The sequence below is a fragment of the Amblyomma mixtum genome, chromosome 1 (assembly GCF_055824585.1).
Source record: "Amblyomma mixtum isolate Tamu chromosome 1, ASM5582458v1, whole genome shotgun sequence".
Classification (NCBI taxonomy): domain Eukaryota; kingdom Metazoa; phylum Arthropoda; class Arachnida; order Ixodida; family Ixodidae; genus Amblyomma; species Amblyomma mixtum.
The window spans coordinates 292,701,263-292,840,554 of NC_143012.1; the positions used below are offsets into that span (position 1 = coordinate 292,701,263).

The 139,292-nt window shown below is 46.8% G+C and overlaps 10 protein-coding genes and 1 pseudogene across 14 annotated transcripts in view; 6 read left to right on the plus strand and 5 right to left on the minus strand.

The window, feature by feature from the left end:
* Positions 1–1,947: 1,947 nt before the first annotated feature.
* Positions 1,948–23,281, minus strand: LOC149372047 (transmembrane protease serine 9-like). Its single transcript, XM_089585669.1, has 13 exons — positions 22,519–23,281; positions 14,895–14,930; positions 13,126–13,205; positions 10,802–10,893; positions 8,692–8,948; positions 7,326–7,459; positions 5,777–5,901; positions 5,492–5,607; positions 4,285–4,364; positions 3,376–3,467; positions 2,965–3,233; positions 2,471–2,604; positions 1,948–2,142 (listed from the first exon to the last, which is right to left on the minus strand). The coding sequence occupies exons 1-13, from the start codon at positions 22,577–22,579 to the stop codon at positions 1,969–1,971; spliced, it is 1,650 nt and encodes a 549-aa protein (XP_089441795.1). The 5' UTR covers positions 22,580–23,281; the 3' UTR covers positions 1,948–1,968.
* A 200-nt stretch (positions 23,282–23,481) lies between these two features.
* Positions 23,482–60,846, minus strand: l(1)G0020 (RNA cytidine acetyltransferase l(1)G0020). The gene is made up of 19 exons (XM_089566404.1): positions 60,638–60,846; positions 60,177–60,268; positions 58,824–58,946; positions 57,513–57,684; positions 56,588–56,764; positions 55,385–55,708; positions 54,767–55,005; positions 50,724–50,821; positions 50,037–50,181; positions 49,417–49,630; positions 42,945–43,046; positions 42,272–42,346; positions 40,954–41,213; positions 38,295–38,343; positions 37,464–37,656; positions 31,021–31,193; positions 24,843–25,067; positions 24,054–24,205; positions 23,482–23,627 (listed from the first exon to the last, which is right to left on the minus strand). The coding sequence occupies exons 1-19, from the start codon at positions 60,743–60,745 to the stop codon at positions 23,564–23,566; spliced, it is 2,985 nt and encodes a 994-aa protein (XP_089422530.1). The 5' UTR covers positions 60,746–60,846; the 3' UTR covers positions 23,482–23,563.
* A 228-nt stretch (positions 60,847–61,074) lies between these two features.
* On the plus strand, positions 61,075–67,649 carry wol (Dolichyl-phosphate beta-glucosyltransferase wollknaeuel). The gene is made up of 9 exons (XM_089566405.1): positions 61,075–61,231; positions 61,569–61,746; positions 61,993–62,039; positions 63,016–63,177; positions 63,794–63,904; positions 64,287–64,346; positions 64,439–64,590; positions 64,686–64,771; positions 67,388–67,649. The coding sequence occupies exons 1-9, from the start codon at positions 61,160–61,162 to the stop codon at positions 67,504–67,506; spliced, it is 987 nt and encodes a 328-aa protein (XP_089422531.1). The 5' UTR covers positions 61,075–61,159; the 3' UTR covers positions 67,507–67,649.
* Positions 67,650–71,541: 3,892 nt separating this feature from the next.
* On the plus strand, positions 71,542–80,738 carry Sf3a2 (splicing factor 3a subunit 2). Of its 2 annotated transcripts, none has more exons than XM_089566406.1 (5): positions 71,542–71,692; positions 71,904–72,080; positions 72,220–72,428; positions 77,701–77,883; positions 80,501–80,738. In XM_089566406.1, the coding sequence occupies exons 2-5, from the start codon at positions 71,927–71,929 to the stop codon at positions 80,708–80,710; spliced, it is 756 nt and encodes a 251-aa protein (XP_089422532.1). In that variant the 5' UTR covers positions 71,542–71,692; positions 71,904–71,926; the 3' UTR covers positions 80,711–80,738. The 2 variants fall into 2 exon arrangements, with proteins under 2 accessions (XP_089422532.1, XP_089422533.1); XM_089566407.1 differs by having other exon boundaries at positions 71,652–71,698.
* A 7,693-nt stretch (positions 80,739–88,431) lies between these two features.
* Sap30 (SIN3-associated polypeptide 30) lies at positions 88,432–93,452 on the minus strand. Its single transcript, XM_089566408.1, has 5 exons — positions 93,067–93,452; positions 92,265–92,441; positions 91,937–92,059; positions 91,252–91,350; positions 88,432–88,819 (listed from the first exon to the last, which is right to left on the minus strand). Exons 1-5 carry the CDS (start codon positions 93,217–93,219, stop codon positions 88,697–88,699), a joined length of 675 nt encoding a protein of 224 aa, XP_089422534.1. The 5' UTR covers positions 93,220–93,452; the 3' UTR covers positions 88,432–88,696.
* A 2,158-nt stretch (positions 93,453–95,610) lies between these two features.
* Dsp1 (Dorsal switch protein 1) lies at positions 95,611–98,956 on the plus strand. Of its 2 annotated transcripts, none has more exons than XM_089566412.1 (4): positions 95,611–95,756; positions 97,298–97,626; positions 97,763–97,937; positions 98,084–98,956. In XM_089566412.1, exons 2-4 carry the CDS (start codon positions 97,328–97,330, stop codon positions 98,231–98,233), a joined length of 624 nt encoding a protein of 207 aa, XP_089422538.1. In that variant the 5' UTR covers positions 95,611–95,756; positions 97,298–97,327; the 3' UTR covers positions 98,234–98,956. The 2 variants fall into 2 exon arrangements, with proteins under 2 accessions (XP_089422538.1, XP_089422537.1); XM_089566411.1 differs by having other exon boundaries at positions 95,677–95,823.
* Positions 98,957–99,379: 423 nt separating this feature from the next.
* Positions 99,380–110,770, plus strand: ND-B14.5B (NADH dehydrogenase (ubiquinone) B14.5 B subunit). Of its 2 annotated transcripts, XM_089566409.1 has the most exons (4): positions 99,380–99,611; positions 100,005–100,148; positions 100,350–100,447; positions 110,598–110,770. In XM_089566409.1, exons 1-3 carry the CDS (start codon positions 99,386–99,388, stop codon positions 100,445–100,447), a joined length of 468 nt encoding a protein of 155 aa, XP_089422535.1. In that variant the 5' UTR covers positions 99,380–99,385; the 3' UTR covers positions 110,598–110,770. The 2 variants fall into 2 exon arrangements, with proteins under 2 accessions (XP_089422535.1, XP_089422536.1); XM_089566410.1 differs by lacking the exon at positions 100,350–100,447 and having other exon boundaries at positions 99,381–99,611.
* LOC149372054 (uncharacterized) lies at positions 105,379–106,450 on the minus strand (annotated as a pseudogene).
* Positions 110,771–118,447: 7,677 nt separating the features above from the next.
* LOC149372055 (coiled-coil domain-containing protein 169-like) lies at positions 118,448–123,314 on the minus strand. 2 transcript variants are annotated; one of them, XM_089566415.1, is made up of 7 exons: positions 123,155–123,314; positions 123,006–123,091; positions 122,791–122,904; positions 121,804–121,850; positions 121,069–121,167; positions 120,818–120,972; positions 118,448–119,649 (listed from the first exon to the last, which is right to left on the minus strand). In XM_089566415.1, the coding sequence occupies exons 1-7, from the start codon at positions 123,226–123,228 to the stop codon at positions 119,478–119,480; spliced, it is 747 nt and encodes a 248-aa protein (XP_089422541.1). In that variant the 5' UTR covers positions 123,229–123,314; the 3' UTR covers positions 118,448–119,477. The 2 variants fall into 2 exon arrangements, with proteins under 2 accessions (XP_089422541.1, XP_089422542.1); XM_089566416.1 differs by having other exon boundaries at positions 118,448–119,634; positions 123,155–123,313.
* A 156-nt stretch (positions 123,315–123,470) lies between these two features.
* RpL21 (ribosomal protein L21) lies at positions 123,471–127,043 on the plus strand. Its single transcript, XM_089566417.1, has 5 exons — positions 123,471–123,502; positions 123,724–123,860; positions 124,152–124,264; positions 124,368–124,518; positions 126,922–127,043. The coding sequence occupies exons 2-5, from the start codon at positions 123,732–123,734 to the stop codon at positions 127,012–127,014; spliced, it is 486 nt and encodes a 161-aa protein (XP_089422543.1). The 5' UTR covers positions 123,471–123,502; positions 123,724–123,731; the 3' UTR covers positions 127,015–127,043.
* Positions 127,044–131,557: 4,514 nt separating this feature from the next.
* Positions 131,558–139,292, plus strand: part of LOC149372057 (alpha-N-acetylgalactosaminidase-like) — a 9,165-nt gene continuing 1,430 nt past the window's right edge. Inside the window, exons 1-7 of the mRNA XM_089566414.1 lie at positions 131,558–131,970; positions 132,040–132,214; positions 132,299–132,476; positions 132,555–132,652; positions 133,881–134,042; positions 134,396–134,593; positions 138,425–139,292. The exon at positions 138,425–139,292 is cut by the window's right edge and continues 1,430 nt beyond it. Coding sequence (XP_089422540.1) covers positions 131,798–131,970; positions 132,040–132,214; positions 132,299–132,476; positions 132,555–132,652; positions 133,881–134,042; positions 134,396–134,593; positions 138,425–138,697 — 1,257 coding nt within the window. The 5' untranslated portion in view covers positions 131,558–131,797 and the 3' untranslated portion in view covers positions 138,698–139,292. The remainder of the gene's footprint in view (positions 131,971–132,039; positions 132,215–132,298; positions 132,477–132,554; positions 132,653–133,880; positions 134,043–134,395; positions 134,594–138,424) is intronic.

A 139,292-nucleotide genomic window follows, 5' to 3' on the forward strand; every position in this document is an offset into this window, starting at 1 on the left:
GCTCTTTCTTTGTGTTTCTCTTTGTGTTGTGTTTCTTGACAATCATCACTGATGCCGTATCTGTTGATTGTGCTCCTTTTTCGCCTATTTATTGCGTGCGAGCAATAAAGCATTTTAGTCGCAAGTCAGCGCTGTGTTTGTCCCTTCCTTAGTCCTGTCTTCCGTGCGCTGTGCCTTCAGTTTTAACAATGTACCGACTAGCCCAAACAAATACCTTAGTGCCTTTGAGGCGGTTTCTTCCTTTTCGCGCTGCCCTTTTGTTTCGGTGCCGCCAAAGAACGCGGTTGCAGACCAAGAACTATTCATCACTGTCAGGTTGTTGGGTTGATAGAATAGGAGCTCAGTGCGCATGGTGAATAATAATAATAATAATAATAATAATAATAATAATAATAATAATAATAATAATAATAATAATAATAATAATAATAATAATAATAGTTGCAGTAGTAGTAATAGTAGTAGTAGTAGTAGTAGTAGTAGTAGTAGCAGTAGTAGTAGTAGTAACTGTACTGCTACTACTGCTCGGTGGAGCAGAATGTGGATAGTTAAATACCTCTAGTTTTTTGCGAGGCAGTCTTTTATTCACCCCTTGTCGCGCTGCAACTTGTTGGTTGTATTTCATGTTCGGGAAGTGGGAACAACTTACGCGGTACGTTGAATACGAAAACTCCGGCACATTTTCGCATAAAGTTCCCCCTGACTACTTCCTTAGCACCGAATGGCGCTCAACGGAGGCAGTTCAAGAACATATGTTCTCGATATTCTCTGCCTCAGAGGTCGCTATTTTCCCCTAGCTATAGCAAAGTGGGGTCAAGAAACGTGTTGACTGTGGTTCGTTTCCTTACCTTTAGTCTTCGAGTCTAGCGTCAAAAATGAAAGAAAGAGTTCTCATCTCTCTCCTAGCATTGTCATTCATTGTAAGGTGAAAAGTTTAATGGAATGAATTCTGAGCAAGTAGTATATTTTTCTGTTCGTTGTTCGTGACAACCAGGACATCCACTCCGTCCATCCGTTGATTAATGTCGAACTAACTCTGTAAAGCGTGCACCACCGCATACTTTATAGTATAAGGAAGAAGCCAATTTTTTTATCCCCAGGAGAACGCAAGGAGGACTTGCTTTTTTTGTTGTTGTTATTGTTGTCACGTTCCTTCCAAAAATATGTTATAACTATGCTCGACACAGTTTTTAACGCAGTTCACTTGCTTGGACCCTGCTTCAGCCGCAACGACATGGACTTGACCGACATTGCGCTCCTTTTAACATCGCTCGTTTCTTAACTGCCTTTTATCGGGAGCCTGCTTCATTTACCTCCACAGAAGTAAACTGAGTTGAGCACACCAATAGACAGTTTCTGACATGACTCGCACTCTCCTGCTGAGAGTAATCAGATAACTTAATTTTCGCAAGTGATAAGTTGTAACACATATAAATTTCGAAAATTCTACGAGTATAATTACGACCAGATCTCCGTTAAATCTCCGTTACGGATTACTGTGTGAATAACGCGTATGCGCACGTAACTTTAATATCCTGCAAATACTGACATATTTGGAGAAAGCATTACAAAGTAACAGGGTAGGTGCACTAAAAAAAGGTCTTGGTTCATTTTGTTTCGAAATCTCGTTTCAGCAGAGGTTAAAACTCATCGCAGAAAAAAAAAGAACAAAATCAAACAACCTCAATTTTTCTGCAAAAACAACATGTTCTTCCCTTCGCTGCAAGCTTCGTATTCTTCTTCAATGCAAAAAAAAAAAAAAGTTAAATGTCGCGCCGAAAAAAAAAAAAGCAGCGTGGTCGGCGGTTGGAATGTCGCACTTCGCGTCGGCCACTCGTTCGTGGTACAGCGCATATCGAACACAGAACACCATATTTGGAAAGCGATCAGCGCGAAAGTTTATGGGCGTAGTCAGAGTGGGGCGGGCGGCGCAGTCCTCGGCGTCAGAGCAGATGCGGCTGGCGGCGGTCATAGCGTCTGCAGGCCCGTGGTCTTGCGTATCCATCGGAGCAGGGTGCCGACGCGCGTGAAGACAGCCGGCACTCCCTCCAGCGCGCAGCCGCCCGCCAGGCCCGAGCCGGCGATAGCGGCCGCGTAGTAGCGGCCCGCGTAGAACTGCATCAGCGGCCCACCGGCGTCGCCCTGCAGGCAGCGTGTTCGCAGCCTCGCTCGTGACATCCTAGCTCTTGGTATAAAACATTTGAATAAGCAATTCGAAGCCACAGATCTTTTCCGTGTCTAGTGATAGCTACAGAAAAATAGCCACAGGTAGCTGCAGATCAAGTGGTAGCTACAGAAAAATTGAATGCCTTAGCCTACTGCTTTTCTAATAATAAAAAAAAAATGCCTGAAGTCCTTAAAGGAGGTGCAAGAACTCCGGGTAGTTCGTTCCCTGAAGCACAGCATCCGTCGCCACGCAGCCGCGGAGTGCTCACGTGCTTACAAGTGCTCACAAGGGCGGGATGCTCACGTCGCATATGTCCCTGCCCTTGGCGCCGGCGCAGATGAGCCCCTGGACCGAGCTGCCGTTGTAGCGGCGACTGCACTCCTCGTTGCGCACCACGTTCACGTACACCTCGTTGGGCGTCGAGCTGAACGGCCCGTCTGGTGGAAAGAAGAAGGATCCGGTTTGCATTCGCAACCGACGGGGATACGGCACAGCAGCGTGCTCTGCAGCTGCACTGTTGCAGTTAAACCGCTATGCTAACGGCTGTCAACCGCGGGGAATAGACATCTTTAAAGTCTGTTCCATTAGAGTCAAAAGAAAGCAGTGTGACAAGTCCTTGTCAGAGAAAGAACTTAAAGGTTAAAAAATATATTTTTATAACGCTCGCCGCGTGTTCTGCAGCCGCATGATGGTGCCACGAAAATGTCAGCCGAAAAATTTTTCGTCCGTTAGACAGTTTGTTACTTCTACGGAGGATATCAAAAAGTGTCGCGTCCCGGGCGCAATCTGGGACTCACAGGTATGCACGCGCCCCCATCCGGCGACGAGCGTCTTGGTTCCCGGCATGTACCGGTCGGCCGACTGGGGCAGGCAGATGGGCCGCACGTGGTCGGCGTCGGTGGGAGGGGCTCCCCGCAGCAGCAGCAGCGCGGCGTCGTAGTAGGGGTGCCGGTAGCCCGGGTGCACCAGCACGCGGCTCACGTTGTGCGCCGCGCTGTGCTGCTGCGGACGGCTCAGGTCGTGCACGCCCAGCAGAACCTGCAGCCGCTCTGGGTGCGACAGGGCCCTGCCAAGCATAGGGCACGAACCAGTCGGCCTTCAAACACGCACACAACCGCGACGCCAAATGACGGCTGCTGTAAGGGCAGCACTTTTAATGCAAAATGCATTCAAACGTCCCTGCCTGGCTCCTTACGAACCACGCTTACTCGTGTCCGATCACTCCAGCCGCAGTGAGGACGTAGCCGTTGCCGATGTAGAACGCGGATCCGGACAGGTTGCCTCGGAAGCGCACGGCGGCCTGCGAAAGCGCCGCCACCCATTTCTGCACGCCCGAAAAACGACTCGCTGCTCTTTACTCTCACAATTTCATTCCCTAATGGGCACGTGATGTATGCATATAGCGTAACGGCTAGAATAGATAGCCCAAAAGACGGAATGAAAAAGAAACACTCCTAAGCTAACACTGGCAAAGGTGTCTTTTATGCCCTCTCTTTTGCCCCCTCGAAATGAGCAGCCAACTAGTGTAAACACAGGTTTTGCTAGTAACGGCTAGCCGAAATGTTCCTTGCCACACGGATATTACGATTATAATAGGGGGGCAGTTCTATGGATTATCCATAGCTGCTTGTCACGGGACTATTCCGAACTTCATCTATTTTCGCGCTTCTAATACTGAGCCGATAGAATAGGTAGAATTCAATGAAGCGGGTGTGCAAAGCAGAAAAATTCAGCGTGAAAACATCTTGGCGCACAGCTTGAGAGAGAGCCGAGATTCGAGATTAGCCCGGCCAGCCAAGATGTTGTACCTATCATATGCAGGGCCACCCGACGGCCCATTTGGTTCATTCTTGATTTTTGAGGTGCGAAAATAGGACACAACACGAAGGTATAGAGTAACAAGTGCTGTTACGGTTAAGCAATAAATAAGAAGTTCAGAAAGAAATTGGACTGCACAGTGCGACAGCGTGCCAACGAGATGGCTAGCGAGAGCGATAACAACAATGGAGATCAATTCTCTTCCATACCTTCTCCTATTTCAAAACTGTTGATAGTTGACGACACAGCGGTATTCTAAGCAAACACTGACGATGAACGATGAGTGAAGATGCACTCACCAACCAAGGAAACTTGTGGGCGAAGACCTGCGACCCACCGACAATGCGACCGTGTCCGTAGCGGCCAGCCACACCGCAAGCTTCGGGAAAGGAAGAAAAGCAAACGAAGAAATAAAAGCACTCGGAGAGCACAAATGTTGTGAGACTGCTCCTCATCCGAAAGGTTGAGTAAGCTGAGGGCCAAGAGCCATCGACTGTACAACATTATTAACAGAACATCAAGAGCGACGCCACAGCGTGGCGCCAGCTCGAGCCCGAACCTCCGCTAAAAGCAGACCTTCTCTCCATCGCAATACCCTTCTCACTGCCCGTCATGCAACAGAGCCAAACCCACACTACACCACTTCATGTGGGAGCGCCCTGATCACCCCCAACCCCCCAATGCCTCTTCACGGGAAGCTGCTCTATCCAGCTCCAGCCTGGCCGATCATCAGCGGTTGATCGCACTGGCCTGCAGGATAGCAGAAGCTATCGGAGTCCTGGACTGAGGACCCTGCCTAGGAAAACCGAAAGTTTTTCACCAACACCCCCATAAGCGCACGCATTACGACCAGGCACCCATATATGACAATTACATCACATCGTTAGGACAAGAATGACGAAGGAGCGAATATCATTTCGTAATGGCCATTATTTCGTATCAGCCTACATGTTTGTCAGGCAGACAGCTTTCGATAGCTGAAATGCCTTCGCTGTCTTTGACAAAGAACACGAGGCCTAACAGGTAAATTCCCAACTAAGACTAGTTGGGACCGACTGATCAAACGGTAAATATTTTACAGGCTCTAGATACCGCTACAAAGCCTGAAAAACTGTCGCGACCTCTAGAGACAGCAGATAACTACGCAAAGGGTATGACCACAGCAGGGGCCGTATTTTGTAAGGAATCATTTTCTGATTCATTCTTTCGCCGTTATATCGCTGGCAGCTGCCTTGTGGCGTCACGACTCAGAGAAAGCATTGTTCTGCAGCTCCGTTATCTAAGGCTGGGATATTATGCAGGAGAAGTATCGATCCTTGTGAAACAAGACTCCAGGAAGTGTGCAATAACGCTGACGATCGAACCTCGATCCCCTTGTGATCTGTAGCGACGCAAAATGTCACAGCGCGAGGGTGTTATTATGCTGTCATGCAAGACAGCATGCTGGTTGTATTTCCACATGTGAAAACCTGACCAAGCGCACGCGCGTGGACCATGAAGGCTTACAACTGAGGTTGGGCTTCTTCAGCGGCCTGATGGCGTTATCCAGTTCCATGGTGCGAGTATCGTCCGCCTGACTGCACAGCTTGCCCTTGGTCACGTTCCGGATGAACTGCGTGTACCTGTCGTGCAGGCATCGGGGAAAGCACGCGTGTTGCACAACACTCAGTATACTGAAGACTTCGTAGTGCGCTAGCTGGTTCACGATCTTTGAAATGTGACGTAGACACAGCCCTCGCTCTGTCTACGTCTAGACAGCCGCCGCCACCGTAAAGGAACGGTGTGGCTCACCTGGAGACGCGCGTGTAGATGCCCGGGTATCCCGGCCGCCCGCAGCCGATGCCCCAGGAGACCACGCCCACCTGGAGCCAGCGGCCGTCGGCCCGCCTCAGCATCAGCGGACCACCACTGTCGCCCTGCGCGCCAAAAACAGGGCACGCAAGAGAGTCGCTCAGGAAAGTGGAAGAGAACAGATGGGCAGCTAAGGTATTTAAATACTTGTACAGAAAGAACGTTGACGCTCATTAGAGGAAAAGGCCTACACAACTAACCAATAAATGTATAGGAAACCAGCACAACGGGGAAATAATGAGCGTTAAACGCAGGGCCAAAAAAACAAAACAAAAAATAAAAGGCAGAGGGTGTGAATTGAACTAAAGCGATGAAAAAAATAGAAAAGCAGAATCTGGACCTCTATAGAAAATAGAAGAAAAAAATCATAAAGGATTCGTTCTATGATACTTCAAGAGGCAGTGCTCTGCTGTTCGAAGCGAAGTCAGAGTGTCATATAAGTTATAACGCGCAGCTACAAAAATAAATTTAATCAAGGTGAGGACGCATCTGCCGCTGTTAAGAAACAATTGACAACAAACAGTTAAACATGCTGCGTTCGAATGTAGTAGTATCCACACATATGTCGATGCAGGCACAGTCAGTTTCCATGAAGGCCAAATGTTCAGAGATAGTGAAGGTAATGCGAATGCATCTGCCCTAGACGTTAGTAAGAAATGGTTGAAGGATTGGTGGTTTAAAAGGAGGGAAATGACCTAAATACAAGCTCAGGGTTCAAAATCACTACGTAACGCAAAATTTCTATTTGAAAAGGTAACATGTTTATGTTTGAAAGATTACTTAAGAGAAATATAAAGAGGAAAAAAATACCGAGCTTGGCAGCACCTGCCACCACTCTGTTTCAAACGGGACGGACGCAAGACGCTCTTGACGGCCGTCCTTCCGTCCGTCCCGTTCCATCCCGTCCGTCTATCCCTCCCTCCTTCCCTCCTTCCTGTGCGTCCGTCCGTCCGTTGCTCTCCAAAAAGAGGTTGCCCTCAATGGCCTGCACTAAGTAACAACAACGGCCGTCTCTTCTGTGGACAGACCGCAGGTTGACATGATGCAGCCGCATGCGTGGCCGGCACCTAGCGGACATATTTTCTATACTGGGTGCCTGCAGATGACATGCACAAAAAAAAGGCAGGCTTTCTGAACAATGAAACCGAATGTATTTGATTGTCATCAAACGATTTTTTTTAACATTTTTATTTTGGTTTGCATAACAAAACCGAGGGAGAGCACGCAAAGGGTGCATCAACACCTAATGTAGCAACTAATAGAGCATTAAATGCACCTCTAAAGTATGAAACCTTTGAGCGTAATAAAACTGCAGTTTAATTAGCAACGCATACTTTCATCGCCACATATTAGCGAGCGGAAACGCGGATAATGATTTTCTAGAGAAGCTCTCTGGACGATTCTTTGGCACAGGAGACAGAGAGAGATGAGCGGCTCATGCCCGAGCCGTAGTCTTTACTCCTGTGGTGAAGAGGCAGAAAGCGCAAACCTGGCAGGTATCCTCCCTGCTTCCGCCGGCGCACAGGTTGGTGTCGAGGATGTCCTCACCCAGCCGCTCCTTGCACAGCGCCAGGCTCATGAGTGGGATCTTGGCCAGCTTCAGCACGTCACTCGTCTGGCTCACTGCAACACACGCACAGCCGGAGAGCACTCTGACTGTATCCTACAGTTGTGAAGTTCCTCGTGTGATCCATGCTTCGAAACCCGACACCCTGATTGGTCCAACACTACAAGGTTAGTTGAATGTTGCGCCACATGTGGGATTCAGGCGAACTACATCGGGCTGCTCAAAGCGTAGTGCTTCGCCAATGGCTCACTCACTGCAAGGCGACATCATATGCTAACATGACCGTGTTTGGTACAGAGCACCTTAAATGAACGATCAAAAAACTCGAACACACTAGCACGCGTGCACGACGCTTCGCACACTGTGTGCCGCAGGACCAAGGGAAGAGCACTAGCTGGTAGGTCTTACGTACGGGACTCGCGGAGGAGCCCTGCTCAGGCAAACGTCCTATAAGCTTATGAACATTCACCTAATGATTTTTAGTATCGCTAGTTTAATTGTAGTGGATACGAACACTATTGTTTTGTCTAAATATGCAGCCATATTGACGGGTAGCCAATAAATGGCGTACGCGAGAACATAGTAATTGGTAAGTGTGTTAATGTTTTTCTTATACTTCAGAAACTGACCTCAGATGTCTTGTGTCCGTTTACGGCTGAATTCTCAGATGTCATGCAGTTTTTACACCAAATTTAAGTCTTCCTCTTTTGGAGTAACTCAAGTAATTTGCATCAGCTAATTTACGTGCGGTGCTACAACACAATGCCGTTTTCTGCGGTTACCATAACGTATTAATTTTCAACACTGAGCTTCACTGCGTGCTGCGTGCACCCATTTGTGCAAAGATTCTTCGCTACATAATCGGTTTCGCCACGACAAAAGTTGAAAGGGTCAGCTGGCCACGCTCTAAATTACTAACTAGCAACATAAGCGGAAACACGTTTTTAAGGATACGAATAAAAATTATTCATGCTGTTGTCTTTCCGACAATTCTTTCTATTATTTAGGAAACAGGATATACTGCTTCTGTTCAGTCCTATATTTCTACTATTCGCACACCGCTGATTAACAGTTAACGATCAATAAAGGCGTTGTGTCTGTCACTCCATACTCTTAAAAAGCCACTAAGTGCGCCTATTTTTACCCACTACTGTAAATGAACGTGTCTCAAGGATAAAAAGAGCAGTTTCTGTCATCTATATACGTCGCAGTACGACAATAACAGTACACGCAGATTAAGCGTACGCCACAAGTTCAGCTGGCGCGTGCTCGCATATAGTGCGCGTACCTTCGGCGACGCGTCCCCACCCGATGACGGTGAACAGCTGTCGGTCCTTTAGAGGCGTGTCTTCCGTCTCGACACAGAGAGGCGAGACGAAGTCGTGGAAGACCACAGGCTCGGCCAGCACCAGCAGGGCGATGTCGTGCACGTACGCGACTCCGCGGTAGCGCGGGTGGGTCACGCATGCACTCACTGCCACGGGCAGCGGCGTCGACGATATGCGGTGGCCACCCAGCACCACGCGCAACTTCTGCTCCTTGCGCCTGCGGGGGAGTCGAAGACTTTTCAACACGTATCTGGGCTTACTGTTGCTACGGAACGCTGTTGGCAAGCAGATGTCGCCAGTTTTATGGGCGAACCAGCGTTTGGAACGTTGGGTGTCGAAAGACTGCAAGTGCAGTAGACAAGCTGAGCTTTGGAGTAATTTCTCGTCGCTAGCTTACATTAGAGAAGGTCTTCGTTAACAACAGGCCATGCATAGTCGAAGCTAGAAGGTCCTCGAAAATGATGGCACCTCCATGCCAACAGCATGAACTATCAACACACGCCCGCCTCCACCCACGTTCACCATCAAGAAAAATTCTGTTGGCTTCGAGTGAAAGCATGCATTACAGAAAAAGCATCTTTCAAAGTAATCATCGACAATAAATCCAACTGTTATCGGAGCCTTCTCTCATCAGATTTCATGATCGCCCTGTCATTTTTTTTTTATTCCTGAGTGGGCGTGCTCCTGCTTTTTCTAAAACAGTACTGACAGTTTTCACACCTTCCAGCCCCCCCCCCCCCCCCTTTTTTTTTTTTTCAATCCCTGTAAAGACTGCATCTCTGCACATAGCCTCATAATGTGGGGAAGCCACGCATTCTTCCTCCGAAGTTTTTTTTTGGCGTGTCTAAGCTTTATTTGTAATTTTTTTTTTACACGAGTCAGTGGCATGCAGTATCGTTTATTGTATTTATTTACTTTCAGTGACTCGTCCCCTAGAGCAGATAAGATGCACCAACAGAAGGAGCTCAGAGAAAATAAATTCTTCGGTATTGATATCAATAGAAAGACTGCGCGACGAGAAAATAGGAAAGAAAAACCTACAGCGAGATGATACGACAGCAGCGACGGTAAGTTATAATGCAGATAACCAAATAAAACAGACGTCGAGTATGCTGTAACGGTGTGAACGCAGCGAGACTCCAGGTTGACCACGCAGAGGAAACACAAGTGATGTGTGCTCATATATCCGCAAAGCTAACTGATAAACTGATAAAAGCTGCTAGAAATGACAGCTATATGCGATTGCGAGTGCTATTTAGTAGGTATTATATACTATAAATGTGAAACGGCATTTCATTGAAGCTATGCAGCGATGACGACAAGGTTCCAAAAATGGCATTAGCAATGCCCAACTGGCTTTCTCACATATTACTTAAAACATACCGTTCCATATCTGGGTAATAAGGCATGATGTGGCTTCGTACCCACAAAAACAACACTAAATCATTGCCATAAACGGTCACTGCCACATTAAAAACATCCAGTCTCAATAGCACTATAACAAAATCCTATAAAAAATAGCATATAAAAAACATTGTGGTTGCACCTAGTCACTTCACCAAATAATTTCACATTTGACAATAAGGGCAGCAGCTAAGTCAACAGTGGACTATTAGAAAACAAGCATGAACTTATTCAAAGTGGTCAAACTTTGTGACTCCAGTAAAATAAATTAATAAAATAAGATATGTGAGGCCGTTTGGAAGAGCTTTGAATAAATTAAACCTCTATGGCTTCTTTAACGTCCGCTGAAAGTCTCGGCATTTTCACAATATCTGCATAGCTATGCTCACTGATAAACTTCCGTCGCGGCAGCATTTGTTCGCAACTAAAGATATTGCGATAAATATAAGCTATAAGCGCTGTCTTTTAGAAGAGTGTGCATGGCGGCAGACAGTGCATAGGTACTGTGGAAAAGAATCGTTACTTCAAATCTATTGCCCGTTACGAGACAAAGGAGCTTTTTTTTTTGTTAAATGTGTGAGCGTGTGTGTGTGTGTGTAGGGGGGAGGTGCTTTCAGGGGTCTGCTTGAGGCGTCGTCACCGCACAAGGCTGAGCGCAGGCCTCACTCGGAGCAGCAGTGGGCGGCCGTGAGAACGTGGCGGCTCCCGATGAGAGACCCGCCGCCGACCAGTTTCTCCTCTTCGTCCACGAGGGCCACCTGCGTTTCGACGCAGAGCCGAATCGGTAATTGTCACACTACGAAAAGGCCTCACATGGCAGGTTGACGAAGACCTATGACTAAAATAATAAACGAAGTAGGCGACACAAGCGCTGTCAACCGAATATATATATTCTTGTGTAGTAGCGTTTTTTCTTTTCTTTTTTTTTTTTTATCGGAGGTGTTTCTATTGACATTCTTGCGGACCCCCATGCCTAGAACTTTCTCCTGAAATGTTGCCTTCTCGCTGTGCGGATGCCAGGCGCTTCGCGCTTGTCGCCGCAATGCGTGATGAGTGCCATTTTGTAAAGTCTTGTGCAGTAAAGTTTTTTTTTTTTTTTGTCACAACCCAGTGACAGCTGTGCGCTGTAAAGCTTCGCGCTTGTCATCGACTTTTCTGTCGTTACCTTCTTCCGAACACCTGCCGTCTTTTCAAGTTGTAACCAACTTTTTTTTTTAAACCTCTCCCCTCACCATTGTTGCGCATTTGTGTTTTACACTTTTCCTGTACCTCGCGTATGCTAAAAAGCTGCTTGTTTCGAATACTGTAATACACTCGAAAAAGGCTGGTCCTCCAGCCGAAACGTCGTGAATTAAATCTTGTTATGTTTTTCAATTTCTGGTGACTTTATCTTTTATTACTCAATCAGCTGCCAAGAAATAATTTATATATATATATATATATATATATATATATATATATATATATATATATATATATATATATACATATATATTGCCTGATTATCAGCCTGATTACATCCACTGCAGAACAAAGGCCACTCCCATATCTCTCCAATTACCACTGTTCTGTGCCAGATGCGGCTACCTTATTCCCGCAAACTTATTTCACCGCCCACCTAACTTTCTGCCGTCCCCTGCTATGCTCAATTGCCTTCTCTTGGTATCCAGTGTGTTACCTTTGGCGATCATCGGTTATTTTGCCTTCGTATTAAATGCCCTGCCTAAGCCCATTTCTTCTTTTAGATTTCGACTAGGACGGCATTAACCCGCGTTTTTTGTTGCTGTATATACACCGGTTTTGCGTGAAGAAAAATATTTGACCTGCCCTACGTGTAATCCTTGTATATTTGTTCCGGTGAGTTTCCTCCTGTAAAACCTGGTTGTATGACAGTATCCTGAAGTAAGTAATTATTTAAAAACGACAACATTTCGTCCACTGCATGAAAACAAAATCTCTTATATCCATAGACGACAGACTGCGTTGACCCAAGTCCAATGTTTTGAGGAATCCCCCACGTTAGCTTAGTTCGTAGGGCGGCTGCCTCTCAGGCGGGTTCTGGGTTCGATCCCTGGACCAGTACAAATTTTTCTTCAACTAAGAAAATTCTATGAAATCTGCATAGAATGTATTCACTTCATGCGACAGGCGCCATTTTGGTGAACAGCTGGCAGCTTTAGCGGTACAGTCGGAAGCAGGTGGCGATAAGTCGATTAGACATGGTTGCCTTTCGCCGTTCTCCATGTACGCCGATATGGCGGCCACTCAGGTCGAATACCCCCTTTGGCTGCATTTGGGTGAATGCTAATGAGTAACTACTGCATTACTACGTTCAATCGTGCAACGTACTGAAAAAACACTTAAAAGGCAAGAGTAACTGCGTTGAGTTCGCACTATTGTTCTTACCCACAAACTTTGCCGTATCTTTGTGCAAAGGGCGCTAGTGGGGAAAAAGCGTAAAAAATTCCAATACACCCAGCCACTCTGCTGACATGGGACCGTTAGCGGATCCTGGAAAGGCCTTGCGAGCGGCACGTTTAAACGCCGTCCGCAGAAAAAATGAGCAGTCATCTTTTCTCTCAGCCACTAAAAATCCGCCGCCGCGACTTCGAGCACTTTTAGACGTCACAGTCATTGACGCCCTCAGCAAAGCGAAAAGCGCGCTGCATTCGGACGGCACAGTCGAGACAGTGCTTTAGTTAAAAAACAAAAATCGGTAACAATAATTTTATTCAGTGTCAAAGGCAAAACCCACGCTCTTAATTTTGAACCTGGAGCATATATGCACGCAAGTGATGAATTTTACCTTAGTGGATGAAAAGTGCAACGTTACACTTTTTTTTTTCTTTTCCGCGGGGTTTTCGAATCATGTAGTGCAAAGAATGCAAGCTGATCACTGTTATGCTACTCGCTGATTGCAAACAGCTCTTCTCCGCTGAGAGAAAAGGAGAAATATTTTTTTTTCTGAAGCGGACAGCAGCTTCACTCACCATCCAGGGAAAGCGGTGAGGTGGCGCGGCCTCTTCTCCGCCCAGTATTCTCGACTGCACCCTGTTCTCAACGCCGCAACCTCGGGGAAGGAAATGGGGTGACTGCTTGTACAGGCGCCTATACTCGCCGCCTGCTTACAGCTTGAGCAGCCTTTTCGAGGGCTGCACGGGGTCCGAGAAAACGACCGTAGAACGAGTTCTAACGCAAATTTCTTTCGAAATATAAATTACAGAACGTTTACGTGCTAGAATAAAATAATACCCCTGTCCAAAATTCGCTACACATATTTAGAAATTCAGAAGCACGCTAAACTGAAACTTGTAGCGATCATACGATTCGCTGTCATATACAGCGCCAAACGTCTCCGCCTCCTTCAGTCTGCATGGAAATGTCCTCCTCAAAGCTTAGACGAAGACGCTTCTTATTTCAAGCCTAGTTCCCGCAGAGGTCGCTCTCAATTTTCCTGCAGCAACATATAACACTCGGCTAAGCATTCCCTCAAGATCTTTGCACCTGTCGGATTTTTTTTTTTTTTTCGTGAAACGCTAACACTTTTCTTATACCTCAAGATTTCTGTGTGCGCTAAGTGGTCCGTATTCTGTACGTATGCCCCTACATCAATAGTTATCAATCTTATTGGCCTCGGGGGACTCCAACAGATTTGAAGAAGTTCTGAGGAACACCGCATGTCTTGGCTTCCCAGCCCGATATGTATGCGAAAAGCAGCATACATACATACAGGGTGTTTAAGGGAAGATTTTATGTAATTCTTAAAAAGATGTTTTTTGAGGTAAAAATATGGCTTTTGCAGCATAGTATTACCAGTTTTGGCGGACACCAGGAAACCGGTGAATCATTTTTAGTAGTAAGATGGATGACTAATTTTTAATAATTAACGTTTTAACCAATAGAGTTAGGTGCCTAGTTAGAGGTTTGTAGCCGGTCGTTAGCAATAGCCACATCACTTTTTAGAATTTCGAAAACGCGATTATCCTTGGCGTTGACTATTAATAACGACTGGCACCAACCTCTAATTGCAACCAGTTGCCTATCTGTGAGAGTTAAAAAAGTTTATCAGAAACTAGTTAACCAGCTTACTAACTAAGACAATTCACCGGCTTTCCGATGTCCGCCAACACTGGTAATATTATATGTCGCAAAAGCCATATTTTTACCCAAAAAAGCTTATTTTTGAAAATTACTTAGAAGTCTTCCCTGAAACACCCCGTATGTGGCACCTTAAGATCTGGCTGTCCTATGTAACAGTACGCAGTTACGGTGAACAGTTACGGTGTGATTAAAAAGGAAAGATGAGGGTTGAGGCATGCGTGGATTTGTAGGAGCTCGGGGAACCTCAAAAAGGAAGAAACACCGTGGTTCCGTGGGACCAAGTTTGAGAACGACAGCTCTACATGAATGATCGCACACATTGTACACGTATAGGTATACTAGCATTATCAAGTATGGACACTGGCGCTATAAATGCGCGAGAAAGCCGAATTTCACCATAGCAAAGATGCCAGCAGCTTGACAGAAAGGTGCACTCGCATTTACAGGTGCCCACACCTGTAAATGCGACCAACCTCACACACTTAACCTACGTCCTTCGAGAAGTATAAAAGCAGGCCTTTTTCAGTCAATCTTTTTCGCAGAACTCTACGAGAGTATGTGTAGTGACATATGGATTCATCCACATGGACATCCTCGTTCACTGTCGGCGATACTAGACAAAAAGAGGGCAAGAAAACAAAAAGGTAGAGAGCCTTACTGCAGTTCTGGTGAAATGCCGGTTCTTTCGCACAACCTGAAAAGACAATAGCCCAGTCTTTCAAACGGGCTCACGATTTCTCCTTCCCGTATTGCCCCCCCCCCCCTTCTTCCAAGAGAGGAATTTCGCGCGTAGCAGAGGAAGAGTGGTACATAACATTGATCCAAGAACGTTCTTATATTAGCACGTGTTCTCAGTACACAGTACATAAGTGTTTTTCATTTCCCGTCCATCGAAAGCGCCATAGTTCTTCTGAAAAATGAAGCAGTTGAAAATAATTTCGGTAGCCACCATGGCACTTCAGAACATTGCCGCCGGCTTCCTCGTGTGTGTTTATGTTAATTCTTAACTGTCATTCGTGGCTATCCTCGCAGTTTCTACGAGTTATTACGTGTCAATGGAAGTGAAATGTCACAGTCACCCTACCTCTTGCTCGCGAGCACATCGGCGCAAATTACTGAAAAGTAAAAAAAAAAAAATCACAGACGATCAATGCAATTCATGCGGCATAGTATGCATTAGCATGTGGCACGTTGTGGCGGACTCGAAATTTCGTGATTCTGCGCTCCGCTTCACGCTAAAAAGCGGTGGTGATCGATCAAGCGAGCGCCGCCGCGGTGGTGGTGGTGAAAACTTTTATTTGGTGGAACAGAGTTTGGGAGCCACCGAGTGGCCCTGCTACATATGGTCGGTGTCCCTAGTCCGGGACACCGCATGACGAGGCCCCGTCTCGCGCCCGTTTCACCAGAGCCCTTTGGGACTAAAGCGCTCGAGGAGCAGTTGAGGAGGGCAGTCTCCCATGCATCTCGGGAAGTGATAGGGGAAGGTGGGGATTTTGAGTACATGCCCACACCATGTGGAAGATATCACAGGTTTCCCCACAGTGCGGGCATCGCCCATTCGTGTTAGGATCGTAATTTTTGATGATTGCAGGACACAAGAGTACCTGTCTGCAGGTGCCATAAAGTTCGTTCCTCCGTCTTACTCAGTGCCTTTGCAGGCGCTGGGAAAAGGCGGCGATTGTCGTTATAATGAGTTATGATTTCCCTGAACCGCAGCAGCGTCTGGTTTGTCTATGAGCCAGAAGAGCTTGGATGAGGAGCCCGGTGAGTACGCACTCGGGCAGCCGCGTAAGCGGCCTCATTACCTCGTAAGCCCTGTGGCCAGTAGCTCAAATGATTCTTTTCGGTGTTGGATCAGTGACAGTCCGTCTTAGAATACAAGCGGCTAATGGGGAGATCTTCTCTGCCAAGTAATGATCACATGCTTTTCGGAAGTCTGCGATGATGATTCTCGAATTGGCATGGGCGGCAGCAAGCGCTATCGCTACTTCTTCGGCTCCTGGAGCGCCAAGAGATGACGGGCGTTCACTCAACAGTTGTGATGACGCCACAAGGTCACGTGGCCTAGGTGATCCACCGCTAGGCCCGTCGGCCCACCGAGCGGAGCGCGCCGTCGAGGAGGAGAGGAAAAGTCGGTATAGCCGCAGCTGACGTAGCCAGGAAGACAGGGAGGAAAGGAAAGACAGAGAACCGCGCCGTGTGAGCAGGAAGGTCGGAATGAAAGAAGAGAGAAAGCGGTGCCGCGTCTTGCCGAGACTCCGGTGCACCGCTCGTCGCGAAGGCAGGGGAGGCGGAGGCTTGCGTGTTGGCTGAATGAGCTGAAGAGGAGGATCGCTACACACGGCAGCGCAGCGTATCACGTAACAGCAGCCGCATGAGGCTTGCAAACGCCGCAAGGAGCAAACAGTGGAGTTCAGATCAACAGAGTCTCCCAAAAGAGATATGGAATGAGAGAAGAAGACACTCTCAAGCTATAGTTAACAGCCTAATTGTCAGCCGAGTCACGTACTCCCTGCCGTACCACGCGACGACCAAGGCGGAAAGAGAGCAAGCCGACATCATTCTCAGGAAGGCGTACAGGACTGCTCTGCACCTACCCAAGCACACGTCGAACGAAAAGTTGCTCCAGCTAGGCATCAGCAACACCTTCAGCGAGCTCGCCGAAGCTCTGCTGGGAACGCAAACCACGAGACTGAGGCACCCCCACGGGACGAGCGCTCCTAAGAAGGTTGGGTCGGGACAAGAGCGGACTGGTAGACGGATACGCGGACGTACCGGACCGCCTTAGGAAAACCATTAACGTGGGACCATTGCCGAAAAACATGGACCCCAATCTTCACGAAAACAGACGAAAAGCGAGGGCCGAGTACGTGGAGAGAACGCTAGCCCAGTTAGACAACACCGTATACACGGACGCTGCCGTATATCCGCGCGAGAGAGAACGCGTAGCCGCGACGGTAGTGGTAAACAAGGAAGGAAACATGATCACGTGTGCCACGGCAAAGGTCGCCGGCACAGCGGAGGCCGAAGAGATTGCCGCTGCGCTGGCGGCAGCAGAAGGCTACAGAACGGGCCGATCTCTCAACATACTGACGGACTCGAAGGAGACGTGCAGGAACTACACGAGGGGCAGGATCAGCAGAACAGCCTTTAAAATACTGAGCGGGGTAACCTCCGCCGAGGAGAAACCCAGGCATAACCTAATCTGGATCCCGGGCCACGCGGGCATTGGAAGGAACGAAAGGGCAGACAGCCTAGCTCGAGGTAACGCATTCCGAGCAGGGCAGTCAAATGCTCCGGAGCTCCGCCTACAGGCTTGCGAGGGGGGATACGCAGAGACCTTGCACTTGCGCATAGGGGAGCTATAATTAGATATCCACCACCACACAAAGCCCTAACAAAGGAGGAAGCGACCGGCTGGCGCAGATTACAGACCAACTCCTTTCCTAACCTACACATACTTAATAAGATGTTCCCGACACAATACAGAGCCACCTGCCCTTGGTGCGATGCCACACCTACACTTTATCATAACACGTGGGCATGCGAACGCAACAAAGCATTCCACCAACACGAACACCCGAGTGCGGAGCAATGGGAGAGTCGGCTCACCAGCGGCGAGCTCGCGACCCAAAGGGCCTTAGTGCAGCACGCGACTGATGCAGCACGACTCAGTGGAGCCTTGGAATAGGGGCCCACCCTTGCTGACGAGAAGCCTCAAGTCGCCAGCGCCAGAGAAGACGACGGAGACTTCACAACCGCGAAACCCTTGAAAGATCCAATAAAGTTTTCACTCACTCACTCACTCACTCACTCACTCACTCACTCACTCACTCACTCACTCACTCACTCACTCACTCACTCACTCACTCACTCACTCACTCACTCACTCAAAGCAGCGTTGACGATAGTGGTGGTGGTTAAAAACTTTAATTTGCAAAGAGAGTTTGAGGGTCAAGAAACCCTGCTACATGGTCGGTATTCGCGCCCGCTTTACTAGAGCCCTTTGATACTTCAGCGTGGAGCAGTTGAGGAGGGCAGTCTCCCATGCCTCTCGGGTGGGGGTGGGGGAAGGTGAGGATTCCGAGTACATGCCCACACCATGTGAAAGATATCGCAGATCTCTCCACAGTGCGGGCAGCGCCCATCTGTGTTCGGATCGAAGTGTTTTGCTATGGCAGGACAGAGAAGAGTTCCTGTCTGCAGGCGCCGCAGAGTTCGCTCCTCCGCCTTACTCAGCCCCTTGGCAGGTACTGGGTAGAGACGGTGGCTGTCGCAATAATGAATTAGGATTTCGCGGAACCGCAGAAGCGGTTTATGAGCTTCTGAGCCAGGAGAACTAGGATGAGGAGCCCGGTGTGTGAGCGCTCGGGCGGCCGCATCAGCGGCCTCATTGCCTCGTAGACCCTGGTGGCCAGGAGCCCAGATCACTTTTGTGCGAGTTGGATCGGCGGGAGCGCGTCTTAGAATTTGGGAGGCAAGAGGGGATATTTCGCCTGCAAGATAATGTTCACAGGCCCGGCGAGAGTCCGCGATAACTGTTCTCGATTTTGGATCGGCGGCAGCGAGAGCTATTGCGACTTCCTCCGCTCGCGTTGAATTTGGGGCCCGAAAAGATAGGCCATCGACATTCATTCCCCGGTGGACTACGGCAGCCGTGAAGAATCCCGTGGGCGACGGCCCTGTGATGTCCACGTAGTAAACGCCCTCTTTATATCCATACTGCCTCTCAAGCGTGCGAACCCGCGCTTGTCGTCTGCCTTCATGTGAAGCCATGTCCATGTTACGAGGGAGCGGAGCGACCAAGAGCATGTGGCGCCACAGCACCGGGATGTTCTCCGTCCCCTCTGGTATGCATGTGTGTTGGATGTGTAAGCGGTTTAGCAGGTGGCGCTCAGGAACCGTCTGCGATAGCCGCGTATATTGGTTCACGAGGTGGGCCTCCCGCAACTCCTGATAGGAGTTTACCACTCCCAACGCCTTCAGTTTGGCGTTGGAGGTAGCCACCGGGAGGTCCAATGCTCGCTTTGTTGCCTTCCTGATGATGGCGTCAATGCGCTCGTCTTGTTGTTTGGTGGTGCGTAGGAACGGCACGGCGTAGAGGATCCGGCTGGTCACGAAGGCATGGGCGAGCCGTAGCGCGTCCCTGCCCCACAGACCACCCCGTTTGTTGGAAACACCCTACCTGTTCACCTATGCTCTTGAGTTTTGCTATAGTAGAGTCCGGCTTAAGTTTGGTGCGAAAGAGGAGGCCACGACGGATGCTCGCGAAAAGTGTGCGCCGCGGGATGATCGTATACATTCGCCGTGCTGGCGGAAGTGGACATTCTAATTCCGACGGGAAAGAAATATGCGTTCTATTTCGATGCGTGGGCAGTAAAAGAAACTGTCATTGTGCCTCAAACGAACTGCGGGAAATGACGCTACCGAAGCGGCAAACACCCCTCAAAGAAGGTCCTCCAACCAATGGCGTCGACCGACCATCATGGCCAACTCAGTTCTAGATAGTAACGTTGGCCATGACGTCGCGGTTGGGTGGAAGAATGTTAGAAGCGTCTCCTTTGTATCGGGGTGGTGGCAGTTGCCATCATGCTCAGCTTTTTTGTAGCGACAGCTACACTACGTCAGCCGCTTCGCGAGGTCAGCGTGGCTGCGCGCTGAGCCGTAGCACCACTGCTCTGCCAGCTGTGCGCATGCGCGGAGTGACGTCATAGCTCGCAGCTGGTGTGCGCGCCGCGCCCCCCTCGTCAGTTGTGCGCATGCGCGGAATGACGTCAGAGCACGCAGCTGGTGTGCGCGCCGCGCGCAGCCTTCAGCGTGGCGGCGCCTTCGATGTCTTCCTGGCCACCTTCGATGTCTCACTAGGGGTATTAACCGTGACATCATGACAAATGGTCAACACCATTAGCTGGAGGGCCTCATTTAAGCAATGTATGCCACTTCGATCCCCCTAACCCCACGCACCGATCATTAATGTTGGTGCAAACATTTGACTGCATAGCGTGGAACGCTGTCTAAGCGTAGTCACCAATCAGGCGCGCTACATCGCCATGGGCTCTTACAAGCCGTCGCCACCACCCGCCATCCATGGCACGAAATTCCTCAGTGACATCCTCATACTCTCGCATGACATCAGGAGTAGACCACAAGATAGTGATGTCCACAGCAAAGAAAAAATGAAATTTCTTTCCCAAGGTGCAGGGAACTGAACCAAGGACCTTCAGATTGCAAGGCAAGCAGGCAACCCACAGGCAACAAAACCACGTTGCTTCTAAGCGAATAAAGGTGAACCTAGTGTAAGCGTTTCCTTGGCTTGTGAATAGTCTTTTTTACGTTGCTTTGTTTGCTGTTGGCAAAACGGGGACCTGTTTGTCAAGCTGTCAAAAGACAGCTTTTTCTTCGGTCCCCTTGTATCATTATTGACATGATGGTCAAAATAAACATTATTATTATTACTACTGTATGCTAATGAGTTGATGTGTCATTAACAAGGAATTAAGGAATCTTTAATGTACAGGGTCAGTCAAAAGTTCCAAGGCCACAGGGTTTGCTTTTGACCAGCATGGTCGGGCAGTTGAAATACCCTCGAAGCTCAAAATATCTCTACAGGATAGAAGAAGGATTGTTCTACCATCTGAGAACCTTGATAGCTTTATCGGAATCTTAAGTGCCAGGATATACCGATGAAAAGCGGACCATGTGGCCTGGGAACTTTTGACCAACCCTGTACCTCGCAACAGAGCTCGCAATGAGACTATGCTTTCGCGTTCAAAGCACTTAAGTACCCTCCGTAGCTTTTCTGGAAGATGCGATGTTGTGCGCAAGAATTCTACATTATATCTGCATCATTATTAAACATAACTTTGATCGCTTAACTCAGGCTAGGCGTAACCGTTCCGCCAGTCGCAATAAGGCTGATGAAAAGTAGATACTAAAGATAAGATACACAAGCCCGAGGATGTCAACCAGCCTCCATCTCAATGCTTGTGATATGCTCGCATTTTTCTAACCAAGAAACGGGAAGCAACTCGAAAACACGTATCAAAACTTCGGCGGGCAGATGGTAGCTCATGCATATAAGGTATAAAAGTACATCATGCAAGTCTGCCTTGAGTCGTTCTTTATTAGTACAAGTACTACAATTTCAGACCACAACGATCCAATGCCCCGCAACAGATATGTTCGTTACGGGTTCATCGCTCTTTATATTTTGAAACGGCGGCAACAATTAAGGTTGTCTGCCTGCACATAGCACAGTCCAATTCGAATGGAGTCAGTTTGGAGTAGTTCCGCTTCCATCAAAGTAGTGTCTGTTTCGTTAGAATGAGGCAATCTATCGATACAGGCCAACTTCAATTTGTCCTCAGTGTCTCTTTTATAAAGGGAAGTCAGGAAGCACATCAAACGAAAAACGAAAGCGTGCAAGCAACATTTTGCCTCAGATTAATATGACTCCTAACTGATTTCAGCTAAGACAGAGCACTCCAGCCAAAATCAAAGCAGCTGCACGAAACAGCAATGCTTGAAAATTCTTTTAACAAGCAAACACGAAACAGCAAGACCTTCCAACATGATCGTGGTTCAGTTTCAGAACTTTTTCACACACAACTGTACAGTTTGCTTACAAGTCAGTGCTCAGATATATAGTAGTGTACTATGTATCGAGATATCATTAAAGGTCCTGCTCTGCAGACAATTTGGCAGCGGCAGCATTATAAATGAAAAAGCAGGTAGCTCACCTGCCACCTAGGTCACTTGTCCTTGTGATGTCATCACAACCTGCTCACCGGATTATGAGCAAACTGTCCATCATGGCAGGGGGCAGTCAGATTAATGATTGGTCACGATATGTTGCTCAGGAAGAGCAACCCGGGACTCACAAGCACATTGCGTAACCGCTGTACCACTGCACCAAAAGTGGTACGGACTCCCCGCAATCTATGAATGTAAAGTAGGGAATGGCCAATTCCACATATATGGGCATGTAGGCAGCACCTAGGAGACAGAGAAGCACTACCAAGGGAGAGATCTCTAATGCTATTGCATTATACTCTTAAGGGTAGGTTAAGCGTTATGTGATGGTGAAAGAACCCTGTCAGCGAAGTGATACGCAAAGGAGACCCCGGACAGCTGACGGGACACATTAATGCTATCACGTCATACTCTTTTTTATGGCGGAGCTTAAGTGTTCCCTCAAGTTTTTTCACATATTTCTGCATTTATTATGCAGAACACATCACCTCAACTCACAATAAAATATAGTTAATGAGCTCATCACTTACCAGCCAATCCACAGAGTGTTACCAAACCAGCAAAGCTTGAAAACAAACTACTCAGCCACATTGTGACTAAGTTACAGCGAGATATTCAGAAAGCTGAAAGGAAAACAAGCTTCCAGGCACAAGCTACTAAAGCCACTAAAGCAGGGGCACACACATGTACAGGAGCCTTAGCCCCATGCGCTGCCCGTCTATGTTTACTACTGCCCAGAGACACCTTTTACATCTTGACAGCTGAATGCTTTTGAACAGCTGTCACGACAGAGGGCATGAAACGCATTCCAAACAGCCATAGCAAGGAAGCACAGTCTGAGGAGTTTTTAGCGGAGGCTTGGGAATTTGCCTTTCTACAAGCTAAGCATAGTACCTCTCCATTTTAATGCTTTCTGTGACCCTAGCAGTGCTAAAATGCATTTAGTGAGACTACTTATGAGCAATAGCTGAACGGAACTTCTTTCCTCGGGCCTTTTTTACAGGCAGACAATCTGTGCACCAATTTGCAAATTAATTGTGCCGTCACCTATTCCAATATAAAGACTCCGTTACTTTTTGTTACTCCACTGTCCTTCCCCTGTGGTTCTAGCTCCCAGTGGCCTGAATGCCAAACTTATTCTTGCAAATACTGTTCCGTAAATCAGTTTGAAATGTATTTACACTCGATAGCCATATTTACAGAGCTGGACAACTGTGCTCTAGTGATTTGTTCAATTAGAGCTCATTACCCTTTGTTCGTACAGCGTTCATTGTAACATCTTTATCCTACCTAGGATAATAAGGAAACCTAGGATAACAGAGCACGTTACCCCAGGTCTGTACAAAGTTCATGCAATTGTGGCTGTATATACAAATGTTGGGTTGCACACATCTCCATTCACTCTGCAGCAGCTTTACAGCAAACAATATATAAATAAAATTAATAAATAAATATTATTATGACATGTGAGAGGGCATGCAGCACACAACCACTGCAAAGTTCACTAGAAGACACAGCTGATTTAATGTGTTTTACTGTACACTTATTTGACTACACCAGTGCTCATGGCGACAATCATTTTTTCTTCTTTTTGTGCTGTTTTTCTTGTGTTTCTGTCTCCTGGGGACGTTTGTTGATGCTGAAAAGTGGAAGAATGCAAAAGTGAGACATCAGCCTCTTTAGTACTGTAGGAAATTAAATCACAAACACATGTCAGACACAGGAAAATACCAAATTGCAACTGGCACACCCAGTGGCGAATTTGGGCTGGTTTACCTAAAAATTAGGGTGGAGGGGTTCTGAAGTTAATTCAGAAATTTTCTGAGGAAAAACGTGAAAAACGACAATTTTTCGACAAAGAAAGTCCAAGAAATGCATTGTACAGACAGGACCACCCCTCCAAGAGTTTCCCATAAATATGCCCCTGGATGCACCCCAAGACACACAACCCAGACACACAAGGAGGGTCAATACCCAACCAAACAAAATCGCAACCATCATTCGATGGCCTCCAAAAAAATGGACCAAGAAAGAAGTAATATGTCTGCAGGCAGAGAACACGCACGTCTTGATGCTGACAAGCTGCTTGCCGGGCTGCTCCAATGCACTCTTCCACTCAGACTCAGAACCCTTGATGCTGTACTGACTCAGATCCATCTGCTGCAGCTTCTTCAGCTCCTTTTTCTGCCGATCCTCAATCTCTTTGGCTGCACCAGCCTGTGAAAAAACAGCAGGCAGAGCAAAGCAGAACTGTAAGTACGCCCGAAACAATAAGATAAAAAAACAACATAGACAACTTTCGTGCTTTATGACCTTCGAGAAGAAGAAATATCGCATTCAGCCAGCAAGTAGGCGAACCACCATGCACACTTTTCTTGGATTCAGACCAAGGTCAGCGATCTTTATCTGCTATTAAACAAAATGGGTGAGGAGACAAAGGAAGCACTCTCTGATTAAAACTAGAGATGTTAGCCTAGAGTAACATAACTGTCCGGCTACAACAAGTGAAGGTGATAGGAAATGAGAAACGCTCACACCAAAGCCGTGAGAGCACACAAGCACCCAAGAGATGTCCTACATCACTAAGGAATCTTAAAACTGCCTTCAACAGAGAGTGCTGAGATGGCCCACTGTTTCTTTTAACTCAACTCCAACTATTGTTCTGCACTACTACAAACATGAAAAGCTCTTGTTTTCTCTTATTTGATATTCACAAAGGAGACAGATTTTGCCCAGTGCTAGCTGTGGATACAAGCTGCCCATCAGCTGAAAAAGAGATTGCGGCATCTGCACAGTTGACTACCAGCACTCCACTGAAGATGAAGAGCCTTTGTCCTGCAACTGCAGCACTCACCAATTCCTCGTTGAGCGACTGCAGCACAGGGGTGAGCTTGGCGGCAGCACCGGTGGAACGTGGCAGCGCCTCATCGAGTGTCTTCTCAAGCACCCCACGTAGAAACTGGGAGCACTTCCGCACCACCCTGTTGAACAGGCCCAGCAGCTGGGTGCATGGCAAGTCCAGCACCTTGGACAGGGCATCCGCAGTGCTGTGCTGGAGGCCCAGGCTCAGCAGGATGGCCTGCAAAGTTGACAAACACGTACGCACGGTGTTTGTAAGCACATGGCGTAAGATGTGGCCGCCGGGTTTGTGAAAAAAGTTCTTAAAGCTGCTTTCACTGTGCAGTTTTTTTTAAACCTGCGACCTTCTGTCATGTTATGAGCACCACAATCGTCGATTAAGGGGGGACATGGGTCTTAGATCATTTTTTTTATTTACAGACCAAATGCAATGAAACTGCACACTTATTCAGATTTTTCTGCTGATTTCAAATATGCAATTTGTTTATTTCTAGGCCAATTAGTTCCTTAGATATTATATATATCATGCCATTGTCTGCTGAAACAATAGAAAAGAAATGGGCCACCAGAAATTTAATTTTAATGTGCGGGTAGATACTACAATGTGTGAGGAATGCAACGCTGGAAGCAGTTTTCAGTTTTTTGTCCGTGTGGACAAATGGGCTTAATAGTTAGTTTCATGTGTGTCATGTTTTCTGGCACTGTATGTCTGGTCAACTCACTTGAAAACTAACTATTAAGGGGGGACACTGGTCTTGAAAAGAAAATTTTATTAATTTAGTCATAGTTATGAAATTTTCAGGGCACATGTATTTTTGTGCACTGATTCTAGGTATGGTAGAGAGAGGGTGCGGTAGATGGTCCTTGGCGATCACAAAATGAACAAGGGAGGGGAAAACCTCAGGTTGCTAGAGCCAACGTTTCGACAAGGGGACTTGTCTTCGTCTGGGCAAAGCGTTCATCATCGGCAGGGATTAAATAGGGCCTTCGCTCCGAGGAGGAAGGCCCCGGGGGTGGGGAAGGAAAGTGGTGTGGGAGGGGATGCGTGTCAGGAAGGGGAGGGAGGTGAATCATGACTCGTTAGGCTGCAACAGTGGAACAACTTATATCCGGGGGGTGTGTAATGAACAACAGGCTTTGACGGGGCTGCGACGGGGGAAGGGGATGAGGCGCTGGGTGAACCTGCAAAACTCAGATAAAAGGATTAGTCAGCGTGGTACAGGGAAATGAGAACAAGGAAAAAAAAAAAAGGCTGGCACTGGAAGGAGAAAGGAAGGGGGGCATTTCCAAGGAAGGACAAGGCAGGGGGGGGGGGGGGGGGGGGGGAATGGCTCGTGTTCAGAGAAAGCCAAAAAGTGGGGGCGGAGGGGGTAACAGGAGTGTCATGGTTTCCGAGAACTGGTAGCAGGGGATAGGAGAAAAAAAAAAAAAAAAGGTGAACAAAGGGAGAGGGTGACAAGGCCGGAAATGGGGTGGAAGATATGACGTGGGAAGGGTGCAAGGAGCGACAGTATACTTATGTGAGATTCTAGGAAATAGTCTGACCACGTGCAAGACATTTGTTAATTTAAAATTATGCTGACCCTGGAATGTACCTGAGAGATTCCAGGTTTCCTCTGGACATGTTGATCCCTGTTGGTTGCAGTGTTTTAAATTTGTGGATTAGGAATGCTTCTCTGTATTTTCTGTCCCTAGTCGATTTGAAGCCTGACTGAAGAATGAACAATTTGAGTTCGTCGAATTTGTGATGGCGTTGATTAAAATGGGTCGACACTGCTTTCTGTTCATTCCGTGTTGTGTCAGCCCGGTGCCCGTTTAATCTGGCACTCATTGTTTGTCCGGTTTCTCCGATATATTGTTTCTGGCAGTAGGAGCACTGGAGCATGTAGATAATATTGGACGGTGTGCAGTCAAAACTGGTCTTTATATCGAAACTGAAATCGCTTGCCGTACTTTTAACCGTAGTGTCCCTTTGTAAATGTTTGCATGTCTTGCATCTGGGTCGAGAGCATGAAGTTACTGTCGGTGGTGGTGTCTTACCGAGCCTAGCATGCACCAGGATGTCCCTCAGGTTTGTGTTGCGTCTGTATGTTACCCTTGGTGCGTCTGGAAATATTTTCTTGAGACGGTCGTTACCAGTTAAAATGGGGTGGTATTTCCGCAGGATATTGTTTATGTTTGGAAGCGCGTTTGAGTATTTCGTTATAAGTGCAGGAGGTCGTTGACTGTTAGCTTTTGTTCGTTTTTTAAGAACTACATCTCGTTTCAAAGTGGTTGCTCGTTGGAACGCATTATTAAGGGTTGTCTGTGGATGGTTTCTGGTGATTAGTGTGTTTTTTAGCGAGTGGAGGTGTTTCAGGTAGTCATCGTCGTCGCTACATATTCTTCTTAGTCTCGTTGCCTGTCTTACGAATATACCTTGTTTGCAGTGTCTTGGATGATGGCTAGTGAAATCTAAGTATTGTTGTCGGTCAGTAGGCTTCCTGTAAAGTGTGGTTTTGAGCTTGCTATTTTCTAAATGGACAGTGGTGTCAAGGAAATTGACTTGCGTTTTCGAGGAGTTGAAGGTGAATTTAATGCTGGAGTGGAATGAATTGAAATGTGTGACGAATGCCTTCAGGGTCTCAGCCCCATGCTCCCATATCATGAAAATATCGTCTATGTACCGCAGGTATATGAGTGGTTTTTTTAGAAATGAATTTAGAAGTTTAGATTCTAGTAGCCCCATAAAAATGTTCACGTAGGTGGGTGCGAAGGGAGTGCCCATGCTTGTTCCAAATACTTGAAGGTAGTAAGAAGAATTGAATTCAAAGTAGTTGAGTGTTAGTACCAATTCAAGTAGCGTGAGGTACACTTCAGTTTCGTGCGGGTGAGGACTTTGAGTTAGAATTTTTAAGAGTGCGTCGATACCTTCATTAATGGGAATATTTGTGTACAAAGCGGTGACGTCAAGTGTGACAAGTATGCTATCTGCTGGGATAATGGAAGCGTCATTCAGAGACTCTATTATGTGGAGAAAGTGCGGTGTATCCTCGACAAAGGAAGGAAGGTGGGTGGGAATATCTGCAAGATAGTTGTTCAGGAAAATTGATAAGTTCTCTGTGGGCGTGTTATTGTTTGAAACGATAGGTCTGCCGGGGATATCTGCGGTAAACAAGTCTTCTGCGGAAACCTTATGGATTTTGGGAAGTAGGTAAAAGCGTCCTGCCTGTTTGTTTAGCGGATTTAAGAAGTGGTAATCGGACTGCGTGATTAGTTCTCTTGATAGTAAGTTTGCCAGTTTGTTCAGAATCAATTTGCAGAACTCTGAAGTGGGATCTGAATCTAATTTCTTATAATGACAAGGGTTGTTAAGTTGCCTAAAAGCTTCATTTTTGTATTTTTCGGCTGGCAGGATAACTATGCTACCTCCTTTGTCTGCAGGTTTAATGACTATATCGGTTCTAGAAGCTAAGTGGTTCAGAGTAGCCTGTTCCGTTGGGGTAACGTTTCTGCGTTTTCGAGCTTGCTTTGTTTGGTCTATAATTTCTTTCGAGACAGATTTAATGTACAAGTCTAATTCTGGACTCTGCTGCGCTTCCGGCGTCCACGTGCTTTCGGCTTTGAGAGGGATGGGATTAAGACTGGTTACTGCAGTAGGGTGAGCACGTGTTGACCACGTGTTACAGGAAAGAGCTAGGTTAGTAATTGGGGTGTTTGCTTTTTCGGCAAAGAATTCCTTAATTCGCAATCTTCGCGCAAATTCTGTGAGGTCTCTGTGAAGTTCATACTCGTTAAAATTATTGTTAGTTGGACAAAATGTAAGGCCATGCTTCAGAATCCGTTTGTCGCTATCACTTAGGGATTTGGAAATATCGACAATGTTGCTGTCAGTGTCCTGCGGCGGAAAATGCGTATCTTTTGTCTGTATCGAAATTGGAGGGCGGTTGTTAAACTGTCCAGATGTATTCGTATCTAGCGGAAATTTATCTCTAATTTGTTTATGCTGTTGTTTATCGTGCAGCTTGCGTTCCTTTCTGGCTACAAAATCTGCTAGTGCCTGGTTTTCGCCCGAATTTAGTTCTATCTTGCTAAGTTGATCATCTAGGGAATTTAACTGCTCTTGACAATGTTCTTTTAAAATAGCTATGAATGAAAGGGATGCGTCATTTGAAACCTTTTCCCATCGAGCGAGGAGTTCAGGCCTGAGCGCACTAACTCGAAGTCCTTTGGGTATTGTCCTGTGCTGCGAGTAGGATTTGTAAGTGTGTAGGTGGAATCGGTAGTTAGTTTGTTTAGTGGCTAGTTTTCTGGCGACCAGGAAAATTCGTCTTTTGGGTTCGGGGCGACTGGTGCTGCCAGATGTGAGTCATCTGCGCTTGTGCCGAGTGGACCTCTTGACGGGTGTTGTGTGTTTAGGGGACTTCTGTTTGGGGGTGGTATCGGTGTCGAGGTCCACGTCGGTGACAATCTGGGTGCTAGTGTGCGTCACTAATCGCTTAGGTGTCTGTGTGAAGTGGTCGCTTTGTTGTTTAGTGGCTACTTGCGGTGTGATTCCTACGTGCTGTTCCGCTGGTGTGGGATCCACGGTTACAGTCTGTGTGCCAGCGTCGCGAGTCTCTGGAGTGAACTGTGTGGAGGTGTCCTGGGTCCTAGCGGGGGCAGGCTGTGTTCGTTCAGGGGTGTTGTCGCTTTTGTGGGTGGGCTGTTGTTGAGTGTTGGCCAGAGTGGGAGAGGGAGCATGAGTGGGCTGTAGCGTCCGCCTAAATGTGTTTCTCAGCCGGTACTTTATGTTGTCTGCCATTACTTGGACGCCAAAAAAATTAGGGTGAAGTCCATCTCTGGCCAGGAGTGCCTCGGGGTCATGATGGATCTGAGCGTGGTGGATGATTTCAACGTCTTTTTGGTAATGTTCCATGTCCAGCAAAAAATTGTTGAGCTTAAACGAGTCCTGTGCGTGAGCTGCGAGTTGGCGGAATTGTGGCATGTGTCTGTGGTGCAAGTTGACTACCCTAGGAAGCACGGTTGTCAAGTGCAGTTTCGTGTTTGGTCTGTTGGCATGGACCTCGTGTACCAGTGTATTCATGGCCTCAATGGTCTGTTCCGCACTGCTGTGTTTCAGGTCATTAGTCCCGCAGTGAATGACGAAGTGCGTGATGTTCTGTGGTGCAGCGGCTATCAGTTTCCTTATTTCATGTAAAACAATTTCTTGAGCACTTATGCAGATTTTATGCAAGTATTTTGCGGAGAGTTTTGAAGAAAATTTGCTGCAGGAAACTCGCTGAAATGTGTGCCATTGGGTTCTCTTGACACCAAGGAATACAATAAGGGTAAAATTATCATCCTGGCTCTCATAGAACTCGACTAATAGGGTACTGAAGCTGCCACTTCAGGAACAGGAATACACACTTTCCTTCTCATTTCTGAAGCGACAACTTCAAAACTCTATAACATAAGTTCTATGATAGGCAGGAAGACAATTTCACCCTTATTGTATTCCTTGGTGTCAAGAGAACCCAGTGGCATACCTTTCAGCGAGTTTCCCGCAGCAAACTCTCCGCAAAATACTAGCATAAAAAGTGCATAAGTGCTCAAGGAATTGTGTTACATGAAATTAAATGACATATTTAGAATCAGCACACAAAAATACATATTCCCTGAAGATTTCGTAACTGTGACTTCATTAATAAAAATTTTTTCTTCAAGACCAGTGTCCCCCCTTAAGCCCATTTGTCCATACGGACAAAAAACTGAAAACTGCTTCCAGCGTTGCATTCCTCACACATTGTAGTATCTACTCACACATAAAAATTAAATTTCTGGTGGCCCATTTCTTTTCTATTGTTTCAGCAGACAACGGCATGATATATATTAATATCTCAGGAACTAATTGACCTAGAACTAAACAAATTGCATATTTGATATCAGCAGAAAAAACTGAATAAGTCTGTGCAGTTTCATTGCATTTGGTCTGTAAATAAAAAAAATGCTCTAAGACCCATGTCCCCCCTTAAAATCAAAATGTCGTACTACAGTTTCTCCAAACACCCAAAGCTAGAGCAAAAACATTTATAACGAATAAAAAACAAGGACATCCTGCGGCCTCTGCACATTTCTAAGGCTTGATGTGCAATTTATTTTAGCTGTATATGAAAAGCTCACTGACAAAGGAAGAAGTGAGAATGTGAGCTCACGGACTGCACGGCCGAAAGGTGCATGTCTCCGAGGTTCTTGAGGAAGTACTGTTGGGCCAGTGATGGCAGCAGGTCAGTGATGAGGTGGTGGTCAACCAAGTTTTGGGCATACAGCTCCAGTCGTTTGATGTCATAGACGGAAAACAGGCGCTCCACTTCCTCCAGGGTGAGCACTACAAGAGAAAGGTAAGACAGTGTTGGTCAAACAAACAAAAAAAAAACTTCAAAGACAGTCCATACCTCTCTCTTATGTCGCAAGAGGTACAGTAGAGCACTCTAATAACAAAAATGACTACCATGCTCTATTTGGTTGCTATATCCAGATGAGGCAGTAAGTGGACTGGTCATAATATACCGAATTTACTTACACAATGAACCCACTTTTTTATTTTTTTTTTTAAGAAAAGTTGACATCAATTTGAAGGGAGGCTTTATTACACGGGGGAAAAAGTTTTGATACATTTGTTCGTGAAAGTCAAATTTTCATAGCATACACCCACCTGCATTCGCCGTTCACAAAACCATACGGTCAGCCGCGTTCATGCTGCCGTTGTTTAGCATCATTAAGTTCTAAAAGCATTTGCTGTATCACGGCACGACCCGACGATTTTGTGACAGTCGGCAGCTCCGGCCAATTACAGGGAGATAAAGCAAACATGCTTAACACTGTCCCTGAAGGTCAGGTGCGTGTTTTTTTACACGAGGCTAAAAAAAGATGCCTACGAGTGTGAAATGCGAATGTTTCAGCATCAGCTGTGGTGTGAGAGGGGTTGGACATTTTCGCATTTATGTAGAACACGCCGTATTGCGTGGGGGTCTGAAGGTCCAGTTTCCTCCAAAGAATTTTAGTGCAGAGGATGTTTAATCCCGTTCTAGTCTAAACTGCTACACTCTTCTCCGATGCTTAAGCGCTCGTCGACTTTCTAAGCATACACTGGCTCAGAAAGGCGCGCAGCAGTGCACCAAGCAAGCCACTGCCACCGGCACTCCTGCCAAGGGCGCATAGCATCTTGGCACTCTGCGAAGTTCGCAGTGTATGCCACCCCTGCAGGAGCTCTCATCAAAAGCAAAACTTTTGCACTGTCTCAGCGGAATCCACAAGTCACCATTCCCCTAGCCAAGTTATGATGCCGGTTGGGATATTTTCGCAGCGCTGATCGTTTCTGCTTCGGTTAAGGAACAATGCAAGAAGGGGCAGTCGGTACCGTGCATTCAGGCCTAAAGTGTTATACGATGAAAGGCTGCTTTTATTTATGGGACAAGTATCAGCCAGATGTGAAATCTGTACCCATCAACATGGTTATTTTGGTGTCTACAGTTCTTAGGTTTTGTCAAGGTGCCATGTTTGCTAAGCGCTAACCAGTGACACATATCATGGAAGGTGACACCGACGCTGCACGCAGCTGCAGCAGCACGCCGGCACATGGTTTTCGACTCCAGAAAACGGTTCACCTTGTCCCAAGCTTTAGGATTAGCTAGAGTTAAATTTGGAGCCAAATAAAGCTTTGGGCACTTGGTGAAATTGGCACTGTCATACTGCAAGAGAAGGGACTTTTTGGGAAGCTCCTGTACAGCAGTGCAATTACCTATATATCTCCTCTTGGCCGGAAGCTATACAGGCACGCAGATTTGAAAAAGTAGGTGCAGGAGCTTTTCCAGCTTATGATGTTTAATCAGGCACCTGAGAAATCGGTGATCGGCGTGTGCTGCTCAGGCGATAACTGGCATGACTGATGAATGCGCTCCAGTGTAATATATATACATACATACATACATACATACATACATACATACATACATACATACATACATACATACATACATACATACATACATACATACATACATACATACATACATACATACATACATACATACATACATACATACATACATACATACATACATACATACATACATACATACATACATACATACATACATACATACATACATACATACATACATACATACATACATACATACATACATACATACATACATACATACATACATACATACATACATACATACATACATACATACATACATACATACATACATACATACATACATACATACATACATACATACATACATACATACATACATACATACATACATACATACATACATACATACATACATACATACATACATACATACATACATACATACATATACATAAAGAACACTACAGTACAATCTCAAGGGGTCACAAAATACTCGTGTCATCCGAAATTCGTACCATCCAAAATGAACAAAATTTGTCTGCAGAATTTATGCAGCTCTGTTTTCTCATGGAGTTTACCTTCGGCTGCGCACCTCTGCTGATTCACGTCAGCACTGTGCTGGTTGTACACTGCACGACTGGCAACTGATGTGACAGAGAGGTGACAGCACCTGTGCTGTTCACACACCTCTGAGCACCTCCCAAATGATAACAGCAGAGAAAGCATCAAAGTTCACACACTGGCACTGTCAAGGCAAGCATTGTCAGTGCATGCCGTACAGTTGAGTCTATTATGTAACATGGCTCAAAAAAGCCTCACCTTGGATAATCCTGGATAAAGGCAAAGGAAATTGTCAGGTTTTCCAGATGTACAGTCTATCATTTTAACTTGCAAGAGTAAGAGAACAGATAAAAGAAAAAAGTTGATAAAAATACAAGCCGCTGTGTAGCTGACCCCAAGACAGTCTGACAAGCGGGTCGTGTTTCACTATACATGTGAATATACGTATTTACTCGCATAATGATCGCACCCCCGAATTTTGTAGGCAAAATTCCGTCTCTTTTAGTCCCCGCGTAATGATCGCACCCCGAACTTGCCGCGGCAATTTGTCGACGATATCAAGTCTAGCCGACGATGATCATACTTGCTTATCTGTCTGACAGATGGCACGTGCAGATCACCATCTTGCTCTGTCAGCATTGCAGCGGCAGCCGCTTGTTGGTTGACCTGCGGTCCCACGGGCAGTCTAAATGCGGTTATGCTTAACCGCGGATACCAAACTTAACTGCGATTATCTCGAATCACGGTTCGCCGTTGTCGCAAGTCTTGCCACCGTTCTGGGTTGCGGTGCAACGAACGAAGTGAAGCGGTGATCCGGCTAAACTTTATTGTTCTCGTAAATAATAAGCCCTGGGATACGGGAACGTCAAAAATGAATCCTCTTTGAGGATCGCAGGCCTCTACCGAGTTGCTGGTAGGAGTAATAACTACGATACAGTCGACGACCGATTTTTCGGACCCTCAAGGGACCGCGAAAAAGTCCGAAAAATCAGGCAGTCCGAAAAAACAAATGTGCCCCAAAAAAACGAAAATTATTGGTTATTATAGAGTTAGAGGCCGGAAAAAGTCATTGATGGTCTTCTGAACCATGCTTCGCTTGCGTGCCAGCAGGTCCGCCTGAATTTCGGCGAGAGTCGTCGTGTCGCCGTAAGCCGACGAAAGAGTTGCGACCGCTTGCATCAATTCAACTTGCGTCGGCTGCGCGGCTGCAGGCGAGTCGTCATCGTCGTCGCTCTCGGACTCGGCAAGTACCTGGCGAATGATTTCTTCATCCGTTAGCCCGGCACACAGTTCCAACTCCCTGTCCACGTCTGTAAACTCCGAAAATGAGACGGCCGAGGGAATTTCGACGCCTGCAGTGCGAAGGTCGTCGATGAGGTACTCACTGCCAGACAGCTGCTCGACGACACTATCCTCGTCCAAGACGGCCGATTCGCCATTCAAGACAAATCCCGCGTGGCGGAAGCAGTTGCGCAGCGTTGTGGGTGCCACTGACTTCCACGCATTGGCGAGCATGCTAATTGCTCCAAGCAAATCGACACAGTACGCTTTTCCACTGTCGAGGCACAACACCACGCGCGAAAGCAAGCGTGACCGATAGTTCACTTTCAGGTTGCGTATCACGCCTTGGTCCATCGGCTGTAGGATGCTTGTCGTGTTCGGTGGCAAGAACTCGACTCGCACAGACTTCAGGTTGTTTATGTGCCCATGTGCAGCGCAGTTGTCGACGAACAACAAAACTTTGCGGCCTTCTAGATCAAATTTGCGATCTAGTTTCCTCACATAGCTTTCAAAAAACTGCTGTGTAATCCATGCCTTCTTGTTCGCCTCGTACAAGACAGGCAGGGACTTTACGCCTTTGAAGCATCTCGGAGATTTTGCCTTGCCGATGACGAGCATCGGCAGTTTTTCTGTCCCCGACATATTGCTGCCGACCAAAACAGTCACTCGCTCCTTACTGTGTTTCCCACCATGGCAAGGGTCACCAGCAAAGGCGAGAGTCTTCTCTGGCATAAGCTTAAAAAAAAGTCCGGTCTCGTCGCAATTGAAAACGTCGTCCGGCGAGTACTCCCGTAAGAGCGACTGCAGCTTTTCACAGCGGTAGTCCGCAACGACACTCAGGTCAACGGCTGCACTCTCGCCGCACAGTTTCTTAAAACTGAGATCAGCACGCTTTTTGAAATTCCTTAGCCAGCCATCGCTGACCTTAAACCCTTCAATGTTCATTTGAAGCGCCATCGTCTCGGCTTTCTGCTTGAGGAGGGGACCGGAGACGGGAACCTTGCTGGCCACTGTTGACTTCAGCCATACAAGAAGGGCCTCCTCGAGCTTTGGATAGGTTCCTTGGCTCACATTTTTCTGACGACAGCCAGTAGACTTTTCCGCCGCCTCCAAAATCTTCTGCTTGTTTTTCATGTAGTCCGAAAGAGTCTGTTTGGAAATTTTAAACTCTTTCGCGACGTCTGCCTGTGATCGGCCACCTTCGACGAGCTTGATGATTGCCGCTTTCTTCGCCATCGACATTGTGGCGTACTTGCCTCGCTTCATCGGAACTCTCGAGGCCGACGACATCGATTTGTTCTCCATTGCGAATCGGCACGCTTGGCTGAGCAGTCGTCGTCGGGAAGTTGTCACACCAACTTCGTTGAGTGCCTCCTCGCTGCCACGTTGCACGCAAAAAATAAAAGTTCCGGAAACAGCGTCTTGAAGAACCGAAGCCGACTTAATCAAATGCGAGCCACAGTAGCGATAGAACGTGGTTTTCGCGTCTCCGCAGCACGACCACGGCTAGGCCTACTCGCGGAGCTCGTCAACGCACGTCTAACACAAACAGGCAGTCGAAGGAAGAAGAAAAAAAAAAATAGCACGGCGTTACGGCAGTGACGTTGGGGAAGCGGAAGTTGCGAGCATATTATAGCCTCAATCCAGCATCCGGTTAGCTGAGGAACAGCCATGCAAGACCGCCACCGGTTTCGAGGCTACAGGAGGAAAATGTAAACAAACAAGATGGCGGCGATACAGCTCGAATTGCGCGGCAGTTGGCCGGGCTGACGCTCGGAAAGTCCGAAAAATCGAACAGCCCTCCCTAGAGTGTCCGAAATTTTGAGCCCCGTAATACATTGACTTTATGAAGTATGTCCAGGTGCCGGGAAAAAGTCCGAAAAATCAAGCATGTCCGAAAAATTAGGCGTCCGAAAAATCAGTCGTCGACTGTATAAGCTAGTTTTACGTTCGCAGCCGCATAGCAGCTGCCGCCATTGCCGCGCGAGTGACCCGATCTACTTGACCAGCTCCGCTGCGAAGGCGTCGCTGAAATCGATCGTATATATTTCTTTTAATATGAAACAATGAGGTTATGAGTAAGGCAGCGCCATAAGTAGAACATTCATTATAGCGTTGGTCAATTCAAAAGCGCCGTCCACTGTGGCTTCGATACGAAACAAGTTAGGCCTAGCACGACTAGGGAGTACAGAGCGCCGTCGTCCGCCGCGCTCGCGGGCGGCACCATTGCGGTAAGCGCGCGGAATCCAGTGCTCCGAGCGTTGCGAACGTGTCACCTAAGTATACATCAACGATGCGGCAAGGAACGCACGTTTTTTGGCGTATCGGCGGTAAAATGCGTAGCTTGAACGCCGTGGGACGTTGCTGTTGTGCGCTGTTGCCGCGCTATCGGACGAGATTGAAGGCCGCATAAAAGCGTCGTCGCGCAGCACTACACACACTGCCTATTTTGATGTGTTGCTCTTGGAACGTGATTTAGTGCGAAGAAAGTACGTTCCTGAAGTGGGCCAGCTCTTGCGCTTTTCGCACTCTACCTTCTCGGTTAACGACATAAGCCGAGATCGGTTCGCGATAACGCCGCGATCGGTTTGCGATAACCGCGTTTAGCGGCGTAATCGCGGGTAGCGTGCCCGTTTGATAAGGGTTGTCTGCCTGCGACTTGTTTGCGTTTTCGGAGCTAAAAAATTTTTGTCAAAATTTACCCCGTGTAATGATCGCACCCCTAAATTTGCGTCAATTTTTTTTTTTAAAGTGCGATCATTATGCGAGTAAATACGGTAAATGCAATGAGTAAAGTTTTGCACTTCCGATGCCTACTTAAATAGTCTCAGGAAAACGACAGAACATGGTGTAAATAAGAAGGCCTACCATTGGGCTGAATGCTGTCATCTATAGGATTCCGCAGTACACTCAGAGCAGTGGCTGGGGCCAGTTCCCGGAACTGGTAGCCAAGCAGGAACAGGAAGCGGCGCTTGAAGTCCTTCCAAAGTTCAGGCAGCCACTGAGCACCTTCCTGGAGACACCTGAGCATGATGCACGAGTGCTCCCCTGTCAGGTCATTCTGGCCACCAAAGAGGGTTGACGGGAGGAAGGAAAAGGAACAGCTGGTAAGGGCAACGTCACGCTCTGAAACTCACGATAACGGCGACATCCAGAAACTAGATTCAACAAGCTCACAAAGGGCCTACAGCAAACAGAAGAAACCTGCAGCCAAATGACTGGTCAAAAGAATGAAAAGCCTAAAGTTAATGCACATGTTCTGTAAATGAGTGGTACACCTTATGTAAATAATAACAGTGCAGGTAGGCTTGCACAGTGCTCGACATTGTTCAGTGCATTGCACTTATGGACACTAAAGGAAACATAATATCATTGCACATAAGGAAACTGCAAGAGCTGATTGTTGTTTAATTCTTAGTGCCGCTTTCTAAGCGCATAATAAGAATTTCAAGTACATGCGATAAGAGCACCCTTAAACAAGGAAATCCACCAATTGCTGGTGGTTCTGTCTGATATTTGGTTCAAGCAAAGTCAACAGACAAAGTATTTGGATAACTGCGACGTACTTCCGATAATTCAAACAATAATCTCTGGTCCCTTGAAGTTTGAATTAATGAGTGTCTACAGCAATAAAAAGCACGATTAAATCACACAAAACAAGCAATCCCAAAATAATCAGAGTGCCTTTATGATACTTACAGGGGTCTGCCTAAGATATACTGGAATGTATCCTGCTTTTTTCCAAAACCTGGAAAACAGACGTCAGACCAGCATTCAATGCTCCGTTACCATCACATTGGTATGCAATGTGTGACATCACTGTACTATGAAGGGCTGAAGCAACAACTCAACAAGCATTCAGCGAACATAAAAAAACCACTGAAAGAGATAAAAAATATGTTGGCCTCTCATAATGAAAAGAAAAGAAACATAAATGCTGAAATTCCTACCTAAATTTGTTTGAAATGCTAATCTTGTCATGAAGTGCATGTCTAAGTTCACCAACATAGCCATTCTTGATTGTGAGCTTTACAGCGGAAGACAGTGAGAAAAGAATTGAAGTCGATGGGACACAGCACTTTATTTCTTTTGTCTGTCTTCTTGCATTGCAACCTTCACAAGTGAGCATACACCTGCTCACTTATGCATACATATGAGCATACATATGTATGAGCAGATTCCGAATATAAGTCAATCCCTCAACTCGCAGCCTTAGCTGACAAAAAAAAAATAAAAGGTTGGCTCCAAATACAAGTCGACTTATGCTCCCTTGCCCCACCGGACTCTTTGTTATATAGTTTCGCACAAGATGGAATCTTGGCACGTGTGCAATTAAAAGCAGTAAATGAGAAACGATGCAATCACAAGGCCGGTAGTCAGAAGCGCATGGAGAACGAATGCGAGAAAACAGCACTCAATCCTTCCATCTGCATTCATATGCAACCCAACTAACTACAGTAAAACCTCATTAATACGTACCGCTTACCAAGTAATTGCGGTTAAAATGTAGTTGTGTGAATTCCCCGGCGTAGCCACCATTGAAACCAATGTATTGGCTGACCGCTTAAAACATAGTAGCCCATGAACTGCCTACCGCTTAATGCGTACTTGCCGTCGCGGTTTGGCTGGCGCCATGCTATTACGCAAAACGTTTTCCGCCTTTCCAAAGAGCATTGTCAACGTGCAAACCGCTGGCGATTCAACACTGCAGCCATTTCGGCCATGTCCCGACGAGCGCGGCGATGTCCATGTCAATGGGGAGCCCGAGAAGCGTCGGCCGCTTCTGCGTTCTTGCGCGCGAATGCATCGTCGCCAGCCCTATCGCAGTAACCATCACCGTCACCCCCCCACTCTACCCATGTCATGTGATCTCGCTACACCTCGAGGAAACCTCGCTGCGCGCGTGACGTGTTGTGGATGTGTTGCAGTTAGGCGAAGCGCGTCTTTGTTCCGTGTGCACGCGAACGGTGGGCACCATGCCGAAGCCTACGCGACCGAAGTATCGCGTGCTAACAGTTAAGGAGAAGTTGGACATTATTCGTTCAATTGAAAATGGAACTACGAAAAGTGCACAAGCGCGTGCGTGGGACTTGCCGTTAACAACGGTCTGCGGCATTTGGAATGCTCGGGAGAAGTTGAAAAGCGGGGCCCTATCGAATATGAAGAGGTGCCGCTTGAGGGGATCAGCTTTTCCGGAAGTGGAAGAAGCTTTAGTGCTGTGGTTGAAAAAAGCAAGGTCAGAAAACCTGCCTGTCACCGGACCTCTCCTCGCCGAAAAAGCGGAAGTGTTTGCGGCCCAGCTCAACTGCAAAGACTTTTCGTGCAGTAACGGTTGGTTGGCCCGTTTTAAAGCACGCTACAGCATAAGTTCGAGGGTGGTGTGCGGGAGGGTGGTGTTCGAGGGTGGTGTGCGGGAGGGTGGTGTGTGAGAATGAGGACAGCGGCGACGAATTGCCAACCGAAGATTTTAGCCCCACTGTAGCGGAAGCTTCGCAAGCACTGGCGGTAATGAGGGCGTTCGCCGAGAAGAGGGGCCTCATGGAAAAGCTTGCCCCCAGTCTCTCCAATTTTGAGACTGCTGTTGTCGCCGCACGGCCGCCACGGCGGCAACTGAAGATGACCGATTTCTGGTCGGCGGCACAAGAATAAAGTGCACGTACGTACGTGTATTTTTGGATATTTACTGTGCCTGAATTTTTTCTCTTTTGGGGCGTGAATAATGGCAAATTTTTATTAGTTGGTTAAGGTGTACTACCGGATAGTGCGTACTATTCCCGCGTTCCCGCCAACTACGTATTACGGGGTTTTACTGTATAGTCAAACCGAAAAACCAACAGTCCTGTAGTTTCGGATTCTGGTGAGACGAATTTACGCTCCGGAGGTTACTGGATGTTTGCTCTCATGCAGTCTACTGTTGGTCTGGGAAAGCAACCACCAGCGCAAGCCATCCGAGTGAATGGTCGCAACTCGAATTTTTGTTAGCAGAGCTAATTTACAAGCGATTTTACTAATTTTTTTTTCTTCAACATGCAGCTACATGCATCCTGCTGGCAGTGAGCACGGGTGGGTACTACTCCTAGGCTCGGGCGAAATTATCTTAGACCCTATATATAGGTCGGCTTCACGTATAGGTCGACCCTCCAATTTCAGATGGCCTTTCTTGTGAAAGAAAAAAAAAAAAGAAAGTCAACTTATATGCAGCAACATATGGGTATGTTCTAGCATCCTTGATTGTTCATAAAATAGTGTGCACAGTACTTATTTGCAAAGTTATTGCATACATAACAGAAAAGACAAGTGCAAGAACAGAAGGACAGTGAAGAATGGATGACACGGTGTCTTCAGTTGGTGCACTCACTTCAGCAGGTCGGCCGTCAGGCCATAGGACACGCCAAGGTAGTCAAGCTGCTCAGGGCGCTTCTCGCTCAGCTTGAGCAGAAGTGGAGGCAGGGCCTTGCGGGGCTCCAGGCGCTCAGTGTTTGCTCCCTCTCCCTCCCCGTTCTTCTCGCTGGCCAACGGAACACTGTCCAACTCCGCCTCTGGCTTCTCCTCCAGGCTCGGGATGTGGCCCAGGTAGTACTCTGTCAGCAGCTCCAGGGCACGCAGGCCATAGCCCATCTGCACGTGTTCTGCCTGTCACTCACTCACTCACATTACAGCACAGAGCACGGCAGCAGACACACAACTCATCGGCGCTCACCATGCAGCAAAATATAGATTTTGAACTTGAACTTCATTCCTGCAAGGCAAAGATAAAGCCAAGCTAGTACTGAACATAGCCCATGAGTCAGAGCACTATCAGTAGCTGCTGTGTCAAGTGAGACATGTTGATTAATTCCGATATATAGTATATGATCTTATTTGGACGACTGTACCAAATGAGAAGTTACTCTCAGATTTCACCTATACAGTCAGTAACAATATAATAAAGCATTCAATGTAAGTGTACTCAGAGATGATCTCAAAAGAAAGGAGTCAAATGACCACATTCGTAACATTTGCAGATCACTGAAGCAGCAACCACACTTGTTAATTAAACGGAAAACTAACACATGCTATTGTAAAACTAAAGGCATACACTACTGTGATTTCGTGACCTGCATTAAAATATACAGACATAATTTGCTACCCCTACCAGCAGTATCTCATCAAAGTGATGGATTTTTAAAATACAAACTCTTGCTACCAGATTCATTTTCTCAAGATACAAGAGAAGGAAGTCCATTACACAGTTCCATGCCAATGCCCATCCCTCAGAGCTTGTCACACAAAGATAAAGGTGGATCAATGTTTCTGTACTAGCTACATACAAGTAAATTAAATATGGGTGCCACCCTGTCACTCCCACATTTTTATGCACCTTTGTTGGATGTGTTCATATATGCCTTCCTCATGACAACTGCAGACTGGAACGAGCTCAACACAGACACACTTCCCAAAGTAAATTTGCTACATCCTTTGAAAGAAATCTGGTATCACTGCTTGAGTGATCAATGTTCGTGAAATAGGTAAGGTCTTTTTTTTTTCCTGCCTATTGTTCGTTTCTTCTGTTTGCAATTCCCAATTCTGCAAGTCTGAAAATGCCTACTAAGTACCAAGATAAGAAATAAATTAAATGAATCTGACACATGCATGTTGCAATGCGTAAGCATAAACAACAAACAGTAGGAACTCACCCTTTGGTACTCAGGATGAGTGGCAATCCTTACAACGCGAGCACCAGCTAGGCCAGCAAATTCTTCATCTTGAAACTGCACAATGAAAAGAAACAGTAATGGTACCTGAACATGTTTCACAAATTAGCAAGAAAAGCTTTTTGACTAAAACCACCGACGAAGAGAAGGCTGTAGGCATTTATAGATACGTATGTATGCAAAACTCTCTCTCTGCTCTTCAATGATCACCTTTCTCTCTGCGATGGATCAAAGTACTACGTGCAATTTAGAAAGTGTGAACGCTCTTGCTGCAGGGTCCCCTTCTTCTGGGCGCTCTACACACTAGTATGTTATGCAAATCACCTGCACTGCCAAGCAACCACTAATCAGCAGTTATTACTGAGCACCATTTCCAGGGAAGAACCTCATTTCACTCTGTGCTGCAAAGCTTGATTGGTACCAGATCGGAAGTCGTAGCTTTGCCATTCATTCCTTATTCCTTCTTCCTGTTCTTCCAAAGGACACAAGTGCTTGTTCGTTATTGAGTGAATAACAGCTAGTAACAGTTTTGAACTAACAGTATCATGCACTATACGTATATAACACAACAGTGAAAAAGTGAGAGGAATGAACACACAGTAGAGAAGAAATCAACTGCATTATGTTCACGCACAAAAAAAAAAACCTGACATACCTGCTGCGACACAGTCCAAGGAATAAGATCACCGTGGGCTCTCCTTCCACGAGAAAAGCTGTCGGAGACACTGGACTTAGATATGCCACCTTCAAAGCAAACCTAGCATGAAAAAAATATATATAAATAAAAGAGAAAGCAATACATAATAAGGGAGTAATTACTCATTGGCATCCACCCAAGCGCAGCCATACGGCTACAAAGGAAAGCTATACAGCTTTCTCAGAAACTTCGTAGTTAAAGAAAAATTCGTCCTGGTCCGGACGGAAAAGGTTAACAGTTCCCTTGAGGTCTGATTAGGGTTAAGTGGGCGCTTGGGCAGAGCACGTAATGCGAAGGCAAGATAACCGCTGGTCGTTAAGGGTAACGGAGTGGATTCCAAGAGAAGGCAAGCGTAGCAGCAGGTGGCAGAAAGTTAGGTGGGTGGATGAGATTAAGAAATTTGGGGGGAATACGGTGGCCGCAACTGGCGAAGGGCAGGGTTAATTGGAGAGACATGGGAGACGCCTTTGCCCTGCAGTGGGCGCAGTCAGGCTGATGATGATGATATCGCATGTAACGACCACAACCATGCAACCGGCACACTGCCAATGCTGCGCTGCATGCTTCTTTTGCAAGTCATTCACTGCTCTACACAGCAGTGAAAAGCTATGACATCATCTAAAGGTTTCCTTTTTGCAGGCTGCTTACACATATATAGAGTCAGTTGAACCACCTTTCTGAGTATCCTGTAGTGGAAGTTGTCATGGCTTTGCTTCTGTCCCAGGTGTGAGTGCTAAAACATATTTTCGCAGCTTTGAGCTCTTTGTGTTAACTGGACAACCTCATTCTTTTTTTTTTTTCATTCCATCAGCACATGTTAAATACTGTTTCATTTAATTGCAGAGACGTTCTAGCTACTTTTCACATCCTGCAGGCATAGTTGGCAATCTCAAGGTCTGAACTACATCAAGAGACTAGTGAAGTTGGCCCATAGCTCACGTTACCTGTGAAATCCAGAGTAACACTTTATGCCTAGGGTTCTACATATGTGAGGCGCGAACAGTAGAGTCAGTAATCACCACTCAGAAAAGACATCTCTACAGACAAACTATCCATCTTCCTTTCCTTCCATTTTCCGTAGACACACCGTTCAGAGCATGCCACACTACTGCCACCAAAATCCCAAATCTGCAGTAGCCTTCTGGCAACATTATTGCCAGTAATTGCAGCTCCCATGTTCATATTGTCACGACCAGAGGAGCCGTGAAGGTAGACGTCGGGAAGAACCCAAGACCGGGAGCCTTCTTTTAATTATGGAGCCAGCTTCCACGACACAGAACAGAACAGCGCGCCACGAGAGCCCACCGCCGCTTCGTCGTCGTCTTCGACTCAGCGCGGAGGCCGCGCGGCGCGTTGGGCGCGTGGCATTATTCCCCCCCGCGAAAGCAAACATCGTCTCGATGTGGAATGGGGTATGTACAGTGAGGGGAGGAGGAACAAAAAAAAAAAAAAAGGACTGGGGGTGAGGTGAACTATACAGCGCACGCTAGATGAACATGCAGGGAGAGTCAAGTTCACACGTGGGGTAAGGGGAAAAGGTACGAAACAGCGTGAACACAGCGCTCAGTCACGCGAAAAGTACGGCTTTAAGCGCACTACATGCACGATTTCAGGCCGTTGACGCTGAGGGCCGGCGACCACAGTTCCATGGGGGACAACTTCGTAGTTGACGCTGTTCAGGCGGCGCAGGACTCTGTACGGGCCAAAATATCTATTTAAAAGCTTTTCGCACAATCCCTTGCGGCGCACTGGTGTCCACACCCACACGTGGTCGCCCGGCTCGTAGTGCACGTCCCTGTGCCGAAGGTTATAGTGTCGGGCATCGGCGGATTGCTGGACCTTGATGTGCAAGCGGGCCAGCTGACGGGCCTGCTCTGCTTGCTCCACGAAGTGGCCAGCTTCAGGGGGAAGCTCTGCGTCGCCGTACGGCAGCATGGCGTCTAGCATCATTCGGACCTCTCTGCCATACACGAGACGGAACGGGGTGAACTGGGTGGTTTCCTGCGTCGCGGTATTATATGCGAAGGTGACGTACGGCAAGACCTCATCCCAGGTTTTGTGTTCAACGTCGACGTACATCGAGATCATGTCCGCCAATGTTTTGTTGAGCCGTTCCGTTAGACCATTGGTTTGGGGATGATACGCTGTTGTTGGTCGATGAGCAGTATGGCTAAGCTCTAAGATGTCACGTAGGAGTTGGGCTGTAAACGCCTTGCCTCGGTCAGTAATGATGGCCGATGGGGCGCCGTGTCTAAGCACGATGTCGTGCATAAAGAAGTGGGCAACTTCGGCGGCAGTACCTCGCGCAAGGGCCTTCGTTTCAGCGTAGCGGGTCAAGTAGTCTGTGGCGACTACGATCCACTTGTGGCCGGACGACGAGAGAGGAAATGGCCCCAGAAGGTCCATGCCGACTTTGTCGAATGGTATTTGTGGCGGCTCGATGCACTGAAGCAGTCCAGGAGGCTTGAGCGCGGGTTTTTTCCGCCGCTGGCATTGCCGGCATGTCCGGACATAATGCCTGACACTTGAAGTTAGGTTGGGCCAGTAATAGTTCTGCCGGATTCGGGATAAGGTGCGGGTAACTCCAAGGTGGCCGGAAGTCGGTTCATCATGGCAGGCAAGGAGGACTTCATCCCGCAGATCAGACGGTATGACGAGCAGGTAAGTTGTCGGACTTGAAGTAGAGTTCTTTTTATAAAGCACCCCTCTCCGCAGGCAGAACGACGATAGTCCACGAGCTAGGTTTCGTGGTATTTCAGGGCACCCACCTTCGAGATGTTCGATGAGCAGACGGAGCTCGGCGTCGGCACGCTGTCTGGAAACGAGCTCAGATGTGCTGACCGCTCCAAGGAAGCTATCATCGTCGGTGGTGTCTTGCGGAGGAGGTTCGACGGGAGCGCGTGACAAGGTATCAGCGTCGGTGTGTTTCCGGCCTGACTTGTAGGTGACGGTGAAATCGAATTCCTGCAGGCGTAATGCCCAACGTGCTAGGCGGCCGCAAGGGTCCTTTAAATTTTTCAGCCAGCACAGCGAGTGGTGGTCGGTGACGATACGAAACGGTCTGCCATAGAGGTATGGGCGGAACTTGGCGGCGGCCCAGACTACCGCTAAACATTCTTTTTCCGTGGTAGAGTAGTTCAACTCAGCACGCGACAGTGCACAGCTGGCGTAGGCAATTACTTTGTCGACACCGTTTTGCCGCTGAACTAGAACGGCGCCAAGACCGACGTTGCTCGCATCCGTGTGCACCTCCGTATCGGCATCTTCGTCGAAATGTGCCAGGATGGGCGGTGATTGGAGTAGGCGTCGTAACTCGTCGAAGGCACTCTGTTGTTCGTTGCCCCAGGAAAATGACGTGTCATCATGGGTTAGGAGCGTCAGAGGGCTGGCGAGCTGGGCGAAGTTTCTAATAAAGCGGCGATAATAGGAGCACAGGCCCAGAAAACGTCGGACTGCTTTTTTGTGGGAGGGGACCGGAAAGGCAGCAACGGCAGCAAGCTTCTCTGGGTCAGCGCGGATTCCGTCAGCACTAATGACGTGCCCGAGGAACTTCAATTCGGTGAACCCAAAGTGGCATTTTTCTGGTTTGAGGGAGAGGTTGGCGGATCGAACGGCTTTGAGGACAGTCCTGAGGCGGTGCAGATGTTCCGTGAACGTTGCGGAAAAAATGATGACATCGTCAAGATAAACAAGACAGGTCTGCCACTTCAAACCGGTGAGAACGGTGTCCATCATTCTTTGGAACGTGGCAGGAGCACAGCAGAGCCCGAATGGGAGGACGCGAAATTCATACAGCCCGTCTGGTGTAATGAAGGCGGTTTTCTCACGGTCCCTCTCATCAACTTCTATCTGCCAATAACCACTTCTGAGGTCGACCGAAGAGAAGTACTTGGCTTGACGAAGTCGGTCGAGGGAGTCGTCGATACGCGGGAGCGGGTACACGTCTTTCTTGGTCACACTGTTCAGCTTCCTGTAGTCGACGCAGAACCGTAGTGTCCCGTCTTTCTTTTTCACGAGGACGACAGGAGACGACCACGGACTGCTCGACGGTTGGATGACGCCGTCTGTGAGCATCTCTTCGACCTGTGTTTGAATAGCATCTCGCTCACGAGGGGACACACGATAGGGCTGCTGATGGATTGGTCGGGCTCCTTCATGCGTGATAATGCGGTGTTTAACTATCGACGTTTGGCGCACTTTGGACGACGACGTGAAACACGCACCAAACTCCCGCAAGAGGTCCTGGAGTTGCCTCTTTTCAGTGGGTGGAAGGCCAGGATTTATGTCTACGCTGGTGACCGCTTCGGCGTCAGCTCCAGGTGTGTCCTCCGCACAAGCAAAGCATTCGGCCACTTCCTGAACATGGTCGACGTAAGCGATGGCTGTGCCACGGAACAGATGTCGATGTTCGTTGCAGAAGTTGGTGACAAGGACCTCTGTACAACCGTCATGAAAGGATCCAAGGCCCCGTGCCACCGCAACCCCCTTAGTGAGTACGAGGGAGACATTAGGCTCGACAACCCGGAGTCCCCTATGTGGCTCGTCGCAGGTAACTCTCGTGAGAATGCTGGTACGTGGTGGCACCGTAACGTTATCGTCGGCGACTCGCAGGGTGGACCGAGAACCCTGGTGCGCAGGCTCTTCTGTGGCCATTGCGGTAGAAAACGTCACCAAGCGGTTCGGGAGGTCTATGATCGCACCGTGCTCGCGAAGAAAGTCGATGCCAAGGATGACATCGCGAGAACATTCGCGGAGAACGAGAAAAGTGGCAACGAATGTGCAGCCTCGAACCGTAACCCGGGCCGCACACATGCCGAGTGGTGCGACTAGATGTCCGCCTGCCGTGCGTATGTTGGGACCGTCCCAGGGTGTCGTCACTTTTTTCAGGGCCGTCGCAAGCCGTCCGCTAAGGATAGAGTAATCTGCGCCCGTATCAACCAACGCGCTGACCTCCTTTGTGTCGACGAGAACAGGGATATCCAAAGAGACCCTGCCTTCAGCACGGCCCGTCGATGGCTGTTGTGGAGGATTCAGTCGGTGCGGCGGCGGAACCTGGTCGGCGACTGGGGTTGCGCTGTCGGAGCGATTCAAGCGGCGCGTTGGGGGAAACTCTTCGGCGATGCGGCGATGCGGCGTTCGGCGTCGGGGCGATTAGGTCGGTGCGGCGGCGGAAGCGGGTCGGCGATTGGGGTTGCGGCATCGCGGCGATACGAAAGGCGCGTCGGGGAAAACTGTGCAGCGATGCGGCGTGCGACGTCGGGGCGATTCAGTTGCTGCGGCGGTGGAAGCTTTGCGTCGGAACGGCGTTCGGCGGCCTCGCCTCCAAAGGCCGCCGGAGCTAGTTTTCCCGACGAGGGCTCGAGGAACCACGTTGTCCCGAGGCGAAACGGGACCCAGAGGGCGAAGACCGGCGTGGAGAGGGCGATCGCGACTCGCGGCGCGGAGGAGATGGTGAACTACGCTGGCGGGTGACATACTCGGCGATGTCTTGAGGGCGCTCTCCAGGGCGTGGACGGGGGCTGTCGACAGGAAAACCGCGTAGTCCCATTTCGCGATAGGGGCACCGCCGGTAGAGATGGCCGGCCTCACCACAGTGGTAGCAGAGCGGGCGTTGATCCGGAGTGCGCCAGAGGTCAGTCTTCCGCGGTGCCTGGCGCCTATCCGCCCAGTAAGGAGTCGGCTGGGCAGAGTGCACCGCGACCAATGGTGCGGTGTAAGGCGAAGGCCCAGGAGATGGGGCCGCGCGGCGCACGACGTCCGCGTACGTGACTGGCTGGACAGGAGTGGTAGTTGAAGGCGCGTTGACAATAGGAAGGGCCTCGGGGGACAGGCCGCGGATCCTCCGGCTGGCACGATGGACAGGGGTGGTCACAAGAGGCGGACGCGTCGAGTAGTCCTCAGGAGTAGGGAGCATCGGCCGCACCTCCACCAGTGTCACGACCAGAGGAGCCGTGAAGGTAGACGTCGGGAAGAACCCAAGACCGGGAGCCTTCTTTTAATTATGGAGCCAGCTTCCACGACACAGAACAGAACAGCGCGCCACGAGAGCCCACCGCCGCTTCGTCGTCGTCTTCGACTCAGCGCGGAGGCCGCGCGGCGCGTTGGGCGCGTGGCAATATCATCCATAGTAGCATGGGAGAGTGTTCCAAACACAAAAAATTTTGCAAGCTGCACACAACAGACAGAACACACATCAACCAGGGAGTTTTAAGGATTTGTCATAAGCCAAAATTCGTATCAGCCATGATGATATCATCGAGATTCTACAGTGCCAAGTTCTCAGAGCAGATGCAATGTATCTTCGATGAGACTGCACAGCTTGCTTTGCATCTTAAATTCAGCTGTCATCCACATGACCAGCTATGTTACAAAAAGGGAGACGTAAGCCAGCACCACTATCTCAGTGTGTGCCTCACAACAGTCATGGTACCTGCAGTACGCAGAGAACTTGAGGAAGGGCCTTGGAGTTTGGGTCCACGGGTGCCAGCAGCACAAAGAGATGGTGTGCAGGCGCATCTGAGAGCATCTGCAGATCGTTTGGCGAGTTCTTATAGTGCGAGGCCACGTACAACGACACCACCTGCTGCAGAAAGGCCTCCGAGGCCTTGTGGTAGCTGAACAGGGTGTCCCGGTTAACATAGAATGTGCTCACAAGTCAAGGCCAACAACAAACGGAGATGAAATGCCATTCCAATACTGGTAAGTAAGATAAGAGAAAAGGTCGGAGCACTCGCTAGCACAATGGCACGAAATGGCCCATTTTACTAAATCCAGGCAACTTGTGGACAAGTAACGCTGTCTAGTCTGTTGCAAAAGAACTTGTGGGAATCTGCCTTCTTTCGCCCGCTAGAGGTGCCCAGCATTCTCTGTCGTGGCCCACCATGACAGCACTCCCCCCCCTCTGGCCTCCTCCAGGTGGCGGCTGAGGTGCCGCAACGCACCAGTGCCCGCTTCACAGATCCCCTCAGTTACAGGGTGCGGAGGTAGTCAACAAAGCGGGTCGACAGCAAAGTGAAAAATCAAAGCTGAAGAGTGCATTGCAAAGGATATAGCTGGCAGTCTTGTGGTGGAGGGCAGCCAGAAGCTGGTGGCACAGATGCATCCAGGCACAGCAGCTGGTTCAGCCATTTCTCAACAGGGTCCCCAGGCTTGTATCTGATGGACTCACTGAGCGACACCTCATGCAGAGCTCGCCCTGGAAGACAGAAACACCACAGGCATTGCATTGGCATTTCCATGCACGACGTGCTCAGCCCCAGAAGATACTGCCTCAGACAAACCCAACTCCGAAACAGTCAAATCTCATCCCATGCCCTAAAAACAACACTGCACTTCGAAAAAAAAAAAATAAAAAAACATATGTGTGGCATTATGTGTTGACAGTAACAATGCTACGCTGCGTCCTTGCAATCAGAATAGTTTGTCAGCTTTCTCTAAAGACTACTTTTGAAAAAAAAAAAAAAAAACTCCCCTAGAAGTAAAAATCTTGAATTATATATTGGATATTTAACTTGGAGCAGAGCTGTAAAATCGATTCAGATAAAAGAGCAGACAAAGTTTTAAAAAGAAAAGAACATTTGCGACATGCATCTGTTACTTTTTATTTCAATTAGTAAAGCTTGGTAAACAGCTTCGATTCACATACTGTAAAGAGATTATAATTTGCTTTTAAGAGACGAGATCAATACTAGCCTATTACATTTAACTGTTCACAACAGCGAGATATGCTATGCTCACCTCCTACAGACTTGCTCTTCTCATTTGATGTGATTGCAGACTGTTGCCGAAGCTGTTGAATTAACTTCAAAGACAAAGACCTTCCTGTGCCTTCATACCTGGTAATGAAAATGTGAATCAACAATGAGGTCAACAAGAAGGGTGCAACAAAACCATTACAAACGCTTCAGGCGGTTGCCTCTTTTGAAAACATTTTTTGGAAGCAATTTTTGAAAACATAACAGTGACTTCCAACTCTCAGAAGATAAATACGAGAAGAAGCTTAGTTTCAACAGCCTCGAGCAAGTGCCAGGTAGTCTTTAATCCTGGTTTGGTACCACTCCTTCAATGTTAAAGCCAAGAAGCCCATAGTTTCAGCCTCAGGCATCACCTTGCTTACAAAACTGCCTGCCATAAGGAAGGCCAACTATTCTCTGCTGGAGTGTTATTCACGACATCCTTTCCTTTCATTTTTTTTTTTCCTTAAAAATGCCCTTTTGCTTCCCTGTAGACTAAAAGCAAGCAAAGCCGCCGCGGTGGCTCAGCGGTTATGGTGCTCGGCTGCTGACCCGAAAGACGCGGGTTCGATCCCGGCCGCGGTGGCTGGAATTTCTTTGGAGGAGAAATTCTTGAGGCCCGTGTACTGTGCGATGTCAGTGCACGTTAAAGAACCCCAGGTGGTCGAAATTTCCGGAGCCCTCCACTACGGCGTCTCTCATAGCCTTAGTTGCTTTGGGACGTTAAACCCCATAAACCACCAAAAGCAAGCAAAGCCGAACCTCGATATACCGTATTTACTCGCATAATGATCGCACTTTTTTTCATTACGCGGGGTAAATTTAAAAAAAAAAAATTTTGAACACCGAAAACGCAAACAAGTCGCAGGCAGACAACCCTTATCACACGGGCGCGATACCCGCGCTTATCGCTGGTTATCGTGAACCGATCTCGGCTTACGTCGTTAACCGAGAAGATAGAGTGCGAAAAGCGCAAGAGCTGGCTCACTTCAAGAACGTACTTTAGCACTAAATCATGTTCCAAGAGCAACGCATCAAAATAGGCAGTGTGTATAGTGCTGCGCGACAGCGTTTTTATGCGGCCTTCGATCGTCCAATAGCGCGGCAACAGCGTACAACAGCAACGTCCCGCGGCGCTCAAGCTACGCATTTTACCGCTGTTACGCCGAAAAAGGTCCGGTCCCTGCCGCAGCGTTGATGTACTTAGGTGACACGTTCGCAACGCTCGGAGCACTGGATTCCGCGCGCTTACCGCAATGGTGCCGCACGCAAGCGCGGCGGACAACGGCGTTCTGTACTCCCTAGTCGTCGCTAGGCCTAACTTGTTTCGTATTGAAGCCACAGTGCTCACATCCTGAGCTTGGTGCATGATGGCCTCAGTTGCCTATGTGCCATAAAACCCACCAAACAAACAAGCCACAGTGTACGGCGCTTTTGAATTGACCAACGCTATAATGAATGTTCTACTTATGGCGCTGCCTTACTCACAACCTCATTGTTTCATATTAAAAGAAATATATACGATCGATTTCAGCGATGCCTTCGCAGCGGAACTGGCCAGGCAGATTGGGTCACTCGCGCTGCAACGGCAGCAGCTGCTTCGCAGCTGCGAACTTAAAACTAGCTAGTATCACAGTTATTACTCCTACCAGCAACTCGGTACAGGCCTGCGATCCTCAAGGAGGATGCATTTTTGGCGTTCCCGTATCCCAGGGCTTATTATTTACGAAAACAATAAAGTTTAGCCGGATCACTGCGTGAGTTCGTTCGTTGCACCGCAACCCAGAACGGTGGTGAGACTTGTGACAACGCGGCGAACCGTGATTCGAGATAACCGCAGTTAAGTTTGGTATCCGCGGTTAAGCATAACCGCATTTAGACTGCCCATGTGACCACAAGTCAACCAACAGGCAGCTGCCACTGCAATGCTGACAGAGCAAGTCTGCACGTGCCATCTGTCAGACAGATAAGCAAGTACAATCATCGTCGGCTAGACTCGACATCGTCGACAAATTGTCGCGGCAAGTTCAGGGTGCGATCATTACGCGGGGAATAAAAAAAAAACTGAATATTGCCAACAAAATTCGGGGGTGCGATCATTATGCGAGTAAATACGGTAACAAGCCTCAGTTAAATGAAATTCACGAAGTAACATTTTTTTAGTTTCCCAACCTCTGCCCCATTGAAAACGGTTTTTTCACGATTTAACACAGTAAGTTTATACCGCACTTTGGATTTAAAAAAGTCCTCGCGCATTGCATGCATGCACCAGGAGCCTCCTTAACAAGCAGTTGAAAATGAAAATTATAGCCGAGACAGACCGCGCTTTGCATGACCCCTTTTATGTACAAGTAGAGCCGGAGGGCTTGAACTTGCAGAGCAGAACAGGAGCAGAACGTGCCACTGCACCACAAGTCATGTAGATAAGAAAACCGCGATGGGCACACTCCACCACTAGCCATTCGTGTAGTGCGGCGAAGACTGCTGCCTGCCATCGAAACGAGCACCACTTGGTACTCAGGGTTCGATATATGCGTTTTCTTCGCTCGCTCGGTTATTTTCAGCTGAAAATTTTTTTTTTCGCTTTTTTTTCCCTCCATATGTCGCCAAGCAGTCCCTCTTGAATGGCATCATCATAGCCGGAAGCCCACTGGCAAGCTCCGGTCGTTAACTGGAACAACAGTGCTATACTTCTACATGAAATTTTTCAAGGGGTTGTTCCTACTAGTATTCAATATAAACAATTTTTCGTGTAAGTGGGAGCTATACGTCTGGAATCGGCTCTACAAGATTTTCAGTTTAGTGTGAAGGGCAGCCCCTTCCATAATGAAACCACAATGTATGGCTGTCGCATCCAAAACTAAAATAATCCTCTGTAAGTGATGGCTGCTTTGCAAGTTTAATGTTACACGAGTTGTTTTGATACTGTGGGCGCCTTGCTTGGTAATGTACGACCAATTATGAAGCTTTTTTCAAATATTTACTGGATGGGTTCAATGATGAACCTGCCACAATAATAAAGAGAAATAGAGAGCAGAGCAGCAAAAATACAATTTGAGATCAGTAAGTGGCGTGCACGGAAATCCTACTTTTTGTAACCATCCTTTTTTTTTTCTTTTTTGCACATGAAAGCCGTTCCCTTGCAAGTGTGACAATTTCTGCACCAAAAAAAATTCAGACTATCTCGTCATTGAAAGAAGATGCAAGCATGTGATGCACTGCAGGAAAGGCACAGCATATTCTATAGCGGCTCATAGATACTAATATACACGGAAATAGCTTTTTGTGGCTACGCAGTGGAAGGTACAACCGCGAGGCATAAGGCTTCCACAAGCGCCCTCTTACCACACGCTCACATGCGAAAGACACGAGTGTGGAAGCTGGCAGCATGAGCTTGCAGCTTACATTGCATAGCCACAGAAAGCTGTTCCCAAGTATAGTCGCACTTGAGTCCTTGGGTAGCTATCAGCTACTATTCTTGCCTAAGCTTTCCTTCGTGAGCAACAACGCGCTCGGCTTTCTTTGCCGCTTTTATGTATGGTGACCCGCACGACTAGAGCTGGTTATCGGCTATGCTGATAGGTGGCGCCACAAGACCTGCCGCCGGCATACACATATTGGAATGACGGCAACTCACACGACACTTTCGCCTTGCTCATAAGTGCTGCATAACTTAGGCTCCTCCTTTGCACCACACGCTGGCTTTTATCAAAATGGGACCATGAACATGCTGTTGTGAAAGCGTGCGCTGCTCCGGTGGCAGCACAGCATGTTGGCACCAGAGGCAAGTGAACTGAAAGTTTCGCCAATGTTCATTTAGGCTCAGTTTAGCGTTTTCCATCGTTCTGGTGCCAAGTTAACTCTCAAGATGCTGACAACAGGAGCTAAAAGTATTTCACGGTAAAAGGGAAAACCACTAACCGTGGGAAAATACACTTGGATGTGCAAGTCTGTCAAACTTCTGAAGATGTATGACTAGGGAAACATCATCCATAACTCAAGCACATGTTTACAGTCATATAAAGCACATCCTATGTAGCTACGCACCCATTGATAGTTGATGAGAGAAAAACCAGGTAGGGCCCAAGCAGCTTCTGTACCACGGGAAGGGGAATAGCAGCCGCCTCGTCGACCACCAGAAGCTCAGCTTGCCCCAGCAGGTGCGCGTCTGATGGATGCACGTACTGGACCACTTGCCGGTGATCCTCGTGGGACACCGTCACACGCACCACTGCCTTGTTCAGTTCCGGATTAGTTGACTGCACCACTTCATAGTCTTGGTGCTCCTGAGCCACAGCATACACAGCGCATAGTGTGAGCGGTTGTAGAAGCCCAGCCTCAAGACTGTGCTCAGCATGGAGCAACACAGCTCCCTCAGAAAAAGCTGTCTTGTGGGTTTAAACAAAATGCAAGGCGAGGAAAGCCCTAAAAATATTGCTAGCACTGTTTCCACTATAAGCATCAAGCGAGCGGCATGAAAAGGTCCCCGTGTGCCGGTTTCAAAGCTGAAAATGAATTCTGAAGATTTCAAATTCACCGAGAAAGAGCTATGAAAAACTCAGGCATACTACTGCGAATATTTCATACAAGTAATCCTCCACATGCCTTGAGAATGCTCACCAGAAATAGTAAAGTCATAAACGTTGTCACCAGGCTGCAACTCACCTCATACTTGAGGGCATCAAAACCCTTTAGGACAAATTCGAACAGTGTCTTCAAGTTTTCTGGGCTGGGTGCAGTGACGAAGATGTTGGAGTAACCAAAGGCCACGGCTGCAGCCACGGCCAGTCCCAGTGCAGCAGACTTTCCCCGACCTCGGGCTGCTGTGACAGCCACTGTGGTTCGAAACGTCTTCTCAGTGATGGCATCAACAAACTTCAGCACTGCCTGCGCCTGGTCGCACGTGCTGCAGCAGCTGATGAGCACTCCCAGGGGCTGCGTGTCCTGCAGGGAGCTCTTCAGGTCTGACAGCTCCTGCGCCTCTGGGTCCTACAAGACAAAATCATAAGGAACACTATTCAGGAGCACTGTAAGGCCACTCAGGTTAAAGGTGGTCCTTACACACTGCGAAGAAAAGAAAATAACAACAAAAAACAACTGCCCAAAAAAGAACCTAAGGAATCAATCATGAAAGGAACAATAAATGCAAATCTGCCATTCACTCTCTTGTCCCAGGCTGCACCGAGGAAACTAACAACTTTGAACAAAAATGTGCATCTTCATGTTATGCTTGTAGATTCAGTAACTATAAAATTAACCAGCCGCAGTGATTCAGTGGTTCGAGACCTCGGATACACAGCCATAGGACCCACGTTCAATCCCGACCGCAGCAACCGTGTTTCGAAGGCAAAATGCAAAAGACACCAGTGCACTATGCGATGTCAGTGCACGTTAAAGAACCCTATGTGTTATAAATTAATCCGAAGCCCTCTACCAAGACGTCCCCAGAAGCCAAAGTGTCATTTCAAGGAATTACACATCACAACAAACTAACACAAATAATAAGCTATGATGTGTACAAGGCACTTCACTATGATCAGTACTGCAAAGAAGGATGAAACTAGAGACTGCCAATGCATCTACGGCGATGCAAGACCTGAGGAAGCACCTGCTATACTTTTTCATGCGTGATCACAGTAGACGGGCTTGAAAACATGCTTCATAGTGCTCACCGAGCTTAAAAATGAGAAAAGTCTAAGGAAAATGCTGAATTCTCATTTGCCAATGCTAACTGCATTTCCAGATGCTTGCGCATATTGCCACAGAGCAGCACATTGCAACAAAGTGTCTTACGCCTAATGCTGCAGTGTAAAGTCCAATACACACTATGTCAATAGTGATACACCCTCCTGGAACAAAGAAATTCACCTCAGCAGCTCGGGATACTGGACTGATGCTTGCAGCAAATGATGACACCGGCAAAATGTTGAGCTGGTCATCGACCACCAAGCAAGACTTGCAAGAACTTAGTGAGAGGATGAAGCGCTCGTTGAAGCGACCGACAACATCTTGGTGTGCTTCTGTGCGGTATCGCGCATGAACATCCTGCACAAAAGAATAAGAACGAAAATATACATATATTAAAGCATGTGAACACAGCAAACATAGTAACGACTGGCGAACAATGCTCATGTTTTCTGCAGGAAAGGAAATCCATCAAGAAAGGCCAGAATTAAAACATATACAGTCGAACCCACTTTTAACAAACTTGATGGTCACGTGGATTGCGTTTTGTTTGTTTTCTTGCAAGTACAACTCAGAAAAAAACACATCATGGTCGCTTTATTTGATTGGATGAAGTTGGTCCCAACAACCACCAATATGCCCAACGCACCCTAAAGGAGGGAACAGCTGTAAAGCACACAGAGGAAAGGGTAAAAGCAAACAGACACCCCAAGTGGTTTCACACTGTCAAAGTATGCAGCAGCAATTAGCCGAAGTCATCAGCGCTCCTGTAATGCACGGGCATTTCTTTTTTTTTTCCACCCCTTCTTGTTAAATATCAACTGGCTCACTTTCTATCAGATCCTCCGTGGTGACTCTGCAGCTATGGCATTTGGCTGCTGAGCATAAGTCAGTAGATTCGACCACGGAAGCTGCATTTTGATGCAGGCAGAATTCTAAGACGCCCTTTTACTCAGATAATCAGCGCATGTTAAGGGAACCCAGGCAGTCAGAACAGATGCCTCCACTATGATGAGGCTCATGCCTCACAATATTTCCTCGCCACATCAGAAGGCCCTTAACCGACCCTTTCTCTCTGCTCTTCAACAGCTGCTGAAGACAGGCTCACCATGGTCAGAGTGTACAGCTGTCTGAGTGACGTGACCGACTGGAGCAGCAGAACAACCAGGCCACCTCCTTCAATAGTCTCGATTGTTCGAGCCAAAATGTTGGGGGTCATGGCCTCAAAGTCTTGAAGGACCAGCATCCCATAAGTGTTTCCAAGTATCTTGTGTGTCTCACTGAAAGAACGAATATCACAAGCCAGTTTTCACACATCTTGCATATTACTCTCAGCATGCATTTTGCAACAGTACAGTAAGATTATGCTCCAGACTACTGCACGTAAAACAACTGCAATCGCATGCATACGCTGGCATGCCGAATTGGGAGGAAACATGCCATTTCCATTGCGCAGAGTGAAACAATGAAGCATTACGTCCTCAATTACACAATTTGAAATTTCAAAGGACACATCATGTTACCAAAGTGATGAACATAGAGAGTTCAGTTAAACAGATGTAAACTAACCATGCAATTCGTAAGAGTGCCACCATTTATGCTTGACATGAGTTCATGTTCTTCTCTGCCTGCAGATAGCAAGTTTGGCTTCGCACATTCAATGTTTTTTACAACAGCAAATAAAGCTGCATGCCGACCCGTGCAAGCTGTCGTGTATGTACACACAAAGCAGCCATATTCAAGGAAAAAGCACCAACCTACAAACTGAGTAAAACAATTTCATTCCATGCTGAAATATCAGATTAATTTGCAAAGGCCAAATGTCCCAAGATGGCTGCAGCTTCTTCAGAAGTTGGCCATTAGCTGTTGCAACGCCATCCCAAAGCATGGGTACTGAACTCCCGAAACCAACTAAACCTATGCTAATAGCCCATTCAAAAGAGCCATAAAGAACTATTTCATGCACTGATATGCTGCATATGTTGCATATGAGCAAAAGAGGAAATGCAACCAATTCAAAGATAGACATATGCACCAGAGTGATTCAAAACAGGCTACACTCTGAAAGGCATTCATGCAAAGTGCTTAATGCAACCGTCAATTCTTTCAGTTACTGTCATAACACAAAAGCCTCTAACAGGGTCTTTTCACCAATTCAGACTGATAGCAAGGACAGAGTAGAGCTTTGATATCGAAATTTCAATTGTGCAGAGTAAAGTCTCCGTGGCATCAATTTCTTCTGAATGGTGCAACCAATCATGGAAACCACAACGATCAATTAAGTTCTTCAAAGTACCTTTTTACACAAACAGAAACCCAAGGCTCACACTGAAAGCAATAAGAACACGCCCAATGAAACTGGAGTTTTCTGTTCATTCAGCAATAACTAAAAACAGTTAGTAATGAGTGACTGACTTACTGGTAATAACAATAGCGGATGTTTGTCGCTGCAATAAACAACTCGAATGGGTCTTCCTCATTAACATCCAGCTTGCCACTCTTGATTTTCTTTTGCAGCACCTTCATTCGCTTTTTTCTATGCCTGCAAACAGAGTGGAATTAGTTAACAAAACGGACAACATCAGATTATTAACATAAACATTATGCTGCCTACATGCACATTCAATAGACGCAACAGCACAGAAATATCAGCACTCGCTATGACAGAGTGGGCCTACTTATTTTTAGTGGTAAGTGACCACAAACAGTACTTCATGTGATGCAACTATGTCAACACATGTAAGAGGTCTGTGAAAAGTCCACTCAAGGTACAATTTGCTGTGAGTGAATCAAATAAAACAAGGCCTGCAAACCAGAACAGTGACCTGAGTCAATGTGTGGATCCACTTCAACAGAACCAACAAAGGTGCCCTCAAGTGGTTGCATAAATCATGAATGGCAGAAACCAGTCAACAAATTTTAGTCTGCATTTTTTTTGTGGAATGCTGAAAGTACAGTCAAAAGCTTTAGAGAAGGGAACACGGGACTGCTTGCCGCTTCAGACAACCAGTGTAATCTTGCGGCTTTGTTCACTTAGCCTCCTGGTAGGTTTTCGGCAATAAAAGACATTTAAAAACATTTCATAACCATTCTGCCAGCTTGCTGCCTCACGCTTAAGTACAATGATTGCAGAGTGCAGGTGGACGGTGCTATAAAGCAGCGGCTTGCTGGCAAATAGGCAGAATGAGGAAAAGTGCTCATGGCTGTAAGGACACCAGATGACGCATAAGCGTGACTGCACCTTCGTAATTTAGACAGCAACAGCTGCAAAATAGGGCATTTTTCCTTTGGGGACCATTCCTTAGGTTATCACAGCTTCATGAGAACCACAAAAATGGTGTACTGCCGAGGACTGGTATAATAAAGTTTTGTAACCAACACACAGTTGCGAACAAAGTGATCATGGCTAACAGAAGCAAAGACATATTTCAACACCCTCAAACACTGCACTGTGATTTAATCCCAAAATTACTGCGACAGAAAACAGCAGTTACGGAATGCAACCGAAGATGGAAGCGCGCTTGGCTGGCATGCCATGTTTCAGACGCACAGCCAAATGAAAAATAACAAAAGCTGAAGATGTAGCAAACAGCAAAACCACTGGCCGCAAATCACAATGCGAACACTTGCGCACAGGCGCCGCTGAAAGACCTGAACCAATACACATACAAGGGGAGACAGCTTGATTGAGCTCGTATCTCAGCATTTGAAATTCACAAAAATGTTAAACACACCGCGTGAATCCAAGCTTAGCCAAAATAGCGTTACTTACGAGCTAAATCCCAGCTCCTTCTTGTAGCACCACAGCACTGACGGTCGAGCCTTGACCGTCGTCTTGGAAAGCATGTGGTGTAGGATAACAACCTATGCGCCAGAAATCAGCGAAAATTAGCTTGTACCCACCAAGCCTACTGCAGTTCACAGTCACTTCATACATAACCACTACGATTTCCAAATGGCAGTGAAATTCTTTACATTGACGGTAAAATTACGACGCTGAAGTTTTAAGGATCACCAAAGAGCCACGGCAGCATCCCACCCATGGCGCACGCTGTACTGAAGAGGACCGAGATAAAATTTCGTCAGACCTCAGTACACGGATGTTTAAGCATTTCGCACTTTCAAGATATTCAAAGAAGCATGCGGAAACTGAACCAATTGGATTATTACTTCAACTGATCTTATTTGCTCGACTGTCACGCTGAACCAGTAACTGGCAGTAAGTTCACTTACCTGATCGCGTCCTTTTTCACCAACGACAACAAACATTGTCCGATGACCAGTGTGAACTCCATTTTCAATGAGTACACGGATCCGATTGTCTATTTTCTTGCGTGTCATGGCTGGTGTTTAGCGCACACAAATACACATCACACGTGCACGGCACGAGCGCAACAAAATACACACACGTTGATGGACGGCGCCATGAAGCTTGCAACCAGTGATGCCGAACTCGTTCGAAATATCTCCAAATTTAACCCAAATTATTACCTATTTATTTTAAAAAATTTTTCATAAACTTTTTAATTCAATAAAGTAAGTATTAAAATTATGCATTGCTTATTTTTGCACTTTAATTATAATAAGCAGTTTTCGTAGGTTTACGAGAGGGCGTGAATAAACATTCCACCTTTTCGCTTCAGTAGCTTTTGCTCACTTTCTGCATTGATTGGTCTATCGTAAGCTTCCGTCTTTTTGCTTCGACTCCTTTCGGTTTCCTCAGTTCCTGTTTGCCGTGCGTGGTAGCGCAGTGCAATGTGGGGCTACGTGGACTGGTGGTCTGCGTTTGGGTCCTTGTTATTGTTCACAGTACTTGCATTTTTAGCGGTAAGCGCAAACGAATTTTTATGCATTCCTGCATGTTCCTGCTCTCATTTATGCAGCGTTTAATGAAGTAAAAAAAGGCGCGCATGACAAACGTGAACAAACAACTTTTCGCTGTCATCAAGTGTTTGTAACCGCTTGCGTTGCTCGTTCAAAAGCGCCCTGACGCCCCAAGTTTGCTGCTGCTCATATTGGTTTTTAAATGCTGAACAAAGTCTTCAACTCGTGTGGGGATTGTCGTCTACCTCTCTGTGCCGTAAATAATGCGAAAACGTGTTCTGGATTGCCACTTGCTTGTTTCACTCTTGAACATAACTGTTTTGTGTGCGCGTGCTTCTAGCTGTGCGTCTATCTCTACGCCACCTCATCGAGGCTTCCCTTGATTGTACGGTACTCAGAAGAATTCAATTTCAAAGATCCTTCCCAACCCGGCCGGAGCTTCCAGTACCCTCATCTACACGATGAGCCGAGCATCGATCTCTCTGTCATTGTTCCTGCGTACGAAGAAGAGAAACGCCGTAAGTTTTTTTTTTTTTGATGGTTTTATTTGGGATATACTCGGGGCTTACTCATTTCTGCATGTGTTGCATTATAATTATTATTATTATTATTATTATTATTATTATTATTAGTAGTAGTAGTAGTAGTAGTAGTAGTAGTAGTAGTAGTAGTAGTAGTAGTAGTAGTAGTAGTTAGTCTTTCATGAACTGTATGTAGAAATGCAAAGTGCCACTTTTTTTCATTTGCTGATGCCTCTTTTTCAGTTCCCCCAATGCTTGACGAGTGCCTGGAATATTTGCAGGCCAAACAGGTAGGCTAATTCGTATGTCTCGATGTCGCCGCAGTGGCTTAGTGGTTGGGGCTCTAGATAATGCTATATAGCTAAGACAGAGGACGCGGGTTCGATCCTGGCTGTGGCTGCCACGTTTCAATGAGGGCGACAAGTAAGACGCCCATGTACTGTGTGCGATGTCAGTGCACGTTGAAGAACCCCAGGTGGTCGAAATTATTCCGGAGCTTCTCCACTATGGAGCCATTTTGTTTTGGGACGTAAAACCCCCCTCGCCGCAAAAATGAAGGTAAAATATCAAGCTTGCAGCAGTCTAGGAAAAGCGCACCATTTGCTGCGCAGCTTTATTTTTTTTGACACAGCTGGCGGCGCAGGGCACGACATAGCACAGCTGTTGGACAATGCTGACTACACACGACAACTTTTGATAGCTTGGTAGTTGTGCTGCCCTTGCCTTATAGTCTCTCTCTATGTAAAATGCCGTTATGAATTTTTACTTACTAGGCAAGGCCACTAACGCCGCCACCTGCTGTTCTGGGTCGCTTGCACAGCAATGCACCTCAAGCGCAAGGCTATCGCGACCTCTTTTAGTATATGTGTGGAAGTTGCCTGGGTACTAGCAATGCCTAAGCGCCCTCTCCAAGTTCACTTGTTGCATTGACTTCATCATAATATATCAGAAGCATGGAGGTCTCTATGAACCAAAAGTTGCGTGCACACCATGGAACTGTGGCTCACGTATAAAAGGAATCCCTAGCATCTTCGCTAAATGTTTCCTCGTGGAGTTGATTTTGTGTAGAAGACCTCATTCGTTGCATGAATCCACCAGCCTTGTGCCAATAAAACTGAAAATAAGCAAGGGTGGTATTTGCTAAGTGCAAAGCTTGTGCCCCTCAAATTCAGAAACTGGCTTAAATGCTTTCTTTCGCTAGTTTGTTTCTCAGATTTTGTACTTTACACTAGCATTTGGCAATGATCAAAATTTTTGTTCTTGCAGAAGAAAGACGTGAACTTCGCCTATGAAGTGATCATCGTTGATGATGGAAGTCGGGACCGAACAACGTCAGTTGGCATGCAATACAGCCTTAAGCATGGAACTGAGAACGTCCGGGTCCTGACGCTCACCAAGAACCGTGGAAAGGGTGGCGCCGTGCGCATGGTTTGTGGTGCTATCTTTATGTTGGAGCAGGCTTTTACTAGTACAGTGTACTCTTGTTAGTTCTAACAGCTGGTTTATTCAAACTGACCCTTTGATTCCATCAGCATCAACACCACTTAAGAGGCTTCTGTTATTTAAGCTGTGCATAATTTGAGCAAATTTTCGATCTCCTTTGAGCTTCAGTTACAGTCGAGCTCACTTATAATATGACAGAGAGAAGGTCAGAGTGGTGAAACTGTGCGTCCATGCAGAGTTTAATAAAATCTTGGCAGAAACAAAATGCAGTTTTGAACTGTTCTGTGTAGACACTCAGCACCTCGCCTCTGACAACTTTCAAGGTGCAGACTAGCATCTAGGATAACTTTGAAAATGGTAAAAATGTACAAAACAGTTCTTTCTTAAAAATTTTGAAAAAGAGAAGTGACAAGCAAACATTTAAATAAATAAGGTTACCATGCCAGATAGCCTCTTCTTTTCGTGTTTTCAGTTATCCCCCTTTTATGCGTCACACGTACCAAGGTGAAGATCGGCTTGTTTTGTGTGTCGGCATGACAGCAGAGTCATCATTCAGTAATCGTTGTGGTATTCATAAAGGATAACTATGGTCTCTCTCCAGGGAATGCTAAGCGCCAGAGGAAAATGGCTGCTATTTGCTGATGCTGATGGGGCAACCAAGTTCTCTGACCTGGATAAGCTGGAAGAAGAAGCAAACAGGCTGCTCAAGAAGGCAAGCCTTTCTCATTGGCTTGCTCACCTGAGGACCTGTGTGCAGTTTTGCCACTTTTTATTTTTTTGTGCCTGCTGTGTCAAAATATGGGCACTGGTAGGCAGGTTTCCCACTCATGGGAAATTTTGATATTGAAAATTAATAGTAAGGAAAAAAATTCTCTTGCATAACTTCTCTTTCTTTGCCAACAACATGCGGCTACTCGCTCGTCCAAGTAAAGAACTGACACACGGATGCTCCACTTGGAGGCTCCGCTTTTTGATTTCGAGTATATTTAGAATTGGTATTTTCATTTAGCTAGAATTTAGGTCTCTTGGCCTGAAATACTATCTACCACAGCGGAAGCATATTTGTCTCCTGAAAGCATTATTCATTTCTCCAGAGCCCTACAGTGGTCGTGGTTGGCTCACGCTCCCACTTGGAGAAGGAAACCATTGCTGAGGTTAGTTGCAGCCTTACAATGTTTGTGTAGAGTATAGCGTATTGCCTATTTGTGACCAATGTGTTCACCAAAGTTTTGATTCTTTGTTACAGAGGTCGATGTTCAGGACGTTCCTAATGCATGGATTTCATTTCCTCGTTTGGCTGTTCACTGTGAGAGGCATTTCAGACACGCAGTGCGGTTTCAAGCTCTTCAGTAGAGAAGCAGCAGCACAACTATTCACCTCACTGCATGTAGAGAGGTGGTGAGTTACGACATTGCTTCGCAACAGAAATCCATTGGATTAAACAGCCCATTGCAACAAAACATGGTCATTAAATTTTTTTTTTTTTTTTCTAGGGCCTTTGACGTTGAGATTCTGTACATAGCTCAAGCACTTAAGTTCCCGATTGGCGAAGTTGCTGTTCACTGGACTGAGATAGAAGGTTTGTTGTTCTGGGCATCTTTCTCATTGCTCCCTTTTCCGTGTTGGTTTAGGACTTGGTTTGGTTCCGCACTGGGCACAACCCATGAAAATGTTTGAAACTGAGCTTTAGTTACCAATCAGGGTCTGTTGTTACTAGTTAAAAAAGAAAAAAGGGTCAATGCCGTGGTTTGCCTTAGTAGTCTCATAGGAACCTATAGGTGTTTGATGTGTTGAAAATAACTTGACATACAGCAACTCTGATGGAGACACTATCGGAGTTAAACTTTCACTGCCCCCCCCCCCCGGCAATCTCAGGCATGGCACATCCATCTCATATTTATTTTCTTATTCGTGTACCTCACAGGGTCCAAAATTGAAACATTACATGTCTGCTTTTATTTCATATCTTTCCTTTCGATGAGGAAACTGCAGTAGCAGTCGTATTTATTGCATTTGACCATTAGGCATTACTGAGCCTAGATTATTGATGTTTTGTCTGCTTAACCTTTGCTGCTGAGTGGCAGTAAGTTGTCTCTGACCAGTTCTTCCCTTCTTACTTACACTTCATTAAAATTTGACCTTAAACTCATTTTTCAAGTCTAGCTTTAACACCTTTTTTTCAGGTGTATGTAGACATGCTGTACACAGTTGGCAGGTGGGATACAAGGTTAATGGGGATCTGTGGAGCAACCAGCAGTTCTAGGCATAAAATTACACCACTGAATTCATTGCTGTTCTGGCCCACAAAATTATGTGGCGTAAGAGGTAGGACTAATCCCAGCAGACTTGCTTTAACACAGTGCTGTTTGAAGGAAGGCTACTTTAATTATAATTTAGGGTTTCCTCAGATAGCATACTGAGAAGGCCACAGGACGCGACTTGTTTTTTTAGCATTTGAGGAGGCCTTCTAAAAAGTTTGTCACAGATACTGAGTAAAACTTAATTAATTCTGCTGTTATACTGTCACTTTCCCCCCTGATCGATGTTATTAGGTTCAGTTTCAATGCAAATCCGGCATCATTAAACAGCCAATTTCAGTTGTGATCAAGCCTGAACCTGATCAATGCCAAGCCGGTTTTTGAAGCCTTATCAAGATTTTTATGGCGAAATCAATAGTTGCTAACTTTTTGCTTGGGACACATTCAATATGAGATGTACAGTGCTGCAGTGGCTCAGTGGTTATGACGCTCGGTTGCTGACCCGAAAGACGATTTCAATGGAGATGAAATTCTAGAAGCCCGTGTACTGTGTGATATCAGCACACGTTAAAGGATCCGAAGTAGACAAAATTTCCGGAGAACTTCACTACGCCGTCTCTCATAGCCTGAGTAACTTTGGGACATTAAGCCCCCATAAACGAAACCAAACCAAATGAAATGAAATGTGCAAAAAGATTTTCTGTGAAAAGAAAGGAACTTCTTATTTTAATCAACGTGGCTTGATCTGCAAACAATAGTGTGTACACCATGTGCCAACGCAGAATCCTTATGCACTGGACAGAGGATATTTGCATGCATTCTTGATGGAAGGTGCTGCAGTTGTGGCATACAAACTCATTTCAAGTGGGGTCAAGTGGGAACACACAGAAGCCTTGCATGTCCAGCACACTCCAGTATTGATCAAAAGGGCCTCTGTGACAGTGACATAATATGACTCTCAATATTGTCTAGTGAGCTGCTTTGACATTTCCATCCACAGAGAAATCGGCTTAGTGTGATGTGTCATCTGAGAACAAACTGTAGTGTCTCCTGAAAAGGAGCTCCGAAAAGCTGTATCTCACAAGCTTGGGACTCTGTTTCTTTCTTGCTGCTAATTGACACAATAAAATTTTCTGTAATGCTGTGGACATTGATTCTCAAAAGTGCATACCATGGCTATTGGAAGTGGAGAGTAACTTCTGTGCTGTAGGTATGGGAGTGTTCCTTCTGTACCTCTGTGTTCGGCCTAACGCACAAAATAGCGCAGTAGCACATGGGGACAAGAAAGGACACACATGAGTGTTTGTGTGCGTTATTTGTTGTCCTCATGTGCTATTGCGCTATTTTGTGCCTCATATGCTACCAAAAAGTCCAAACTGCCACTTTGTTGGGCTTAACTAACTGGAATGGGGCATTAAAGGCATGGATGTCTCAAGTATCTGAAAAAACTCTCCAAGTGGAATTTTCTTTACGGGCGGAATGTATTTTAAATTTTTGCTATTGGATATGGCAGCCTAAAACATGAGAGCAAATACAATTATAAATGTGCATTTAAAATTTTATACTAGGTGATCTTGCTAAAATAAAGTGTTTCACGCTTTAGTGTAGTGTATGTTCATTCAGCTTTGCTTATGCATGCAAGTAAGGGTGTCAGTATCAGCTTTTTCACTCTACATGGAAAAAAATGCAGGGAATGAAAAAATGTGGAAGGAGAGACCAGTCAAAAATTGGATATGCTGCTCTAGCACGTAGTGGGTGCATACGCATTGAATACATGTGCCAACACTAATATTGGTTTTTGCTTTCTGTCCGATGTTCCAATTTCTTGATACAGTGAATGCAGGTTCAGAAAATTTGTCTCCTAGTGGCAGCTTTTCCAGTATTGCTGTGTAGTGTGTAGGTGCTGTACTATTATTTACAATGCTGTTGCCTTGCAGGTTCAAAAGTTGTTCCATTCTGGACATGGGTGGAGATGGGGAGGGACCTTTTTCTCATCTGGTTACGGTACAGGATTGGTGCATGGTCCATCGCAGCACAGCCAAAGAAGCTCAACTGAGTGACTCTAGTCTGTGATTCGCTTCATTTCTCACGCCTCTTTTTTTCCTTTCTTCTTTACATGTTGTTATTTTGTATATTCGTGAAGCGCAGCCTGCTGGAACATGAGCTGCGCTGATCAATAAACGCCTTTTTAAATGAAAACTGTGTCACAAAGGTCCCTGAAGCAGCTTTTGTCACACAGGTGCAAGTCTGGAACGTCGGAAGCCTGCAGTCACACATACATGGAACTCGTGCTCTGTAATGAAAAGATATAGCTTGGTAATAGGTGAGTTCGTAGCCAAAGAAACACTACCTGCTAGCATTCAGTGATACTTGCTGGAGAACTGACAGTGAGGTTGTAGAAGTAATAGGAGAGAACCACCATATCCTAAGTTAACACATTCTCATAAAAAAAAAATTGCCAACAATTACATTACTTCCTAATGCAAAATTTGAGCGCAGCTCATCAGCTGTTTCAGCTTTACGATAGATTGAGGCAAAGAATTCGAGCAAGACATATATGTACAATTACAGACAACTTGTTATTTTTCACACATATTCCTTCTTCAAGAAACTTCACTAACAGTTCTTGATTGTCATGACGGAAGCTCTGTGGACGGAGAAATGGATATATGCTCGACTTGCTGCACCAATGCCTGGTTCTCAATGACAGGTCTGCACAAGTATTTCACAAGGTTGTCACAGCTCTGGGAGCTGTTACAAGCCAGGGGAACCGGATGTTCTCTGGCATAAGTGGTAAATTCCCGCTTGTGTTTATATCCACATTAAAGTCTCCACCCACCCTGGCAGGTGGCAGTGTTTCTGGCACAATGCCAAAGCATGCAGCCCCATGTCACTGCTGCCACATAGCTCAAAGCATGATTGAGGTGTCCATTGTTCCAAGAGGGCAGTTCCCTCTGGTTCAGGTGTCCACCCAGATGTGTGACAGATACTGTGCATTTCCTTTCCTCAAAAACCAATTTACAAATTTTACCCTCTGCTTTCCAAGCCCCCCCCCCCCATTGGTTTGGTTTCACAGCTGTGGGAGACAGATACTGCGCATTTCCTTTCCTCAAAAAAATACCGAAGACACTTTGGAACTTTTAAAGTGTGCTTGGCGAAAGCCCTGCGGTCAACCTACTGCCGCTTCCCCGAACCGAACCGCTTAACGCGTAATCACTGGGCTGCTTCGGAGCCATGCGTCTCACTCATTGACTGCAACAAGACGTCTGGTGAAGGAGCGGCGGTGTAGCTGCCACCGCCGACGCGCGCGCGCTCGTTCTACCGCTACTGTGTGACGCCACGGTTGCTATGCACAGCTGCGCCCCCCACTGGCGCGCCGGTTGCTAAGGGGGTCGCGCTTTTACTTTCTCCTTTCCAAGCTCCCGCTCCATTGCTTTCGCAGCGTCCACTGCTGGTTACAATGGCAACGGCGACGCCGCGAAACGCAGAAACGGGCGCCTAAGAGCTACGCTCTAAAATTATAGTAGAGATCTACAGCAGTGACTGAACCGTAGAAAAGAAACTTAGCCACTTTCATGCGTCTACTCGCATGGTCACCATTAGGCGAACTTATTCAGAATCTCTAATTCCAGTGAAAACTCGTTAATCCAGAGTGTCGCTGGAATCCTGTCAAGCGCCTGTGTATGTCTATGACGTAGGAAGCTCGTTAATTCAGACCCGCCGTGGCTGGCATTGGTTAATTCGGCCCCGAAGTAGTGCCGTGTGGAAGTATGGCCTGCCCAACAGAAGATCGTTCAAATATTCAACCTCGGGCTTGAAATCCTGCGGTCCTGTGACGTGCGCGCAACAACAGGCGTTGACGATTGACAGACCCATGTCGACAGGACGATAATGTGCCCGGCCGCATAGTTTCGTTTTCGAGGATTCGCCCCAAGTCCGCGGTGGCGGTAGCTATCGACCGCGTGTATCATCAGCCAGCCGAGCCCATAGTTTCACGCCGTTTGGAACAATAATTGCCTTGTCACTGTTTTTTTGTTTAAGGCGTCGTGCCGCTCGGCGCCAATATGTGCGTTCCCCTTGCTTCCGTCCGCAGACACTGCGCTCGTCACGGGCTGTTCGCAGTTAGTGCGGTAGTGTGTCCTCACATGCGAAGAAGGTCCAGCGGAAGCCGTGGAGACCTTTGCCATTTTGTAGCAGTTCTACTTCCTACGTACACTCTCGATGGTGTACACCAATTAAAACACTTTACAGAAATGCGAAAACTGCCGTTGTCGCGCAGGTTTCGTCCTAAATGGGGATGGCCATGGCCCAGGTTTTCACCAACTAAATTTTGCTTTCACGCGAACGGTTCTGGGCAGTTCTAGGGAGGCCATTCGACATTCGAATAATTCGGACGTTTTTCCCACGGCCTTGAAGTCTGAATTAACGAGGTTTTACTAGAGTGCCGGAGCTTGTTTAATTTCGACCTACACTCCAGGATCTCTCAGTTGTCACTTTATGCATGCTCATCACTTCATGTAAGGTATTGAATTGGTAATGTACGTCAACTGATTTGGGTCATGAATGAAAGTCTATGCAATCCCGTATGCAGCTTGCAATGAAATCACGTGTCTGTCCGTGCGCTGGAATCGTGCCAACTGTGGCCTCTCCCGCGCAGCGGCGCAACCTCCCCCCCTTAGTAATCGGTGCGCCAGTGGTGGGCGCAGCTGTGCATAGCAACCGTGACGTCACACAGTAGCGGTAGACCGAGCGCGCGCGCATCGGCGGTGGCAGCTGCACCGCCGCTCCTTCGCCAGACGTCTCGTTGCAGTCGAGAGACGCATGGCTCCGAAGCGGCCCAGTGATTCCGCGCCAAGCGGTTCGGGGAAGCGGTAATGGGTTGACCACAAAAGGCTTTCGCCAAGCACACTTTAGAATTTCCGAAGTGTCTTTGGTAGTTTTTTTTTTTTTGCAATGTCGTGGGCGTAAAGGACCCCCAGCTAGTAGAAATTAACCCGGAGCCTTCTACTACTGTCTCTCTCATAGCCCTTTGCAACGATATGGTATATGTTGAATTCATGTTAACGGGGCGTACGACCGCATGGTTGCAAGTAGGATGCATATTCTTGGGGACGGAGTTAGCAGGAATTTCCTCCCTGACCTTTGGTAAAATTATTCCATTGCACCCGGAGGAATGGTATTCCGATCGAGTCTATCGAGAAGCTCATCTTGGCCTCCCTAGCTGTCGCGGATGCAGAGAAGCTGAGCACGTGCGAGACGACGACTTCCACGGCCGTGCTGTCCTCGTGCGTCCGCAAGAAGACCACGCATGTCTGGAAGCGGTCTTCTCACTATTCTCGCACTCAAAGCTTGTAGCACGTAGAGACTGTAGCGAGTGCTGTTTTAAGGCTTTGAAAGACGATCGCAATAAAGGACTCCGGTTTAGTGCAGACCACCAGAGATTTAAAGTAAGTTTTTGTAGCGTGAGCTACAATGGTCACAGTCTCGCCGTTTCGCGTGCTCCCTCCGTCGACCATACTGCGCATGCGCGAGTGACGTCACTGCGCACAGCTGGCGCGCCGCGCCATTATGGCCTCGCCGCGTGCGCTCGCCGCGTGCGCTCGCCGCTGGCGCAGAGCCACATGACGTCACTGCTCAAGCATAGCAGAGCTGAGCCACTGCCAACTTCTTTGTTGCGCGTCCTTTAGAATGTTGTGCAATTCTTCACCTACGTATACCTACGTCTCGCAGTTTCGGTGGCCATATCGTCATGTTCGACGGTTTCGGTTATGCGGACGGGGTCAACTACAGGGTTGAGATAGAGGGAAAATTTTTTTTCCTCCATGGCTCAACCGGTGCTCATCCCGTCACAAGTACCTTGAGTTCACGTGAGTAGTGGCTGGAATATTCCAGCCACTGTAACGTGAGGCATGCAGAAACTGCGCCATCTTTGCCGTCTTTCTGACTACCGTGACTCTATTTCCTGAGGCATGGAGGAAGGAAAGAACTGGAAAGAAGGAAAGTTTTCCTTCCTCCATGTCCTGAGGCAATCAATTTACTGAACCGACTGAACCTATTTAAAAACGTTGGATGGATCGCTGCACTGGTCTGCACTGGTCACCCACCCGTCACAAAGGGTCCAGCCTCAAGCGTGTATCTATCTATGAGAGATTTGGCCACGTTGTTATCATCATCATTACATTTAATGTGTCATGGCGTCCAACAACGCGACGTTAGCATTGCGGTAGCGGCTGATAATTGTTGTGAGTGTATGAAATTTTACTTATTCGCCTGAGTTAAGCTAAAAATGTGCAGAAATTCAGTCGCATTTTATCTTAACGCTGACATTGGCAGTCTTTACTCTCCTGGCTGCTGTCAATAGCTTAATTGCTTGAACTCCCGTGGTGGCACGCCGCTCAGTCGCAAACCACAAGTGCTTTTCTCCGTGACATTACAGCAGTTGTTTTATTGTAGGGTGAAACCAAACAAACTACGTAATGGACTTCCAACATCGACCGGGTGGCAAAACCGGCTCCGGTGGCGTGGCGTCATGGTCGGAGTCGAACAGAGACCGCAGGGAGCGTCTGCGGCAGCTTGCATTGGAAACTATCGACCTTCAGAAGGATCCATACTTCATGAAAAATCATTTGGGTATGTCTTGTTCTTTGATATTTTATCTCGTTGTTTAGCTTTGGATGGCATGTATTGCAATGGTCCATGCTACCATGAGCGCGCCTCCGCCGATCGTTTAAAAATTTTTGTACTCAGTTCTGGTCTTTTCTAAACGCAGGCTCCTACGAGTGCAAACTGTGTCTGACGCTGCACAATAACGAAGGCAGCTACCTGGCACACACACAAGGCAAGAAGCATCAGGCCAACCTAGCACGCCGAGCAGCCAAGGAAGCTAAGGACTCGCCCATTCAGCCCGCCCCTGCAAAGCCTCGCGTCGACATCAAGAAGTTCGTCAAGATTGGACGCCCGGGCTACAGAGTGACCAAGGTAGTTTGCTATTGTCATTATGAACTTACACCACCCGAGAAAGGACGCTGCACAGTTCACTCTTTTATAGGCGTCAGTTGTAGAGCATACGTGCCCAGATGTACCCCTGTGCCATCAAACCTTTTATTTAGCTTTTGTTATTCTGATATATCATGGCCATTTAAGGAAGGTGTTAGAGCAAATACCTTGCATGCAGTGTCTCTTGAAATTCAATGTTGGCATCCTTAGTCCATTTTTGCAGCATCTTCGTAAATTAGAGCTAGTAAAACGTGAAATGTGATGAAGGCAAAGAAACATAATGGTGCCATGTTGTTGATCAATGTTAAAAGACGAGCAGTGAACATTTGTGAATACCAGCAGGAGGCTTTTGTCTGCCAGTGTAATATGCCGATACTGTTAGCAAGTACTGCTGTGACTTTCTAGTCGCATTCACAGAGTGCATGGTATTTGCAGCTGCAGCTGTTAGTGGCTGAAAGCGAGATATCTTGGTTGCAACAATGTCTGAATCACGTGCAGCTGCAATAGGAGGCATGCACATGAGATGGCTTGCTCGTGCCTGCCCAGGCACATGCAGCAGCGTTAGTATAAAATTGTGATTCCTTCCGAATCAATGCCATTATTGAATTTCCCGCCCCTTGTCATTGGCTGAAATGGCACCACATCCTAGGCTTCAGCCAATAACGAAGAGGAACACGAGGCGTGGTGTCACTTTAGCGAATGGTGAAGAGTGGGAAACTCAAAAATGGCATGGAATCTTATCATACACTGACCGAGAGGTGTGCTCACTGGATCATTCCTATTTCACTTCAATTTCATTTTAGTGATGTGGGAATCTCGGTGAGGACATAGTGCTTAGGCCTTCTCCATGTTCTAGGTGGTGTTGAGCAAGTGCAGTTTGTGGAGAGCGGTGACAAATGTAGCAGCCAGCCATGGTTGGCATGGGCGTCCGGAGGGGGGGGTCAAGGGGGGGCGGCTGCACCCCCCTGGAAAATCACTCACTCGAACCGTGAGTGATGGCCGCACGTCAGGGGCGGCGGTGCGCTCAGCCAAAAGAGTAAAAGCGGCCCCGCTTCCACGCTTTGGGTCACATCTGCGAAGTGCCGCGTTCGGGGATGCGTCGTTGCAGACATACAGCGGCACCGACGAGCATGTGTTTCGAGCCGTCTTGAGATGTGTGCCTGTTTCTTTGATCTCTAGAGAGATAGCGACACGGAGGCAGACAGTGCACACCCCGGCCACCGATGAATTCTTCAGGAGGGAGGGACAAATCAGCCGTGTCCATCCCCGCTTTGTCGGGCTGCTCAGTGGCAAGCGGGCGATGAGTTGGCGCCGCCGCCGCTCGCTGTCTCCTCCGATCCACGGGAGAGCGCAGTTCGGTACAAGCGCCGCTTTCAGAACCTTCGGCAAAGGGGATTAGCTGCTTTTGTTCACGGCGACGCAGTCTCCAGAGGCGCCCCCACACCAGCGTTCCTTGCGTCTTCTCCGGAAACCAGCGCCTTTGGTCAAAGCAGCCCGATGGCGCCTGCCTGGCTCGCCTGTCACCTCTGGCTGGGCCTCAAATCCCAACAGCGTTCATGTACTGTGCGATGTCAGTGCATGGTAAAGAGACCCAGGTGGTCGACATTATCCGGAACTCTGTACTACTCCGTTCCTCATAGCCTGAGTCGTTTTGGGGCTCTGAACCTCATAAAAACACACAAAACAAATTTTCCGACCGGAGTGGCGAGTGTCCCTTCCCCTCGGAAGTCGCGCGGCGTTCCTTGCGTGTGCGCGCCTCTTTGTTTGTGCTTCGGTGTTTTTAGTGGCCGGTTGTCAACGAAGCTGAGAACAACCAAGACAGCGGACGAGAAAGCGACGAGCGGCGAGTAGTGTGTGTGCAAATACTCGACTGTGCGGTTGCGCGAGCAAGATGGAGCGAGGTGTATGAAGCTGCGAGCGTGCATTTATCTTGTAAATAAGTTTTCGCTGCATATATAGTCATTTTTTGTTTTCAACGTACGCATTCAACCGTTTTTCCAATCAATGTGTATATATTTTTAACACTACCAACCCTGAGGAACTCCTTAGCCAGCTTTGTCTCGCGCGGTCCCGAATGATGGATATTCGACGCTTCTTCAAGCGTCAGCGCTTGTCTGACGAAGCATTATCCAAATGTGCCCCTGCAGATTCTGGTGTGACATGTGACAACGGTGTAGCATTTGAACAGAGTGATGCAAGCTTTTATGACCGGACAGTAGCTGATGTCGTCGACTCCATGGAAGGGACTCTGTCAACAGTGAGTTCAGGTGATGCAGCAGGCCGAGATGATTCCATTTCTCCTTTCTTGGGATTCAAGTCCGGATTTGACCAGAGCGATGCAACCTTTCATCACCGGACAGTAGCCGACGTCGTCGTCTCCATGGAAGGAACTCCACCAGCGAGCTCCGGTCACGCAGTAAGCCGAGACGATTCCCTTTCTCCTTGCTTGGGATCGAAGTCCGGAGACAACATCAAGAAAACAAATCACTTGCCTCAAGAATATGACTTAGGAGAGTTTCTAGGCAAAGCTAAACTCACTGGCATACCGGACTTTTTGAAGTTACGTCTTCTTACTAAGCCATGGTCGCCAAATGTTACATATGATTTTAAGAAGGATGTAACACCTGGAAAGAGGCCTTTTCGACATCAATGGCTGGGAGATTACGCCCCCTGGCTTGCGTACTCAGCGACAGCGAAATGCGCCTTTTGTCGTTTTTGCGTCATTTTTCCTCCGCGAGTTCACCGGGGTACTCAAGGTAGTTTTATCGTGCGCGCTTTCAGTAACTACAGAAAAATGCATGAGGCGTGCAGGGATCACGTAAAATCCCAATGGCACCAGGAGGCAATGACGGCCTCACAGAACTTTATGGATGTGATGAAAGGCAAGCAGCTACCCGTTGTACAGCAGCTGAACAGAGCACTGCACGCGCAAGTTGAAAGGAACCGTGAGAAACTATTTCCAATAGTTTCCACCATTGTCTTTTGCGCGACGCATGACTTGCCGATTCGCGGCAAACAGTCCGATAGTGGAGTCTTCAATGATCTGCTTGACTTTCGTGTAGAAGCTGGAGATACTCTACTTCAGGAGCACTTCGCTTCTTCTGCTGGCAATGCCAAGTACACTTCTGTCCGCGTCCAGAACGAGATCATCACAATCTGTGGCGACATCCTGAGAGAGCAGATAGTTACCGAAGCTAACAAAGCGTTTGCTTTTTCCGTTCTTGCTGACGAAACTGCAGATATTTCAGGAAAAGAGCAGATGTCTATAGGCGTTCGTTTTATTGACAAGGCGGGAGTCGAAGTGTGCGTTAGAGAGCAGTTTTTGGGATTTGTAGAGCTGGAGCAATTAAACTCCGCTTGCATCGCCGCGGCAATCTTGAAGCTTTTGATGAATGTCGGGCTGATTCTTTCGAACCTCGTTGGACAGGGGTACGATGGATGCTCTACAATGGCTGGAAAAGAAGCTGGAGTGAACAAAATTATACAAAAACAGTTCCCGAAGGCACTATTTTTCCACTGTGCAAGTCACAAACTAAATCTCGTCATCAACGATTTGAACGACGTCTCTGAAATTCGAAACACAATTGGGATAATCAAACAAACCATAAACTTCTTCCGCGAGAGCGTGCTCCGGAGAAAATTGGTGCCCAACATTCCGATGCTGTGTGAGACAAGATGGTCTGCAAAGTACAAGTCTATTAGGATCTTCTCTCAGCATTACGTGGCCATAGTCGAAGCACTCGAGGAGCTCGCGTCCACGGAATCATGCTCGAACGCTGCAACTAGACAACGAGCTCACATCCTCTACTGCGCAACAACAAGCTCATCTTTCATCGTCTGCTTGCATATTGTAGCGAAGTACAGCGCTCGGCTCGAACCAGTTACGAACATTCTGCAAGGTGTATCCATGGACTTCCATTCTGTGCATGACCACATCACTGAGCTGCAACGTATTTTTCGCGGCCACCGGACAAACGCTGTAGAGGAGTTCTCTAACATCATGAATGCAGCAAGGGAGGCAGCCAATCACTTAAATGTGGTGATATATGTACCAAGACAAGTCTCTCGTCAAGCCCACCGAGACAACTACGGGATTCAGTCGCCGGAGGAATACTACCGTGTGGCAATATATGTGCCGTACTTGGACTCCCTCACTGCTTCTTTAGCTCGGCGCTTTTCTGAAAGCAATGAGAGGAGCTTCAAACTTCTCCAGCTGCATCCATCAAAAATGAAGCACTTGAGCCGTGTTGAGTTCGCTGTTCTCGCCGAAGAACTCCAGTGCTTTTACGGCATCGACAACTTCAAGGAAGAGGCCATCTCTTGGTACGAGATGTGGTGCAACAAAACTGGGGACCCATCAGAAATAACTTACTGCGAGCTTCTACATCAGGCCAAGACATTCTTCCCTGGTGTTGCAAAAGCCATTGAGGTGGCTCTGGCTTTGCCAGTTACTACCTGTACGGTCGAACGCTCCTTCAGTACAATGAGGAGAGTGAAAACGTGGCTACGCTCAACGATGACAAACGACAGACTGGACGGCCTTTGTATGATGAGTGTGCACCGAGAGCGTGTAATGAAGCACAGAAATGAATTTATCACCAGTGTCATCACGCAATTCGCCCAGAAAAATCCGAGGCGTCTACAGTTTCTGTTCAAGGAAGACTGACTGAGTGACTGTCGTTGCGTGTTTGTGAACATATTGTGCTGTGTGCTGGTCATCAATCCGGGTGTGTCGAGAACCCGTATGCAGCAAGACTGAGCACTCTTCTCTACGAAGTGATAGTATCTTTTTGCATTTTTATTAATTTTAATTGTTTCTTCGTTTATAAACTCCAATGTATCTCTCCTAGCCTCGCTTTAATTTGCTGTTTGTAATTTTTCTTTAATGCGTGTATTTTACTTATTTATTTTATTTATATATAAAAAAATAAATTTACTCCGCAAATAGTGCCTTTTTGCTACGAACATACCCCCCCCCCCCCCCCCCCTCCTCCGGCGCCAACAACCAATGGGGCCCCCCCCTGCAAAAAATTCTGCGGACGCCCTTGATGGTTGGTGTGGAAGAGTAGAGATTGGTCGCTACTCACATTGTGTGATGTGAGGGAAGTGATGTCAGTACTCGGGAACCAACTGGTGACGTTGCATTCCCTCTCTAAGATGTGATGGGAAATACAGACCTTGCTGTAACTGTGGCATAAATTTTTTTGAAGTGAAATTCTTAGTTCGCTAATCTTTAATTTCTTGTCTTGCGCAGCAAAGGGATGGTGAGACTGGCCAGCAGTCGCTGCTGTTTCAAGTTGACTACCCCGAAGTCAATGACAATGTGGTGCCCCGACACAGATTCATGTCGGCTTACGAACAAAAGGTGGAGCCACCAGACAAGAAGTGGCAGTACCTGCTTTTTGCAGCCGAACCTTACGAGACTATTGCCTTCAAGGTGAGTCTGCTCAGTAAACAGCTTGGGGGCGTGCATGCATGCACGCCCCCAAGAAAGGCCTTCTGTATGGAGTTCATGGTTAGATATTAACTCTGCTCATCCTCCTGTGTTGAATTGAAAGCATACTGTCCACATGCCTGATATTGCCATGATTGACTTGAAAATATATCGAAATATTTTCATATTTTTTCCAGTCTTCAGACTCCCTTTATGTGTAGTCCTATAGCATAGTAATGCCCATTTCATGACCAGCCTTGGGGGCGTTGGTTTGAAATTTTAGTCTTTCACTATGCATGGTTCTAACATTCTGTTGAGAAGGTTGCTACAGCCCAATCTATAGTGTACATGTTTATAGTTTGGTTCCTGGATATGTAGACATTACTTCAACTGCCTATTGGTTGTGACTGAGTTATGACAGATGTTTTAAACTGACATTAAAGTTGGCAAAGACAGCAGACCGCATGCTGGGATCTGTCAGTACTGGCAGCACTGTGACATAGATATCAGGCCAGAACCAGTGACTAATTTCTAGAGACTAGCGGATGGCGGAGTCTCCTATGAGCAAAGAGAATAAATCATTTGCAGCTACACAACATCTTTGAACAGCTTGGGGCAGTACATCTGAATGCCGCAAGTGGTGTCACAATCTGCTAACCTATAAATTACACTGTGAGTGGCTTGTCTGGTCTTTCCTTGCGCCTCGTTAGGCATTTGTGCTTGTGTTTGCTAGTCGTGAAACCCTCCGAACTTCAGCGTTGCCTGTATAGGCTTCACTGCAAATGCACACGTATAGGCATCCAGAACACCTGGCGTGTTTGGCTGTGCCCACTTTAGCGGCGAACTAATGCCAGACAATAGGTATATGTGTGTGCAAAGTGGTTGCCACGCTGAATAGGTATATGTGTGTGCAAAGTGCTCAATAAGGAGCCATGTTATTGTATGGTATTGTTTTGCATCTCAAGCGAGGAGCCCAAGCTGCTTAGGCAGCATTGCGATTGTTTTATGGTGCAGCCAAAAACTATTGCAAGCAACCTCTTGCATTTCAACAAAAGTGGGACTACATTTTTAACATTGAGAGACACACACCTGAGTGACGGCGTTCCTTGTTCCAGTGCTTCCTACTTTGTAGTGTCGGCCTTATCACGCAGATGCACACTGTTGAGTGGCTTTGGCAAAGCGCGAACCCTTGCACCTCTAGAAATGCTCGGAGACCACTGATGTTATGGAAGCGCCACAAAGCTTGTTTGTGCGATAGCACTTATAGTGGACATTCCGCACATTTAGCCGTTGTGTGTTTATTTGCTTGTTTGTTTAAAGCATGCTTTGTGGCATGCTGCCCACCGGGCTGTGGGCAACCTGCCAGGCATGCACTGCCACCTCTGGCAGGTGGCAGTTAAATAATTGGTCGTGAGAGGTTGCTCGGGAAGAGCAACCTGGACAAGACCCACCAATGGCAGTGCCTGCCATCGCAGGGCAGTGGTGAGGCGTCGCTTAACCGCTGCACCACTGTGCCGGGAGTGGTAGCAGGGCTCTCCGCGATCTGTGAATGTAAAGTAGATACTAATCACGAATCCCACATATGTGGGCGTTAACCTATTATCGCTATTCAAACAACTTCCATCCGGGAACAATGGATTCGAACACTGGAACGAAAGTGAAAATCGAAACACTAGCGCACCTAATTCGCAGCATGCCATCTGCATTTTATGGCCTGAATTGTTGGCCTGAACAGTTCTGAGATTGTATTAAAATTGTAACTTCCCGAGTAAACTTTCCTGCTCATGTTATATTTCAGCAAATAAGGTAAAATAGTAGTTTCTCCATCATATTGGCATCCCTACTGATGTCCATAACAACAGCAGCATCGTCAGAGAGAATGTGGCTGCTAACACACAATTCCTCGAAAAATGCTTCAATCTATGATGTATTGCGGGAAACTAGAGGCCTTAGCAGTGGTTGACTTGCCTTGCTTGCTTGACTGTTAACTGTTTGTGCTCACTGTCCTGGCTCACTGAGCAGGGCCTTGCGGTTTCAGTCCCAGCTGTAGTGGCCATACTTCAGCAGAGGCTAAGTGCGAAACTACTTCTGAGCTATTATTTCGGTTGCACATAAAGAATCCCAGGTAGTTGAAACCATCATAGGGCCCTTCTTTATGGCATGTCTCATTGCTGAAAGTGTTGCTTTGGTGCTTGAAAATCGTTGGCATTTTCGTTATTGTGTCTGTGTGATGAATGTACAATTGCAATATTGCAAATTCAGAATGGAAATAAGACCAAATTGGCACTTTCTTCACATTTATAGCACTGCCTTACAAACAGCCACACATGCTTGATGAATGCACTGATCACAGTGCGACTAATGTAAGAAGATGCGACATTTGCAAATTTCATTTGAGTGCAAGCATCTGAATAAGGTGCTGAATATAATTTGATGTTGTAGCACTGATTAGTGCAGTACTTAGCTGTCCAGTTATCAGAAAGACCACTTTGGGCTGTGCCAAAGGCTGCATACGTTGATAGCCCAGATACAAAATTTGTGCACTTGCAAAGCGGCTCAAGCAAAAAGGGCCATATTTGATAGCCACGAGCACATTTTAAGCAACAACATTTCGTTGCAGGTACCCAGCAGGGAGGTGGACAAGTCAGAGGGAAAGTTCTGGACTCTCTGGAACCGAGACAGCAAACAGTTTTTCTTGCAGTTCAGCTTCAAACTGGAAGCCAAGCCCAAGATTCTGGGCCCTGGTCCCAGCCACAACATGCAGGCGCTGCAGCCACCACCACCGCCTCCACCACCACCACCTCCCTCGGGGGCAAGCAACAGTGGATGAGAAATAAATATGGCATTGTCATTCATTGCCAGAGGAGTTTTAATGTTGCATGCAGCATTGTTAAAAAAATTTGCAGTGTAATCCGTGCTACGCTAGATTACCCTACTGCAGGAATGCATACGTGCTTTTTCATGTTTCGTTGCCATGTATTCACAGCAGGCAGTGTCACTAAAGAAACCTTTAGGCACTCGTTACGTTACATCAGTGGTAAGCACTTGCGTGGTAACGACTGTGACCTAGTGTCTACGGCATGTCTACTTTAAGAGGGAAGCTAATTTTTTAAAAAATTTTGAATATCATAGTCACAACTATGAACCTTTCAGGAACATACATTTTTATGTGCATATTCCAGATATTATATTTAATTTCATGTAAGACTACTGCTTTTGCACTTACATAGTATGTTGTTTTAGCACTTTTTGCCAGAACCTTTCAAGAAATTTTGCACCATGGAACTTGCTGAATTGCATGCCATTGGTTTGTCTTGACATCAAGGAATTCAATAAGGGTAGAATTATCATCCTGCCTATCATAGAGCCTAGGATATAGGGTTTTGAAGTTGCCACTCCTTTATACAGAAATAAAAACTTTTCTTCTGAATATGGCAGCTTCAAAACCCCATAACTCAGTGTCTATGATAGGCAGAATGATAATTTTACCCTTATTGCATTCCTTGATGTCAACATCAACCAGTGGCATGCAATACAGCAAGTTCCCTATAGCAAAATTTCTTAAAAGCTTTAAAAAAAAACGCATAACATATTGTGTAAGTGTACAAGGACTTGTTTTATTTAGAACCGGCACACAAATATACATGCTGCCTGAAAATTTCAGAGTAATGACTTCGTAATTAAAATTTTTAGAATAAGGTCAGCTTCCCCCTCAAGAGTCCTAGCCTTTTCTCGACGTCTAGACGCGAGTATTTGTTTTTACTTTTGTTTTCTTTCCAGATGTGTAATGCGCACTGTTATGAACGAGGATGCCAGCGTTGGCAAAAACACAATTAATGCACATGACGAATTGAGAGAGAGTACGAGCAATACTTGTGCCATGCGGTGGCTAGAGATATCGATGCTGCAGTGTGGCGGTGCTTTACAGCCACCTGGATCAGACTGAGACCCCACCACGCATCCGATCCAGGCGATCATGCTGTGCCTTTAATTTAGCACTTAATGTAATGTTGGACCATGCTGAAAAGCATTTTGAAGTGTTTGACGCAACTATCGTGCGGCCCACCTGATAGCTTTACCTCCTACACAGATTTGGGCAGAGTGTCCGAGAAGCATTTTTGAGTGCTTGATGGCACTGACTGAACATCCCGACCGATGACAATGAAGGTGGCACACTGCACGTGAGGCACGGCCTGTATGCATGGGGTGATGACCACAGCTTTTCGAGGGACGTTGCAGATGCTTCTCTCGTGAAAAAGCTGCAACGTTTTCACAGAGCCTCTCTCTGGTCATCTGGTGAGGATGCTACACATTAAAAAGTAGATAAAATCTGCACCTAGTATGGTGTTGTTTATATAAATCTTTGCTCTCCACCTTGCACTTCACTGCATATGAAACTCGCACCAGTTTCTAGCAATGCTGTTCATGCTGAACTAATCGCAAGCCATTGCATGAGCAAGTGTGCTTTGCATAAGCTTCAACCTTCATACCAGGTGAAATTGGCAGCAGCGCCATCTGCTCATTTCAGTGCAGACTGCCTCTCCACACCGTGCGGAACCTAAAAGGTGTGGGTTCGAATTCCACTTGGAACTATATCTTTCAGTGTTTTATTTTATTATTTTTTCTTGCGCTACGCATTGACAAAGGGTTTAAAATATAGCCAGTAAATGCATTTCTTCATCAAAATGGTCTTCTGGCTGTATCACACACATATCTGGTTGCCAAGGCATTCAGGGTTTATTGCTTGGGTTGAAAACTTTGCATATGAGCCTGACAGAACAGCACTAGTATGGTGTAAGAGAAGAGTTGCTTTCCACTTTTGTAATGTCTGCAGGGAGTAACTGAAATGAAGAGGGCAAGTGCAGGAAGCCAAATCTGTCGGAATTACTAACGCAATAGATGCAAGGCACAAACGCAGACTCCGATTACACACCTGTAGGTGGTCACAGGGCGGTACTTGCACTGGCTCTGTAAAAGAACTGTTGTCTAATTTTTTTTCACCATGCTTTCTCAATATTTTGGGGCTATTAGAACTTATCTTTCATACCAAGCCCATGGGCTGAAAACGCGTATTGCCGAAATTGAAAAATCTTTTCAGCATGAAAAAGTAGCACTTTTGTGGTCATATGCAGGTGCAGTTTTTAAAAGCTGGTTTGCCACTGATAAAAATTGCCCCCAAGGCAACTTTGAGCCTTTCTCTCCTGTTGAGATTCTTACAGTACTGCACTGAGTTTGTGGTGATGGTGCAAGATGGGTGCGAAGCTGAATGACTGTTTGTTTGTTCTTTTACATAAAAATACTAGATATACTTAGCAAACATGTCACGTTTGCTCTGCCTGCTTATTTCTGCCCCTTTGGTCCCATTGGCACCCGCTGTTAGTGACGCTGAAGGAATCTGGCTGACAGCTGACAGCAGTGAGTCGAATCGAGGGCAGGGACTCTGAGCAAGCAGGTACTGGGAATGAAATCCAATATTCGAAGTGAAAGTGCACGATCCGCTGTTGTGCACAGAGGATTTTTATATAACTCTGGTGTTAGTGCATGATCTAACGACTCCGTGAGTTTATTCACCTTATTCAAAGAGCGTAGTTTTAGAAAGCTCACCATACGTCTCCTTTATGAGCCAATATTTCATCTGAAATATCTGTGCACACTGCAAGTGTTAAGATTGCATACCTGAATATTAGCGCAATTTGTGGAAGCCATGCTATGGAATCCAGGATCAGAGTTTTTGTTGCACAGTGCAGACGAATGGGCAAAACATGTAATTTTCCATGCATGTTTTCAAATTTGTGCTTTGAAAATTAAGTGCTCTAGAAGTCAAAAGACAGCCACCAGTTTACTCTTAAGAAGCAGGTAATTTATTAAAACAGGCTCTGAATGGGGCTCTAATAAAGTTGCAGTATGCCTGTGACGTTAAAAGGACGCCACTTCACGAAAATCTTCCAGTAATAATTTTTTGATGCCCTCAGTAGAAGCTGAGTTATATGCAGTCAAAATTTGAATTTTAGCACCTTTGCACCTTTCCCTCTCCTCTCGCCACATTTTGCACGCTGAAAGGTTGGCACTCCTTTACCGCCAAGGGCGGAGCTTCCTCACCCGTTGGAGCTGCGCTGTTTATTGGCTAAGGCCATGGTAGCTGCCTGACGTATGAAAGAATCTAACCAACAGCCATCTCTGAACTGGTATACGCAGGTGCGGTGCAATGGAGGAGGGTGCGAACATGAAAAAGTCACCAGAAAGGGCTCGCCAACTTTCGCACGTGATAGTGGGTTCTCTGCTGCGTGTAGAAGTGTATTATTTGGCTCAGGTATTCATGATAACGCGATGCGTGGTTCAGCGAGTTGATGTACTCTTCTCTGAAGGTGTTTCAGCGCCCCTTAAAAAGGCACTGCAATCAAAATAGCACACTGTCTGCCATCCACAATGCCAGGCCATTCCCTTCGTCCACAACATACTTCCTGGGAGAAGATTGTGTGAAAGGGAACATGCAGTAATTGTTTTCACTTAAGCAGAGAGCCGAGCTGCGTTGTAAGGGAAAGGATGAAAGAGCGGTCGACCGACTGCAAGACAAGCGGTCTACAAAGGTTGGTTGGATGTACGTAGTAGGTGGCAGCACCTACGGAGACCCCAGGCTAGTGGTTTTGTGAACTGTTTCTCACATTTTCACCGTAAACATTATCAAGCTCTCAATACATGTTGATAATCTGTGTAAAATGTTGACCATTTTCACGAGCACTAGAAAGCGTAATTAAACTATGTATTGCTGTCACCTTGCTGATGGCCCTAACTTCAGACTTTAATCTGAATGCGTTACAAATGTGTGAAACAATTATCCAAGCTTCAAATCTGTTCTCAAAAGACAGTGGCTTCTATGTGTTGATGATCATGCATTATTTGTATGAAAACAGCATTACCTTTGTGGTCAATTTCTCTAGTTCACTAATTATCAGCTACTCTAGAACATGGAATTACCCCAGCAAGTCATTAATTTATATAGGGCATAAAATTAGGTTAGGGGCAGAACATACTAATCATTAGTGCAGAACAACATGGACCAAGGAATGAGAAATGACTGCACATGTGCTAGACAGTGTACTGATGACCTGGCACACACTTGTCTAACACATGACAGCTTGTTACTAGTAGTGTACTTTGGGAGAAAATGCTTTTCTTTAATTGCACGACTTTTGCTTGTTAAATATCGGAATGCTCCAGGCTTATATTTTCTGCTAATGAATTGTTGTCTTGAAGCAAATGCCACGTTTTTTTTAACTTCCCATGCTGTTCAGAGTATGTGTCGCATAACATAATCTTTCACGAGAATCGCCACATGCAAAGACGAGAATAAAGCGATGGATGTATATACCAGGTGTCACAGCTGTTGTAAGCCAAAGATTTTTTAAATATCCATACACAAAGCAGCGTTCCTAGTTTTCAATTGGGCTGTAGAGAAATCACCAATTCCAGATGCAAAGCAAAGCATCAGAGTGCAAGGACACCACATGCCAGGTGCTAGGCACAACATGCTATCTGCTAACTAGGAATACAGCTGCTCTGGCCTGCGTATAACTTCTGAGAACCAGCGCAGCCGCTGTTTTCCGCACTGAATGCGGCCAGGTCACAGGTGTTACTTCTGTAGTGTGCCAACTGTGACGGGTTCCGCTACCGCCATGCGCCGACACTACACTGTGCCTGACGACGACGAAGTTATTCGCCGACACTACACTGCGCCTGACGACGACGACGAAGTTGCCCCGCACTCTTGGTGCTGGCTACGCCTGTCTACGCTGCCAGATCCTACACGGCGGTTCGGTCTCTTGAGGACGCCTAATAAACGCACCCCTACACTTTCAATTCTGCCACTAGTGCCCACTTAGTTTTCACCCAGTCACATTCATGGCACCGTCCCTCATAGCCCGAGTTGCTTTGGAACGTTGAACCCCCATAAACCATAAACAATAAACCATCGAACACGGCAAGAACAAAAATTTTGTGTTTAAGTGTGTTGCTATCGCAGCAGCAGCGTGCGGGATTTTTTCATAGTTCGTGCACTTCCTTTTCAAAGCAGAAAAAGTAATCTATTGCGCACATCAAAACAAAAACTAATGAATTAGACGTTTTTGGGATGCCTAAGTTTTTTTTTTAATTTACTTCATTATTCAACTGAACAAATATTCTTACTTACTACATACAGCGGTTGACAACATACCGTATTTTCCGGTGTATAAGACGCGGCTTCTTTGCAAAAATCTTGCTGGTGCGTCCTATACAAGGCTGCGTCTTATATGCAAATTTTTCGTTTTTTTTTTTGCGAGTTCAGAAGTTACTCAGGTTCACGTGCAAGCTTTTTTCACCAAAATATATCACTACCAATGATGCGGTTGTAACACGGTTAATACTTCCATAGCGGGACCGCGGTGTGGAACTTTTTTAGGTGAACTTTATCATGAAACGGCGGGGATGACGACTTCCGAGTTCATAAACATGCGGCCGTTTCAGAGGCCCCAAGCAAAAGAAATATGAAATGCCAAAAGGTGGTGACATTCGTGCTTCTCGCCATTGTCAAGACAAGCCAAGACAAGCCGGCGTTTTTTTAATTCACCCTTTTCAACTTTGTTTGCTCCGCGTATACGTAGTACATACATAGTGCGAAGAGAATGTTTCAGCCACGTTGCCTCCAGAAATGGGAAAACTTTTTGATAGCGCATCCGAAGATTAAGACTTCGAAGGTTTTAAGTAAAAATGTAATGTTGTTATGGACATAAGGAGAGTTCCTTCCTTTTTTTTTTCTTTGCAAGAACGTGGGCGGGTATGGCGGGAGTGTTGCCTTTTTCGATTACTTCGCGTTGTTTAATAACCTCTCACAGGTACAGTGCATTTTGGCGATGGTCGCACAAGCATGTTTAATTAACCCTTACTAGCCTAACAGGGTAAATTGGGGTGCATCTTATACATCAGTGCGTTTTATATACCAACTTTTCCAATTACAGCCTGCATATATGGCGGGTGCGTCTTATACACCAGAAAATACGGTAGTTGAAGTAGCCTGCACCTATTGTGCTACAGTGAATTGGTTTTTTGAGGAAAGGAAATGGGCAGAAATTGTCTCGCATCTCAGTGGACACCCGAACAGCCCACAAAGGAAGGGAGGAAGGTGGGGGTGAAAGAAGAGGTACCATAGTGGAGGCCTCTAGAATAATTTCAACCACCTGAGAATCTTCAATAGGCGCTAACATCCCACAGCCCACAGGCGCCTTTGCGTTTCACCTCCATCGAAACGCGGCGCCCCAGTCCGGTTCGAACCCAGGAACTCCGGCTCAGTAGCCGAGCACCCTAACCACTAAGCCACAGCAGGGGGTCTACACTGCATTTTCAAAATTTTGCTAAGCTTATACCTCTGCTACACGGGTACTTTCGAATGACATCTGAGTCAAATGGCAGTCGAGACTTGGAATGGCATTCGAACTCGATGGACTCCCGCGGTGCTACACGGCACTTTCCAAACGCATTCGTAATTCTCAGCTTGTTTTCAGTGTACGACGCTGCCGACGGTCACACTAGTCCGACAACGGCACTATAATGGTGAACAGCAGAATGTGATTATAGCTAACTATCTAGTTCACTTTAATATTATTGTAGTGGGACCAGTTTTTTGGCTAAACGACACCGACGAATCCGATCGGCGGACGGTCAGCCTTCATGTCCTCGGGAGTTCGGCGGCTGAGCGAAAACATGCTGATGAGGGGACGGTGTGAATACATGCGCGCTTATACATTATCCGTATTGGAAATAAGCGAAATGAACGGCTATATTTCACATGTGCACACTTGGACGATCACTAGCGATAACTACTTGCCAAATTAATTTCAGTCGACGACGACTCCGTTCCCTTTCACGACTAGGCCTAGCGAGTCTGCAGGGTTGGATCGGTGATTGCGGTGGTTGTGAAGAACGAATTCACAAGTTTTAGCGAATGCAAATGGTCAACCAGTGTAGTTTTGACAATAGTGACATGAAATCAACCATTGCTTACTTCACAGGACGCGCATACACCCATATCTGTTGTTTGCCTTGGTAATTTTGCCCTATTACTGAGCTAGCAAAAATTTGCAAGAAGGCTGGTGTATCTAGATAGGCTTTATGACCCCAGAGTCTGTGGTCAGCTTCAAGTACTTGTACAAGAATACTTACAATAATTTTTGCCTTCTAAAGCACCATCGCAGGCTACGAAGCAAGCCCTGGTGGAGGGTCCTCGGTCAATTGTGACCAAGTTTTGTTTTGCAAATGTGCATAGAAACTTAGCTGTATGCGAAAATCTATGTTGCCATGTGCATGTCAGTGCACAGGTCACTTCACAGGTCTTCAGAACAGGTCCCAGACCATGTTGTAAGACACCTGCAACACTAAGTCCCTATTATTATGACCTAAAAGTGGCTCATTTACTTTTGACAAAAGACTGCTCATTCTGAATGGCACACACGGGTACTGCAGATTTGTTAATGACCTTTTAAAATTAACAGCACCAGTTCAACACAGGAGACACACCTGCACGCCTAAATAAACAATTCTGCTTTTATTCCTATGTACATGACCGGTTTTTCAGAATGCATATGTATACGCATGTCAGCAATATATGTATAAAGTATTTACAAGAGGAAGCAACCAGATGGTATATTTACAAGAGGTGATAATGGTAGTGGTGATGTACAGGAGAGCTAACTGCATTCCTCGGGGTCCCCAGGTTGAGTATCGACCATCTCTTCAAAGCTCGACCCATTTCACGGAGGTACTGCAGCAACATCACCAGTCAGGTTCAGCACGGGTCAGCGCCATTCTTCTGGTCCAACTTGTTCTTGTTGTTCTTGACCATGTAGATGAAAAATGTGATGGCTTCCTTCTCAGCGATGGGGATGGTCCTGAAGTGCCGAGCCAATGTCTAAACAGAGAACAGGAAAAGCCAACGTTAAAAGTGCTGCCCAGTATGACTTATGCAGTCTGAAGTCTTGAAGACACGTAAGTAGAAACCAATGTGCACAGAGGTAGTAACACACCGGCCAGGGCTCGGCTGGCTGGCTTTGTCGCCATGCAAGAAAGCAAGGCCCTCATGCTTCTACCTTCGTGTATGTGTCGCATCTGTTAGCACCGCTATGCACCACAGATACCCCTCCTGCTTTAGAAGGCAATGCAATATGGGCGCCGTTTCTGGAAGCCCTCTTTCCATATCTACAGAACAGCTTCACACAGGCTCACAGCACATTGCTACTGTAATGCTAGCATTGATGGCATACATGCTGGTTAGTGGCACAAGTGAGCAAAGCTGATCTCGCATAGCAAGACAACTGACTATAAATTTCCACCCGAGTTGTACCAGTGAACAGAACTTTTGCAACTTGTTTGCACTTTATTTCTATTCATGAACTTTTTTCATAAATGACTGAAAAACAAAGCATTCCCCACGGTCATCCCTGGTGCATCTGACATAAACCACGAGCTCGTACCTGACAAGGTTGGATTTCAACTTCTTACACAGCATGCTGAATTAGGCTCCATTCTTTGAATGTGTAATTTCCATCTACAGTAAAACCGCACTAATTCGAAATCCTGGATAATTCGAATAGACAGCCTGCACCCGTTCGTTTAATTCGAAGACCTGGGATGCTATGCAGGAATGCCCAATCCTGATTTCGCCGCAAACCGGAGAAGCAACGGCCTCTCGGAACAATGAGGCGGTGCCGTTGAGCAATATCGACGCTTGTTATACGAAGCGCCCCAACCCCAGTGCTCCCAGCATAAAAACCAGTCTATGGTACGCCTTGTGGACTGGCGAAACGCGTGCCTGCACTTTTTCCACGATGAGTTGACTCCGCGCAGCACCGGCCTTCGCCGTTTATACGAGATGTACTATCGCGCTCAATATTAGTTGCAACACGCGGTCATCGACCGGGGCTCGTTCCATGGTGTGCCTCCTCCAAACAGTCGCTCGGAATTCTGGGAGAAACTGCTGTTCCAGGAAACAACAGCACCCCCGCTCAGGAAAAAGTTTATCCCAGAATTCAGAGCGAGTGTTTGGAGGAGGCACACCACGGAACGAGCCCCGGTCGATGACCGCGCGTTGCAACTCATATTGAGCGCGATAGTACCATGGTTAGAAGGTTAGGTTACCGGCTTTTCTCTATTTGCAAGGTCTAAGGTAGCTCTGGAAGAGCGGTTGGTAGTACGCACCCCGTGCCAGTGCCCATTCCCAGCAGGATGCATGAGGCCCCAGGCGTAATAGAAAGTCAAATTTGTATGCACTTCAGTTCCACTAATGAAAATTTGAATTGTGCGCAGTCTACCCAGCTCTTTCACTCTGGTGGTAGCTACCTCGGATGAGTGGTAGATAGCACAACAGCGAACTTCTGACAATCCTGTGGCATGCTTCTCGCTGGAATCCGAAACTATAGGAGTGTTTACAGTTCAGTTAGCGGCTAGTCAGTCGGGCCGTACTACGCAAGCATGGGAGGCGAGTGGAGTGCTTTTTTTTTTTTCGCGTTTGATCTCTATTGCCTACAGGCTGCAGTCCATGTGATGGCATTGCTATGCGTTTATTGCTTTGAGTTGCGCGTGCACCATGATGCTATCCCGCAGGAAACTACAAAACCGAGTACGGCGGCGGGATGAAGTCGGGGGACACGGACTGGGGGGGGGGGTACGACTTGTATTTGGAGTCAACTTTTTTAAGGCAGCAGGAGCTACAAGTTAGGGGATTGACGCGGCAATATATGATAATCACAAAGCTCATCCAATAAGGTAGCGCGTTCCGGCAATTAAATTTTTTGCGTGGGTCCCTTTCTTATGCAGTGATCAGTTAATTCATAAACCTGGTTAATTCTAACATTTTTTGTAGCCCCAGTGACTTCAAATTAACGAGGTTTTACTGTATTTGGGTTGCTTAACTGCTTAACTAACACAATGTGAATGAGGTGGACTTTCGAACAATAAACACGCTCAACAGTTGCCAGTAGAACATGGTGAACCTAGAAACCACAGTATCTGACAAAGCACCTCCCCAGGTTCCTCATTATTAAAAAATTAATGCCAGTGCACAAGCTGTTAGAACCCCAAGTCAATTATGCACTAAGCAGTGCACTCAAGGTCGTGAAGATATGCCAAATGCTATAGACAGTACGGAGCACATGAACCTTGCACATGATGCCCCTTTCAGTTATATCGAGATAAGCAAACTATGTCAAACTATTCCACAATTTCACCTCCTATGCAACACAACAGAAATTCCATGCAACATGCAGCTGTTCAAGCAGCACAGCATTAACAGTACCTTGAAGAAGACTTGTTTTCACACGTATCTAACACACGACAATAACTCACATCAGCCAGTTCAGCCTTGTTAAGTCCAGGTCGCATGGGGACCTTGTAGTGCCGTTTGTACCTCCGCAGTGTGTTCACTTGAAGTTGGAACAAGTCCACCTGCAGAACATGAATAAACATTGCAAAGCTGGACATTAACACACAACCAGTGTCTTTGATGCCCTTACAGCAACACACTTCTAACACAGCAGTTTAACTTATTTGGAAAAGCATGCAATAAGGTTGTGCACGTGTAAGCATACAAAAAGCAGTCAATTTTAGCATGTTACTCCATGCGACACAAGCCTTGACACTGCAGAAAGCCTTTTACGAATGCACTAGTACATCTGAAAGTACGACTGCTGCACCCTCGTTCCTAAGCACTGGGCATGGTGAGGAACTATGTGATTTGATGTGCATTTTCCACATAGCACATGTTGCAGCTATGTGTGATGGGTTGGCATGACATCCCTAATGTTGCATGCAGCTTATGAAAGCACACATATGTGCCCCATCTCACAATGTGGCATGGCGAGTCAAAGCTGTTCTGTATTGCTGCAGAACTGCTGCATTTGCTTTGATAAGCTCTACACATGGATTTCAGTGCAGTAGAGTGGTTCTGATAGAGCATGCAATGCACAAGCAAAACACGAAAAATGCTACCCTAGTGATATTGCACACAGTTCTGCACCAAGTGAGTCAATACCTCAGGGATGTCCATTTCTTGCTCATTTGAACCATTGTCATCTTCACTGTCCTTGCGCTTCCGCTTGGTGCGCACACTCTGGATGACACCCTTGTGGTAGTCGCAGATGTAGATGTGTCGCGCCTGCAAACATGGAAAAAAAAAATAATCGAAAGAATGATAACGGAACATACTAATGGTACATAGAGCCGCCATTCGTAGCTGCAGAGCGGAGGTATGGATTCCGCCTCCCCCGTATGGCTAACGGCCGTGTCAGAACCGCAAAAGGGCAATACATGCTGTTCGCTGAACAGAGAGCGTCTCATAAGAAGTCAGGAGCGACGCTTACGCTCGGATCGATGTTCAGCTTGAGCTTGCGCTGAGCCACCGTCTTCTGGATTCGCTTGCTGTAGCTAGCATTGCCAGCAGGCCGCGTGCAGCGCTCCGAGTCGTCCAGCAGACAGCAGATCTGGTTGTGCCCACTCTGCGTTTCTTCTTCCGTGCTAAATCCGTTCATCGGGCCTCTCTGCAAACGACAGAAAACCGAGGTCACGCTTACCAAGCAAGCCAGAAAGCAGCAGTAATGTGCCCAAGCCCGTCCTGCCAGGCAGCAGCGGAAAGCCGGAGCGCCGCGTTCCCAAAGAACTGCATCGCGAAATGCGGCAATAGCAACGATCGAAACGTTCGCTTAGTTTCTAAAGTAGTCATCGGAATACGAGCCTCAACATTGGTACGGCCGCCCGTGTAGAAAGAACTAGGGGCTCTGCAGGTTTCGCAGCAAGACAGAAAATAAAGAAGCTAATCTTCAGCAGTGCTGCTGCTCGCGATCTTCTTCAAACGCGACCAACGAGACGCGGCCGCGAGACAGCGAGGTTAAAATTAAACAACACTAAAAACGCCGCGCAAAATAAATTTAACCGCGTGTCAAAAATGAAATCAAGAGCCGTGCCAGCGATTGTCACGAAATTCGCGACAGTGTCGAGTAAGAGCCAATGAGCACGTTCGCAAAGCTGAGCTGGCTACCCGAATCGACAGCTGCATGATCAGCTGCTGAGAGCTGGAGGCCACATGTCGCGCAGGCCACGGACCCGGCGAAAAAAAATGGGTCGATGCGGCAGAGCAAAATGCCTGGTCGCGGGAAGCATGCATACCGGAGTCGCCGTCAACGGAGTCTTCGACGTCGGGACTGAGCCCAGCTTGCGTGACCGCTTCAGAGCAGTCGAGAGCTTTGACACCGAGGCCGAGCGAAATAACAGCGACCTCGAGTTTCCGCCGGTGCGGCCACGCACGCCAGTCGGGGGCATACTACGAGATGTCTGAGAGGGCACGGCGTGCTCAAGGGAGGGCGACGTCGCTCGAAATGTAGGCCTAACCAGCCGCAACGCACAGGGGTAGGACACGGCGGCAGCTAAGGGTCGATCGCGACTGTAGCTGGGAAAGGCAATCGGAGATGCTCGAGCTCACGGACGACATTTGGCGCCAAATCATGGCAAGCTCGCTGCTATGGCCGGCATGCGGCCCGATCGGCGTCGGCGCAGTGCTCTACCGAGGAGCAGGAGCCGCGGAACTGCAAGCTGCAATTCTCACCTCCGAGCCGGGGCCGCTGTTCCTGTCGGTCTTGTCACAACAACGTAATCAAAGAATTAAGCCGATAGTTTAGCCGTCGTTATGATCTGGTCCTTCTGGCGAGGAAGCCACGAAGCTACCGCTAAAGTTTGTTTACACTGCGCGTGGCTGACAGCACGCAACCCAACCGGCGTATGCGCCCCTGCCACAAGCCACTCGAGCTGCTCACGCTCTCCAAGCCGCCAAGTACAGAGCCGAGCGACGCTTGTGGCGAGGCAGGTGGGGAGAGCTAGCATCGCGAAAGCTCAGGCATGTGGCTCAGGATGTGCAAGAGAGAGATAGAAGAGAGAGAGTAGCCGCACGCAAAACTCTAGCAAAAAAAAACTTAAAAATGCCGCGAGTGCTCTCAACGTTGATTGGATGAACCTGCGGCGCTGCTATGACGTCACAGAACACTCGCGGATCGTCGAGCAGGCTCAGGTCTTGGCGAAAAATAAGCTGAGGGCGCTGTGATTGCAACGTCTTGATACGGAGAAGTGCGTTCCGAATATCCATGTTCAGACATATTGTGCCTGCATGAGCACTTTATGAGCACTATTTTTGGGTGTGTGTATACATTGCCTTATTTCATACCTACCAGTAGCTGCGACATCAACCGCGCTGTAATGAGTATCGCCCGTCGCGGGCGCACGCCCGTTGCACCCAAAGAGGTTTTTATAATGCACCGCACCGATGTCCAAATCGTTTCAGTTGAACCGTTTATTTTGTTGCATAATTTATATATTGGCGTTTTTGGAATCAGAGAGCTACTTCGGTTCACTCAGGTACGCCAATAGATGCGCGCGTTGTTCCAGTTTGCCGCAAAGCTTCATGAGCATCTGGCTGCGGGCGTGCACGCGTCCGTTGCCTCGATGGTCAATTTTTGTTACGTATGGGCGACGCTTCTATTACTGTAAAAACATATTGAAATAATGTTGACCATGCGAAACCTCGCCATGTCTGTTGCACGTTGTTTTATTTGATTGAGTAAATGCTTTTTGCCGACTATCGGTTGTTCTAATGGGTACCCAATCATGAACAATAGCGCTCTCCAGTGCAGATAAAATATTATTATTTATTACTATAGGACGCGGGAGTATTGATCGACAAAGGTCACAGCATAATTTTTTTTAGATCAAGCAGCAGGAGCACAAAGCAATGGCGCGACGGGGCGACAACGTAAGCCCCCTAACGATGGCACTTTGATTGCAGCGCCACCATAGTCTTTTTCGCCACTCTGCACTTTTTTTTTGAAAGCGTGCGCTGAAGCCGACCGGCGCGTCGTCTCACTAACTTTATATTGAAACATCTCGCAAAGCCGGCCAAGTGACGCTTCCCAAAAAAGGCAGAGCACCGTGAAATAGAGCATGGACTCAGCAACATGTCGTGCTCGTGGCTCGTAGTTTGCTTTGATTTATTTGTTCTGCTGGTTTCTCGCTGTCCTCATCAATTATTTCAGTGTCATAAAATTTTCGCTGGGAAATACAGAGCTTCGGCGAAACTAGTACCGTACCTAAGGATGACGTAGCGTATTAACTCTATGCGTAGCGTCGACAAACTCCCATGCCGAGAAAAGAGCTCTGTTGATATTTTGAATAATGCACGCAGCGTGTATTATATTCCTGCCCTACAGCCTTTGGATCATTAGTTTAGAGCATTGGTGAGACATGTTCTAATTTTTAATTGACTATTCTGTTCATTTCGTTTTTTTTTCTTCGACTGTTACATACCATTGTAATTATCACAAATCATCGTTATTCCTACCGCTCCTGAGATTTATTGCTAGCAAATCCAACTAAATAGATTTATTACGACTCACAAATAAGCCGCACGCAGATATTTTAAAGCCCTAGAGGAAGCTATTTTCATTTAAAATCGTATAACATAGGCAGCGTATAAGTGCAGTTAGCAATTTTCGTTACGCTAGTTGTTGTTTAACTCTGCTGATGTTGTACGTTTTGCCTACATAACGATGTCGTCTGCTACCGCTGTAGGCCGCAACCGCCGCAGCTTACGCCAACGTTCTTCACGCGTGATTCCCGCGCTCCCTCCTCGCCCGTCTACGATTGGTCAACATTGCAACCCACGTGATAACAACTCAGGTTTCTATAGGATGAGGTTTTGCGCTCAATCCAAATCCAGCCAATCACGACTTTTCCAATGCTTTCCTGTGGCGAGAATTCAACGGCGTAGCGTTTCTGCTCCGTGGGTAGGATCCGAGGAAGCCATCGTTGCAGTGAGTGCCGACTTGTTTATTGCAAATCTTCCCAACGAAATACCTCTGAGCCTCCATCTTGTGCGCAGTAAGTGTCTTCTAAATCATTGCAGATGATTGCGATTTTTTTTCATCGTGACATTATTTAGTAAGACGACGTATTTCGCTAGTTCGTCTACGGAGTATTACATGTAACTCTATGGGGCCGTAGGAACCCTTGGCTAGGCGAGGCCTCACAAAGGAAGCCTATGGACGCCATGGTGTTTCTATGGTGGCCTGGGGGCTGGGATCGCTTCTGTTTGAAAATTTATCTCGCGGAGTTCGCTGGCTCTTTACTCGTTTTGAGGCTTTTGGCATATAGCAGAGGGCTCAAATTTTATTGCGTATAGTTTTCCGGTGTAAAAAGGAACGTTCTTCTAGCCTAAAAAAATCGTCAAAGTGGGCCTTTTTTTCCAGCCTTTGTTGCACAGTGGCCCATGCTTTTGCTATGGACGCAGAGCGGACGCTCATTGGGAACCTAATGCTATACTCTATGGGACGCCTGCCCCATAGCAAAAGCCGGCTATGCCCGGGCGTTAAGTTTTTTGGGAAGTTTGCAGCGAGGAGCCCCGGCTTGCAAGTGTTAGCAAGGGAAGCCATGATAACGTTCAAGGGCATATTTCGACGGGGCTTTCATTGATGAAGACGGGGATTTCTTCCTCGCTCATAGCTATTTACAGTGCTTGCGGCTCCCGCGTTGGCTTCCATTACGCGCCTCGCTTGCGGGTTGCAGGTAGGGACGCGTCGCGCTTGCTTCTGTTGTGTAATTTCTCTGCGTAGACGGCTTCCCAGGCTGGAATTCGCCTCAAATTCATTGTAAATGTCTGGCCGCCTCACTTTTTTTTCCGTGGCAGCCACTTAAGACGCGCTGCGTGGCGTTGTGGGGTATTTTTGGTTTCTTGTAGTCTGCTATCGAGTAGCATCTGCTTTTTAAGAGTTCGCTCGCCGTGATTACCGACCCATGCGAAGGAAATTTTAACTGCTCAGTCTTTGTTTTTCTGAAGTGAGTAAAATTGCAGCACTTGGGCGTCTTGGCGGCCGCCGCATTCGCCGGTATGTCGTACGTTTAGGCGGGCTTATTGCGTTCGCGGGCGGTGTTATATTTGGCGCGAGTTTCTGTTCGTGCTCCATTAATTGAATTAAAATATTTTCGCCGTTTCTCAGAGTAGATGACTATTGAGGTGCGGCATAGGTAAGTTGCCCTGAGGGAGGGGAGAGGGTTGCGGCAGCAATTCGAAGCAGACGATTTCCTGGGGGAAGCGCATCGCGTTTTTTTTTTTTTTTTTTTTTATAACCGGGTAACTTTCGGTACTATCGGCGCGGGGGTTGTTGCGCGGCCCTTTTTTTTTTTTTTTTTTCAGCACGGTAGTTTAGCGTTTTGTTGTTCACTGGTATTCGGCTTTTGCAAACCCTTACCTTGTTATGCAGACGACTTTCGTCATACCGAATCGAGTGCAGTTGCTCAGCCCTTCGGCGAATTTTACCCGCTTCACTAACAGTTGTTGCTTTTTTTCCCTCCGCAGGATTTGTGATCTACTGACCGGAACTTCGCCATGGGCAAAGGAGACAAGCCTCGCGGTCGGATGTCGGCGTACGCCTTCTTCGTGCAGACATGCCGCGAAGAGCACAAGAAGAAGCACCCGAACGAGAACGTGGTCTTCGCCGAGTTCTCCAAGAAGTGCGCTGAACGCTGGAAGACCATGAGCGAGGGCGAGAAGAAGCGCTTCCACCAGATGGCCGACAAGGACAAGAAGCGCTTCGACTCCGAGATGGCAGATTACAAGCCGCCAAAGGGCGACAAGTCCAAGAAGCGCAAGCGCGCAAAGGACCCCAACGCACCCAAGCGCCCGCTGTGAGTTCCCATTTAACATTTGCCTACGAAACACTGTAGTAGTTGCATGGTGGACACAGTTTCAACCTTCTGCTGGTCACGGTCAATTTTTCCTTCAAGGCTGCTGAAACTTGCTCACCTCAACATTCTGATGCAGGTCGGCGTTCTTCTGGTTCTGCAATGATGAGAGACCCAACGTCCGCCAAGAGAACCCAGATGCATCTGTTGGCGAGGTGGCAAAGGAGCTTGGCCGTCGATGGAATGAGGTTGGTGACGACGTCAAGGCGAAGTACGAGGGTCTGGCTGCCAAGGACAAGGCCCGCTATGAGAAGGCAAGTTGCAGCTGTTTTCATTAAACCAATTTTGATTTTGCTGATGTCTGCCGCATCTTTGGTGCAACTCTTGTGCAGCCTACTGTATATAGTAGAGCTGGGAACTTGTTCCCTTCAACACACTGTGCTTCATTTTCCTCTTGCAGGAACTGAAGGCCTACAAGGGCAAGAAGACCAAGGGAGGGTCTCCTCCAAAGGACAAGGCCAAGAAGAAGGACGAGGATGACGACGATGAGGAAGAGGAGGAAGAAGATGAGGCTGAAGATGCTGAGGAGGACGAGGATGATGAAGATTGAGGAGCCTCGACTCTTACGCATACACTTCATTTTCTGTTTCTTCCCATCCGCCCCTTGTTTTACTATTATTTCTTGTTCTGAGGTCTGCCCATGTGGCTGCACCACTTTGTGTTCATAGCTTCTGTTTGCCGATTCTTGATTACTATTACTTTGGTTCACTTGCGCATTCTTTTTTTTTCTGGGTCCCAGGTTATGCATTAGTCTAAAAACAGATAACAGGCTTCTTATGGGGCCCCAAAACGGGTGTTATGTACATTTTTTTTTTACTTCCCCTGCTGCTTGTGTTCACTGGCTGCAGTTGCCCTTTCTTTTTGTACATGTGAGCATATGAAGAACATTCAGACGCTGTTTTAACTTAAGAATGTAAAGTTGTAACCGAATGTCATCATTGGCTTATATACAGTGTGACAAGACCGCATCTCGCCCATCTTGAAGATCACTTAGCCGCGTTGTAAGCTTTGGGATTGCCAATGTATTTTTTGCACAGATGTGTGAGCCTGTATATACTTTTTTTTTCCCCCGAGGCTTTTGCTGGCCCTAAGGGTTTTAATTTCCGGTGCCACATGTATTGTCTCGGGTCTTCAGTTGCGTTCTGTTTGTCATACCTCATTGCTATAATTATTCACCTCCTTTGCTCATTCGTCATTGCTACCAAGACACTCATTTTAGTGGCGTGACTGTTTTTTGTATCAATGACTTTCAATAAAGACATTTAGCACGTCACTGTTTGGTCCCGTGATGAAGGGTGCTACACCAGTAGTTTAGTAATAATGTAGCGTAGTAGCAATGAAGTTTTAATACTAGTTAACTAGGCAATGAACATGGAGGCAGCGCGCGTCTCTAGGGGCCGAGAAATGGTCGTCGTGAATAGAGCTCCGAGCGCAAGTTCATGAACGGCGGTTGCCAGTTCATTTTTGAGCGATGAGCTGACTAGAGTACGGCCGCATCTTATGTTTTTAGTCGTTTGCGAGTGCCAGCGTGGTATGGTCTATGCAAAATTTTCGACGTCATAGCTATCTGCACACGGTGATTATCGAACGACAAAAGGGGTCAACGACAGTGGTGGTTGCCACCACACCGCTTCAGGGAAAAATCTTGTACTATCATCATCACCACTTCAATCCCTCCATGCTTCGTGGGAGAGGGTATTGTATGGTGTTGATCCATTACTCGCGGCAGATGCCGACCGCAGCCGGAATGGAGGGCGAGACGAAATACGGGCAGCTTTCTCCGTATTACGAGAATTTATTCCGTCCTTTGCCAGAAAATGAACATGCAGTGTTCATGAAACGTTTTTGGTACTGGGCTGTGCCTGCCGTGCTCGGCGGAATCGCAGCGTGCGCGTCGAACAGGTTCTTGAGGAAGCCGACGTTTAGTGGTAAGTTTGCTGCATGGGCACTTTTGCCCTTGAAATATTAACGGTGCACATGAAAGTTCAACCTAGAATTCGTAGTGGGTCTCTGTAGCGCACTCGCTACCTGCTGCGTTGGAGCAGTTGCGGTCTTTTGCCCATGATCGGCATCAGTGTGTGTGTGTGTATGCTATGCGTGAGCACCTGGTTCTCATGGCCGTCGACATTCGAAACTGCTAGAGCAGTCTGTGCCGGGCATTAAATAATACGATCTGTATTTTTTTTTCTTACTTCCTAGGCTAGGTGTGGTACTCTCCTCTAATGTGGGGTTTCTCCGCGACAGGCGGTCACGCGTCCTCCGTTTCTTGATTTGTTAGTTCGTATTTTCTCTCAGAGTGCCCGATCTGTGCGTTTCCGCAGGGCTCCAGAAGCACATTTCCTGCATGATTTTGGGTGGTGCTGCTGGCGCTGGCTTTCTTCGTTTCTTGGAGTACCGATCGCAGGAGAGAGATGCTGCTCTTCGTCACTACGTTATGCTGCACCCGGAGGACTTTCCCGAACCCGGTAAGGTGTCGGTTCCCCGCACATTTAAGCTGCTTACTTGCCACTCACTGGTATGGGGCGTTTACTGGCTGTGCCGACCAGACATTTTGTGTTGGCGAATTGTCACGGCTAGACAAATTTGGCAGTGATCAGGCCAGTGACAAACCGGCATATTGAAGAAGCAAATGACAGAGTTATGAGGTCTCTTCGATTTGGCTGCAGGAGCTCCGCAAAAGTTCCGCGACCGTGCAACGAGCGCGCAAGGCCAGTTCCGGCAGTTCACAACACTAGCGCCGCACTGTCGCTGTCAAAACGAATAGGCAAGTTCACAAAATGTGCAGGCCTTGTCGTCTGCAGCGCATCGCCAGCGTCGCTTCGCCGGCAGGCAGGCGGGTGCTTTGAGTCGGGTGCACGTGCTCTATTGATTCGTGCTGCATTTTTTTCTTTTGCTTGTGTGGTGCATCGGGCTTTTCGTGCGTGTGTCTGTAAACGTGATGGAGATGGCTGCCTGCTTGCAAGCGGCTCTGGAGCTGCTAGAGTCCGACAGCGACGAAGAATTCGACGAGATGTGCATTTTAGTTGCATGTGGTCTCGTCAGAAACGATCGCCATCGTATCCCTGGCTACTGTGAAACTGTAGTGGGCACGTACTTCGAAGTGGAGTTCAAGAGACTCTTCCGGCTGTCTAGAAGGACTTTCGACGAGCTGAGTGCTCGCTTCATGGCATCAGCCTTCTTCCCCGAAGGCGGCAGATTTCGGCTGAAAAAACATGCCTGATAGCTTTAGTGTACATAGGCTCCCAGAGCTCAATGTACTCTATTGCCGATAAATTTGACGTGACGGAGTCGTCTGTGCACGTCTGTCAACCGTGTTGTGAAGTTTTTGCACGCCATGAGGGACGAAGTAATCTGCTGGCCTAGCAGCGCGGAGATGGTCCGCGTGAAAGCTGGATTCCTCCCGAAGAGTGGTGGCAGGGGGCCCCGGAACACTATCGGCTGCATCGATGGATGTCATGTGGAGATCCTCAGGCCGGATCAATCTGCACATTCGTACTACGACCGGAAGAAGTTTCCATCCATCATACTGCAGGGGATCTGCGACGATAGAAACAGATTCACGCACGTGTTCGTCGGTTTTCCAGGATCAACACACGATGCGCATGTGCTGAGAGAAAGCTCCTTCTTTCACAACGCATCCGCAATGTGCGATGGTGGGCACCTTCTTGGGGACTGCGCTTACCCACTAATGCCGTGGCTCATGACTCCCTTCAGAGACAACCAGAACAGTTTTCCTTCGTGGAAAAGAAACTTCAACGGAAGGCATAGCCAGCAAAGGGTGACCATTGAGAACACTTTTGGACTGTTAAAGCAGCGGTTTCGAGGGTTGTACTTCGTCGACGCCAAAACTGTAGCACAGTGCTGCTTCCTTGTAATGGCTGCCTGTGTTCTGCACAATTTCTGTAATGAAGAAAGGGATCTTTTGGAAGAGTTGGAGACTCTGCCACCTTGCGACGATGCAGGAAGCCGAGAGCTAACAGGACATGTTGACCCTAATTTGGTAGGCTACAGTGAGGCTCTGACATTGCAAAGCAGCTATGCTAAGGCAGCCTTGTTTTCATGATTGTTTCATGCCATTGCCATGCTGTTTGTGCAGTGCTTGCATTTATTCTAGTGCTGTTCAAGTGGAAGTGAATAAATGTGGATACATATTTTGAACGTTTCCTTTTCATTTGGGGTATGTGGCACACAGGTCACGAAACACCAAAGTGCAAGGGTTTACTGCTTATTTATTCTCAATACTTCAATGAGCATGTCAAACTTGGCCATGTGCTCTTCGTGGCACTTGGCTCTGGCTGCGTCCAGTTTCAGCAGCGTTTCAGCAAGGACACTGTTGGAAGATGTCCTCTGCCTCTTCCTGCGGGGCATGCTGGCCGGCACCTCCTCCATGTTCCTGACGGAGCCCGGGTCCTCTGCGGCCACACTTTGCACACATGGATACAAACATTACATCACTTTCAGTGGTTTGCATTTAGTACTTCACTAGGAAACGAGCTGCACAGGAATGGACACATATGACATGCTTCTTTTGCTCCAACTGCTTAGGAAAATATGAAGCATTGCTTACAATGTAAATGTTATTTCAGCATTTAGTCAGTGCTTAGCCTATGGGGTTTAAATCGGGGAAGATAAACACGTTCTCCCCGTTTAAGCGCGGCTGACATGGTTCAAAGCCGCGCTGACCCCACCCCGTGGTCGCGTACGCTACTGAGCGCACGCCGACCACGGCGGGCCGTGCTCTACGGGAACAAAGGAACGACACACTGGCTGACACAAACAAGGCATTTATTGCTATAGCAACAATAACGCCAGCTAGCAACAAAATACACTGAGGAATCTAGGATGTCCGACTCACCAGCACGGCTACGAGCGAACGTCCGCCCACGGTAGGGCAAAGGGATAAACTCCGAGGTCGAGCGGGTCGGGCTCGGCGGGAGTAAGTTCCGGCCAAGAGGCGCCCGTCGACGAAGAGCGAAGCTGCGAGCGAAACGTCCGTTCGCTTCCCGTTGCCGAGGGAGAAGAGACCCCGTCGCTCCCCGCGAGCGCGCAGCAAAACGCCATCCGTGGCGCTGGTGTCGCTGCGACGCGAGCGCCCTCCCTTGTTAGTTACAGTAACCGAACCGAGAGGAGTGCTTTTCGGGGGGGCAGCTAACAACAGTGGGGTGCGTTGAGGGAAAGCGTACGCAGGGGACGAAGGCGTCCCCACATCCCCCCAACCTTAAATAGACCCACGCGCCTTCAAGTTACATGCTATGGAGGAGTCTCCTGGTCTTCATGCACTTGAGGCAGGTCGTGCAGCGGAGGTCACGCCGACAGGGTGCACGCAGTCTTCCGCGGTATTCCGAAGGCGGCGTGAAGGTCTCCGCTGGGACGACTCGCATGGCCCGCGGACTACGTGCCCGCAGGCCCGCGAAGAGGAGGGCCGGTTGACCACTGCAGTCCAAGATTCCGCAGTAGTCGCCAAGGCAACAGCAGCCTGAGGTGGCTGCTGTCTGGTCTCGCCACGGCTGCCCCGGATGGATGCGGCGAACAGGATACAGGCCGCTCCGTCGCAGCAGGCGGCAGCGAGACGATGTGCACAAGACAGCAAGCCGCAGTGGCTCCGCTGGATCTGAAAGATTGCCAAAACACACTCCGCATGCCTTTAACGTAGGTCACGGGAGGGGAAACGGCGTACACAAGAGCCTCGTGGCTCAATGCTCAACTCGCTAGCAAAAGGTGTCGGGCGGCCGTGCAACGCAAAGTTCGAGTGAACAAAGCCCTTTCTTGAGTTGAACGAGAATGCTCGGTTCATGCGAGGTTAAAAAAAACGGGTGGGCCAGCAAAGTGCGCCCCCTCTCAATACCACGGTCCGGTGGTCGTGTCACTTTTGACAAGGTGCAGGCAGCTATGAATAGCCTTAGGCCTCACTACCACTGTGAAGGTCGACGACCCCCAACAAAAGAAAGACCCGAAACGGGTTTCGTGCGCGCAGCCGCGAGGAGACATCAGCGTTGTGGGGTGGTCCTCCCCGCTCACTGCACAAAGCAGCTTGAGCGATCGGCGCCCACCGTATCGGACGGTGTCGGAACGCCCGGTGCCGAGCTGCAATACCAGCGAGCTCGTAACTGCACCCGTGGCCCCAGGCCACCCGGCTCCCAGAGCCGCGACTCCCAGAGTCGAAAAAGAGACAGCGAGAAAATATATACAGAAAACTCGGACCACCCACGCGGCTTCCGTACTCACTCGCTTCGGGCTCGGCAACTCCGCGGGCGCTAGGCCTCGCGCTCCCTCGATGCGGACCAAGTGGTTCTTGAAGAAACTCCAGGAAGAAAACTTCACAAAAAAACATGCTGAGCATGTCGAAAAGTTCAAACATGCTGCAGCGCAATAGACCTCGCACTCAAGAAAGCATGCCGCAGGTCCTAGCGATCAAAATTCACTCTAGGCCTAGCACTTGTCAAGTCCGGACAAAGAGCGTTCCTCGAACCGAACAGACTGTCGTCCAATGTTCCAAGAGCAGGCCCCACGTTGGGCGCCAGATGTGGTGTTTAAAATGGGGGGAGATAAACACGTTCTCCCCGTTTAAGCGCGGCTGACATGGTTCAAAGCCGCGCTGACCCCACCCCGTGGTCGCGTACGCTACTGAGCGCACGCCGACCACGGCGGGCCGTGCTCTACGGGAACAAAGGAACGACACACTGGCTGACACAAACAAGGCATTTATTGCTATAGCAACAATAACGCCAGCTAGCAACAAAATACACTGAGGAATCTAGGATGTCCGACTCACCAGCACGGCTACGAGCGAACGTCCGCCCACGGTAGGGCAAAGGGATAAACTCCGAGGTCGAGCGGGTCGGGCTCGGCGGGAGTAAGTTCCGGCCAAGAGGCGCCCGTCGACGAAGAGCGAAGCTGCGAGCGAAACGTCCGTTCGCTTCCCGTTGCCGAGGGAGAAGAGACCCCGTCGCTCCCCGCGAGCGCGCAGCAAAACGCCATCCGTGGCGCTGGTGTCGCTGCGACGCGAGCGCCCTCCCTTGTTAGTTACAGTAACCGAACCGAGAGGAGTGCTTTTCGGGGGGGCAGCTAACAACAGTGGGGTGCGTTGAGGGAAAGCGTACGCAGGGGACGAAGGCGTCCCCACAAGCCTTGTCATGTGTGTTCCTTCTCATGTACCAAATTTAGTCTGCTATTCCAATTGTAAGCCTATCTACTAGGACAAATGCATTTAATGTAATTAGTATACTTACTCTGAGCTTCCTGCAGAGACTCCAGTCTCGAGGAGTGCTGGCGGCTGTATATGGTGTTCCTTTTCCAACACACTGGCCAGCTCCCTACATGGTGTAAGTCCTATTAGAACTATTCAGCAAGTCAGCTAGACATTTATTGGACTGGGTACTCACTCCTCATACTCGCATGGCACACGGTGGTGCCCCGATGTACCATTCTTTGTTCTCGCTCTTTTGAACATGCGCTCCAAGGACTTCCACTTGTTCTCGGCCTGGATAGCCGAAAGGGTGCCTCCAAACTCTTCGTTGAGGAGGTTCGCCAACTTCGTCCACATCATTTTTTTGTCCTAAAGAAATCAAGCCAGAACTGAAACACGTACTGCAGCAAGTATTAAACTCAACTGCAAAAATAGGGGTCATATTTCCAAAAGCATGCTGAGATGAAATATGAAATGCACTTTGGTTTGTATTACGTTTGCCAATACATTCAAATACAGTAGCCGCTCGGAGCAAATTCTCTCACTTTTTTTTTAATACTTTTTTTTTTTTTTGCGTTTGCAAGCATGCTGCATGGAATCGGGGATGGACACATACCTGAATCCCCCTTTCTGGCCAGCGAGGTCCTTAAGATCAACATATCTATCAAAAAACGCGTTTTTGGACCGTTCCAAAGGGCCTCGACATCTGCTTCCCCAGAAGAAGGTATAGATGCAACTGCCCCTGCCGAGGCAGAGGCGTCTATACCGCTTTCGTCGGAAGCACATGGTGGGCTGGCAGCTGCATCCTCAGCTTGAAAAACAAGCGTGTAGCGTACGCCATCTGAAAAAGAAAAAAAAAATAATGAGAACGAGCTGTAGACGCGCAAACCTAGCGAAGTAACCGAGAAATTGCACAGGGTGCATTTCCCTTGACAGCGCCAGTCTGTGGCGTTAGCGTGCTGCAACTTTGCTTGTGAGTACCAAAATGCTTCCTCAGACGGTCAGTACCGAGCGCAGGCACGCGCAATTCGCACACATGTAAAAGAAAATCCAGAATTTAGAGTTTGCTGTTCATAGCTTGAATCCATAGCAGACAAACAAAACCGCGCACCACATGCTTACCACGTTTTTTCAGTAAGCCATCGAACAACACTCACCTGTTCCCTCGTACAGGTATCCATTCCCATCAGGAATGTAGGAGCCGTCGCTGCTACGAAGAGCCGTCACCGTTTTGGTGGTGTCGCCGACAGCTATTTCCACTGTCGTCTGCTGCGCACTCGGAGGAACACCCGGCATCGTGAACTGGCTGGCACTGGCTCTGAAGTCAGTGCAGCGCAGTCGAGAACTAGGCCTGCACTTGTACAAAACGAAGAGGAGAGTGCAGAGGGCGTGCGCTGCACTGGCAAAACGTATACGACAGTGCTGCACTCTCGGAACTCGTGCAGCCAGTGCAGCCAAATCGAAGAGACCTATGCTCAGCTGGTGCGATAGGTGTGCAGGTTGTTGGTACAGTGTGCTAGGAAGCTTGTGTTGTCAGCATTGTGTCGGAGTATGGTGAAAAATAGTGCGAAGGGAACACAATGGATGGGCAGAACAACGCAAACGAGCGCCCAACTTTCGGTATTGTGCAGGAACTCTGCAAGGTGCACATGATTTTTGGATATTGTTTCTGTGATAAAGATGAAGCGTGTCAGGTGCGCTGCACGCACTCGCACGTACGGGGGAAGACGAGGAAGTAGAGAAAACACAGATCGGCTTGACCGTATGCTGTGTGTACTGTTTCTCAGTTTCTAATTAACCCTTCTTATGATAAGACATATTTTGGCGACGAGGATGCTGTTTTAATTCAGGACCTTGATGTGGACTGCTCAACGTTCGTCGTGAGCTTTTCTGGGCTTCAGCCACCACCGCCCTTCCTGCCGACTCCTGGTCGTCCTGCCCTTCCATGGGAGCAATGGGAGCTGGCGTTCCGGAATTACATGCTGGCCTCTGGTGCCTCTACTCTGGGCGCGGACACAACGGACAACTCCTCCCGGAGAACCTCAGGCCATACTATCTCCTCCGCTCGGAGTTGACCGTCGTGCAGGGCGTCTTGTACCAAGGTGACAGACTCGTCGTTCCCGAAAGTTTGCGCCGCCGCCTCATGGACATCGCGCACGAGTCACACCCTGGAATCATCCACACGAAGAGTCGGCTGCAAGAGCTCTACTGGTGGCTACGAATGGACGAGCATGTCGAAGAATTGGTACGGACATGCGTAATGTGCCAGTCCTGTGACAAGTCAGCTCATCCGGTAGCAGCTCCTCTGCAACCTGTCGCCTTCCCAGAAAAACCTTGGAATAAGGTTGGCATTGATATCGTGGGGCCTTTTGACCAAGCTTCTAGTGGCTGCTGCTTTGCGATCACTCTCATGGATTATTATAGTAAGTGGCCAGAGGTTTTCTTTGTTGATACCATCACAACTGAAAAAATTCAACAATCTCTGCTAGGCCTTTTTGCTTGGGAGGGTTACCCTCAAGAGAATGTGTCTGATCATAGACCACAATTCTCATCGATGGCCATGCAAATTTTCCTCCGCAAACGGGGGGGATACGCCATTGCTACTCGTCAGTGTATCACCCCCAAGCCAATGGACTTACTTGTTGAATAATTCAATCGAGTGCTCAAGTCTTATATTCAGCTGGCTCTGTGTGAGCGACGTGACCTACGTACAGCTATTGTGGACTACCTCGGTGTCTACCGCTGTACACCACGTGCCACGACAGGAATTGCACCAGCCATCTTACTTCATGGCCGGGTGCCCCTCACAAGACTCAATGTTGTAGGCCTGCTGGATCAGTGCTTCCCAGTGGATTCAACAAAAGTGCTTAAGCTTTTGCGGCAGAGGTTTGAGGAGAAGCAAGCGCAGTACAAGCTTTATGTGGACCAGCGGAGTGGCGCCAAGCGTCGTGACTTCCAGATTGGCCAGTACATGCGTGTTCGCAAGCCCACTGTACAAGGCAAACTGTCAGCTCAGTTTTCGGAGCCTCGGAAGGTTGTGGAGCAACGTGGACCTGCATCATATCTGCTGGATGATGGGCGAGTGTAGCACTCGTCCAAGTTTTCTGCGGTTCGTCCAGAAGTGGTTCAGCAGCAACTGCCCTCCCCAGCCCCAGCGGTTCTTTTTGCTGACATTTGGCCGCCTATCGACTGCACCAGAGTGCTGCCGACCAGTCGACATTCCGGAACCGTGGTCCAGGGTTCATCTTGGGACGCGCCTTCAACCCAGCTGATGTCAGCCGCTGATGTTAGCCGCCCGGGCCCTTCATCGCACCTGGCTTCGCCCACTCCACAACCGGCAGCCACTCCTCAACCCTCATGTACATCAACAGCGGCAACTGCGGCTTCACTTCCTGCGTCGCCTCGCAGAAGTGCACCCCAAAAGAAGCGGCTCGCAAGGTTCAAAGACTGTTTGTATGAAACATCTACACAACTAAAGAAAAAGAGCCTTGTTAGCGGTCACAGTGCACCTGTTTATAACTAAACACTTGTGCATACTGAAACCAAAAGTAACTTTCAGTGATTTTTGTGTGTTGTATTGTGTAATTAAAGGGATATAGGAGCGGCCTTTTATCTGCAGTGGATGTAGTGAAGCCCATTCTGTAAAGGAAAAATATTTTAAAAAATGGGTGGACCTGGGTTAGAACGTTTATTATAAATCAAACAGCGAAAAAGACGACGGACCACAGAAAGGAGAACGCAGTGCTCGTCCTGTGTTCTCCTTTCTCTGGTCCGTTGTCTTTTGCACTGTTTTATTATGAATCCTTACCAACTAGTCCAACTCAACGTTTTGCTGAACTTTGATTTAAGAGGGTGGCATTGGGATTTTATTTGTGCGCATTCTATAGTTGCTTTCAGCATTTAGCCTTAAAGTGGTTTCGAAACAGCCGCCACGGTGGCTCAGTGGTTACGGCGCTCGGCTGCTGACCCGAAAGACGCGGGTCCGATCCCGGACGCTTCGATCGGATTTCGATGGAGGTTAAAGTCTAGAGGCTGGGTGTACTGTGTGATGTTAGTGCACGTTAAAGAACCCCAGCTGGTCGAAATTTCCGGAGCCCTTCACTACAGCGTCCCTCATAGCTTGAGTCGCTTTGGGACGTTAAACCCCCATAAACCATAAACTTAAAAAAAGGTGTGGTATACGTTCAGTATTGGAGGACATTGCTTTATAAATCTCTTCCAGTAAGAATGTTTTGAATGCATAAAAGCAGGGTTATTGGGAATCAAAATTAGTCCTTCGCCACCGTTGCACCTTCCGTTCTCCCCACCGTGTCAGACGGCAGCTCAATTAATCGTGACAGGCTGCTTGAGAAGAGCACCCTGGATCCCAACCCAAGTCCCACCGATGGCAGCACCTGCCATAGAAGGGCAGTGGCGCATTGCTTTACCGCTCCACCGCTGCGCCAGGAGTGGTAGGAAGACTCCCAGGGGTCTATGAATGTACGGAATGACCTATTCCGATACAAACAGCTGCCATCCGTGAACACTGGATCTGAACTAACTGAAGTGTAAACCGAACTGCTAGCGCACCTAATTCACATTTGGCCCACTGACCCAAATCGACCGTATTTAAAAAAAAAAAAAAAATTTTTTTTTCACTTTTTTATTTATCCTGCAAAGCTGCTACTTCCAGTAGCGGCGTACAATTTGATGAGGCTGCTGGCACTGCTTCACCTATTCATTATTTTAGATTCAGTTTCAGTGTACCTTCTGCGTAACATTAGTATGATGCATGAAGGGGCCTGACGAGTAGCTGTTTTGTAACATATTCCCCTAGATGTGTTGTATGAGAAAGGCACAGGTTTTTGAAAGTCTGAGGAGAGAGCAAGCTAACTTTTGAGTGCGATTTTTCATTTTCTGTTTTGTGCACCTGTTTAAGAGGCTATTTGTTTTATGAGTTTTATATTATCTGGCCCATGTGCACATCAGAGCTCTCTATGTGACAGTCCAGGTCAGTTGAATTACTTTTCAGCTGCCATCAAAAGCTCATTTGGTCTGTCCGCTTCTGGTGAGACTCATCCCTCCCTGGCCACATGTTGCAGAGTGACAACAGGACCTGTAAAGGGCCTCCAGAATGGTAGTTGTCAGCCTTGAGGGGGGATTGATATAGTCATGGAGGACAGTGCTGAAATGACCGTTTATTGCAAATATTTCTTCTGGCTTCTTAATTTTGCCAGCATTTTGTTTCTGTTGCATTCACTTGATATCAGAATACATAAAAACAAGAATATTGAGTGATCAGATGTTAGAATGCAACCAGGTCCTCAGTGGAGGCTTTGTTAGCAGAGTTGCTAGGCTGAGGAGTCGGTATAGATACATGATGAATGTCTGCGTGCAGTGAAATTGGACACACACAAAGGAAGAAAAAAAAACTGTGCATGTGTGTCTGTTCTTCTGTTCCCCTCTGTGCACCCAGCTTTCATCTAAAACTATTAAGCACTTGCACTGAGCTAGCAATATTCTTTGGAGATGTAAAGCTCATCTGCATTCCATGGCTTCTGCATGCACCCCAAGCTTCGTGCGAGTTGCAAAAGTCCATCACACTAAGGAGGGAGTTGTAGTGGACTCCTCTGGAGGTCACATTGCATTGGCTTGCTGTTGTTTGTTTGTTTGTTGTGCAGATTTGTTCTTGTGGGCTAAGACTTTTTTTTCCTCATTTCTGCATTACGGTTTTGGTTTTGCCTTTCAGAGCGGAAGAAGTACCGAGATGTCCTTGAAACCTGGTTGCCGATCCGATGAGTTAGTACTGCCAAGCCTTCCTCCTGAACGTTTATAGTTAAGCAGTTGTCTTCTAGAAATAAAACTTTTCGTTTAAGTGTGTGTGCATAGTCAATTTTGGAAAAATAAAGAGTTGCTCTTGAACCCATGTATTATGGTAACTTGGGAATGGTGTAATGTCTACAATGCGCGTAGAGCTTGCTGTGGTCAAGACAGCATAAATTCTCTGGCTGAATGTGCACGTAGCATTAAACGAACATCTTGAAAGTTTATGTAGTTTAGCGCTATTTACGTGAGAATTGACATTTATTCCATCTAGGCTTCTTTTTATGAAATGTTTTTTTTGTATGGTAACCTGCTCATTACAGAAATTTCCACACCATTAATGCAATCCGTTTAACAAAGCTTGAAGCCTAGCACATTGTAGCATGAACTCAGTAGCCATTAATGATGCAGTCTATTTGTCCAGCTGGCCTACTTCATTTGTATGCTAAATGGTTGGTTGGGCTTTAGAATGCTGCGTGTACTTATGCCTTTGCACTGCTGCCCTGAGCACTTCCTTCCTCTTGGCTCGTCCGTCCTTAAGACCTGGACTTCTATTCGTGACTTGGAAGCTTTGGAATATTTGAAGGCTCGGAGTAAATTGCTGCACTGATGAAAATGCTTCATGAATCACTGGGTAGGTTCCGGTACAAAGTGCCAGAAGTACTGAGCTACTCAGTGGGGAATGTTGCATCAAAGTTAGTTGGTGTGTAGGAAAAGTCTCACAGTGCAGAAGGCATGCTGTGTGGCATGTTTTGTTGCAGGGCATTCCTCAATTATGCACTGCCTAGAGGTACAGACAAAATTTTTGTGCAGTGTTTATTGTGGAATCGCTGGCGAACATCTGTTTGTGTGTGCCAATTCTGCATACAGTTGTGCCCCGTTAATGCCGTTAATGCAGTTGTGCCCCGTTGCGCATGCGTCCACCTGGTCGGTTATCATCCACGTGCAGCCGACAAGCCCAAAGTACCCGGATGCAAGAAGCCGGGTGGAGGATCACGTGGTGTCTGCCAACAGCTATATAACCGTCAACACCCAGGCATCATCGCAGTCAGCGGCAATCCGCTTCTTTGTCTAACCCTGCTTCTCGCTCTTGGCAGGCCGATCAGGTGTACCGCGATCTTCAAGGGGCGGCTGCGCCCGCACGGCGATCTCGGACGCTGCCACTAGGACTGTCCCGTTGCGCATGCGTCCACCTGGTCGGTTATCATCCACGTGCAGCCGACAAGCCCAAAGTACCCGGATGCAAGAAGCCGGGTGGAGGATCACGCGGTGTCTGCCAACAGCTATATAAACCGTCAACACCCAGGCATCATCGCAGTCAGCGGCAATCCGCTTCTTTGTCTAACCCTGCTTCTCGCTCTTGGCAGGCCGATCAGGTGTACCACGATCTTCAAGGGGCGGCTGCGCCCGCACGGCGATCTCGGACGCTGCCACTAGGACTGTCCCGTTGCGCATGCGTCCACCTGGTCGGTTATCATCCACGTGCAGCCGACAAGCCCAAAGTACCCGGATGCAAGAAGCCGGGTGGAGGATCACATGGTGTCTGCCAACAGCTATATAAACCGTCAACACCCAGGCATCATCGCAGTCAGCGGCAATCCGCTTCTTTGTCTAACCCTGCTTCTCGCTCTTGGCAGGTGAGTTTGATTTGCCAATTGCTGAAACTGGATATATTGTATATTTTTTTCGCCGCTGACTGCAAAAATGCCTGTTACATGCTCTGCTTGTTCCAAACCCGTGGACGGAAAGTGTTTGACTTGTTCTCGTTGCAAAAGTAGCTACCACTTTGGAAAGAGCTGTTCTGCTATCACGAAAAATGCTTTTTCAAAAATGTCGACTGCTAAGCGTGAAACCTGGACATGCCCATCATGCGAATCCAGTGCAAGCAATCACTCAGACTCGGATGATAGTGGCGTTTCTTTTGGTCATGAATTCTCTGCAGTTAACAGCAAACTTGACCAACTGAGAGTTACGGTTGAAGCTCTCACAACTAAAGTGGAGGAACTGCTCCAATTTAAGGCAACAGGTGAAAAGATGGCTGAAACCGTCACTGAAATCCAAACGTCAATTGAGTTCCTTTCTAATAAATATGACTCTGTCATGTCTACCCTAGAAGCGAACCAAGCTGAGTTAACCCAGCTACATGCCCGAGTGGAATCACTTTCTGAGACTGTTGTCGCTCAAGCTGAGCTGCTGGATCAATCAAGGTGCGCAGTTAATGATCTTGAACAGTACAGCAGGCGATGCAACTTTGAAATACATGGCCTCCCAACCAACCCTAATGAGAATTTGGTTTCTTTCATGGGCGATCTAGCTCAGACACTAGAGTTTCCAGAATTTGAAGCGAATACAGTCGCTTCAATACACAGACTGCCGAAAAAGGACAGTTCGTCTCCCCCTATCCTTGTTCAGATGCGTGACGTGGCGTCTAAAGAAGTATGGCTTGCTCTACGGAAAAAGCTTCGCGATTTACCTACGGATGAGTCTCACCCTCGGCTGTATTTCAACGAAAATTTGACACGGACAAACAAGGAGCTTTTCCGATTGGCCAGGTCTAAGGGAAAAGAAAAGCAGTACAAATTTGTTTGGACACGTAACGGCAAAGTTCTGGCCAAGAAATCAGAAGAAGTCAAGACTGTTATCCGCATTGAGAAGATGTCTGACCTGGATAAGATCTGCTGAGCATGGGTGATCTCGAATTCCTTGCATGTACAACATTTTCCGAAGTAACAAAATTTTTCACAAGTGATGCACAACCTGCTTTTTGCGCGACGCACGTTAATATCCGCAGTATCCGAAAGCACTGGGATGAATTCATGGCACTAACTTCACCTTCTCGTTCAACATTTGACGTATTTGTACTGACGGAAATCAATATTTCAGCCGATATTTTCAATCAGTATGCAATACCAGGTTACCAAGCAATTTCCTGTACCCGACCTGCTAGAAAAGGGGGTGGCGTCGCAGTTTTTGTGAGAGACAGTTGGACTGTCACAGAGCTAAATTCTGACTTCCAGCAAGCAGAAGTAGTAGCATTGCGTTTGAGCACGCCAGCTCTCTCTCTGATACTCTTTTCAGTATACCGACCCCCCTGCTTCAATGGCAGGCTCTTTTTGGCCGAACTTGACAACGCCCTCTCAGCCCACTCGCATGAAGATTATATCTGTGTTATAGGCGATGTTAACATAGATACCTTCCGCCCTTCTAGGGCTCTGGTCTCAGATTATCTTGATCTGTTATCAAAATGGGGACTGCAACCAACTATCCAGAAAGCTACGCGAGAAGAATTTCTGTCAGGGCAACTTGTCGTCTCTTGCATCGACCACATAAATATAAGAGCTTCGAATTGTGCCCTACAATCTGCTATCGTCGAAACAAAGCCGTCAGACCACTACTTTGTCTGTTGTTCTTTAGCCCGGAAATCGAACCCTCCAACAGCAGATAGCGGTAAAAAAAAAATTTCCATCTGCGATCCCAAAATCTTTTACCGACTGGCATCGGAATACGATTGGGAAGTGTTCTTGGAAAACGTGCCCCCGAAAGACATTTATGATAAGCTTGTTGAGCTATTACAAGAGTTTAAGAAAGCGGCTACTCGCGTGGTTGAAATCAGGCAGCGCAATAAAGAAAACTCATGGATGACCTTAAATATACTATCAGCTATAAAAGAAAAAGATTTGCTCTGGGCCCAGTCGAAAAGGGCACCTGCATCTATCCTGCTACGGTCCAAGTTTAAGGTTGCAAGAAATAAAGTAAACGCAATGATTCGTCAGGCTAAAAGAGTACATTTTCGTAACAAGTTCAAGAATGCAGGCTCTGATACTAGAAAAACGTGGTCTTTGATTAACAATCTACGAGGTGTCAAAAGGCGTGGCAATGATGGCAAAGATTTTGTGTCATATTTCGGCACTGATGAAGAAAAAATAGCTAATGAATTCAACAGGTTCTTCTCGCAAGTTTCGGGCAGTGCGCAACAGAATCCCTTATTTTGTACTCTGAAGAACAGCACAGTTGAGTCTGCACACCTACCTTTGCTAAGTGAGGATGACCTCTGTTCAATTATTTTTGGTCTTAAACGCAATAGATCTGTGGGAATAGATGGCATTTCAGTTGATGATTTGCGAACCTTGTTCGACATACTTAAAGGCGTGTTGCTGTCGCTGTTCAACAGCATTATCTCAAGCGGCATGATCCCGGTGAACATGAAAGCCACTATAGTTACCCCAATTCACAAAGGTGGTGCACGTAATAGGTATGAGAATTATCGTCCTATTTCAGTCTTGCCCTGTCTGACTCAAATATTAGAAAAACATCTGCTGTTTACAATGACAAGTTTTTTAGATAAGCACAAAATCCTGTCACCGTGTCAATATGGTTTTCTACAAGGTAAAGGGACGGAAATGCTTTTGGAGGATTTTTCTGACATGTTAAATCGATCTTTTGAACGTAACCAAGTGGTGTGTGCACTGTTTCTGGATGTCAGCAAGGCTTTTGACAGCGTGTGTCACAGTGTGTTATTGTGTAAACTGTCCAAGTTAGGCTTCCGTGGAATGTTTCTTTCGCTTTTGGAAAATTTTTTACTGCAGAGAACGCAATATATCTCCATTGGCCGGGCAAAGAGCGCTTCTTTGTTAATTAAAGCTGGCGTCCCGCAAGGTTCTATAATTAGTCCCCTGTTATTTAACGTCTACGTGAATGACCTTTCAAACTTTGTTCCTGTAGGCCTGTACCAGTACGCTGACGATACTGTACTTGTAACCCAGTCACCGAACTACTCTGACTCAATTTCTTCTCTTCAAGCTGCAGCAATAATTTCTATGGACTGGTTCTCAAACAACCTAATTAAAGTTAACAGCTCTAAGACTCAGCTTATATGCTTTCACAGCCCGATGAAGAAGGTAGATTTAAACCATCACCTTTTCTTGCACGGATCTGATTGTTCCCAATGTCAATGTGTACCCTTGAGCTATACAAATACAGTGAAATACCTAGGATTATACTTTGACAGTGCTCTTTCATGGAATGATCACTTGTCCCACGTTTGTAAAAAGCTCCGAACCGTCTCCTGTGTGCTTTACAACATCAGGTACTACATGCCGCTTTCAATACGCAAAGTTATCGTAAACGCCCTTGGTTATAGCATACTGCGCTATGGCATAACGATTTATGGTCACTGTGCAGTTCGCTGGAAGTGCAGGATTAATTCTCTCCTACGATCTCTATTAAAAAATATCGGCTATGATTTAGGCCTTCCCTCCAATTCTGATCTCTTTAAGGTATTTTCTCTACCAGATTTTGATCGCCTTTTGATGGAAACGATCGTCCTGAAACATTTTTGGCTTAGTGACTATAAGATTCCGTATGTTCCCACACGGTCTCTTCGACCGAAGGAACCTTTTTGTATTCCCCGACGGTCTACAAGATATGGAAGGCGTTTAAGAGATTATTACGTTCCCTTTCACTTTAACAGGTTACCTCCAAGTGTTTGCCGGGCAAAAACTAAATACAAAATAAAAAAGATGCTGCGATACATTAATTAGAGGGTTTACGACATCATGCATGTGCTTTACCACCTGTCAAGTAAATCTTGTGATTTCATTGGTTACTGCTGTATTTATTGCACTGATCTGAGGTATTGTCATGCCACTTTGGTTTTTCTTCCTTGCGATTTAATCTGATGAGGATTTTTTTTTTCCTTCATGTAACATGAGTCTTGTGTCTATTTTGTTCTCACCGTCATACTAATTTGATGTCCGTTATTTTGAATGTGTTTTTTTTTTTGCCTGTGTGTATGTCTGCGCGGTTCCGCTGCCTGTCGGGCTCTGCCGCTCAAGCCCTATGAGGCTTTGGCAGGCCGGATTTCTGTACATTTTTTTAAATATTTGGCGCAATAAAGTATTATTATTATTATTATTATTATTATTATTATTATTATTATTATTATTATTAGTATGGGTGACCAAAGTTATGGACAGTTCTCCTGGGGCCCAAACTTCTGCACTGTATTTGCGCCTTGTTAATATGGAAACTCGATGTCTGGGCAACGGACATAGTGTAAATGCACTGAGCCCTTTAGGACCCGTGTATTTTTGTCCTCTTAATATGGACAGCGATGAGAACAAAATGCCGAGTGTGTCTACCAATGTTCTGCCTCTTATATTTAGAGTGCAGAAGAACAGTGAAAGGCACTACGAATGTGCAATTGCAGTGCTAATAGCCTTTGTGTATGTGCATATGTGTGTGTGTGTGTTTTCTCATGCTTTATACAGTGGCAGTAGCATGTAGACATATAAAAATGGTGACAATCTGGTATTATGTGGAGTTGGGAAAAAAATTCAGCAAAGACACTTAAGAATGCTTACGTATGGGAATGTGAAAGCATTATGGTCTCTGTGTGCATTGACACCCACCCACACGCACATATAACATCACATGGAACTCTATATAATGAATGGTTCCATGACAGTTTTGATAAGAAAATTGGTTTTTAAGGAAAGGAAATGGAACTGTCTCACATCTCGGTGGATACCTCAGCCTTGCCTAAAGGGAAGGGGTAAAGAGTCTGGGAAAGCATGCATTTGAAGGTGCACATGTCTGTCGACTAGCACATGTAAGCTATATGCTACCAGAAATCATATGACACCACCTGGAACGCTGTACGGCAAATGGTTGCATCACAGTTTTGGTACGATTGTTGTCGGGACACGGAGGTCGGCCAGTAGCGAGTTTATATAGATGAGCAACATGTATAGGATTATCTGAAGTGGCAGTGCTCGGCTTGCTTTATGCATCATTCAGCCACTTGATGATGATGTCACCCTATTTTTCTTGCAATAGCTGGGATTTTCTGCACCATCTGCGAATACTACATCGATGCGCACACATGCACACACACCCGGGTTGCTGGCTTTTCTCGTAGTAGGAATAGTAATGTTTTCACATTAAAAATCTGTCTAGCTCAGAGTGCACACAATACCATCTAACCGTGATGCTGCTCCGAGGCAAAAGCGAAGGTTCCCTGCAGTTATTCATTGCAGTAAAGTTGGAAAGGAACGATCACTAAGTGTGCTAACATGAAATGCTTTCCATACTGCAACATGCTGTGTCAAGCAGACGTTAAAAATGAAATTACATTTTCTCCAGAGAAGCACCTGAGCCAATATAATGGATATGGCTTTAGCCAGCTGTTAAAGGAGAGGAAAGCAAGTGAAGAGGGTAATCAGTAGGCATTTACCAGTGTTAGTCGTGGTGCTACTGTATAAAGGCATCTTGTCACAGTGTCCATTGTATATCATCGTTTGCATTTGACTGGCGGCAAGATGAAAAAAACTCAAGTGCATGTTGTAGCACATCTTAAAGATTCTGATGAGTTTTAATGTTCCAGCAAGACCCCGGTCAGTGTGGCCCTGTGCACGAGTACAGTTTTTGAATATCTAGTCTGCTGGACTTATTTGTTGATATAATCACCATAAATATGGCAGATAAGTGTGGAGTGTTGATTTTCCTGCAGCTCTAAAACACATCTGCGATATACTGGATTCATCAAGCGCAGCCACTCCGCATCGCTTTTCTGTGGCATTTGCTGCTAAGGCAGCAGATAAATTGAATGGGCCAGACTGTATTGGGAACTAAGTGTGAAGCCCTGCCTCATCTTTAAGGTTGTACATTTCTGTGGGTTCTAAGTTTCTAGGATTCACTCTAGTTAAGCCAGTGCTATGCGTTGCATGTGCTAGAAGTGCTGCCGTATTTAAAAGATAGTTTGCACGGAGGAAAACACAAACTCACTGAATCTTTATTAAAACTAACGAAGATAACTGACAAGACAGGACAGACAACCTCATAGAATAGCAAGGCTGCTTTGTAGTCTATTCATTTGCACAAACAACTAGTAGATGCACTCTTTTAGGAATGCACATTCAGCACCTATTGTGCAGCTACTGTGGTTTGTAGCACAGCTTAAGCTTAAAATTAGTAGCCTAGTGACTCGGATTAAGTTATGACATTTAGCTGTCTCAGATGCGCCCAGATTGTCACAGCGTTATTTGCTGGACTAAAAGCTTTTGTAGTTATTTATACATTGGCAATAAAAATGCCTGCTTCCAAAGCAGTGTCGAGTTGAGGCTAAAATTGAACCTATCTTGAACACTGACTGCCATGCTACAAGTGTCCAGTAAGACTCTAAACTTTGAAATACATCAACTATGAAAGATAATGTGGCTTGACTAGGGCATTAAGTTGAGTGTCGTGTAATTTAGTTGAGCATGTAATTTATGGCAAAATGTTGGTATGGGCTAATTGAGTGCCGTGCGTTGTCAAGTATCTCTCTGCTCTACTTTTTGTGCTGTTTTCCTCCACAGTAGCTTATGTGCATCACAAGCAGCAAGCATTGTTGATTCCTTTATTTAAGAGTGCGCTGTGAATTCGTAATAGTCACAATATCAACTAACAGTCTTGTTAGTTGGACAATTAAACTGCGACACATAAACTGTGTGCTGGACACAGTGTGATCAGTGTGGTTTAATGTAGCCTGTAGTTGGTGAGTAACTGCTCATTAGCATTCACCCGAGCACAGCCTTACGGCTACAACAGAAAGCTATATAGCTTTCCCGGAAGCTTTGTTGCTGAAAAATTCATCCTGGTAAGGAGATGCTAATGAGTAATTACTCCCTAATTGAAATCTACTCCACACTGGCAGTGTCCCCGAAATACACCGGACTAATACTATTAGTTGATGCTTCATGAATATGTGCTTTTCAACCAGTGCCTAACTAATTAAGGTGATGAAGAGCACAAAGGTAAGAGAGCATTAATTCTGAGGGCTGCTGGATGCTCCTTGCTCCGTGTTGTCTTCCTGCGGAGGTGAATCCGGTGGGGAGGCGAGCTTGGGCAAGCTTCGGACAGCTGCAGTTTTGCGGATGGGGCCCTTGCGTGGGTCGATGATCCTCTGGTCTGGCAGGATGTTGCTGCGGGATGTGCGTCTGCTAGCATTAACGTCGTGAGTTTTGTCAACAGGGTTAACAGTGCTCCGATAACCCTGACCCAGTATAAGGGCATTTTATCTGGACAAGGGTGGCATTAATCAACATGCTTGAGATTCATGCGTGGCATTATCTTGAGTGAACTTGAGAGGCAGTATTAAGGCAATTGAACACACAAGTCGTGACCCTTTGGTAAGTGCATTCACGCCAGAGACACGTGCTAAAGACAGTGGAAAAAAGTTTTGGAATCGGCAGTGAACACGGTAGTCACTGTATGTCTGCTGCTTTGCATTACTGAACAGAATGAAACTCTGCACGTTGTTTGATGGCTATCGCCAGCTTGGATGATTTTAAAGCATTCTATGAGCTAAATCACGTAAGTAACAGTGTTGTAAAATGGGGTCTAAAACGAGCGCAGGGAAGAATGCCTAGCCATGCAAAGCAGTGATCACTTAGTGACATATTGATGAACCTGTGTATGAAGTTCTCTGAAAGGAATGTTTCTCAGTGCAAGGAATGATGTCATCACAGGTCAGTTGCTGGGTAGAGCTGAGACAGACCTTCAAAAATGGCTGTTTGAAATGCAAAAATGTCAAATGTGAGGCTGTTGACAGTGGAAAAATGCATTGTTAAATGTGTGATCACATGAAATATGTGGTTTGCACTGAAGCAAGACGCTTATCTAAGCCCCAGTAGTTAAAGAAACTTGCACAGCAGAACCATATCCTTTTGCAGCAAATGAAGTACCAATAAAATCCATTACCACAGGAAAGGCAGAGTTATTGGCAGGAACTAGTGTCCTAGCCTACTTTTCTCAATGAAAGGGAGTACACTGAAAGAAGGAAGGAAGAATTACGGTGGAAACAGAGTGGAAATACTCTATTAGGTGTATGCAACAAAGCAGCATTCCTAAATCTATGAAAGCAGTAGTCCGACACAGCATTTGCTGCCAGGGCCTTCAGGACTGAAGGCCAAAAACTGTGTTCTTCAGCGGAAGCCACCTGTTGATGCGAGCCAGGGAAAGAGCTGTGCAGGACACATGCAAGATATGTGCTCCGACATCTTGACCAACCGAAATGATACCACTCCAGGCTGATTGTGTAACACCTATTTAGCAGGGGCACTTCAAAGTTAGCACTACAGCTGGCCAGCAGCAAGTGATACTTACAGGTACTTAAGGTGCCTCGGGCACTTGCCTAACAGTGGGTTAGGATCAGCCATATCAACTATCTTAATGCGGTTTCGGAGTGATTCCAGATTGAGCATTGCATCAGTGATCTCAGTCATGTATGCCTTCCTAGTGTCATTGAACTTGTGAAATGCCTGGAACAAAATATCCACATTATTAGAACTTAGATAACAGATGCACACCAAATGCAAAGTACTTCAGGGATAGTAAATAAGAAAGTCCAGGTGTACCTTTGACTCTTGGTCCAATTTCCACTCTGTGTCTCTTATTTCATTGTACACAGCATTCCTGTCTTTCTCCAGCTGCTTCAAGTAGCGTACCAGCTGGTTCTAAATGTGAAAGAAATGAAGGCGACACCCAACGGTGATTACTCCTTCTAGCAAGCTAACTTATACCAGGGTCTCTTGATACCTTCCTAATGGCCAAGAAACTTCTGCAAAATGTAATCAGAGTGCTCTGTATGCCTCCTAGATTGATCATGTCACAGCACCGCATCGACTCAAGGGCACACCCTTTTATCAAAAGAGAGATCAACACCATTCAATACACACATATCCTCAGGGATTCTTATCATTTTCTAATACAGAACAGAGAAGCGCTATCTTGTAGAGGACATGCAAAAGCACTAAGATAGCATTAAACATGTGTCAAATTATACTTTTTATGCTTAAAAATAAATCAATAATCTGTATGGCCTAACTGTATCCCACTCTGCATTTATCGCACTAATGCTTACATCTTAACACTCGTAGCACAGAGCTTCCTCTTCAGATGCAGAGATTATTTTATGCCAGAATGGCAGCTCGTTGGTTCCTAATCAATGTTCACGCCTCTCGTGGTGACTACTTTTGTCACTGTGTGAAACTTCGGTTGAAGTTTTATGGCCAGTAAAGCTATCAAAATGACCCCTGCTTAGACTGCAGCCCCACCATCTAAAATGGCTGCACTGTACCAAAGTAACTTGCCTCTGTCAAGCTGTCCAGATCGAGATCTGCGAGATACTCTGTCAGGCCTGCATAACAAAAGTGAAAATAACTTCAAGGGAAAATAACACAATGCAACTGTCCAAAAAACACTGGTGATTTGGTGCGTGGCTACCAACTGCCCCAGTGGAACCATGATGCTGCTTTTGCACCAGCTTTCATCCATCGGCTGTAGAAATAAATGGCATAAGAACAAAGGTACAATGTGGCACAAATATTTGCTTTGTGTGAGAAGCATGGTGCTTATTAGAGACGTAGGTGAAAACAACATAAAATAAACTGCAACCTAGCAACCACTTATGCACAGTACCGATATTCACAGTAATAGTTACAGCAGGATTTTGTACCTATGTTCACGACTCCTGCAGCAAAGGTATCGATCCTGACAATTGCTATATATATATATATATATATATATATATATATATATATATATATATATATAGCATGAGCATTAGAGGGGACATGAAGCGGAGAAATTGAAGCCCTAGGTGGAACTCTAGGAGTGAAGCCGTGCCCACCGGATTGTGAGCAAACTGCCCACCGTGGAAAGTGGCAATTAATGATTGGTCGCGAGAAGCTGCCTGGGAAGAGCAACCTGGGTCGCACAATTAAGCACTACCAATGGCAGCATTTGCCATCGCAGGGCAGTGGTGCATTGCTTAACCACTGCGCCAGGAGTGGTACGAGGACTCCCAGGGTCCTATGAATGTAGAGAACGATTGATGTTGCGGCGTTAAAAGATGATGAGAACGAAGACGCCACAAATGAAAAATGAAAGAAATTAAAAAGATAGAAATTTCTATGGGAGCAATTAGTATTTTGTTGTCTATTAATCGAAAACATGTTTGTCGACTTTGCTGAGCTCATCTCAATAATGAATTATTTTTATAAATGCGCAGGTGGTGAATAGATTACATAACGCGTCGTCTAGTTGTTGTTATCCTGCTGTTGCATTCCATATTTTACCTTCTTTGTTGTTCACGCGAGCCGCTTCTGCCCTGCTCCTCAACCAATCACGCTGGTGCTCAAGTTGCTCGTTCACTTCAACCTGAGTGTAATATCGCACCTTCCATTCATCCTCTGCACAAAAATGAATAAAAGGTCAACAACCGGATGCTCAGACACATAAAGAAGTGAACAAAGTACAAATTGCATAGAGCACAACGCACTGAATCACGAACCATCGCTGACGTCGGCGCTCTGCGACTGAACTTCCAAGGATTCAACAGTCTTGCAGAGGTCATTGATACTCTGTTCCAGCATGTGTCTGTAAAGAGACCGGTGCAAAGCATCAAATACTGCTACTGTCACACTAAGGTCGAAAACATACTTCATTTTTTCCTCATTTTCAATCTCTGCCTTAAGACGCTTGATTTCAGCATCGATTTCGGGGGAAAGTCTCATCTTGAGAATGCTACACTTTAAAGGCACGGGTAGCGCGAGGACTGTTTGTTGACGAGAGCATCGTTGCCAAGGTGCTTGTTGCTAGGAAACGTTTGTGCGGTCTAATTACAAAAATAAAAACAAATGCGCAGTAATATTTAAAACTAAACATGATTTAAACTGAAAAAAATAATTTTATTTTATTGAGTGTATTACCTTTGAAATTGTAAAAACTTTGTGAAATTCATTGCAACTTTGGTGCGGAGGTTCCTTTTCGGATAATTCCCTCTCGGCGGTATGTAGCCACGTTGCGTTCGTCGTGAATTATTTGGTTAATTATTATGAATTAGTTTGTGTCGTGGTCCGATTTTAATAAATATTGAAACTTTATAGCTATATAGTCTATTTTACTTCTAAGAGGGCCGTGTTTGTACGCCTTGAAAGCAGCTACACCAACACGTGTTGTGACGGGAGCCTTCTGAATCTAGGCCTATTGCTTCTGTCCTGTCCATTCAGGTTGAACCATGGTGAACACCAAGGGTTACCGAAGAGGAACACGGTACCTCTTCGCGAGGGGCTTTAGGAAACATGGTGTGGAGCACCTGTCCACCTACCTGCGTGTCTACAAGAGAGGAGACTACGTCGACATCAAGGTGAGCACCAGTGCCGGCACCAAAGTTCCCGTCCCTTACGGCTTAATGCGTTTAGGACGGTTGTGTGGCTTGCGTTTACGCTTCCCCGTTTTGGCAGCGTTGCATTTTTGCCAGGAATTGTGTGCGTGCGCCTGACTGTGTGAAAGAAAATTGCGTTGCGTCTGATCGCGTGCGATGTTCATGGCCTAACGTCAGTGAGTTCAGCTGCAAGGCAGTGAACATGTGGGGAAATATCTTGTGTGGTGTATTCGGTTAAGGTCGAAGCTTCATGTCTTGAACTTTGCGTTGCAGGGCAATGGAGCTTTCCAAAAGGGTATGCCACACAAGTTCTACCATGGAAAGACTGGTCGGGTCTTCAACGTGACTCCCCATGCTCTTGGCGTCACTGTCAACAAGCGTGTCAGGTACGACTGATATTACGCACATTTTATTGTGTCGTAGCGAGCCCATTTATTTGTTGTGTTTGGGAATGGCCAGTGGCATGATGAGTGTTTTCGATTTGTGCAGGCATCGCGTCATTCCCAAGCGCATCAACGTGCGTATTGAGCACGTGAAACACTCAAAGTGCCGCCAGGACTTCTTGGAGAGGTCAAAGAAGAACCGCGAAATCCGTGCCGAGGCCAGGAAGCAAGGGATCAAGGTCTCCTGCAAGCGACAGGTGTGAAAATTTTAAATCACGCATGTAAATCACACACACTTCATAGCGCCATATTAGTGCTGCACTGGGTTGGGCTTAATCATGCTGGATAGATGCATAATGCGTACTTATTTTATTGGCTGGTTTCTTCATCTTGTTTTTTTTTCACCCCACTCATGCATCACATTTTTGCAGGCGCTAGCTGTTCTTAAGTGAAGAATACTAGGTTACCGTTTGTGAAATGTTAAATCATCTTCAGTGTAACATGCTGGCATATTAGCTCACAATTAAGGACCTTATACATATGTCACTTTGAACTAAACCAAACATCTTTCAGCTTGAGTGTACATGCGTTGCATGGTTGTGCTGTGGTACTCAGCATGGTGGAAATATTTTTTTTTGTCACATCTCTAAAAACTCCCAATTTTGCAACACATTGTTGGTAAGTTTGTTCACATGGGTAAAGATTGGATCTATTGCCTACAAGTTGGTATTTAAACTAACGATCTTCCCAAGGAGTATGAATACTTAAGCGACCCTTCCTGAAAGTACTGCTTTAAAAATTAAAGTGGAAGCCCCATGCACGTGGGAACATTGCGCATGCATGCACAGTGACGAGAGTGAGTGGTGTTTGTGTCAGTGAAGCGTCTCACTATTGTTGCCAAAGTGGTTGCTTGAGGGAATATGGCCCCAGGTCTGATTCTTTCTGTTATGCCCATATACACACCTCATAGGCCACTTTGTGATGTATGCGGTTGCCGTGGTGGCTCAGTGGCTTCGGGGCTCGGCTGCTGACCTGAAAGATGCGGGTTTCGATCCCGGCAGCGGTGGTCGAATTTCGATGGAGGCGAAATTCTAGAGGCCCGTGTACTGTGCAATGTCAGTGCACATTAAAGAACCGCAGGTGGTTCGAATTTCCGAAACCCACTATGGCGTCCCTCATAGCCTGAGTTGCTTTGGGACGTTAAACTCTTATAAACCTAAACCAAACTTTGTGATGTGTACCTATGTGTCTGTATTAATTTTAAACCTTGTCTACTTGGTTCCCAAAACTTGGAGCAGAGATTCTAGACCGTTATCGAGTTTTCCATGCGTGTTTCAATTCATTGTCCCCTTAATAATAATCTTATTCAGGCTGTTTCTGTTTTGTTGTCTGAATATGAGGGGGACATCCAGGTCGTTAATGGTAGTTGGAACAATGGCGGAAGAGTTGCAAAAATGCTCCCTCACTTGGTGTCAGGAGCTGCAAGCTGTAGTGCCTCCCATATGTGCTCTGGAAGCCCTCGTAGCATGGTGACCGACCGTGCCAGGGCACCGTTCTGGAAAATACTTCAGTACTTCTGTCGAGAGCTAAGTTAAATGTATTTACGAGGAGTGCTCTTAATTGGCTTGAGTGACTATTTGGGCTACATGGCAGCAGATGGCTGAACTGTGTGTTTTGTGTAGTAACGAAAATGGTGACAGGTGACAATTGGAACTTTGCAAAAAGTCATTGATAACCAACGTCTGAGGATCAATGGTTTCGCAGAAAAGCTGTAATCGGATATGACTTCAAATGAAAAGTTTTTGTTTTCTAGAACCACACTTGTAAGCATCTGGTAGCTGGAAAGTGTGTTTGTTGAGGAACTGAAAATGATGGCACAGCCAGGTAGCAGTGGAGTGCATGCTCAGTGTATGTGCAAAGATATGGCTGTATGTTTGTTGAGGCAAAACTTTATAAGGGAGTAATTACTCATTGGCATCCACCCGAGCGCAGCCATATAGACCAGGACGAATTTTAACTACAAAAGTTTCTGAGGAAGCTGTATAGCTTATAGCTTTCCTCTGTAGCCATATGGCTGCGCTCAGGTGAATGCCAATGAGCAATTGCGCCCTTATTTTAAGTTAAGTATGGCAGGTAAAAGAAGGTTGGGGATGGTTAACTAGACTAGCAGTAGTGGTGGGCTTAGACATGGGTTCGAACCCGACCGCGGTGGTTGAATTTATATGGAGGCAAAATTCTAGAGGCCCATGTACTGTGCGATGTCAGTGCACGTTAAGGAACTCTAGGTGGTCGAAATTTCGAAGCCCATCACTATGGCATCCCTCATGGCCTCAGTTGCTTTGGGATGTTAAACCCCAATAAATGAAACTGTGTTCAAAAACAAGAAAGAAATGTAGCAGCCTGAGTGCAGCATGCATGAGTATTATAATGTTCTTAGTTTTCTAAAACCAGTGTTGTTCCATGAGGTTTGTGTTTGTGTGCTTAAATTGTTTGCAAATTTGAAGATTCAGAAGCCATTTAATTTGCAGGAAAGCCAGTCTGTAATATACAGTGCAGCTTCATTTGTGCACTGCTGTGCCTGATTTTTTTTTTTTATGTGCGGTGTATAGTGATTTCTTTCTGAACACTGGTGTGACAGGTGCTTGGCAATGTATTTGCAGCCTCAAGGACCCAGGCCTGCGCATTTCGTGAAGCTGAATGGCAAGCAGGAACCAGAGTTGCTCCAGCCCATCCCTTACGAATTCATTGCCTAGACCTTCAAATAAAACCAGGTCATCTGGAATTTTATGGGCTCATTTTTAACCTTTTATATAAGTTGTATGCGTATCTCATATGCATACAAATGGTAAAATTGCACTCATAATGACTCTAGAAATTGAATGACATCACTTTCAAGCTGTTTCAACCCCTGATTTTGTAGAAAAGGGCACACACCTGCACCACTGACTTCGTAAAGAGATATCAGACATTATGGTTTCTGGAGAAACGTACCAGAAGTGCAAATCCTGCCTTGTCTTTTTGCACCCTTGAGCTATTTGAAACTGATATGAAATGCTGAATGTTCAGTTCAACCTATTTGGACACTTACGATTGAGTAGATGCCTGTCTTTGGTGTTCTCAAGCAAACAGTTCATTCTAAAAAAAATTGTTGGTGGTTTAGCATTGCGAAGTTGCGTGGAAGCACAGTTTTTCACAGGCGGACACCATTGCCACATACCTGAAAGCGTGATTGAGGTTTCCACTCACCCATGGTGCTAGTTAGGGGCGTTTTCAACTTTTTCAGCGATGATGCCAATTTACCCTACGGAAGCCGGTGGGCCTATCCTCCAGTGCCGCGTTTCAACAGCAGAGTTGTCAACATCAACGCATGCAGCGCACAGCTCTCTGTCAGTACCACCACATAGTTCAAAGTGCGAATATTAGTTTCATAGCAGTATTAGTGGACAAAGAAGATGGTGTGCAATGCACAGCGTGTGTGTTGCAGTTAAACACTAGGCATGTTCGGCTGCGGCAATAGCCTAATGCTCTCGCGCAGCAGCCTGTGAAGCTGATTTGTACGCGCCGTTAGAGGTTCGACTCCCAGTTGTGGGTATTTATTTGATTTCTTTTTATTCATTACTTTCAGTTGGCACAAGCATGCAAATATCCCAACATCTTGCTCGGGGTTGACCCATCGGCGTAGTGCTTCCACGCTAAAAGGAATTACCCCTTGCAAACAGCACAAAGCAGCTGCTAATAGGAAATGTGGCATGCAGTAGTGTCGCAGATCAGCCTGTGCAGAAATATTAGAAGTTGCGTCATCTTTATTGATAGACGCAGCTTTATTTCTGTGGCCCCTCATATTTCGCTTGGTGAGCTTAGTTGCCCGTGTGCCATGAAACCCAATACAACACCCTCGTGCTTGTTAATCAGATCAGCCTAAAAGCTTGAATGAGGCATTTTGCTGGAACCACTGTGAAAATCTGTATTTGTACAGTGGAATACATTTTGCACGACACTCGTTTAATAAGCCACCCATTTGGTGCTGAATCCACCTTTGTGTAATGGTGCTGTGCCGTAGTTTTGGTGATGGCATAGGCAGCCGTGACGTAGCTACACCCATGCTGACATTTTATTTTGTGCTTAGCCCAGTTGCAGCGAAGCTGAGTACTCGACCTGTGTGGCTGCAAACGATCTCGGAGTAGAAGTACCGCTGTCTCGTTAGGGAAGGATGATCACCCAGGTAGAAATTTCACAAGCGGGACCACTTGAAGTGGGTTATTGGACAGGGACTTATTGCAAGAGGGACCACTTGACAGAAGGGTTGATTTGGAACTTCCCGGTTTAGGAAAGTCATTGGAAATTTCAGTTGGAACCGATTGGATATTTCAGTTCGTTCCATTTGGGTTTTAAAATTGGTTCCAGTCGTGCCTTTAATCAACTTATTGGTGCACATACTATAGTCTGTCATTCATAACATGAGCTCAGTGTATACACCTACGCACACTTCTGCTCCCACATGTGCCGCACTTGTGAGAGCCTCATACAGGGTCAGTGTCTTTTGCCCATTGAGCGCAGTTGTCTCATAGATAAGAGGAAGAGGGAAGGCAGGGTGTTTACCAGAAGGGTGTTCTGGCTGCCGCGGTGGCTCAGTGGTCGAAATTTCGGGACCCTTTCACTACGGCGTCCCTCATAGCCTGAGTTGCTTTGGGATGTTAAACCCCCCTAAACCAAACCAAGGCATAGCGAAGCGTACGTTTTTCAATCGCCAAAGCAGTGCACTCACACAGGAGATGTGCACTTGTCTCTTCGCAGCAAAACCTTTCACAAGCAGGGCTGTCGGCCATCCCAATCAGGAACCTGTATCCCTTCATAAATGCTGTCGAGGGTTTGATGGCATGCAGTCTGGTCAGGAATCGTGGCTTGATGAGATTCACTGGTCACTGATCATGGTCAAACACAAATGACGTTTCGGGCGGGAGCGCTATGGCTCCCTTGTTCACAATTTCAACTGCCGTGGTTGCACACGTGATAGTTTATTAGGTTAAGCTGCCGACAGTTCTTAATATCATATTAGTTATTTATGTCTTGTTTAACATGCGAATCTTCATGTGGATCGTGGTTTCACTTGAAGTCCAGCTGTTGCTACGTGCAGTCTAGTGGTCCCACTTTGCAAACTGTTTGCTTTCAAATGGTACAACTTGTAAGCAAGGGGGGCATTTCTAAAACAACTTGCTTTTAATTGTGACCATTTGAAATCCCACTTCATGTTTTCACCTAGGCAAGGTGAAAGAGAAAACAGAAAAAGGAAGGGTTTGCAAAGTTGGCGACCGCGCTCACTTATACCCCACAAGTTCTTTTAAGTTGAGTGGAAGCTACAAGCGCGAGACTTCCAGGCGTGTGTGGGTGGTTCCCAAGCATGCGAAAATAGCATCCTCGTGGAAGCCTAACCTATGCAAGATACTCAACTGCAGACATACCAAGGTTGTGTGGAACCGACGCCGCATATATATAGAGGCGCGCAAATGTTTTGTACCACCACCTTTCTTATCTAATTAATGGGCACATCAGAAAGTGCTGTCTCACTAATACGGCATCTCCAGAAAAGTACCCTTCAAAGGGCGCAGTGAAAAGCCACAATGCTTTTCATCTGCAAACCCGCGGTGGTGGCTCAATGAGAAGAGAGAGAGAGGCAAACTTTATTTTTCAGGAGAATTCGGGCCTCCTAGGACCCCTGGGTCCCCGCATGACCCCACTGCCCTCAAACGTTCATGCCTAAAAGGTCCATGACGCTGGCAGCACGGCTGTCGACGATCTTCTGACTTGCCGAACCCATGGAGCATAGTGAGGTCTCCCAGTCCGCCGATGTTTAGAGTGGCACCTGCCCGGCGGGTGGAGGGGAAGCCGGATAGGCCAGAAGCGTATGGGTCAGGTTTGCCTTCTGTGCATTGCAGAGAGAGCAGGAAGGTGGGATATGTCGGTAGTGAAAGAGCAGAGAGGAGGTAGGTATGGTCCGCGCTTGCAGTCTATTAGCTCCGCCTGTGCCCGGTTTCTAGACCCTCGAGCTAAGGAATCGACGGCCCCATTGCCGGTGTTTCCAGAGTGCGCGGGTACCTAGATGAGCTCGGTGCTGCAGGATGAGGACGGGTTCTGGGTCTGTATTTGGTAGGTGGCAGGATGGACCCTGCCCCTAGAATAATGAAGGAGGGCTGTTTTCGAATCACTGAGTATATAGGTGGCATTGGGTTAGTTCCCTGGGGTAATTCTTTTATAATTGGAAGGGTGTGCGGGGTGTACGCAACCGCTGTGGCTCTGTACTGGTCGCATGCAGCATCTACCTATATGGCGTTCCGTTCATCGCCATATCGTTCATGAAGGGCCGCTGCCCTGGCTTCCTGTACCTCATGGTTTTGGTCGGGGTGCACGAAGGATAGGTTGAATGCGTAGCTTTTGATGAATTTCTTTGGGTAGAGCTTTTAGGTGTGCATAACACCATACAAGAATTAACCGAAGCGCATTTACAAGCCCAATATCTGCGCCTAGCCAGCACACCTATGGGCAGGCATATATTCTTTAAACTCCAAATATGCATCCCCCCTAATCATAACTCCCTAAAAGCTGTACCCAATGGGTAGAGCGTTCGGAGGCTGAACCCGACGGCGCGGCATCTAACCCCGGCCGCGGCGGTCGCGTTTCCATGGGGAAGAATTGTTGTTGTTGTTAAAAGGCGCTCGAATCCTTCACTACGGTTTCTGTCTTTCTTTTGCCCCGCCGCGGTGGCTTAGTGGTTACGGCGCTCGGCTGCTGACCCGAAAGACGCGGGTTCGATCCCGGCCGCGGCGGCTGAATTTCGATGAAGGCGAAATTCTAGGGGCCCCTGTGCTGTGCGATGTCACTGCACGTTAAAGAACCTCAGGTGGTCGAAATTTCCGGAGCCCTTCACTACGGCGTCTCTCATAGCCTCAGTCGCTTTGGGACGTTAAACCCCAATAAACCAACCAACCAACCAACCAACCAAACCAATCTGTCTTTCTTTTCTGCATTACCCACTGATCTCCACTAGGTGGTGGTTCCTTCACGGTGCGTCTGAGATACCAACTGAGAAGTGGCGCAGTTATTGCGCCTTTACTTTCCTTAAGACCAATTTTAGTGCCATGATGGAATGATAAACAGAACTGCCAAAACTATGGAGTTTCTAAATATATGGCCGAAACCGAAAGCACGAAAAATTACTGGCTCGTCTTGTCTAGTCTCGTTATTCTCTTGATTGCCGAGCGATCGCAGCGCTACCGCGAAGATGAGCTGATTTAGCCGTTTATCTCTTTAGCTGTTTCCATTCCATGGCTGTTTCCTGTTTCGCTCAGCGCCGAGCTTAGCCAAGGCTGAGCCGCGTTTGAGATTTAGGTTCTGGTTTCTGTTGCGCTTCGTTGTTCTTTTCTTGTATGAATCACTTGAGCGTCGACAACCATCTCGTTCTGATGTTTATGCCAGCTGGACACCAAAGCGAAGCAGGGGGTTTGCTTAAATCTCTGATTGCAGATTACGTGCTGTGTGCAGATGTTCTTGTTTATAACGTGGAGGTTTTTAGTTGCTCTGCTTCTTGCTTTTCTCATTGAGCCCGCGAAATGTCTTGATAATGGGGTGGCGTTGACTCCGCCGATGGGATGGATGTCTTGGGAGAGGTTTCGATGTAATATTGACTGTTACAAGGACCCGGACAATTGCTTAAGGTAAGTGCCTGCATTAAAACACCTTAGAGTGCTCTCATCTTACCTACTTCGACTTAATTGTTCGTGCAGCGAGAAGCTCTTTATGAAGATAGCAGATCACCTCGTTGAAGATGGGTATCGAGATGCCGGATATGTTTACCTTATTATCGACGACTGTTGGTCCGAACGACAACGAACCAGCGACGGATACCTGATGGCCGATTTGAAGAGATTTCCCCGTGGAATTAATTTCCTCGCGGACTACGTAAGTCACTAGAAAAAGAGTGTGTGTTGCTCGCTACGCGCAGCATCGACAATCAGCTGAATGTCTTCTGTATATTGTTGATAGATTCACAACAAAGGTCTCAAGTTCGGAATGTATACGAATTATGGTCATTCTACGTGTATGGGTTTTCCTGGGACTGAGGATCACGACATGGAAAAGGATGCCGAGAGGTTCGCATCATGGAACATAGACTACCTAAAGGTGGATGGGTGCCACACGTCAGCAAAGCAGCAGAGTCAAGGTATTTATACCGAAGTCGTTGCGTTATAAGCGCTCTTGAGTTCTGTTACAACGGGGCGCGCCTTTTTTCACTCATCAGGTTACACAAGATTTTCACATTTTCTGAACAAGACAAACCGCCCCATAGTCTACTCCTGCAGCTGGCCATACTATGATTTGTTCCTGAACAAAGTTGAGGTACGTTCTCAAATGGCTCAACCACGTCCACTGCTGCCAGTTCACTGTTTTTTTTTTTGTTTTTTTTAGGTCAGTAATCTGTATCAAAGAAACCTGCTGTTTGTTTAAACTGTTCAATACTAGAGAAGTTTCTTTTCCTAGTAATGATCAGTCTTTTTGGATCAGTTTATTTCAAGACTCTCATATGTTATCTATACTTTTATACAAGTTCACTAGCAATGACAAGTGGGCCTTCTGTAATTTCATTTCAACTATATGCCTGTTGATTTGATTCTCTGATGGCTCTGTTATGTTGACAAATTTTTGTTGAAATGCTCTGTGCAAATAGTTGCGCAGATTAGGTGTAAGAAAGCTAGTGCTCACTCATTTGGATGTTATAAGTTGGAACAAGAGAGTTCGCTTCCTTTGTTATCTACTATAGGTATACATGAATGATGCTTGAGCCCGGAAATGCTAAACAGGATTGAAGTGAACCAGAGAGCTCAAGGTTGATTAGTGTGAAGCACTGTGTGGAAAATTACAAAATTCGTAGCTCAAGGACAGGTTGGGTGTGACTTGAGGGAACAAAACATGAAGTGAAATCTGTTTAGAAGAGGGGCTAAGAGAGTTACTGAACTGCAGATAAGTAGCCAGGATATTTTGATATTTGTATAAGCAGAGCATTGATCCATACTGGGGAAGAATAACTATAGAGAGCTTTCTAGTAATAATGTAGCGGACAGCGTCGATAGTTTGACAAGCACGAGTAAGCACATGGTAGAGAGAAGGCAAGATGATGGCATCCTTGACGACTCAAAAACAAATGAACTGGTGTCAGGAAGGGAGCCTCAGTCCGCTAGCCAACTATTCGACAAGAGGACTTTACCTTTTCTGGGCCACAGTAAATGCATGAGGCAAAGAGCATTTATGGGGAAGACGCTATAAAAGAAGAAAACTGACTGTTGGTAGCTGTTGAATGGTAATAGTAGCTAAGAATGGAATAAAAAGGGGTTTTGTGTTGATCCAGAGGGCAGCCCCCTGCTGTGCGAGGGAAGTCCAACATTCTGTGCGACATTCTCTTGGCTTGCCCTAGGCAAAGTTTTTCAGTGACGGAGGCAGGCAAGCAGTATGAGTGGGTTCCCTTGTGCTAGGAGCTGCAAAAGGCTCCTTGGCTTTTAGGAAATTGTTGGGGCCTGTTCTTGCTATGCATTAATTGTTAGCCTCACAGCATTTTTTATGTTTCTGGCAGCCTAACTTTCCTCAGCTGGTGAAAGACTGCAATCTCTGGAGGAACTACCATGACATACGTGACAACTGGTTTATGATTGAATCTGTGATAAATTTCTTCGGAGACAACCAGGAGGTGTTTGCCAAGTATGCTGGTCCAGGCCACTGGAATGACGCAGATATGGTAATGTGCATGCAGCGCTTTTTCGCTTGTAACAAAATATTGAAGGCATTTTGAAAGTCACTTGTCTACTTGCGAATCTAGCTAAAAACATTGAACTGATGACACACCACTATGCGGACGTTTTGCTATTCTAGCTGTTTGTACAAGTGCCTTCATCTTTTGCTTGGTTGGCACATTGAAAGTGCCTAATTGATTCCTCTGGTGCAACTAATGCATATTAGAGTTTTATGCTGTATTGATATCTGCCATCCTGCTGTCATAGCGGTTTGTTTGAATTTATTGTTAGTTTTGGTGTTTTAGTTTGTTTTTTTATGAGCCACCTTGACCTGACTTGCTGCGCCTCACTTTTCTAGCTGATGATTGGGAACTTCCGATTGACTCAAGAGCAAGCTGAAGTGCAGATGGCATTGTGGGCAATCCTTGCCAGTCCGCTGCTCATGTCCAATGACCTGAGAAAGATCCCAGAGGCTGCAAGGAAGCTATTGCAGGACAAGGAAATAATTGCCATAAACCAAGATCCACTCGGCATTCAGGGAAAACGTGCCTTTATGGTTAGTTCTTGGCTATTCATTTCTCTTGCTACACCTTCGCAGCTGTGGCTTTACTGGGAAACTTCTCAAGCTGCTTTGTTTACTGTGAGTAGGTACAGTAGACTCCCATTAAGACGAACTCTGTTAAGACAAATTCTTGGATAAGATGAACTATATGAGACCATTTGGTTGGTTTCCTATAGGACTCAGTGTAAATTCACATGGACACCGAACTCCATTATGTGTTGACAATGCGATAATTAGCAGCTGTCGATGCCTTTACCTTAAGTGACGTTGCGTCTGGTTTGGTGATGTCACTTCTGCCTTGGCAATGGGCGGATTTTATTACAAATGACACATTTTGTCCCATGGGGCTTATGATGATAAAAAAATCTGCCTAAGACGAATTGCTTCGCATGTCCTTTGGTTTCATGACAACCGCAAACCATGGTGACCCTGACAGCACTCATCAGGTGTCCGCACTGCACTGTCAGTGAAAAAATATAAATATAAATATAAGCGCACCTTCGTGCAAAACTATGGGGAGCCCATCTTGCGGGAGCACAGTCCCTGGGTGAAGCTTTCTTGCCAGTGTGGAAAAGGGAGGGGCCTCCAACAGTGATAGGCTTGTATGCACACAGTGCACCTGCTCGTTGACCTGGGCCTTCAGAAATCTGGCGCTGCATTGTCAACTGATATGATTTCTCAACACATGTGTCGTGGTGCAGAGATGGCCAGATATCAGCGCCGGGCGCATTGCCTGCGGTGTACGGGAAGGCGTGTGGTGTGCCTGCTCGTGCAGTGAGATAAAAAGTGAGATAAGAGAGCCTGTTGCCCTGCTGGCAACCTCTGAAGTGCTCGAAGTGAGATGCAAAAAAAAAAAAAAAAGGAACATCTCACACACAAGTACCAGCCACTATGGGGTAGTGGGAAAAAGAAATCATTAAAAAAATATAATTAGACCATGGCTACTTACAAGTAGGGTAATGTGAGCTTGTTTCATGCTATCAGTCTCCAGCTCACTTCACGCACAATGCAATAAATGCACTATTTGGAATTATCCTCACTTTAACAGGCCATTTTATTCATTGTTTTCATGTATGTGCGTGGACTTTTTGCGGGCACTTTTGTTAAGGTGTGAGGCCACTTTGTGGGAAACAATTTTTAATAGCTGATACAAACAGCCAATTAGTGGTCTGTCCTAAAACCAGATTGTTTTATCCTGATAAAGTGTTAAAGCAAGTGAAAAAAAAATTAATTTTTTTAAATGTGCTTAATTTATATCTGATGCCTGCAGGCATAACTTTAATTTAGTTAATCGCAAGCCAAATTGCTTTTGCATGCAGTTGTGTACATAAAAACTTGAGCTGTGCCATGAGCCAAAATAATTGATACCATCAGTTGTCATTCTGTAATATTTAAATGACCAAAAACAATGGTTTTAGTATAGGTCTCTTTTGAGAAAAAATGCAGCAGTAACAAAAAAAAACTGCGCGATTTTGCTTATTGTAGCTCATTGCAAAGCTGTATATATAAGAAATGAGTGTACAAAGTTTCTGTAAAAAAATTCGCAGTGGCTTAGCTCTGGTTAAGCTTGGATATACAAGCGAAAAGCTGCATTTATGCTTTGTTTGACGTCATGGCTGTTGCAGTTTGCGCACAAGGCACTGGGAGCACCATGATAGCGGTGTAGGTTTTGAGCCAACTCCCTCGCGATCACTTCTGGGTCTTCTTTTCTTCCTTCCATGGCGAATGTCTGCGCCTCTTCTACGGCCGCTGCCGCCGCTCACGCATTATCGCAACGCCTTGTGAAAGAACCTTATCTTGGGACTGCGGCGGAGACCGCGCGGCAGCAGCGAAGGGTAAACCGGTGGCGAGGAGGAGAAAGGGCGCGCCACGGCAGCGCCCAGGGGTGGCCCACGCGAAGTGCGGTGTTGACGAGCCTATTGAAGCTTTTTGCTTCAAAAATCTTGTACAGGAATGAAGTTTTGGTTTTTTGCGCAAGGAGTGGAAAAAAAGGAAGTTTTGAGAAAAACTACAAAAAAAGATTGGGAATAACTACAAGATGCCATTATGCAGTGTTTAGGAGGATTAAGATCAACCACATTTCTAGCTCATCTCCGCCATAGTCTTTTTTTTTTTCCTTGCTTCTGCTTGTGGGGCAGCTTGATTTCTGTTCTCGTGTTTTTTGTGGCATCATTAGACCATCATGATTTTCAGATACGCTATTGGTCACTTGTCATGCAAGCTTTCAGTGTGTGCAAACCAAGTTTGATCGCTGTGTGCTTTAGGATGCTCAGCGTCCCTCTAAGGCTAAGAAAAACAGATGTTTCACTCAAAGCCATATGTTAAAGCAATTTTTTTTTCTGTGTAGCTCTTTTGCTTCATTAGATGCCATAAAAGACAATAGGGAAAGGTGGCTTGAAACAAGTGCTTCCCCTGAAGCCATATGTTAAACAAAGCACTTCTTTTTGTGTGTGCAGTCATGTTTTGTTAATCTCGGCACTGCGGTACCTGCGTAAAATTGTCCATAAAGTGAGTCGTCTTTAATAACGAATCACGAAGGAAAACAAAAAATATATTCCGACATAGCGCTTTGTGATTAAGGTCTGCTTAGGTGCATAGCTGCGGGCTTTAGAGTGGAAGCCACAGTATTTTGGAAGCTCCGAGTGCATTATCCTGCCTTTCATTACCTTAAAACGCATAGTGAAGTTTGAAGCTCCTAGCGGTGCAGGAGACAAAGCATGACCTCTCTCCTACAGTGACTGTTCGCATCCCACGAAAAACCAGTACATATCTATACTGTACACAATCGGCTGTCAGCAGCTGAGCATGGCTTTAATCGTAGCATAAGCTGCAGTCCGCAAAGACCGTTTCCTTCAAAGGCATTCATGCAATACAACTAATGGAAAGGCTTGTTGGCGAGGCACCTTTGCATAGTAAAGCATGAAAGCAGAAAATAAAAAGGCCATTACTAAGTCACTTGCACTTTCCCGCTGTTTTTGGCTAGAACCCTCCATACACCAGTGGTGCGTATAGAGGCCTTCTCTTTCAACCTCACCATGTTATGTCTTTGGCAGGTGTCCTGCACACAGAACGCCAGAGAAGAAACATCTGGTTGGGATAGTGGAGGCTCTTCTCATGGCTGTCCATATTAATGTGTCAAAAATATGTGGGCCCCAGTTGGCTCCGTGCACTTTCGTCCTGTCCGCTGTCCAGACTGCCATATTAGCGAGGCATAAATGCACTTAAAAAGTTTGACCCGCCGTGGTGGCTCAGTGGTTATGGTGCGCGGTTGCTGACCCGAAAGACGCGGGTCCGACCCCGGCCGCGGCAGTCGAATTTCGATGGGGGCGAAATTCTAGAGGCCCATGTACTGTGCGATGTCAGTGCACGAACCCCAGGTGGTCGAAATTTCCGGAGCCCTTCAATACGGTGTCTCTCATAGCCTTAGTTGCTTTGGGACGTTAAACCCCATAAACCAAACAAACCACTTAAAAGGTTTGGTCCCTAGAAAAATTGTTCATAATTCGAGTTGTCCTTATCAATGAGGGTTGTAGTATAGGGCATGACTGTAGTTCCTTTTCCAGCCTCTTTTCTTACTCTTACCAATTTCCTTTTTTTTTGTCTGGCGCACTCCCTTCAATTATTGCTACAGGCTCAATTGATAGTGTGCATCATGAATAGTCTAAGTATTATAAAATATAATAAATATTCTCAAATGCGCTGAAGTTTTGTGGTATTAGTTGTGCCGCAGGATATGACTGGAGGTCAATGGGAGAGTCTAAGGCAGCTGATGACCCCGATTAATGTTCATGGCAACATGTTCTCAGGGTTACACATGTCTTGCAGGACAACGAGGCCAGCGTCTGGTTGAGGCCAATAACACCTGTAGTGGACGGCGTGCACTCATTCGCCATTGCTGTTGTCAACCACAACACGTCATACTCAGCCCAGGTGTGGCTGCCGTTGGACCAGTTGGGCCTGAACCATACGAAGGGTTACTGGTTTCGGAACGTCATTGCCAAGCGAGACCTGGGCACTTATTATCCGCACAACCGGCATGAAACCAGCGTCCCTTCCACGGGTGTCGTCCTGCTCAAGGCTGTGCCGCACACTGGTTGAGCACACTGGTGGCGCACAACCTATTGTGACCTGCCTTCCTTAAGGCTGCTGTGGCATTTTTCACTAGCACTCATGGTGGCTTTCACAGGGGAAACTGTGCGGGTTGTGTGGCCAGCACCCTAAAGGCTTGCGTGAGTGTGTCTGCTGCAAAGGTAAAAGCACCAGTGCCTTCCTTTTTCAGGGACCAGAATTTGTCTATTTTCGTGCCTTTGGAGTGCTGGTTTTGACACCGCTAGGCGGATATGTACTGTGGCCTTCATTGGAAGACACGGTATTACATTCCTTTTCTCGAGACATGAGTCTCATGCACTCACTGTTGTTAGTGTTGCACATCAAATGTGTTGCAGTCCATATCGAAGTGCAGTGTGCAGAAACAATTTTCGGTGTGGACTTCTTAGTCAAGAGATTCATCTAATGAGCAGACACTACTGTACACTGTGGTTTCCGGCTCAGCCCTGTGCCTTAGTAATGCAGTATTGTAGACTATTTTTATTGGCGCATTGTTAAGATGCAGAATGAAAATGCAGAGTCACAAGTGAGACTTTGAATAGCTTACAAGTTCCAGTTTCATATCGTAGTTTTGCCACATTACTAG

Excerpts from the sequence above, each read along its gene's own strand:
- LOC149372047 (XM_089585669.1), bottom strand. The coding sequence starts at position 22,579 with ATGTGGCTGAGTAGTTTGTTTTCAAGCTTTGCTGGTTTGGTAACACTC. Across the intron at positions 14,931-22,518 it reads AACACTCTGTGGATTGGCTG|GTTGTGCGAAAGAACCGGCA; the intron begins GTAAGTGATGAG and ends TTGTCTTTTCAG. Across the intron at positions 5,608-5,776 it reads ATCTACACGCGCGTCTCCAG|GTACACGCAGTTCATCCGGA; the intron begins GTGAGCCACACC and ends CCTGCACGACAG.
- wol (XM_089566405.1), top strand. The coding sequence starts at position 61,160 with ATGTGGGGCTACGTGGACTGGTGGTCTGCGTTTGGGTCCTTGTTATTG. Across the intron at positions 62,040-63,015 it reads AATATTTGCAGGCCAAACAG|AAGAAAGACGTGAACTTCGC; the intron begins GTAGGCTAATTC and ends TTGTTCTTGCAG. Across the intron at positions 64,347-64,438 it reads AGAAGGAAACCATTGCTGAG|AGGTCGATGTTCAGGACGTT; the intron begins GTTAGTTGCAGC and ends TCTTTGTTACAG.
- Sf3a2 (XM_089566406.1), top strand. The coding sequence starts at position 71,927 with ATGGACTTCCAACATCGACCGGGTGGCAAAACCGGCTCCGGTGGCGTG. Across the intron at positions 72,081-72,219 it reads CTTCATGAAAAATCATTTGG|GCTCCTACGAGTGCAAACTG; the intron begins GTATGTCTTGTT and ends TTCTAAACGCAG. Across the intron at positions 72,429-77,700 it reads CGGGCTACAGAGTGACCAAG|CAAAGGGATGGTGAGACTGG; the intron begins GTAGTTTGCTAT and ends TGTCTTGCGCAG.
- Sap30 (XM_089566408.1), bottom strand. The coding sequence starts at position 93,219 with ATGCCCCCGACTGGCGTGCGTGGCCGCACCGGCGGAAACTCGAGGTCG. Across the intron at positions 91,351-91,936 it reads AAGAAATGGACATCCCTGAG|GTGGACTTGTTCCAACTTCA; the intron begins GTATTGACTCAC and ends CATGTTCTGCAG. Across the intron at positions 88,820-91,251 it reads ACAAGGCTGAACTGGCTGAT|ACATTGGCTCGGCACTTCAG; the intron begins GTGAGTTATTGT and ends TTCTCTGTTTAG.
- Dsp1 (XM_089566412.1), top strand. The coding sequence starts at position 97,328 with ATGGGCAAAGGAGACAAGCCTCGCGGTCGGATGTCGGCGTACGCCTTC. Across the intron at positions 97,627-97,762 it reads AACGCACCCAAGCGCCCGCT|GTCGGCGTTCTTCTGGTTCT; the intron begins GTGAGTTCCCAT and ends ATTCTGATGCAG. Across the intron at positions 97,938-98,083 it reads ACAAGGCCCGCTATGAGAAG|GAACTGAAGGCCTACAAGGG; the intron begins GCAAGTTGCAGC and ends TTCCTCTTGCAG.
- ND-B14.5B (XM_089566409.1), top strand. The coding sequence starts at position 99,386 with ATGGTGTTGATCCATTACTCGCGGCAGATGCCGACCGCAGCCGGAATG. Across the intron at positions 99,612-100,004 it reads GAGGAAGCCGACGTTTAGTG|GGCTCCAGAAGCACATTTCC; the intron begins GTAAGTTTGCTG and ends GCGTTTCCGCAG. Across the intron at positions 100,149-100,349 it reads GGAGGACTTTCCCGAACCCG|GAGCTCCGCAAAAGTTCCGC; the intron begins GTAAGGTGTCGG and ends ATTTGGCTGCAG.
- LOC149372055 (XM_089566415.1), bottom strand. The coding sequence starts at position 123,228 with ATGAGACTTTCCCCCGAAATCGATGCTGAAATCAAGCGTCTTAAGGCA. Across the intron at positions 123,092-123,154 it reads GAAAATGAGGAAAAAATGAA|ACACATGCTGGAACAGAGTA; the intron begins GTATGTTTTCGA and ends GTCTCTTTACAG. Across the intron at positions 121,851-122,790 it reads TCGCGTGAACAACAAAGAAG|GCCTGACAGAGTATCTCGCA; the intron begins GTAAAATATGGA and ends TTTGTTATGCAG.
- RpL21 (XM_089566417.1), top strand. The coding sequence starts at position 123,732 with ATGGTGAACACCAAGGGTTACCGAAGAGGAACACGGTACCTCTTCGCG. Across the intron at positions 123,861-124,151 it reads GAGACTACGTCGACATCAAG|GGCAATGGAGCTTTCCAAAA; the intron begins GTGAGCACCAGT and ends TTTGCGTTGCAG. Across the intron at positions 124,519-126,921 it reads AGGTCTCCTGCAAGCGACAG|CCTCAAGGACCCAGGCCTGC; the intron begins GTGTGAAAATTT and ends ATGTATTTGCAG.